This window comes from Pyrus communis, chromosome 4 (assembly GCF_963583255.1).
Source record: "Pyrus communis chromosome 4, drPyrComm1.1, whole genome shotgun sequence".
NCBI classification, from domain to species: domain Eukaryota; kingdom Viridiplantae; phylum Streptophyta; class Magnoliopsida; order Rosales; family Rosaceae; genus Pyrus; species Pyrus communis.
The window spans coordinates 8,517,661-8,623,792 of NC_084806.1; the positions used below are offsets into that span (position 1 = coordinate 8,517,661).

At 38.5% G+C, this 106,132-nt stretch overlaps 10 protein-coding genes across 12 annotated transcripts; 7 read left to right on the forward strand and 3 right to left on the reverse strand.

Moving 5' to 3' along the window:
- The first annotated feature begins 2,131 nt into the window (after window positions 1–2,131).
- Window positions 2,132–6,533, forward strand: LOC137730991 (novel plant SNARE 13-like). The gene is made up of 10 exons (XM_068470023.1): window positions 2,132–2,556; window positions 3,654–3,746; window positions 4,258–4,351; window positions 4,542–4,579; window positions 4,814–4,911; window positions 5,180–5,259; window positions 5,365–5,421; window positions 5,504–5,596; window positions 5,676–5,750; window positions 6,075–6,533. The coding sequence occupies exons 1-10, from the start codon at window positions 2,480–2,482 to the stop codon at window positions 6,174–6,176; spliced, it is 807 nt and encodes a 268-aa protein (XP_068326124.1). The 5' UTR covers window positions 2,132–2,479; the 3' UTR covers window positions 6,177–6,533.
- Window positions 6,534–6,828: 295 nt separating this feature from the next.
- Window positions 6,829–11,401, reverse strand: LOC137730990 (probable sugar phosphate/phosphate translocator At3g17430). Its single transcript, XM_068470022.1, has 10 exons — window positions 10,923–11,401; window positions 10,287–10,582; window positions 10,017–10,124; window positions 9,272–9,303; window positions 9,132–9,182; window positions 8,556–8,617; window positions 8,184–8,445; window positions 7,440–7,705; window positions 7,243–7,337; window positions 6,829–7,153 (listed from the first exon to the last, which is right to left on the reverse strand). The coding sequence occupies exons 2-10, from the start codon at window positions 10,377–10,379 to the stop codon at window positions 7,004–7,006; spliced, it is 1,119 nt and encodes a 372-aa protein (XP_068326123.1). The 5' UTR covers window positions 10,380–10,582; window positions 10,923–11,401; the 3' UTR covers window positions 6,829–7,003.
- An 18,215-nt stretch (window positions 11,402–29,616) lies between these two features.
- Window positions 29,617–34,476, forward strand: LOC137730939 (probable receptor-like protein kinase At5g18500). The gene is made up of 8 exons (XM_068469954.1): window positions 29,617–30,165; window positions 31,033–31,694; window positions 31,810–31,914; window positions 32,067–32,189; window positions 32,267–32,437; window positions 32,568–32,697; window positions 33,025–33,237; window positions 33,431–34,476. Exons 2-8 carry the CDS (start codon window positions 31,054–31,056, stop codon window positions 33,548–33,550), a joined length of 1,503 nt encoding a protein of 500 aa, XP_068326055.1. The 5' UTR covers window positions 29,617–30,165; window positions 31,033–31,053; the 3' UTR covers window positions 33,551–34,476.
- A 142-nt stretch (window positions 34,477–34,618) lies between these two features.
- LOC137730940 (pto-interacting protein 1-like) lies at window positions 34,619–37,940 on the reverse strand. 2 transcript variants are annotated; one of them, XM_068469957.1, is made up of 8 exons: window positions 37,709–37,940; window positions 37,099–37,183; window positions 36,709–36,959; window positions 36,490–36,616; window positions 35,860–36,133; window positions 35,614–35,746; window positions 35,363–35,449; window positions 34,619–35,120 (listed from the first exon to the last, which is right to left on the reverse strand). In XM_068469957.1, the coding sequence occupies exons 2-8, from the start codon at window positions 37,178–37,180 to the stop codon at window positions 35,004–35,006; spliced, it is 1,071 nt and encodes a 356-aa protein (XP_068326058.1). In that variant the 5' UTR covers window positions 37,181–37,183; window positions 37,709–37,940; the 3' UTR covers window positions 34,619–35,003. The 2 variants fall into 2 exon arrangements, with proteins under 2 accessions (XP_068326058.1, XP_068326056.1); XM_068469955.1 differs by having other exon boundaries at window positions 37,099–37,191.
- Window positions 37,941–43,688: 5,748 nt separating this feature from the next.
- Window positions 43,689–44,351, forward strand: LOC137732623 (uncharacterized). Its single transcript, XM_068471931.1, has 2 exons — window positions 43,689–43,887; window positions 43,969–44,351. The coding sequence occupies exons 1-2, from the start codon at window positions 43,689–43,691 to the stop codon at window positions 44,349–44,351; spliced, it is 582 nt and encodes a 193-aa protein (XP_068328032.1).
- Window positions 44,352–46,261: 1,910 nt separating this feature from the next.
- On the forward strand, window positions 46,262–47,228 carry LOC137732624 (uncharacterized). Its single transcript, XM_068471932.1, has 2 exons — window positions 46,262–46,559; window positions 46,729–47,228. The coding sequence occupies exons 1-2, from the start codon at window positions 46,262–46,264 to the stop codon at window positions 47,226–47,228; spliced, it is 798 nt and encodes a 265-aa protein (XP_068328033.1).
- Window positions 47,229–57,850: 10,622 nt separating this feature from the next.
- On the forward strand, window positions 57,851–71,714 carry LOC137731697 (uncharacterized). The gene is made up of 20 exons (XM_068470882.1): window positions 57,851–58,976; window positions 59,257–59,438; window positions 60,210–60,847; window positions 61,326–61,400; window positions 61,493–61,600; window positions 61,693–61,810; window positions 62,082–62,223; window positions 62,370–62,520; window positions 62,882–63,520; window positions 63,736–64,128; window positions 66,553–67,115; window positions 67,327–67,508; window positions 67,614–68,125; window positions 68,791–68,865; window positions 68,960–69,067; window positions 69,179–69,296; window positions 69,507–69,648; window positions 69,733–69,883; window positions 70,105–70,731; window positions 71,061–71,714. Exons 1-20 carry the CDS (start codon window positions 58,393–58,395, stop codon window positions 71,511–71,513), a joined length of 5,961 nt encoding a protein of 1,986 aa, XP_068326983.1. The 5' UTR covers window positions 57,851–58,392; the 3' UTR covers window positions 71,514–71,714.
- A 922-nt stretch (window positions 71,715–72,636) lies between these two features.
- LOC137731764 (pentatricopeptide repeat-containing protein At3g06430, chloroplastic-like) lies at window positions 72,637–75,068 on the forward strand. Of its 2 annotated transcripts, XR_011068291.1 has the most exons (3): window positions 72,637–73,285; window positions 73,536–74,852; window positions 74,995–75,068. XR_011068291.1 is itself a non-coding variant. In XM_068470971.1 (2 exons), exons 1-2 carry the CDS (start codon window positions 72,692–72,694, stop codon window positions 74,727–74,729), a joined length of 1,788 nt encoding a protein of 595 aa, XP_068327072.1. In that variant the 5' UTR covers window positions 72,637–72,691; the 3' UTR covers window positions 74,730–75,068. The 2 variants fall into 2 exon arrangements, 1 of the variants encoding a protein (XP_068327072.1); XM_068470971.1 differs by having other exon boundaries at window positions 73,536–75,068.
- A 1,754-nt stretch (window positions 75,069–76,822) lies between these two features.
- Window positions 76,823–85,285, forward strand: LOC137731677 (pleiotropic drug resistance protein 3-like). Its single transcript, XM_068470859.1, has 24 exons — window positions 76,823–77,223; window positions 77,378–77,501; window positions 78,499–78,584; window positions 78,753–78,837; window positions 79,112–79,271; window positions 79,366–79,442; window positions 79,518–79,571; window positions 79,651–79,741; window positions 79,834–80,135; window positions 80,223–80,501; window positions 80,809–81,122; window positions 81,305–81,465; window positions 81,551–81,654; window positions 81,767–81,917; window positions 82,008–82,142; window positions 82,385–82,458; window positions 82,622–82,954; window positions 83,051–83,341; window positions 83,516–83,599; window positions 83,693–83,826; window positions 83,989–84,216; window positions 84,315–84,486; window positions 84,579–84,833; window positions 84,927–85,285. Exons 1-24 carry the CDS (start codon window positions 76,823–76,825, stop codon window positions 85,191–85,193), a joined length of 4,362 nt encoding a protein of 1,453 aa, XP_068326960.1. The 3' UTR covers window positions 85,194–85,285.
- Window positions 85,286–85,538: 253 nt separating this feature from the next.
- On the reverse strand, window positions 85,539–92,778 carry LOC137730762 (pleiotropic drug resistance protein 3-like). The gene is made up of 24 exons (XM_068469721.1): window positions 92,442–92,778; window positions 92,231–92,354; window positions 91,901–91,986; window positions 91,499–91,583; window positions 91,208–91,367; window positions 91,038–91,114; window positions 90,900–90,953; window positions 90,705–90,795; window positions 90,309–90,610; window positions 89,930–90,211; window positions 89,527–89,840; window positions 89,289–89,449; window positions 89,109–89,212; window positions 88,870–89,023; window positions 88,641–88,784; window positions 88,470–88,543; window positions 88,054–88,386; window positions 87,647–87,937; window positions 87,473–87,556; window positions 87,245–87,378; window positions 86,911–87,138; window positions 86,641–86,812; window positions 86,302–86,556; window positions 85,539–85,945 (listed from the first exon to the last, which is right to left on the reverse strand). The coding sequence occupies exons 1-24, from the start codon at window positions 92,735–92,737 to the stop codon at window positions 85,679–85,681; spliced, it is 4,272 nt and encodes a 1,423-aa protein (XP_068325822.1). The 5' UTR covers window positions 92,738–92,778; the 3' UTR covers window positions 85,539–85,678.
- Window positions 92,779–106,132: the final 13,354 nt, after the last annotated feature.

Consider the following 106,132-nt stretch of genomic DNA (forward strand, 5'->3'; position numbering starts at 1 on the left):
TAGGCTTGTTGTGCTTTCGCCTTAGCATCGCTCGTGTTGAAATTTTCTACATTTTATTTTTCTAATTAGCGGTGAGTTCTGTTTTTTGTCAAAATGGAATTTCTATCATTTCGGAATGTTTTTTCTTTCTGTTTTGTTCGGTTCGTTTTGACTTGGGTTTGGATTTATCAGTTTGGTTTGAGTTTTTTATACATCAGAAAAATTATAGCAAACCATTTTTGGTAGATCCTACAAACACACAATGCTAATCTTATCTTAATTGAAGTATTTGAACCTTAGAGAAAACACATTAATCATAAGAAAAACTACCTAGGGAGACCGGATGCTTCACCGACCCTATTGACTACTCAAAGGATGGTTTGCCAGTACCCGAACAATCTTACAGAACACTTAAGAAACATTGTCCATGTATTCCGATTCAATTCGGTTTCCAAACTACAGAAATAGTTCGGAATCCGAAAGCAAACCAACTATTTTTGATTTGGTTCGGTTTTTTAAATTCGATTCGATTATTTTGGTGGCAACGCAACACCACCCAACTAATGATACTCTTTTAACTTTGATGTTCCGCACAAGAGAACGATTTTTTAACGTGTTCGAAATATGGGATGTGCTTGTGTAACAACTTAAAAAATAAAATTTTCCTCCACTTATAACGAACGAGGTGTATCATTCGTATTCCGAACATAACGAAAAATTTCTCTACATATAACATAATTAAAGGACAACATTTTAAAATATTTACAAGTTCAAAATTAATATCTACAAGTGAAGCTGCGTTTTGTGCAAAGCCCACATAAATTGCAACAATCATTTTTTACCATCAAATGATGTTTTTGGATGCGGAAAAGGATCCGGTTTTGGAGATTTCATGATCGTAACTGTTTATTGTATATCGTACGATCAGAAATTATTTTAAAATTTAAAATTTAAAATTAAATATAAATAGTACCTAATGAAAATTGACCGCACGATGTACGATAAACGGTCACAATCACATAATCCCCAGGAAAAAGATCCGACGAGAATCATTTTCTTTTGGATGCCACCGCGGGCGATAAATAAATAATGGATTATGAATTGAAATATATCATGAATCTCTGTGTTTTAACCGTTAAATATATATGTGATGTGAAGCGTATGTGAACCACGCTGCCATAACTACACTAGAAGTATACCTCCAAGATTAAAAACAGCACCAACTCGCAATTTAAACCCAAAGAAATAGAGAAGAAGGCAAACTCGATAAGGGAACCAAAGGATAAGCCAATACCCAATACGACCGACTAACTTGAGGCTGGAAAATAAAGGGATTCAAAGTCAAATCATGCTCGATACTGTATTAATTATTTTACCAAATCAGTCCAACTCAGTTTAATTTAGTTCCTAAAGCTAGTTCAACATAAGACAATTCAGTGAATCAAACACACCATTATAGACTCCAAGTTAAGGTGAATACCCAAATTTTTAGGGACTTCATAAATTCTTTTAAATCATGTTGAATACACTTGAATTTTTACAATTTAGTGATGTTTTTAATGCACAGTTTTGTGGTTTTTCTTTTTACTTGCAAAATAAATGTTTTAAATTCAAATCACAAATTCGTGACTAATTTTTTTTTCCCACCCCTTTAATATAAGTATACAATTGTATATAAAAAAAGAAAATTGTTATTGGCACTCCAAATTTCTCATTCTATACTTCAAATTTTTTGTATTTGGAAAGAAAAATACACTTATGAGGAGTGTAGAATGAGATTTTTAAAATGCCAATAACACTTCCCTAAAAAAATTCTAATTAAGAACTTTCATAATCACAATTGAAATTTGTATTTTTTTTTTCGAGTACAATGATATATTTTACACTAAAAGAATGAGAGTTCAGTTATGCCATATAATAAACAATCTAATTTAATATCGAATTCGTTATATATGTATCTTGCTAATAGAGAATTACACGTTGAGAAATATATCATTTTAGTAAAAGAAAAAACAAACTCGCAAGCGAAGAAACACAACGATCTTAGATTCTTAACAACATTTTTAGATGTTTCTTAAGCTTTGCAACCAATTTGTCGCGAAATCTTTCGTTATCTCACCGTCCAACGTCCCAATTAATTAATTTTCGCCTAATCGCAAAGAAATAAAGAAAACATAAATACATATTTTTTTGGTACAACAAATCATTACCAGACAGCGATTCTTTCTCCCCTCTCTCTTTCTTCCACGCCCAGTTTCCATCCTGTCACGATTTCCCCCAAAATTCCTTAATTTTTCTGCAATTTTTTTTTCAATTTCTGTAAATTTTGTGAATGAAGGAGTAAGACCATGGAGGATTGCAGTTAGGGTTTCGTCGTTAAAGCTCCTGCAAATATCGTCTTCAGGCGACAGAAGGTGTGGAGTGTTGCAGAAGCGTAGAAAGGGGAAAAGTTAGGGTTTTCTTGCGGATTCGATCTGGGAGGGGTTAGTCTCTGGCGACAATGGCCAGCAACTTGCCGATGAGTCCTCAGTTGGAGCAGATCCATGGCGAAATCCACGATAATTTTCGAGCCCTCGCGTATGTCTCTGTAATTTCAGTTTCTGCATTTCGATTTGCATCGTTACTGAATAAATTTCAGAGCTTTGATTTTTCTCTAAGTGTTTGAATTGTTGTGCGCATTGTTTATTGATTGTGAATTCGATGATTGTGTGATCTCTCAGAATCCTATGGTTCAATTAGAGGAATGTGAGAATAATTTGTTTTTCGTAATTCGATTGCGTATTCATTCACAATTAAGTTAGTTTGATGTTCATAAACTGTTGTTAAGCATTATTAACTTACCGGAGAAAGAGTCACCGAGGCGATCCGAAGAGTGTATTTTCTTGTTCAGCTGTTCCTGTAGTATTTTACCTCTTTGCAATGTTTTCGTGGAGTGGTGAGTAAAATTGGTTGCTCTTTACAAACAAACTTAAAGCGGGTGTCTTTTAGATAACACAGATAAATTTCCTAGGTTTCAAGGCTCTGAGTTGCTCTATTGATTTTGCACATTGCTCAATAAACCTTTGGCATTGTTTGTGGGGGAACCAAATACTGAAGTGAATAATATTTTGGCCATGCTCTTGATGGTTCATTACTATTCCCGTGCTACCTAGAGGGCAATAGTGTTATTGCTTCCACGACCACGTAAAAATATTTTGACATCTGTACGTGGAACCCCATGGAAGCAACAATCATGATATACTCTCTGGAAACGGATGGATAATGAGGGAGATATTAGTCAAATAGTAGCCATTGTGAGCATTTATTCTTTGATACAGTCTCATTTAGCTTGCCCTCATTAGGTGGTCACTGAAACCAGCTGCCATTGTTTTATCACAGTTCTTCTCTGCCTCCGTCTGACCCAGTGTGTTATAACTAACCGTTGTGATTGTGCCGTGCACTTTGTTAAGCACATGGTCCTTCTTGTTGTGCACCATCTTACATGTTAATTGTTTGTTTATATTTCTTCTACAGGGTGTAGTCACTTAATGAAAGAATAATTCATCTCTTTGCAGACTATTTCTTTGTTTCATTTGTTGGGGGGAGTGGTGGGGTTGTGTAGTAGATACATGTATTCCACTTTCGATAATAAAGTGATCACGTTATAACCACGGTGACTTCCTTTTTGTTTTCAGAAATGGCTTCCAGAAGGTGGACAAGATCAAAGACTCCAACAGACAAAGTAAACAGCTGGAGGAACTTACAGGAAAGATGAGGGAATGTAAAAGGTATGCCACATATGGGATTTTAGTTTTTACTCTCCGAACATTTATCTGATATTTTTAGTAATTGGGGACCTTAGACAATCTTAATTTTCACTTTCTTCGAAGAGAGAAAATACAGAGAGATAAAATGTTGCCACATCCAATGCAATGTTCAAAATTTAACGATTCTTGCATCAACGACTCCGTTAGGTTACTTTGGAATTTTGAAGAATTAGTAACTTATTAACAAAGACAGTTAGGTTGGAGCCATAAAAGTTTCCTCAAGTATAACTAGGATCATGATGTAAGTGTCTTTAAGTCATGCTTATATAGAAGTCCCGCATACTGTTCCTGAACTCCCATGCATCTCTTCATTTGTAATTTTTTTGGGGATGTTGGAAGAATTGAGGTATGCGATAATTGTTGTTATGGTAGTGAAAGAAATAAAAAGCCACAAAAAGAAACAGAATCTCAGTTCTTCAGGTTTTCCGTTTTGGATAAATCAGAGTATGATTTTGTTAATTCTTTGTTTCAGATTAATTAAAGAGTTTGATCGTGAAATCAAGGACGAGGAGAGCCGAAATCCTCCTGACGTGAATAAACAGCTTAATGATGAGAAGCAATCTATGGTAAGTTGTTATGAGCTTTTGTCTTTTTCCATCACAGATGTAGCATGTATGCTGTACCACTTGCTGGCTTACAAACTCTGTTACTACTTTTGATCGGTGTATTAGTGCACAAGACCTTTTGGGGTACGCAAGGTCTATTAGTTCCTGCTACTGTAACAACTCCATCTAATTATCATGCTTCATTTTGCAGATCAAAGAGCTGAATTCATATGTACAATTGAGAAAAACGTAAGTCCAGCTATGCATTCTGCACTATTGTCAATTAGTTGCTCATAAATTATGGAGTCTAATGTTTAGCATGTTGCCTTCAGGCTTTATATTCATGGGACAAATAAGTTAACCCACAAACACGACAAAATATTGTATATTACAGTTCTTGAATTCTAAAACCCTGTCACTCTTCGTGCTCTGGGTATCTGTGATTTTTTTAAAATGATTTTTCATACTCTAGCCGAACTGCAGGTATATGAATAGCCTTGGTAACAAGAAAGTCGAACTCTTTGATATGGGAGCAGGAGTTAGTGAACCCACTGCTGATGAGAATGTTCAAATGGCTTCAGGTAGTTCTTGTCATTCTGCATATCTATGAGCTTAGTTTGGATTTGTAGGAATGAGCTTTTTCTTATAAATCTTTCAAGCTTTTAGCGGTTAATCATGCTATGCTAATCCACATGCGGTCTTTTAATGATAGTACAAAGTAAAGGTTTATCAAACTTTGAAAAGATCAAACTGCTTGGAACTTTATATCTACGTCTGTGCTTGTTTTGTGCCTGATTTGAAGAAAAGATATGTCTGACCACCTTTCTAATCGGCATTTATTTGTGATAGCAATGTCAAATCAAGAACTAATCAATTCTGGGATGAAAACAATGGATGAGACTGATCAGGTCATTGAACGCTCTAAAAAGGTGAACAGCTATAAAAAATAAAATAAAATAAAAAAAAAAAAAATTCAATTTTAAGTTCGTGTATTTTCTTTTGCCAACAATTTTAACTCTTTAGTTTGTTGATAGGTTGTTGAGCAAACAGTTGAAGTGGGAACTCAAACTGCTGTTACCTTAAAGGGCCAAGTGAGTGTGTTCACCTGTTGTCTCCATTATCTCTCATTTCAAGAGTTTTAGACTAAACATTGTCCGACTCCAAAACTTGCAGACTGACCAAATGGGCCGCATTGTGAATGAGCTGGACACAATTCAGTTTTCAATTAAGAAGGCCTCTCAGCTTGTAAAGGAGATTGGTAGACAGGTTAGTTAAGATCTCGCCCCCTAAATACTCAACTTGTATATTTTTTTAACAAAAACTAATTTCTCTCCAATATTTTCAGGTGGCAACAGATAAATGCATCATGCTTTTTCTTTTGCTTATTGTAATTGGTGTAATAGCAATTATTGTTGTGAAGGTATGCTCTTTGATTCATTTATCTATTAGTCTTCTACCCATTTTACGCATTTTTTATAATACTTGGAAGTCACACGTTAAGTTACAAAGATATCCGCAGAGTTGTATTTTAGGAACTTTTTGTGGAGGAAATTTGTTTATGAGTTTGGAAAGTGATTTCTGATGGATTGTGAACCATGCTATCTGTTTTCCTCTCCCTCTAAGTAGTTAGTAATGTATGGAAAATTCATGCTTTCCTTCTCAGACGTGTGTTCAAAATCGTCCTGGGAAAAAGTTTAGAAACGACTACATCTGTTGCTAACTGTAATGTCTGTTTACATTTCAGATTGTGAACCCTGGCAATAAAAACATCAGGGATATCCCTGGATTGGCACCGCCTGCCGCAAGGAGGCTTTTGTCACTGAGTCCTCTGCAACAGTTCGAATAGTTTCCTCTTCCTTTACAAGATTCAAATTTTCCGATATAGTTACTATGATTCAAGTTCTGGGGAATGCAGAGGAAGCTCAGAGGAATAGTTGCGGTGATTGGTTTTTTTCTTTACACATTCTTGCCCGAGTTGTGCATAAAGTTTGTGATTCTCTATGTAAATCACGTGAGTCTTTTTTCGCTTTGGTTTAATGGCCAGCCACGGTTTCTGTAATATTTCCAAGATTGTTTTAGTTGAGAGAAGTACTTTGTTCTATATGCACTCACCATGGAGATGTATTGCCTTTCAATCTTTTATGCACACTATTTTCTTTCAATTTCTAGTGAATGTCGGAGCGGCTTGTTACAATTTCTCTACCTTTTTCCAGAACAATATAACTCACGTAATTTAGACACAATCCGTAACATCTAAGACTACTCATGAAACAGAGCTCATGTTCTAACCACCGAACTCCGGCAACAGAAAACAGAAAGAACAGAAATGTGCCGCATGATAAACTCTCAGTTTCTACATTACCGCCCGGACCGTAACAAGGAGAACTGCATAACTTGTCAAGATAAAAACGTGGTTTTCTTATCATGAGCCTTGACAAATTAATGGGGAGCTTCTTCACCCGACAACCATGCGTTCTAAGCTACCGTCTACAAATTTCAACTGGCAAATCATGCATTCACTTCCTAAAACTGAAAGTAATACAATGAATTGCCCCTGTGGTTCGGCGCGTTTAATCTGTTCCCTGGAAAGAATACGGCTCTAGAGTTTGAAAAGAATCTGCATACTCCGTTTCTGGACCTTCCTTTTCCAAACATCATACACGAGTTCAAGAATCATGCAGCATAGTTGCCAGCCTGTGTTCGTCCAATGTGAGACAATCTTGTTGATTGAGTTAAGGGTGTTTCTTCATCAACATTATCGGAGGCTGAACCAGTCCCTCCAGGGACAAAAATATCAGAGGACTTTTTCTCCAACTTCCAATCCTGTATTGGCCGGCACAGAAAGCACGTGTCACAAAAAATATAAGGGGATCAAGGACTCCAAAAAGAAATCAAATCAGCAGAAAGAAAACCTTTGAAACTCTCTCAGGAATGCTTTCTGAAGGTAGCTGAGATGCACGAACATCCTTAACCTTTATGTAATTGTACATGACAACACCACACAATGCTGCAGGCCAACTTGACTGGTCAGCTAAAGCTTCACATTTAAACATGTATAAAATGCAGTTGTAACTTTGAAACTTTCAAGTTAATATATACGGAGAGCTACCTATGGCATAACCGATTATGTTCAGCCTGGTTATAATAGACTCTGGAAATATAACAGTTGAAAGGGCAATCAATATCCAGTCTTTCAGAACACCAGCAACCCGCATGGTAACTGCTCCGGTTCTGCCAATTACTAAGAATATGGAGAAGTTCAACGCCAAAGCACAAAGAGCATTGGAGAAAAAGATCCAGAAGTTGAACTGAAACTGTGAATACTCTATTGCAGACTTCTCAAGTAACAACCAAGGCACAAACAGGAAGACAAAACTGCAAAAATAAATGAAACAATAATGGTGAGAAGCTGAAGCAATGGCATGCACAAGCATCAAGGGAAAAATCTATTGAGTACAAAACTGTGTTTAAATCGCATGCATCCATCAATAAAATGTAGAACTTCATCAGAATAAGGATGTAAAAAGGAGCGGAGATTTCCCATAGTACAGATGGATTGTTCATACACTCATTGTAAATTTACTATTTTCGTCCACTAAATTATGAATCTCAGCCATATAATATAAGTTACAGATTCAGATACTCAACATTTACAATAAATAATAAGTAAAGACTAATTTCATTCACCATCAGAACTAAATTCAGGAAATGAGTCACTATTCTCTATCAAGATTGTTATGGATGACAAAGAACTAATGTACTACTTATTCATACTTTGCGATTGGAAAAAATAGTGTTTGCCTAAATTCTAACTCCTATAATGCATATAAGTCCAAGCATCACAGTATAATACCTGCATGGGGCAATATAGTACAAGCTGGTGATCGGATTTAGAGTCAAGCCCTTCTTCTGTAGAAGGACTTGTGTCAAGACCAGCCTGAGAGCTTCTGCAAAGATGCCCGTAACCTGGTAAACTGTACCAACTACATTAAAATGAATCTCCCCGTATGAGGAAATGACAACCCCAACACTGACCAGCAACACGTTTGTGAACACGTCGCACCTTGCTTTATCAGTGCCACACAATACAGCCATGATAAAAGTAGCCACTGGCACTGCAGTATTGAATGTAGATAGATATAAGCAGTCTTTTATTAGCGTTTTAAAGTGTAATTATTGTAGTAAAATAGATATCATGAGTCTGTCTGTGCATCAGCACACATACTTAGAGCTTTGAGCATTTGGATGAACGCCACTGAAATATGCAAGTAAGCAGTGTTTCCAAACCTGTAATACAGAAAAAGAAAAGTTAATAACTAAAAAGCTTGAATTCTCTTGTCTTGACTCTTGATAAGTACAATTTACAACAAAGCAAAACTTGACAAGCATACAATTCCTAAATGTGGGCATTGCATTTGAGCCCAAATCTGGACAACTCAACCGTACAAGGGACACCAGTTCTTGAAGGAAGTTCGGACATTCTACACCAGGGAATCTAAGCATACGTTCATTTTTTACCACAAAAGGAGAAATAGTAGGAGAACAGATTGGCACAAGTAACATGAGGTCTCTAAGCATTTTAGTACTTTCATTGTTGAGTGGCATGAGCCTGGTAACTGGTTACAGTCAAATCTGAAAAATTGACCGTAACCTTTTCATCAAATATGACAAGAACGATCTAAGCTCTCTCCTGAGTTTGAACAGTGACAGAAGACCAGATACATGATGCATATCCATGCCCTAATTGGTAGGCATTATTAGCCAAAACAAAACCCAACTACATTTACATTTCAGTGCTTACCAAAGACTCGATGCAAAGAAGGCACTGATTGGAATTACACAAGTTGCATATCTGCCACATAAAGAAAAGAAATTAGCAAAACAATTTGGACAAAAAGAGTAATAACAAGTTGGAACCCAAAATACAGCCTACATTCTTACATTTCAAATGTCATTTTGACGGGAGCTACAACCTGCAGATTTACAGAGAAATAAATAAAGAGAACAAAAGCAATAAATGAATACAACAGAAACAAAAATATGGAGTATTGATGCAATTTTCAACAAATGCGCAACAGAAAACTGATACTTGCATATGATGCAGACAAAAAGAAAAAAAATAAAGAAACTAGAACTACCGTAATCTGCACAATTATGACAAACTATAAATTTTGAAGTTCTATAAAATTTCAAGATTGGCTTCTATAGCTCCAGTTACAGAGACCTCCAAATAAATCTTACTTCACTCTGACCATATAGGGCATCAGTTACATGCCTTGTCCCACTATAGACTAATTTATCCCACTATCTTTTTGGTAGTCACCCTTCTCATTCAGATATGGGTAGCATGAGTTTCAAAAACATTCGTGTATTAGCTACTGATAAAAGTAAATTAAGGAAAAGCAAAGGTGGATGTAAGAATCCTAATGGACGCAGACAGCAGACACCGACTCCGCCAAGAGCTTGAGGTAACCAAAGTGATGTGAATCATAGAAGACTTCCAGTCATATAAAGTTAATCGCGAGAAGTATTATGTCGGAGAAATTATGTGCTATCACTTCGACTATCGACTAAAAGAAAATCCACAACCTGTCTACATGTTCAACTGGCTTGACACGGATACCAGCACTGATGTCAAAAGTAATTAACACATATAAAAAGCATATCCAAAAGTAAATAGTCATACCTTGAAAACACGGACAAGAAAAAATGCTACTAGTCCAGAAAATCCCATATGAATCATCGTAAGTGTTATGGGTAATGGAAAATTGAAGTATTTTGGAGACAGAACCCACTGCAAGGAAATTCACACAGAAAATCATCAGTAAAACAAGAAGGGAAATTATAGCTTGAGTTTCGGTTTAACCATATAGACTATCGATGACCGCAATGTAGATACATTCAGGCAAATCAGTAATGGGCAAAATATACAAATGAAGTACTGAGGAGGAAGTACCTTGTTGTACAATATAACACCGGACGAGAGCAGAATGTAGATGAATAGGTAAAAATAAGTCAGCAACAGCGGTTTGCTGATCATCTTGGGCATTATTTCTTTTATCAAACGACCTAATGTATGGTTTTCTGGCCTTTAGACCATGTTATGTAACATTTTTCACACCGAAAACGGCAAAATTAGCCACAAATGTTATGCAGTCCTAAACCCAGAAGAGGACCTCCTCATGCCCACAATCACAGATTCGTGTGAGGATCAGATATCGCAATGGCTGCACTGATTCGAATGCTTAAATCCTGAAAGTGAAGGCACAGTGAGAAGAACGTACTACATTAGCATAAACCATAACCAAACAACAAGGAAAGCATCAAACGTTTGTTTATTAAAATAGCATGAACTGGTATAGAATCAGTATTAAAAGTGGAAGCCGAAACCAAATTGGGCAAATGGGCAAGCACAGAATCTGATCCAAAACAATTAGCAACAAGCATTCAACCAAAAATCAATCAGTGGTTTCTTCAAGAACTAACAAAACCAACATTTCCCAATTGAAAACCGAAACGGGCAGATCTGAAACGGACCCAAAACAAAAAAACTGAGAAGAACCCATGTCGAATTCAAGACGAAGGAGCTTACCCGACAGTCGAAATCAACTGAAACTGGCTTCGAATCTGAAAAACCCCGCTTAATTTCAGAGATCTATCCACTTGGGAAAGAAGAGAAAGAGACAGAGTGAGAGAAAGAGGGAGAGGGAAATGGGATCAGGGACTGCGGGAAATAGTTGGTGACAGTGGGTGGGTGAATGAGTACAATAAATAAGCGTGGGAAAGCTAAGAGAGGGAAGAACGTGGGGTTATCGATAAATCACAGAGAGATAAAGAACGTGGGGTTGCCTGAATCAGAAGAAAGAAGGGAAATTTACAACTAATAACAAGTAAACAAGCAAAGAAAGCAAGACAGAAAGAAAGGGGCCTGCTTTGCCTTCCTTCTCGTACCCAATGAGAGAGACAATCCAACAGTATCTTAGGCCGAAGAAAGACCGGGCGTTATCGGCCTCGCTCACTATGTCTGTTTGCGACTTACTGGCTTTGGTTGTAACAGACAGAAGAGACAGAGGAGAGAGAGAGAGTGAAGAAGCAAATAAGTATTTTTGCTCTCTACTATTTTAAACGTGTTTGTTTGTTTGTTTGTTTTTTTTTTTTATTTATTTTTTTTTTTAATAAATGATATTATTTCTTTTAAAAGAAGTCTAGTAATTAGTAATAATTTAATTTTAGTTTGATTGTTTAATTGAGATTGTAAATTTAGATCCATTGGGCCAACATTGCACTTATTTGTGTCTTCATGACTTGTATAAAACAAATTCATTATTATCGTAACGTTCTAGATTAATAATGTGTAAATTTAGTTAATCAGTACAACGATCTAGTGATATTCCTCTTCATTTAGAAGTGAGAGGTCTTAGGTTCGATTCTCGTGAATGGCAAATTTGGTACGATTCTCGTGAATGGCGAATTTGGTACCAAATTAGGCTGCCCATTATGAGGCTTAGTTGAACTCTCCCTCCCTTAATATAAAAATATCAATGTACTAAAAAAAAAGAAAATAATAATGTGTAAATTTATCTCCGTATATTATTTTGTTATTAGACCAAGACGCAACACGACGATAAACTTATTCCATACAAGTTGCTCTTGTTCTCAAGACTTCTCTTAAATCAGTCACTCACTCATTGTCGAATCGGGTGTGCATGTCAAATTGTCAATCCCATAATTAAAGAATAAACCATATTGCAACTGTATAGAGTTATGCACTTTACATTAGTGTTACCAATGTCCTCAAATGGCCACTTGCTCATGCGCGTGTAAGTGATTCATTATCGTAGATATATGCATATCATATAAAAAGTTCATACATTACGTGCACTCACTAGAGACAACCCCTAATTCTCTTTGTTACAGTACTAAATCATCATCATATGTCAAATCGTAACCCTAATTTAAAAAAAAAAAACAACGTTTGACACACATACTAAGGATGGTAAGCAAAATTATTTTCAATTACTTCTCAATTGAGTACTAGGATAGCTACCTCCAAAGTTGCCAAGTTGGAATGGCCAGCTGGTTGGGGTTTGGACTTTCCTTTGTCCTAGAAATAATATAGTGGTTGGTTGGTTCATATTTTTAGTTTTGCCCTGGCTGCATCTGGATTCTGATATAATGACATTCCAACTACAACTAACTAAATTAATTAGTCAAACTATCAACCTTAGAGGTCTTTCCCCTCTGCTGCTAATAATAGAAATGCAAATCCTGTTGGTCATTTTGATCCTCCACTTTTCAGAAAATTGGGTTGATTTGATGGGCACAAACTTTATTGTAATCGGGAATATGTAAGAACGTCCGATTTGTTAAAGCATAACAACATATTTATACTAAAGGGTGGATAATAGGTTGATATTGAACTCATCTTTTACGAGATTTTATCTAAGTTAGGTACGTGAAAATATTTGACATCAATGTATTCTTGAGAGTATACATCCCAGGTTTGAAAATGAAAGTCTTGCCTATTGGTTTAAATAAGTCCTGAGGTTTTCTCTCATATTGCCTCATGATTTAAAATAAATGCTCACATTCTAATATGATATCAGAGCAAATTTTCCACACGTTGAACCCAATTATCAACAAAAAAGATGACCCTTACCTAAAATTTAAATAATCATGAGCCTCTCCCTTCTAGGCTCCTAACATTAATTGGTCTTGGTGTGACACAATAATTAGCACGCCTTGCAGCAGGAATGAGTCAAATCAAATTTGAGATTCCTGCCCAAAACTCTTGCAATTTGTAGTTTGTAGGGTCCTTTTTTTCATAAAATTCATGGCAAAAGACAAGGTGATGGAATACGCACAATTTGTATCAACAAATGAATGGTCATAAAGGGGATAGAACTTTAGAAATTCAGAATCTAGGGTTTGGACCACGACTAAAACAAATTAAATTAACATCACACGCATCACAGTTGATTGGAATTATCGCACAGGCCAACTTTAGTAAAGCTGCATAATTACTATTTTAAATCATTTGCAGGCCACATTATTTCTCTAATCTCATCCTAATCCCTTCTTATGGAGACATCATAATTAATGCTACAAGAAGAAGCACCATTTTTGGCTTCTAACCTTGAATCTCTAATCTCTATCTTCTTGTTGATTCCTCATCACCAATGTCTAATCTCTATCAACGTAGATTATTGTCAATGGAGCAAAAATTTGATTTGAATTGGAACTCGATTCGATGTAATTAATAGGATATAAATTGAGACTTTTAGTTCAATAACTCGAAGAATATGATAATCCTAGTAAATGGATTTGTATATGGATTAAGATTGATTCAATTCATTCACATGTCCTGTTGGATGATGGTGTTTATATAATTCTTGACATAAGAGGGAGGGGAAATCCCAAACTGATCAATGGGACATCGAATATAATGTAAATAGACTTAATCGTTTGAGTTACAAACCTCTTGCAAGACATATTCGTTTAACAATTTGAATGAAAATTGTACTAAAAATGCTATCTAGACACACAAAATTGATATCACTGCTAACCACTTTAATACAGGTGAGTTCCACGCACACAACAGTTAGTCTACCTCTATGAGAAAGGCAGAAATGCTAAGGAGATTCTCTCAAAGTGGGACTTTCCATAGACTCTCTGCCACCTTATATTTTTGGCTCAATATTTTATAATGTTGGCACAAGAATTGTGTCAAAAACATGAAGCGGCGAGAGTCCATAAACAGTCTCATTTTTAAGAGTCTCTTTAGTATTGCTCTAAGAAAGATGGTTGTCAACATAGTTATTTTTACATGTCTAAATAACATTATCGGTTTTTGAGTCCTTTGCATCCATGACTAGTTAATCTAATGGCACCGCATATTCACTTTATTGGAGGAAGTCCAAGTTCCAATTTTATGAACTACAGATGTTAAACGTATAAAAAAAAGAAGAGTGATGTTATTCACACACCTATTTTTACCTCTCATACACTTCATGTTAATTTTTATCATTTGATCAACTTCAACTTATTCGATTTGACGGTCAAAAATTAAGAGGTGTGTGAAAAGTAAGAATGGATACGTGGAAAGCATTACCCAAAAACAAAACTTGAATCCTTTATTTGATTTGGGCCTTTTTAATTTTGGGCAGACTCAACTCCTTTCAAATTTTGGGCCTCAATAACTTCACAAACACATCCAACGGGCATGATTCATGTGTCTTTCCCAACACGAACAATTATTCTGGGGTCCAAAGTAGTTCCTCTGTAGCTTTCTAAACAGAAGAACTTCATCCTCAATTAACAAAAAATAATAAGTGATTAGGTCGTATTTAGGCAAAATAAATTCTTTTCAATTTGCAATTATGGTGCCGAAAATTCAATGGAATCGAAAGGAATGAGCCACATCAACAACATTGGAGAACTTTTTTTTTCTTTAAAAAGGGGATCAGATGGTGGCTTCGCCATAACAGTTCACTTTTTCAAGGGCTGAAAAGACTCATAGAGGTATTTCAGCCTCCCCTTGGCCACCATTGTGCAATTCACCAGTGCCAGGAATCGAATTCAGGATATGTCGTGTGAAATACGAGCCTGTAATTCATTCCCAACTACTAAGCCACCCAGTGATAATCAACATTGGACATTGGAGGTTAACAGAAAATACCAAATAATATAATTAGGGAAAAAATGACTTAGTTAAATTATTGCATTAAGAATGCATTATTTATACATTAATCAAATCCAAAACACAAGGTGATACCTCCCCTAACAACCATACAATATCTAAACAGAAAACAGATGTTGCTGTTTCAACAACTGATGCAATTTGTCATCAGCCGCACAAATGTTGCACTTGCACCCAAAGATTAACGTTAATAATTAATTAAAATGTCTAAGTGCATGAGCATGCTAATTTAAACATTCTTCTTCCATGAAAATTCCCAGCAGCAGCAGTATGCATGCATGGGGATAATGAACATAAATTAGGGTTTGACATGGGCTTCTTCCTCTCATCCTCTCCAACCCTTGCCCTAACTACCAACATCAAAGATTCCTTCTTAGTTGATCAAGTTTGGTTTAATATATTGGGAATTAAATATATAGGAAAATTATAAAACACGTACTGAGTTTTGAGCTCATAATTTTAGCGTTTATGATATAGTTTATAATGCATGAATTATACTTTTAAATAAATTGATACATATATCAACATGTCAATCACGTGGTGCATCATATACACAAGCATATATATTATTTGTTCATTACGTTTGTCTTTCTATTAAGGAACATATTTATATTCTATTTCAATAATGTTATTATTTATATCTCAATTATAACAAAAACGTAACAATACACGTCTACAAATTTTTATTGGTATGTTATCTATTAATGCTACCAAGAACTTATCATCACAAATTATATTAACAGTTCATCATTTAGTAAAGAATTAACATCTTGTCCAGAAATGAACTGATCATATATATTATATATGTCAGGCGGCTGGTAGTGTATATAGGATTGTTGTAATCCAGTCCAAATTGTATCTTTTGCATGCTTCAGGTTGAGAGACAAGTAGAAGATTTAATTTTGACCTTTGTCTATGCGATCTGTATGAAACCCTAAAAACCTATTGAACTTTAAGATTTGGGTCCATAAAATATATTACCCTGTTTATACTTCACGCTTGCCCTTCAAACATAGGACATGGAGGTCCCTTGAGGAATTTGAACAGCACATTCTTTTTCCTACCTTTCCATTAAAATACAAGGCAAAATGCCAGACCAAAGTTGACCTTCGTTTCCCTTGCTGCTATAAAGTTCAATACCGAAATATACTGCCGACGAAAAAGACAAACCACAACAAACCTGACTTTATATATTTTTAGTCTGCATCAAGGAAAAGAAAAAAAAAAAAATGAAGAAACTTGAGTCTTAACTTAAGTCATTTAGTAGTACATTTTAATAGTAATTCTTTCATTTGTAAGCAGAAAGTCTTAAGTTTGAATTTTGTAGAAGATGAGTTCAATATCAATTTATTATGACTAGCTCATTAAGTTTTCAACTAATTATATTATTGCTCTTGGTATATCGGAATTGAAAAATCTCTCCATGTTGAGGAAATAGTTATTAAATTTGGTTGTTTAGTTTTAGAAACCCTAATCAATGTCTTAATTGGATGATTATATCATATTAAACAAGTAACGGACACATACTAGGTTACTACTTACTAGATAACAATGAGAGAGGATCCTCGCGCGGATTCTCATATTCGTTCATCATGAATCGTGCGGTTAGTGTAACATCCCGTCCCAAATTTCATTTTAACGTACGTGTGAATTTACGACTTTACCCCCTAATTCGTTTTTATCACATTAGTGTTGTGTGGTGTGGTGTTGTAGGACCACACACACTCATACACTCTCTTTTCTCCCGGGATTCCCTCCCTCTTTCCCTCACTTTCTGTCACTCTCTCTCTCTCTCTCTCTCTCTCTCTCTCTCTCTCTCTCTCTCTCTCCCCGAGTTCCTCTCTTCTTCTTCCTTCTGCAAACATACGGACTACACACAAACATACTCAAACTTTCATCAATCAAGAAACCAATTACACCATTGAACTCGTGAGGTTGTGAGGAGCACAACCATACCAATTCCAGGTAAGAATTCGAACGTTTTCACGTCGTTTCAACAATGGCCGAATTATGTACTGTTCATGCAACCCTTAAACTAGCTTGTTTTTGCAATTTTGAAGCTTGTAGTTGTGTTTGTGAGGTCCCAAGAAGCCTCGGAGTGTATCGTTGGACGAATTTGGACGTCGGGATCGTCCTGTACGAAGTTGGCCGGTTTTTGATTTCGTGGACAGGTATGATCGCGTAGTTTTTAGCCCTTGAAACTAGCCTATCGTGATTCTACTAGTCCTAAACTTCATTTTGGTTCAAAAATCATGAAATTTGGTTGAGAAACGAAGGAGAAAACAAAGTTTGAAAAATTTCCAGTTTTTCGGCGCCGTCGCCGGCGCCGGAGAAGGTGACGGAATATTCCGTCAAATCTGACGGAATATTCCTGACGCCATTAACGGAATCTGTCAAGTTTAACGGAATATTCCTGACGGCGTCAGTTGACGCCGTCAGTGTGCAGTGCACGTGGCCGCGCGTGGGGGGCGCGTAGGTCCGTGCCTAGGACGGCGCGTGGGGGCGCGTGCGTGGTCCAAAAATTATTCTAAAAATATGGGTGTGATCCTGAGGTTGTGTAGATCACGTTGGTATATTCATTTGTCCAAATTGAGCAATGTATGAGAAGTTATTACGAGAAGTTGGTTATGTGCTTTTAAATTAACGTTTTCGTAGCTTTTTCGCGTATAGGTGATTCGTATTCCGAGGACGAGCGTACACACTCGAGGCAGGGGGGCTACGACCCTTCCAATTATCAGTGAGTGGGCTTTTGTTTTCCGTATATACCTATATACATATTAATTCCCATAAATTAAATAGAAAAGGTTATTTGTTTTATGCCATGCATCATATGAATGTTGTTTACGCATCATCGCATGTATTAGTAGTGGGATACATATATATATATGTGTATTTGGTGCTGTGGACGCACAGGTAAGTGCCAGGTAAGCGGTATTCATGTTGTTATGTAATAGTAGTTTGAAATGCTTAGAGAGCTCATAATCTGCACCCCGGTGTTAGTGCTCCCGCCCAGGGCCAGGGCATAGTCCTTCACGTGATGTTCACCCGCACCACACGCTCGCCTTGGATCCAAGTTAAGTGCAAGCCTTGTCGTGCAGACCACATTAGGTGGTTCCGACTCGTAGGTGACCCGCGATTATTCGCACAGTCTTCACGTGATCGTAGCACTAGAGCGTATATATTACACCCAGTCCTGTCGTACAGACCACGTTAGGTGGTTCCGACTCGTGTGCAGATTCAGATATTGAGTTGAGATTGGAGCTCTATCTGCAGCCGTACAGGTCACGTTAGGTGACTCCCGGCTGCCAGATTATATGTTATTGATGTGATTTACGCTTGAGCATTTACATGTGATTATGAGTTTCCGTTGTGGCATATTCTCGAGCATGAATGGCATATCATGGAGCATGATTGACATATCTATACATACGTATATATGTTCATTTTCTGGGAAGTATACAGGTTTTACGGCGAGGGGTTAAAATGTATTTTACTAAAGAGTTTTCAAAGAGCTTTGTTTTTGCCCACTCACGCTTTTGTTTTTGCGCCCCTCCAGGTTCTAGTGGTCTAGCAAGTTCGGTGGTTTATCCCAGAGGGCGTCCCGGCATTTCTGACAGACATTCACCATTGTAGGGTCACCTTCGGGTGTATATATGTCGTATCTTTTCCTTTTGGACTGTTGTAGACTTGCTCTGAATTGTGTCTCACATACACTAGTACCTTGTAGTTAGTTTTTTTAATTATTAGTACTTTTATATTATTATCTTAATAGCTTCCGCACGCGCACATGGCTACGTCACCTTCGTGTGACGGCCAGCATGCCCTGATCTCGGCCGGGGTGTGTCAGCTTGGTATCAGAGCCTAGGTTTGGCAGTCCTGTGTCTTTGTGAGTATTCTAATAGTTGGTGTCTTCTGTCAGAATCATGTCGCCTCGTCGGGAACCACGTCGCTCTGATGAGCCTAATTTCCCTGATCTTACTCAGTTGGGGGAAGTTATTGCTACAGCCATTCAGACAGTGATGCGCCCTCCCCAGAGGACTCCTCTGGAGACTATGTATAATCTGAAGTTGGATAAGTTTAAAGGTAGTGAGGGTCACGAAGGTGCAGAACGTTGGTTGGAACACATAGAGAAGACTTTCCGTGTGTTGCATAACCAGGGGAACCTTCCTATGGAGAGGTGGGTCGAGACAACCTCATGGTTTCTGGAGATGGAGTCTGCAGCCTGGTGGGAACAGGAGCTTCGTAGGTTGACTCCAGCTCAGAGGACCGATTGGAATGTTTTCAAGGATGTGTTTCAGAGGAGATTTGTACCCCCTGAGTATATTGACCGTAAGAAACAGGAATTCACCGAGTTGAAACAGCGAAAGATGACGGCTAACGAGTATTATCGTAAGTTCACTGATTTGTCTCGTTACTATCCTGATGTCGCTGGTAATCCGGCGGAGATGCTTCGTCGTTTTCGCTTGGGCACTAGGAAGAGATGGCGTTCTATGGCGACTACTACTCACTGTGAGTCCTACCAGGAGTTCTATGAGATATTGTTGAGGATAGAGGACTCTGAGAATATGTCGAGTGACAGTGATGAAAAGAAAGATGACAAAGGGAAAAGTCAAGTGTCGCTTGGGCCTCGCCAAACGCAGAACTTCAAAAGGGGTGGTGCTAGTTCGAGTTCGTCTAGTGGTGGTTTCAGTGCCTCTGGACAAGGACGTGGAGGTAGGTTTTATGGAGGTGCTCGAGGCCAGAGACAAGGTGATGGTGGTCGAAACCGAGTTCCATTTTGCCGTAAATGTAATAACCGACATTTTGGCGAGTGTAGGCGTGGCAACGGTGTTTGTTTCACGTGTGGACAGATGGGACATATAGCTGTGAATTGTCCCCAGGGTCAGCAGCAGAAGCCGCAGCAGACCTTTATGCCGCCACCTGCACCGATTCGGCAAATCCAAGGTCCGAGTAATTATGGCCAGGCAAGTAGAGGTGGTGCCTATCACTATCAGGGTGATGTTGTTCCCTATGCCCCGGGACCGTATCAGTACCCCCAGGACCCGTATTCACAAGGTGGTTATCCCCCGTATCCCAGCAACTACATGCCGTATCCTCCAGCTCCAGTTGGTGGTTCTCAGTGGTACCAAGGAGGACAGTATCAACAGGGTGAGATTGCCACTAGTAGTGCAGGGTCTTCGAGACAGTTGGGTCAGCCCAGTCAGGGGCGTGGAGCTCAAGGTCGCGGTGTTCAAGCGAGCAGAGGTCGTGGCGGACGACAGCAGGGCCAGGGGCGTATTCACAATATTTCCCTGCAGGATGCTCAGAACAACCCGGACTTGATTATGGGTACGTTAAATATTCTTGGTTATTTTGCTAGAGTCTTAATTGATTGTGGAGCTACACATTCCGTTATTTCTCATACATTTGCTCAAGTAACGCAACCTCGCCCCATACCTCTAGGGTACGATTTAGAGTTCGCTATGCCTAGAGGAGAGAGATGTGTTGTAGATTGTATGTACCCAGGATGTCCAGTGATAGTAGAGGGTGTTGTTATGCCCGCGGATCTTATCCCGTTAGATATTGTCGATTTTGATGTGATTTTGGGCAACGATTGGTTGCACTTCTATCGTGCCAACATTGATTGTTACGGGAAAGTAGTTACGTTTCACCGTCCTGGATTACCTGAGGTTACTTTTGTGGGTGAGCAGAGTGGGGTAAGACACGGCGTTATTTCGGCTTTGCGAGCGAAGAAGTTGTTGTCTAAAGGTTGTCAGGGGTATCTAGCTCATGTGGTACTAGAGGAGGCCGTTCCTAGCAGAGTTGAGGATGTGAGAGTGGTTAGACACTTCCCTGATGTTTTTCCTGAGGATTTACCTGGTTTACCCCCAGATCGAGAAGTGGATTTCACTATTGAGTTACTTCCAGGTACTAATCCTATTTCATTAACTCCTTATCGTATGGCTCCCGCTGAGTTAAGGGAATTGAAAGTGCAGTTACAAGAATTAGTGGATAAGGGATTCATTCAGCCTAGTACTTCACCTTGGGGCGCTCCAGTGTTGTTTGTGAGGAAGAAAGATGGGACTTTGAGGCTATGTATCGACTACAGGCAATTGAATCGGGTGACGATTAAAAACCGTTATCCATTGCCTCGTATCGACGATTTGTTTGATCAGCTGAGAGGTGCTTGTGTATTTTCCAAGATAGATTTGAGGTCTGGGTACTATCAGCTGAAGATTAGTAGGGATGATGTTCCTAAGACGGCGTTCAGGACTCGTTACGGTCATTACGAGTTTTTGGTTATGCCGTTTGGGTTGACGAATGCACCAGCAGCTTTTATGGATTTAATGAACCGGGTATTCCAACCTTACTTGGATAGATTTGTTATTGTCTTCATGGACGATATTCTAGTGTATTCTAAGTCCAAAGCGGAGCATGTTCGACATCTTACTTTGGTGTTGAAGAGGTTAAGGGAACACCAATTGTATGCTAAGTTTAACAAGTGCCAATTCTGGTTAGATCAAGTTGCATTTTTGGGGCACATCATTTCTGCTCAAGGTATTCTGGTTGATCCTCAGAAGGTTGCAGCTGTGGAGAGTTGGGAGCAACCACGAACCGTCACTGAGGTGAGAAGTTTCATTGGTTTGGCGGGATATTATCGAAGATTCGTTAAGGATTTTTCGGTAATTGCCTTGCCACTGACGAGGTTAACAAGGAAAGACGTTAAGTTTGAGTGGAATGATAAGTGTGAGCAAAGTTTCCAGCAATTGAAGCATTGTCTTACTCATGCACCTGTTTTGACACTCCCGGACGATAGTGGTGATTTCGAAGTTTATAGCGATGCTTCCTTGAATGGTCTGGGATGTGTATTGATGCAGCATGGTAGGGTGATTGCTTATGCTTCGCGGCAGTTGAAACCCCACGAGATGAATTACCCTACACATGATTTGGAGTTGGCTGCTATTATCTTTGCGTTGAAGTTGTGGAGACATTATCTTTACGGAGAGAAGTGTAGGATCTTCACAGATCACAAGAGTCTTCAGTATCTCTTCACCCAGAAGGAACTTAATCTTCGTCAACGGAGGTGGTTGGAGTTGCTCAGCGATTACGATTGCACGATTGATTATCACCCTGGTCGTGCGAACGTAGTGACCGATGCACTTAGCAAGAAGTCACATGGCCGTATCAATGCGTTGTACGCTAGTCGTATTCCTCTTTTGGTGGACTTGCGTACTACGGGAGTAAGGTTAGAAGCAGAAGATCGAGAAGTGGCGTTACTTGCTAATTTTCAAGTTAGGCCAATCTTGGTTGATCGAGTGCTTGAAGCTCAGGTAGCTGATGAACAGATTCAAGAACTAATTCGAGCTCGAGATCAAGGAAGAAGGCGAGATCTCAGAGTTCGTGATTCTGATGGCATGTTGATGTTAGAGGGTAGAATGTTCGTGCCTAGTAATGCGGATTTGAAGAAGGAAATTCTCGATGAAGCACATATCTCGGCTTATGCCATGCACCCAGGGGCAACAAAAATGTATCATACCATTCGACCATTTTACTATTGGCCGGGTATGAAAAGGGAGATAGCCGAGTATGTGAGCAGTTGTACTGTTTGTCAGCAGGTTAAAGCAGAAAGAAAGAAGCCGTTTGGATTGTTGCAGCCGCTTCCCGTTCCAGAGTGGAAATGGGAAAATATCACTATGGATTTTGTGTACAAGTTGCCGCGTACACATAATGGCTTTGATGGCATTTGGGTGATCGTTGATCGGCTCACTAAGTCAGCACATTTCATTCCAGTGAGAGAGAAGTACTCTTTGAGCCGGTTAGCATAATTGTTTATCTCAAAGGTTGTGAAGTACCATGGTGTCCCTGTAAGTATTGTCTCGGATCGTGATCCACGATTCACATCGAAGTTTTGGGTAGCTTTTCAGGAAGCTTTGGGTACGAGACTACTTTACAGTACAGCATATCACCCACAGATGGACGGACAGTCCGAGAGAACTATTCAGACCTTGGAAGATATGCTACGAGCATCGGTGTTACAGTTCAGTGATGCTTGGCACCAGCGGTTAGATTTGATGGAATTTTCTTACAACAACAGTTTCCATTCGAGCATTGGCATGGCGCCATTTGAAGCCTTGTATGGTAGATCTTGTCGCACTCCGTTATGTTGGTCAGAGGTTGGCGAAAGAGTCTTAGTAGGTCCGGAGATTGGCGAGGAGACTACTCAAAATGTTCAGGTAATTAGGTCTAACCTGAAAACAGCTCAGGACAGGCAGAAAAGTTTAGCAGATCGACATGCTACGGACAGAGTGTATAAGGTCGGAGATTGGGTATTTCTGAAGCTTTCACCGTGGAGAGGTGTTGTGCGATTTGGAAAGAAGGGAAAGTTGAGTCCCAGGTACATCGGACCGTACATAGTCACAGAACGAGTTGGTGAGGTAGCTTACAGGTTGGAGTTGCCTCTGGAGTTGGCTAAAGTGCATAACGTTTTTCACGTGTCTATGCTCCGCCATTATGTTGCTGATTCGTCGCATGTGATACCTCCTCAACCGTTAGAGATAAATCCAGATTTAACGTATGACGAGGAACCGTTAACGATTTTAGATTGGAAAGAGAAGGTTCTGAGGAACAAAACGGTGAATTTGGTGAAAGTCTTGTGGAGGAATCACTCGGTTGAAGAAGCGACATAGGAGACAGAAAATAGGATGAGGGATTTGTATCCTAGATTATTCTTTGACCGTTAGGGGTGTAATTAGTTATTTTGAATTTCGGGACGAAATTCTATTAAGGTGGGTAGGTTGTAACATCCCGTCCCAAATTTCATTTTAACGTACGTGTGAATTTACGACTTTACCCCCTAATTCGTTTTTATCACATTAGTGTTGTGTGGTGTGGTGTTGTAGGACCACACACACTCATACACTCTCTTTTCTCCCGGGATTCCCTCTCTCTTTCCCTCACTTTCTGTCACTCACTCTCTCTCTCTCTCTCCCTCTCTCTCCCCAAGTTCCTCTCTTCTTCTTCCTTCTGCAAACATACGGACTACACACAAACATACTCAAACTTTCATCAATCAAGAAACCAATTACACCATTGAACTCGTGAGGTTGTGAGGAGCACAACCATACCAATTCCAGGTAAGAATTCGAACGTTTTCACGTCGTTTCAACAATGGCCGAATTATGTACTGTTCATGCAACCCTTAAACTAGCTTGTTTTTGCAATTTTGAAGCTTGTAGTTGTGTTTGTGAGGTCCCAAGAAGCCTCGGAGTGTATCGTTGGACGAATTTGGACGTCGGGATCGTCCTGTACGAAGTTGGCCGGTTTTTGATTTCGTGGACAGGTATGATCGCGTAGTTTTTAGCCCTTGAAACTAGCCTATCGTGATTCTACTAGTCCTAAGCTTCATTTTGGTTCAAAAATCATGAAATTTGGTTGAGAAACGAAGGAGAAAACAAAGTTTGAAAAATTTCCAGTTTTTCGGCGCCGTCGCCGGCGCCGGAGTCTCGCCGGAGAAGGTGACGGAATATTCCGTCAAATCTGACGGAATATTCCTGACGCCGTTAACGGAATCTGTCAAGTTTAACGGAATATTCCTGACGGCGTCAGTTGACGCCGTCAGTGTGCAGTGCACGTGGCCGTGCGTGGGGGGCGCATAGGTCCGTGCCTAGGACGGCGCGTGGGGGCGCGTGCGTGGTCCAAAAATTATTCTAAAAATATGGGTGTGATCCTGAGGTTGTGTAGATCACGTTGGTATATTCATTTGTCCAAATTGAGCAATGTATGAGAAGTTATTACGAGAAGTTGGTTATGTGCTTTTAAATTAACGTTTTCGTAGCTTTTTCGCGTATAGGTGATTCGTATTCCGAGGACGAGCGTACAAACTCGAGGCAGGGGGGCTACGACCCTTCCAATTATCAGTGAGTGGGCTTTTGTTTTCCATATATACCTATATACATATTAATTCCCAGAAATTAAATAGAAAAGGTTATTTGTTTTATGCCATGCATCATATGAATGTTGTTTACGCATCATCGCATGTATTAGTAGTGGCATACATATATATATATGTGTATTTGGTGCTGTGGACGCACAGGTAAGTGCCAGGTAAGCGGTATTCATGTTGTTATGTAATAGTAGTTTGAAATGCTTAAAGAGCTCAAAATCTGCACCCCGGTGTTAGTGCTCCCGCCCAGGGCCAGGGCATAGTCCTTCACGTGATGTTCACCCGCACCACACGCTCGCCTTGGATCCAAGTTAGGTGCAAGCCTTGTCGTGCAGACCACATTAGGTGGTTCCGACTCGTAGGTGACCCGCGATTATTCGCACAGTCTTCACGTGATCGTAGCACTAGAGCGTATATATTACACCCAGTCCTGTCGTACAGACCACGTTAGGTGGTTCCGACTCGTGTGCAGATTCAGATATTGAGTTGAGATTGGAGCTCTATCTGCACCCGTAAAGGTCACGTTAGGTGACTCCCGGCTGCCAGATTATATGTTATTGATGTGATTTACGCTTGAGCATTTACATGTGATTATGAGTTTCCGTTGTGGCATATTCTCGAGCATGAATGGCATATCATGGAGCATGATTGACATATCTATACATACGTATATATGTTCATTTTTTGGGAAGTATACAGGTTTTACGGCGAGGGGTTAAAATGTATTTTACTAAAGAGTTTTCAAAGAGCTTTGTTTTTGCCCACTCACGCTTTTGTTTTTGCGCCCCTCCAGGTTCTAGTGGTCTAGCAAGTTCGGTGGTTTATCCCAGAGGGCGTCCCGGCATTTCTGACAGACATTCACCATTGTAGGGTCACCTTCGGGTGTATATATGTCATATCTTTTCCTTTTGGACTGTTGTAGACTTGCTCTGAATTGTGTCTCACATACACTAGTACCTTGTAGTTAGTTTTTTTAATTATTAGTACTTTTATATTATTATCTTAATAGTTTCCGCACGCGCACATGGCTACGTCACCTTCGTGTGACGGCCAGCATGCCCTGATCTCGGTCGGGGTGTGTCAGTTAGTTTTCATCAAGTACTGTTTATATTTAATTTTACATAAAAAATTTGTAATGATTTCTTATGCACGATGTACGATTAACGAATGTGATTTAAAAATCACCAGAATTCTCACAAAAAAATCCGAGAAGTATCCTTGCTCGATAACAATGTTGCATCATTCGACTTTAACATTTTGACTGTTAGAGATTTATGTACTTTTCCTCGATTAAGCATGAAATTTAACACACTTTTGTGAAAAGTCAACAATATTTGCGTGTGGGGAAGAAATATGGCAACCCTTTATTAGCATACTCAATCTTGACGGAGCTGGCCCCATTTGATCAATTTTTCATAAAGACAATAGCACAACAAAGTAGTTTCGTTTTAGAGATTAAATGAAATTTTATTAACAACGATCAATTAGTTCATTAGTAAACATGTTAAACATAATCAAGATAATAACACAACAATAGCCACTTCTCAAAGATTCGAGGTTGAGTAGTAATCATAGCTGATATAAAGATTTTATCAACCACCACGATCAATAGTTCAAAAGGTAATAAATCATAGCAACCACAACCATGAAGACTAACCGCCAGAGCGAAGGGACCAGCGCTACCAACATATGAATATAGCCAAAAGATAGGAGAAACATAGAGAGGAAGGAAAGGAAGGGATCAAAAGAGATTGTCGCCAACCTCTCAAGACCAAAAACAAGGTCGGCAACGAAGGTTTTTTCTCTTTATAAGTTATATATCGCATGCGGGTTAAACTTAACGTGTGCATTAATAAAATCACTTTGAATGTATTATGACCAAACTAAACTGAAATATTGATTTTTTTCAATATTTTTGTTTCACGTAAAATTTCTAACTTACGTGGTTAAGAACAATTATTCATACCTACACCAAGCAAATGTACGTATAGTTCTTGTGCATTTTTAATATAGGGCGATGACCAATTATAACATTGATTTATATGGCCAATTTGCTAAGATAAAACACATTGGATTCTATTTGATCATATTCCCCTTATGAGATTTTTACAGTTTATTGAATTTATTTAGGGGTTTAATTTTAGTAATTGTTAAGGTTTTCATAAATCTCATTGGATTCTATTTAGTCATATTCCATGCTTGGTTGGCTAATCTGAACTCTTTTTACTTTTAAAAGTAATCTTAAGGTCAAAACAAAGGCTTATCTTCTAAACTCCAAAGCACTATTGTCTTATTCTATATTTTTCCTTATAACCGAAGCCTTGTGCAATGCTCAAAAACCAAGTAAAAAAGTACATGGAATTCGAAAAATAAATATGTATAACCCAATAGGCAATGTCTCAATTATTATTAACAAATATATGTACTCATTTCTTCTCACCATGGAGACTTCATCATGTGCTATTGAAATAAAAACACTAATTATTTAAATAGAGCATTTCATGACAATCGAATTGTCCAATCATAATGTTTTGTACTTCTACTCCTAACTATGAATATAATATTCATTTTAGAGAGTACTATATATACAAACGCGTTTACAAGATGAATGATGGATGAACTAATTTAAAAGTCAGTAAATTTTAGATACGAGCATTTCTATTATTGTATTTTTACCAACGGCTCACTTGTACCTCAAATTTAGGATGATTTTTAACGTCAAGAAGAAAAGTACCGCTGAACGAATAGTTGATTGGTAACTTAGCTCTATATAGTTATTAAACATTGAGATATATAATTTGGAGTAAGGCATGAATATGTAGTGTATTGCATCAAATACAGGTTCACAAAACAAAACAATAAATGATAAACGTGAATACCATGTGAAGTCATGCAGATGGAGATGGACTGTTCATGCATAGCAGTGAGCAGTTAATAATACAGAAGCAGACGTATTATGTAGTCTATGTATCTGAAATGTGAAGCAATCTGACACTTGAACCTGGCTAGGTATATAATCGAGTCCTCAGCCTCCTGCACTCACTGGACCAACCTACAGCTACTAAACATGATTGATCCTGCTCTAGCTAAAGATATTAAGTTGCAAATGCTGAAACTCCAAGCTGACATATTGCTCGATCTTTCACCTCAGTAGCTTTTTGGTTATTGTACTGTGAAACCCTAATGAGCTATTTACTTATCAATGATGGAAAGTAAAGAATAAGAAACTTATGAATAGCAGAAGTAAGGAATAAGAATGAGATTCAAATTACTTTTCCTAGTTTATTTAACTATTGATTTTAACGGTATTGGATTACAAATTACAAAGTAAGATCCACATACCATACCTAGTACATGTTGAGAATTCGGGAATTAGAATGATTCACACGTACAGATTTATAATAAGTAAATAACATGCAATAAATTACACGTCAACAATCTTGTGGACGAGATTTTATGGAAATACTAAAGCAACAACGGTTACGAAACTAAAAGTCAATTTTAGCTGACACTTTTGAAGAAACAGGCATTGAGTGATGGTTACGAAATAGCGTTCAAAAACAAAAGAGCCGCTCGTCGATCATCATCGATCTGTAATGTGTTACTCTCTCCATACAGCAATGATATCTCAGATCCTAAATCTGCCACAAATTTCATCATTTCATGAATTATGAAATATTGTTGTCGACTGTTTCTAGGTTGATTCTGTTCATCTGGATTCCAGAATAGTTTTTTTCCTGGTGGGTTATGAACTTATGGATTGTATAGGATCCCAGATTGCATTTTCTTTTTATCAAAGAGAGACCAGCTAGTAATTTCACCACGAAGTCCATTTTTTGAGAAGTTGGGAAGATTCAGGGCTGGTTTGGTATTGCTGGTTTGGTATTTCAGCATCTTATGGCCACCATACGATTCATCAGCTTCTGAAATTGAACTCAAGACGTGCTGTGTGGAATAAAAAATTGAAATTCATCTTCAACCACTGGATTACCCTGATATATTTTTCTTCTCGAAAATATGAAATATTACCAATTTACCAGGGGTATCTTGGGGTCATGGGTCTATAAAATTTGGTACGGAGTTCCAGCCTGTTTCCTTGACTATTCCCCCTTTTATTTCCTTTACAATTTGTGCTCAACATTTCTTCAAGGTCACACTGATTACTTGTCCCCCCTGTAATCATAATCCCTCCTTATTATAAAACATTTATTTTATTTAAAAATTGATGTTTGACTAACAAAATACTTCTCTTTAAATATACAAGAGATCCCTTGCATAAAATCTGAAATTATAAACTGTTTGTATATGTAAGATATGTTAGTTGTTTTTATATCCCCTTTCATAGTCTTGTTAAAAAAGAAAATTGTAAAGTCACAGAGAACTACGATTTAATCATATTTCTGTTTACTTGTAAGTGAGAAATCTTTAATACGATTCTTCACAAAAACGAATTTAAACTACATTATTACACAATGAGCTTAACCTACCCCCATCTATTTGGTGTAAAAATATCGTTTGTTAAAAAAAATATATAAAAACAATTGTAAATTCTTTAGAGAGAATAAAAAGACCCAAAAAAGGAGGGTTTTATGTTCTGCAAAACCGGATTTAATTTTCGGATTATCTATCACCCTCAGCAGTCGGCACGCATTTAGACATCGCCATAGGAGTAAACAAATACAAAGAAAGGAAAAGAGAGAAATTTGAAGAAACAGCAAAAGAAAGCTTCGATTTTTTTCATGCTTCTCTTTTACCGTATGTAACGTTGAAACGCAGTCTCTCTCCTCATCACCTAACACTGACAACTCCAACCCTTCTTATTAACCCCACCACCTCCATTTGCTCTCCCCAGAATTCCATGTACCTCTCTTCTCTTCTCCATTCCCCTTGGACTGCACAAACACACATTAGCCTCTGTGCTTGTGAGTTGTGACCCCCCATTTTTGTTTGGAGTTTTTCAAAAGGGGCAAGTGCTTCTGGGGAAGAGTGCTTCTCTGCCTCCTGTCTCACTATCTGAGCTTGGATACAAAAACCCATTTGCCCAATTGAGAAACCCCAGAAAGGAAACCCACCAATATTTACATTACAGATAATGGGATTGATTTGGTTCTGTGACAGCAGCCCCATTTCCAAGTTGGGTTTTTCTGGGTTCCTTAAATAAGAGATCTAGAAGATTGAGTTGAAGAAAATTTTCAAATTGAATTGAAGAAAAAGGTACCAATTCTGAAACTTTCGGTATACAGAACCTCTCTATATGGTTACTTCTTGCTGCATATATATGTACATTATATATGTATATATATTCCCTGTTTGTTTGCTGGGCTAAATGTAGAAAATATTAAATGGGGTTTTTTTTGAAGATTTTACTGTTCTTGTTGTTATTACCATAGATGTTAAAAGTTCAAACTCGTTTCAACTTTTGTGGGTAATGTAGAATTGGACTTAGGTAAGCCAAGTGCCAAGTGTTTGTTGTATTAGGCTTAGTGGGTTTCTACAGTTATTGGTTTAATTGGGTAGGGTGAAAAATGATTAAAGTCTTAGTCTTTATCGATTGTTTTTGTATTGGATATGGAATGATGTGGGAATGCATTAGTTGGTTATGCTGTTAATATGTTTTCACAGTTTGAAAGTGAGTGGAATTGGAAGGAGAAATCTTTGTGCATTTTATTTATCCTGCTCCTTTTTTGGTTTATGCTTCATATTTGCCAAGTTGCCTATTGGGTCTGAGTTTATTTCCCTGATCACTTTGGTGTTCTGTGCTCTGCATCTTCTTTGTGAGATTGTGGATTGTGGTTGAGTCTGTTTTCTTGACCACGTTGGTTTTCCGCTCTCTCTCTCTCGCACTACATATTTGTTTCAGTACCGCATTATGGTCTACCGCGTTCTTTACTTTTATTATGTTCCCAATTTGTGAATGTGTGTTTTTGTCTTTGAAAAGAAAAAAATTGATGGCCATTGAAAGAGGTGAAATTTTGGCGATATAAGCAGTTAAATTCAGTAACAAAATGCTACATATGCAAAAGGTTGACTTTTTTAATGCATGGAATTGGAGTTCTCATTTCTTTGTTTTGAACTCTACAGGGTCCTTTGTATCAAGAGAGCATGGCATCCGGTCTTGATACTGTATTAGCCAAGAAGACATTTGTCTTCGGTTTAAAGGTTTGGGTATTAACAGGGATCATTGTGGGAGTTTTTATAGTGATGATTCTTGCGGTGCTATCAATTTGTCTTACTTCGCGAAAGAGATCAAGAAAGTCTAATGACGTGCTTCCTCTGGGCCGAATTCCAAATGATTCAAAGGAAATCAAAGAGATCAGGGTTGATCAAGCTTCTGCAAATAACTATATACCCCGTAATATTTCTTCTCTCACCCTTGGTGATAAATTCAGTGACAGAGAGTCAGAGAAAGTGTTGATCCATAAGAATGGAGATAGTAGCAGTCGATCAGGCTCATTTAACAATGCGGAGAAGGAAACTGTTGGTTCTCAATCTGGAGATGAGAGTGGTGCAGCTAATATGTACAAGCCTTCTTCACAGCCTATAACTGCCTCTTCACCTCTATCTGGTCTACCTGAATTTTCTCGCCTTGGTTGGGGTCACTGGTTTACATTAAGGGACCTCGAATTTGCAACAAGTCGGTTTTCAAAGGAAAATGTCATTGGTGAGGGTGGATATGGAGTTGTTTATCGGGGTAATCTGATTAATGGATCTCCTGTGGCTGTGAAGAAGCTACTCAACAACCTGTAAGATGCATCTTATTTCCATAGCTTTATGGCTTTCTGTTTTTTGTATTTTCTCTTTTCCTTACAATTCAATTGTTTGGGTTTATAACATTATATATTTTCAATCATCTCATAGAGGACAAGCAGAGAAGGAATTCAGAGTAGAAGTTGAGGCTATTGGGCATGTACGACACAAAAACTTGGTTCGACTTTTGGGATACTGCATCGAAGGCACCCACAGGTACCATACCCTTTAGTTTTACTGTAATGGCTTCCACATGGTAAAATAAAGCAGTAATGTATTGGTTGAGCATCTTGTTTTGGTTTGGATAAAGTAAAGAGTACCACTGTCGCATCCTTAATTATATTCTTAAGCGAAAGAGTTTTGTACAGGTTGCTGGTTTATGAGTACGTCAACAATGGAAATTTGGAACAATGGCTACATGGAGCTATGTGCCATCATGGATATCTCACATGGGAGGCACGCATGAAAGTTCTTCTTGGCACCGCTAAAGCGTTAGTCTTCCTATACCTTAGTTTGAGTTGTTTACCCTTGTGGTTTATCTCCTCTGACTCTTTTTTATGCTTTTCAGGTTGGCTTATTTGCATGAGGCCATTGAACCAAAAGTTGTGCATCGAGACATTAAGTCGAGCAATATCTTGCTTGATGATGACTTCAATGCTAAGATTTCCGACTTTGGTCTGGCAAAGTTGCTAGGTGCCGGGAAGAGTCATATTACGACTAGAGTTATGGGTACCTTTGGGTGAGTACCTTTTTTCCATTAGGAACAGCTGCAAATATTTGTATGAAGATTCTTGTGTTGATAGAAGAACACTATATCGTTATTTTAGAGTAATCCTTTCTTATTGGCTCCTTTCATCATTCTTTTTCAGATATGTGGCCCCAGAATATGCCAACTCTGGCCTTCTAAATGAGAAGAGTGATGTTTATAGCTTTGGGGTTGTGATTTTGGAAGCAATCACTGGAAGAGATCCAGTGGATTATGGTCGGCCAGAACAAGAGGTATGACAAAATTGTTCCTATTTTGAAGTGAGAATTTTGAGATCAAATATGCATTTTAGTTCTGCGTTCTTATATTAAGGTTGCATGTCATATTCGATAATCTGCTTTTAAATTCATAATTTACACGGGAAAATGTAAATTTTAGCTGGAAATTCTTGCTTCCGAACAGATGCATACCCACAAAAACCTCGGAGTTGTTTGATATGTTCTGTGACAGCAATCTATCTTTATATTTATCTGCTTCCTTTAGGGGAAGAAAAAAGAAGAAAAAGGAATGATACCTGTGTAGTAACAGTTGTCCTTACACCTGCTGCGTGGTTCTTGCAGGTAAATTTGGTAGATTGGCTCAAGATGATGGTTGGAAGCAGGCGTTCAGAAGAGGTGGTAGATCCGAACATTGAGACCAGGCCATCTACGAGCGCCCTTAAACGAGCCCTTTTGACTGCACTGAGGTGTGTAGATCCAGATTCTGATAAAAGGCCTAAAATGGGGCAAGTGGTTCGCATGCTTGAATCGGAGGAGTATCCCATACCACGAGAGGTATGTCTCTGAAATAATCTTTGAAATAAGAATGCTAAAAATACCTTACATCCATTTTTGACACAAATATATAGATTCATTCAAATTTCTGGCCTGCGTGGTTTTTTTTTTTTTCTTTTTCCAATTGGTCTCATCCTTATACTCTGAGGAGTTCATAAGTTGATCTATCTATTGTAACTTGGTTGGAATTTAGGACCGAAGACGCCGAAGAAATCAAGCAGGGAATACAGAAGCCGAGTCTCTGAATTCTGATACAGATAAGGGTGAGAATCCAGATGCAAAGACAGATAGCAGAAGGAACCATCGAACATAGGCACGTGGGCGAATCAATCATAGAAATGCAAGGAATACAAGTTGTTGATGCACAAACACAAGTCAAAGGGGACATTTTGCACTCGTTTAAGGCTTTCATATCCTTCAGCCTGCCATAGTTGAGATCAAGGGAAGGAATCGAAACGAGATGAAGGACGAAAATGAGAAGCAACTTTTTCTTTTCTTTTCCTTTTGAATATATAAACCTACATATAGGTGTTGAGAGATGGTTATTGTGTGTGGAGTGGCATTGGAAGGGGATGCCTTTGCCACCGGTTGTGTACAGTTATCGGTTTTTTCTTTTCCCTTTTGTTTAGGTGATTGTAGTTCATGAGATTTTTCCTGAGGACATGCTAAAGTTTACAGGAAGAAACGTTTTTGGCTTGCATTGAGTGTTTCTACCAGCGTTGTGTTAGGTTTACGACCGCGACCACAACCGCAACAGCAACCGCGACGGGAGCTTGGTTGACATGTCAAGCCATGTTCCCGTACATTTGAAGCAAAATGTGAGATGTTGAAACTCAGCACAAAGAAACGCAGTCATATAATTGCTAAGTTCAATATAAGGGTTGCATTGTTAGTTGTTAGGGGAGGAGGATTGTACCCGCATCAAGGTGCATAAGTATCATTATTTTTCGTTTCTGCGATGAAGCACCATTCTCTCAACTTTTTTGAGTAAACGCATGCATGTTCAGCCCCGTACATTTTTTATTAGATTTGATCTAACGATACTCGGTCATTTAGTTTACACCATTGGATCAATTAAAACTGTCAAATATTTGTTGCGCTATGCGAACATCTTTTTTTTCCTGTCATTCACCTTGGATTTTGCATAGACATTGATGCGTTAATTATCCTATATACGATCCTATCGTGTTTGAATAAAGCATGTTATCCACCCACCAAAAAGGGTCGCAAGTCGCAACCATTATGGGATGGTTTGTTCAGTCAAACATATATACTAAACAAAAACACAGATATAGATTAGATCAGTTGGTCAGGATAATGTGTCTAACTCAGAGCATCCAAGTTCAAATTGCCTCCCTATAAATTACAATAGTTTAGAATATAGTCGCCCAAAAATAAAAACATAAATAATATGTTTCCAGACCAGCACAGAATAAAAACAGCTTGTTACCATTGTTCAAACAAAACAAAAAACTATATTACCATGTTTGGAATCTTATTCTCTGCAAATATATGTACAGTTCCAGGAGACTCAACAGACACCCAAGAAAAAGGTTCTTGCTGTAGAATGGTCAAATAATCCAAGGCTCCAACTTTTGGAACTTGTAAGAGTTAGTGTGAATTACATAGGGGGTCATTAAGATTTTGATGACCTAAAGGAACCGAACAATGGCATACGATCTACAGAAACTGTGGTTACCAAACAAATCTCAGTGAAGTTGTCTGCATGAACGAGTGACATGTCGGGAATCCAGAAGTTTGTTGTTTCAATGGCGGGGAGTGGACCGAGCAAGCAATAGAGGTTGTAGAGCGTTGACAACAATGCTCATATTTGGCCGAAAATTAGCTTCATATTGGACGCACAAGGCGGCAACAGCAGCAAACTGTTTCAAGCACGTACAAATTGTGATCAGTGGATTTGGAGTACACCAGCTACCTGCCTTTTCAATTAGTCTATAACTGGTCGAACGAAAAGTATGTCGTGTTCTTGTCCATCCAGTCAACAATTTAAACATAACACAATTGTATATGTGTGTAAACCTATTAAGGAAAAATAGCTTCGGCAAGTATTTCTCGGAATCAAGAAACCGGTGGTGAATAATTACTCAAAAGTGTTCCCCATTACCTTTGCAACTGCCTTGGAAGGGTATTCTCCATTGAGTCTAGCATCAACACACTGCTTCACCTTATCCTCACTGAGTTTAGGCGTTGCCTAATAGAACCATATATTCGAGAAACAAACTCAGCGAAATGAAAGATGAAAACCAGTAAAAAAGTAAAATTCTCAGCTTCCACCCCTCCAGAATGAATAAAAAAGAGAGATGCAAGAACCAAGCATGAGTTACAAGTAGACAAGAACTAGGTTGAAATTAGTACCCATGTCACAAGGCTCTGCTGCCCACGCGGCAATGTGTGATCAACAGGTTTACGCCCAGTCAAGAGTTCAAGCAACACTACACCAAAGCTGTAAACATCACTTTTTGAACTCAGCTCTCCGGTCATTGCATATCTGCCATTTGGAATCACACATAAGAATTACAAGGGGAATGATGTATATGCCAAGTCAAAATTTTGAGCGTACATCATAACGTGATTTATACAGTACATCAAGGAAGAACTTACTCTGGAGCATGATAACCAAAAGTCCCAAGAACACGAGTAGAATGAAGACGTGCTGCCATATCAGGTGCTTGATTTGACAGATCAAAATCAGCAATCTTTGCAACATCATCATCAAAAAGCAGTATATTGCAGGACTTAATATCACGATGGACTATATGAGGCTGAGCCTTTTCATGTAGATATTCAAGTCCTCTAGCTGCTCCTACAGCAATTTTAACCCTTTGTACCCATGACAAAACCGGACCTGGCTGTGCTCCCTTAACACCTTTCTTTCCTGTAGCCACACAAAGTGAAACAAAATTCTGTTAGCATAGAGATGAAGGCGATCTTACTAATTATCAAAGAGATACAGCTCAAAAATTTGCAGCGGAAGAGCTATTTTCTATTGTTTGGAGGCCAACCCGCTCGTTTAGCAGATTAGGAGAAATCCTAGGCGTCATTAGACACAAACAGCTATCAACTAATTGACTTTCAACCTAATAGTTATTAAACCTCATTCTAAATTTGTAAACAAAAGAAATTCTGTGTGCATAAAGCTTCGCTCAAAAAAACCAACTATGTGGTCCTTGATTATAATTTTTGGAGGTTCTAAATAACACCACACGATAGAAATTTGGAAATGTTACTTACCGTGGATAATATCGTGAAGAGACCCATTAGGAGCATACTCATAGGCAAGGAGACGGAGAGGGCCATCAACACAATAACCAACAAGCTCCACAACATTTTCATGTTTTAGTCTTGAAACCACGGAGACCTGTAAAATTATGCTCCAAGCATTAAATAAATTTCAGCACCAAATCACATACAACGTTAAGTAGAAAACACAAAACATTCCGTAGACTAAACCTGCGATAAAAATTCTCGCTCCAGTTGTTTACTGGAATCTAACTTCTTAATAGCTGCAGCAGGCCCACTTTTCAGAACACCATGATATACTCTTCCATATGAACCCTCACCGATTAAAGATTTTGTGCCAAAGTTATCTGTCAAATCTTTCAATTCATCCACTGGAATGGCAGCGACAGCAATGGGAAGGATATTTACAGTCTGAGTATCCACGGGTACAGCTTCTTCGCGATAGTAACCTCCATTATTGCCTACATTTCAAATGTCGAGGTTTGCATCAATCAAACAAGAAGCCATAAAACGATGGACATCCAAAACCAAATGGCATACAAGTTATTATCTTCAATGCTCTTGATAAGAATACCATAAATATAAACACGCACAGGGTACCTGCTGAGTGATTTGTTACATATGGTCCATTCTCAGAAGCTCTACGGGTGTCATCTTGTACACAACAACTGAAGCAGCTCATAATCTTTTTTCCTGAAGGAAAAAACATCTTAAGCAATCTTGCATAGACAAACCGTGTGCGATAAAGTTCATCTAACAAAGATCAATGCTTTCAGGATAATTATAGAGTCGGCTTAATTAAGTTGACTAAAACCTCAACGAACCAACATGCTTTGTTCCAATTCCCCAGTTTATTCTCTACATGTCAAACAAGATAAATGAAGAAGAAGCACTTGGATATCACCCAAAAAATTAAAAAAAACAAACAAAAATATGCATCAAATCCAAAGGTTAAATCCATCAATTGATTCAATTAACAAATAAACTACATCAATTCAAAATCTCAAGATTGTCACTTAAAATCGATCAACAAGGAGAGATTCATATTTACAACAGCAAATAAAATTCAAAGCTTTCAATTTCTACATGTTTCTCTTGGGAATTGTCTAAAAAAAACAAACAGATACACTAAATCAAAAGAAAAAGAAGTCATAAAAAAAATCAATGAAAATTTGAAAAGTAGCAAAATTGTGGGGGAAAGAAGGCTCGCCTTTGGTACGTTTGAATGGTTCTTCTGGCAATTGGGTTTTCTCAATTTTGAGTGAAGTGTTGGAATTGGAGTGATGAGTATGATCAGGGCGGCTATGGAGGTCTGCAGGAGAGGGAGAAGGGAAGGCGGCGCACGTCAGCGGTTAGTAGAAGGCATGCAAATGGGGAGGGCTGGGATAGCTGTATGTCTCCCTGTTCTGGCTTTTGACTTGTGTTTTGTTGAAAGCATTAGGATTCTCTTCCTTTTCTTTCTATTCCGCCATCTCACATTCTTTATTTTATAAATTTATTTTTATAAAAAAATTAATATAAAATATTAACGTGACTTAACTGTGCAAATAAGAGGGGAAAAAAAAAACAGGGACGAAAATCATACTCTAATCAGAAATATTTGAAGCATTTATGTGAGTATAAAAAAATTGACGAACAATATGTTTTAAGAAATATTAAAATTTTATCCTAATAATTAAATAAATAAATTATTTCAAATTAAATTGAACTTTTACAAACATAATTTATGAATCTAAACTTAAGAAATAGACGGTATTTTTTATCTTTCCTTAAAGGGGCGTATAAATATCTATCTCTTTTACATTTGTGTCATTATACATAAATAATTAAATAAAGGCCCAAGTCTAATCTGTCCATTGTACATGGAACAATTTTGACCCATGCTTCACCTTCGGGTCCAGAGAAAAGGTCCGACTGAATTCCGTGGTCAAGTTTTAGACTTGGTTCACAAATGGCAGTCCAACGTTTTTAGATTCGAAGCCAAAAATTACACAACTGTAGTCTTGACTTGTCTTGTATACCCTTCTTTCTTATTTTTTGGCTTTTTAATTCTTCTTTGTTTTATTCGATGCAAAGGCTAGAAATAAGTAGGGGTCGTGTATAGGGAGAAAATTCTTTGTGGAAGTCATTTCGTTTCTTTTTTTATCAAGGAGATGGAATTCAAATTTAAAATCTCTTCCAACAATGAAAAGAGATGTATCACTAAACTAACAACTAAATAACACCGAGCATGTGTCTTCAAAACTAAATATTTCTTCACTACAAGAGGCCGCTTCAATATGGTGACCGTCCAAACTTAGACTTGCAAACGAAGTTTGTCTCCCCTTTATGTTGCTAATAGTTCTACTTTACAAATACAAAAATATCGATCATCGGTTTCAGCCTCAATAAACCGAATACCTTGAATTACAAGAGTTATCTTTGTTGTGTATTTACCTTTCTCAGTACGTACCTTATTAGGTGATGCGATGCGAGGCAATACACACCTAAATTTCTTAAATAGTTTAAGAAAGTGACGAAAAAGAATGCTTAAAAACGAAAGGGATTGGTAAAAGGGAAGTCTCATCATTTCCATCTATCACTCTCACACCAGCCATGACGACACCATCTCCTCCAGATATCAAGCATCACAGCTAGGCAAATCAACCATTGTCTTTTACATAATCTCTAATTGTTAATTTGTACATATAGCTGCTGCTAATTACATGTTTTTATTTATTACTTTCCGTGTAAAGTCACTCCTGGACTAGTATATCATCTTGTATTATTCCTTGTAAACATATAAATGAAAACTATTCTACCTGACTCAAAACATTATATGGTATCAACAATCCCTAAGCTTTAACGAGTTGTTTCTTAATTTTTTTCCTTGTGCGCTCATAATGTCAGACGAGCAATCAACCAACTCCGGTTCCGTTGCCCACCCGTCGAACTCTTTGCTTTCAGTTGATAACTCCAAATCGTTGATTACGATCAATGCCGCTGCCCAACTACCTGTTAAACTCACGCCCATGAACTATCTTTCTTGGCGTGCTCAATTTATTGCCCTCCTCATAGGGTATGATCTCCTGAGATATGTCGATGGAACATATCCCTGCCCAGAAAAATCAAACACCTTGTCATCCGGCGTATAATCTTTGGCTATGTTAAGATCAGCTACTGCTCCATGCCATCTTCACATCCATTTCCGAACAAGTTGTCTCTCTTATTGCCTTTGCCCCAAACTCCAAGGCTGCATGGGACAAACTCAAACAACTCTATGCCAATTGAGCTCGATCTCGTGTCATGAGTCTCAAAGAACACATTACTCTTATACGTCATGACTCCAAGCCCGTTTCTGAATATCTCCAAGTTGTCAAAGCCATTGCCGATGGACTTGCTCTTATTGGTGCTCCCATTAGTGATGATGACCTCGTCATACACATCTTAAATGGTGTTGAATTTGAGTTCAAAGAACTTGCAGCTGTTGTTCGTGCTTGGGACAACCCTATTTCTTTTGAAGACCTCCATGATAAACTTAATTGCTCTTAAATGCGAAGACCATATTGGGCCGAGTTGTTCTTAGCCCAGCCAGCCACCACCATGCCAAACAACCCCACGGCAAGCCATGCTGTGGCCTTCTCCAACCAACTTGCACACATCCTCGACCCCCGTTGAGCCAAATTTCAAGACCCGAGGCTCCTGAAAATTACGAAGACAAGGAAAAATTAATTTTTTTCTTACCCTGGTGCGGCATGAAGATGAAAAAGGCAACGAAATACAGTCATTTGCATGGGCAATTGTAGAAGATTGCTAGGGGAGGGGGAATAAATATCCTTTAGCTTTCTCTCTCTTGTAGAGTAGAATAAATTGCTCTCTAAAGTTGATTTAATAATCTATTGAAGGTAGACTTAAATAGACTTTAGAAGTATTTTATTTCCCTTTCATAGAAGGATCTAATTTCCAATTAAAGAGGGAATCTACATCAAAACAGGAAACAATCCTATGTTTCCTAAAGCAAGATCTCTGCACCTGCTGTCTTTTCCTATGAGCAACCCAATAAGTGTGGGGGCATTTGTGGAGCCAAAAATAATCAAGAAAAATATTGAGGCGACATGTGGATTTTTGGATGAAAAAGACAAAATTACCCTTGAGGCACACTGGAACTCCCATGCGCAAGCAGTGGACAATCGCAGCTCAATCAAGGTCAAAGGTGATCAAGATAGGTATTTATTCAAAACTTATTTCATCAATCCTCATCAAATCCTCCCCACAAGGTAACCCCAATTATTCATTCAAATTAGGTATTCATTCAAAACCTATAAATAGTCCTCATTTCTCCAAAAACCAAAGTCCAATTCTCTTCTAAAATTCTTCAAATTTCTCTAAACACTTTTCCCTCAAATTCTACCTTTGGCATCGGAGGTTCTTTGGCCAAAGCCACCCCCCCCCCCCCAATTCATTATGGGTGCGTGAGGCTCTTGGCCTTGACCTAATGTGTTAATTGTTTTGCATGTGCATTTTCGTCTAAGAAGAAGAAGGTAGAAATTTGCATCCACACTGCTAATTACATGTTTTCATTTATTACTTTCCGTGTAAAGTCACTCCTAAACTAGTATATCATCTTATTCCTTGTAGACATATAAATGAAAGCTATTTAGCCAGACTCAAAACATTATAATTGGAAGGCGTTACGCCGTACGTAATCTGTAATGGTTTTAACATGGAGTCAAGATGGGAAGCTAGGGTTCTGGTGTGCATGAGGAATGAAGATGACCTGATGACCCGATCTACCCTTCCCTTTGTGCTTTTGAAATCGTGCAAATTGCCAAATCGACAAAAGCTTTTTTCATATGATGGAAATATCCAACATCCTGGGGGGACACCAGTGCAATGCATGCATGGATCCGGCCATTCAGTTTTCATAGCCAGAATTCAATTGATCACGACGTAATTCAATGAGCATTTGAAGACTATTCCATCGGTATTTGAAAGATTAAAAATTAACGAACGCCTAAAACAAATATCGACGAAGTACGTACCCATCCTGCGTTCCTCATGTGATTGTTGTGGAGCCAAAAATAATCACAAGGCGATACGTGGATTTTTTGGACGAAGAAGACAAAAATACCCTTGGGGTGTATCAGGATTCCTACGTGCGAGTAGCAAGCAATCATCCTCAACCAAGTCAGAAATGCCCAAAATAGGTAACAATTCAAAACCTATTTCATTCCATATATTTCTTACCTCTTTTTCCCTCTTTTAGCTAATCAATTAGCTATCATTACATAACCTTCAAAATATTCATTCCAAAAATATGTTAATTGGCTAATTAATGGATTAATTACGCAATTAATCCATTGAATGTCAATTAAGTCACCCAATTAACCACAAAATATACCCCAAAATCCCAGAAGGCCGGGCACCCTTGTTGATCTCATCATATTTACCTATTTTATCATACTAATTAGCTAGTTAATTTGACAATAATTATATTTGCTAAATTAACTAGTCAATTATTCCCATAACTCCTAAATTCAACCTAAATCAAGAACCTAGCCCACAAAAGGAGCTAGGTGGCAGGTCCTCTCTCACCCAAAGAGGCCGGCCATTCTCCTATAAAAATGCTCATATTTTCTCTAAAAGACACTTCTAACTCTCTTACTAAAATTCTCTAAAAATTCTCAAACACTTTCTCTCTAAATTTGACTTTGGCATCGGAGGTTCTTCGACCAAAGTCCCCCCCCCCCCAGTTCATCGTGGGTGCGTGAGGCTCTTGGCCTTGACCAAAGGTGTTAATTGTTTTGTAGGTGCAATTTTGTCCAAGATCAAGGAGGAAGAAATTTGCATCCACAAATTGGTGCTTTCATTGAGAGTTGAGATCCATACTCGTAGAAGACTCTCGCATAAAAATGTTTTTCTTTATTTTCTAGTCCATTTGAATATTTTTCATACGTTCTTATTATTAGAATTTTTTATTTGCAAAGGTTCTTTGATAAAACGTATAAGAAAAATATAATGGCTCGACATTTAGAAAATTCCACAAGAAAAAATTCCAATACTCAAGAAATGGGACCACGGAGATCCACGAGGCAAAATGCGATCGTAAGCAGAGTGGCACCACCACTACGAGGTTCCATTATGGCCCAAGCTGTGCCATCCAAGCTTACACGGGCTCGAGCCCAAGCCTCGCATTCGCATGCATCACGCACTGAGCAACTTGCTTCCATTGCCTAGCCTGCTCCCGTGATCTAGCCTGCTCCCGTAGCCCAGCCTGCCCCTGTGATCCAGCCTACTCCCATAACACAGCATGCTCCTGCAACCCAGCCTACTATCATGGCTTCCCAAGCAGCCCAAGTCGCACCGAGACTATCTCAACCATTCAGACCAATCATTGAGCTGGAGGTATTTTCACCACGTTTTTCCACGGATTTGACATTTCCCAACTCAAATCTTGAGCCCGGGGCCCACCATCTTCCCGTTGCTTAAGGAGGCACATTCCATCCAAGCTTTTCCGATCCGAATGGTGAACAAAACTTGTCCCGACAAATCATAGAATTGACAAGCGCCCTTGCACAGCAGACGGCCTTGGTAAATCAACTTTTGCAATGCACTGAGATCCAATGTGCCCTAGATGAGGTGTCTCGAAATAGGATAATGGCAAACGAGGAACCTCTCAAGCAGCCACTCAACCAACCACAGGTCGAGCATTCGGGCAATGTACACTCCCGATTGGGCCCCCGAAACAGCGTATGCTAGCGTCTTAGCGGGTAGAGGAGCGCGCGCTCTTGACTAGGCCCACAGACAAGTATACATTCACGGTTGGGGCCACACTCCGATAATCAACATGACAGCCTTTTAGGCAAAACATTCATTCGCGGTTAGGTCCACGATGAGCATTATCCATATCACATTAGAGCATGCAGCATGACAACCAGAGAGAAGCGGTTATTCAATCCGGTTCAAGTTTAACCAGCAGCTTGCGAAAAAATCCTTCGCCTGCTAGGAATTTATCTCATATACAACAGTCGCGACATAAACAAACCAAGCGTGTAGAAGGGTAGCCTGGACCAGCAGATCAAGACTTGAGGCAGCCGAAAGCTCTGCTACCTCAACAAAGGTAGATCCAAGAAGAGGTAGAAAGACTTTTCAATGAACGATTGCATGATTTTCAATACAACGAAATGGTTGATGAAGCACTAAGGTGAGATATGACCAACATAAGCAAGTCACCCTTCATAGACGAGATTGAGCAGGCAGAACCTCCACACAAGTTTAGCATGCCGCACTTCACATCTTTCAAAGGAGATGGAGATCCAAAGAGGCACTTGAAGCACTATCGAAGCGCGATAGTCCTTTATCAGAACAATGATGCCCTTATATGCAAAATATTCGCCACCACTCTACAAGGTGAGGCACAAGATTGGTTTCACACCTTGCCACTATGATCCATCCAGAATTTTGATGATATTTCTTTAGTTTTCACCAAAGAATACTCATCTTATCGCTCGATCAAGAAAAAGTCTGATCACTTGTTCAACATAAAGAAAAACCCAAAGGAGTCACTCCGCGACTACGTGAAGATGTTCAAATTGAAGAAGGCGAAGACCGTCGGATGTGATAACTCGATAGCAAGTGTAGCCTTCCAAAAAGAACTCCCAGCAGACCACCCACTGTTCGGAGAAATAATCATGAAAGAAGACCTAACTTTAGCAGATTCCTTCGCCCTGGCAGAGAAACATGCATTTTGGGACGAGGCTCGACGAGCAGAGAAGGCACCCGAGCAGACTCAAAAAGAGTCGACAACTGTTCAAAGGAAGAAGGACAGGAAACCGCCTAGCAAAGCCAAGCAGGAGGCCAAGCGCAGGGTCTAACCCATAATTAAAGAAGGCTCGATAACTAAAAACTATTCTAAGTTCTTGATTCCGATCCATTAAATCCTTTGTGATATCAAGAAAGAGTCGTGGTTCAAGCTGTCGAAACAATCAAAATGAGATACTTCTAAGTTAGACCATACCAAGTATTACGCATTCCACTGAGGTCCCAATCACACAACCGACGACTGCTACACTTGGAAGAACTACCTAGAGAAGCTCGTGAAAGAAGGCAAAGTCGATAGATACTTGGACAAGCTGGCTGTGCAGCTAAGAAGGAATGCAGACGAGAATAAGGAGCCGTCAACCAAGATGATTCGAATCAATGGCATTTTCGCCGAATCCGAAGGCCACTAATAACTCCAAAAAGAGAAAGATCCAGCAAACTTTACTAATCTCACAAATCCAAGCTGGCGATATCCAACTTGGACCTATTATTGGTTTTACTGAGCAGGATGCAGAAGACGTCGATTTCCCGTATGATGATGCACTAGTAGTATCTGTCCAACTAGCCCATGTTATAGTTGACAAGATGATGGTTGACAATGGAAGTGCAGTCAACCTACTACAACTCTCAGTCATTCAAAAGATGGGCCTGGAAAGCACAATCATACCCCGAGCAGAAGTACTTACTAAATTCAACGGACATACCTCAACTGCCATCAGCCACATCACACTTGACGTGAAAACACCGCTAGTCGTCTCAAAACAAATGTTCACAATCGTAACCGACCCATCTCTCTACAATGGGATTCTTAGGAGACCTTGGTTAATCAAGCTAGATGTCGTCACTTCAGTCAAATATCAAAAAATTCGATTCCGTATCCCGGGAGGAGGAGGAGGAGAGATCAAGTCTGACCAGGCATCATCACGATGATGCACTGTGCAAATGTTGAAATAAACAAAACAGAAGACCTTTACCCCCCCCCCCCGGTAGAGGCTACCGAAGTCCAAAAAGGTGAAGAAGCTACCAAATAGCAATTACACCAGGTGGATCAAGAAGATGGCGCCCAAACAGACGAGATAGGATGAAAACCTGAAAAGGACGCCGAAGACATCATTCTTGATCCCCAGCAGTCGGAAAAGACGGCTAGAATTGCTCATGTCTAAGCCCAGTTGAGAGAGAAGAAATCACGACTTTCCTTAGAGAAAACCGAGATATCTTCGCATGGTCATCATCCTACATGCCCGGCATTGACCCCGAGGTGACCTGCCACAAACTGCACATCAACCCCACTGCCAAACCGGTAATCCAAAAGGGAAGACATTTTGCACCTGAGCGAGTAGTGATCATCGAGGCAAAAATTGACAAGCTATTGGAGGCCGAATTCATAGAAGAGGTAGCACAATCAGCATAGCTTGCCAATGTCATACTAGTCATGAAGAAAAAGAAAGGCAAATTAAGGGTTTGCGTAGACTACACCGACCTCAATAAAGCATGCCCAAAAGACCCTTATCCTGTCCCCAGGATCGATCTATTAGTAGATTCAACTTCTGGGAACTAGCTGCTCAGCTTTTTGGATGCATACTCCAGTTACGACCAAATAGCCATGTACGAGCCTAACAAGGAGAAAACTGCGTTCATGATAGAGCGGGGCACTTACTGCTACAAGGTCATACCTTTTGGCCTAAAAAACGCAGGATCCACTTACCAAAGGTTAGTAAATATGATGTTTAAGAAACAAATTGGGGTAACCGTAGAAGTCTATGTCAATGATATCATGGTAAAGGGTAACCAACGGTCAGACCACATTCGCAACTTGGCAGCTTTCAATATCCTTAGAAAGTACAAAATGAAGCTCAACCTTACCAAATGCACGTTTGAAGTATCTTCAGGCTGATTCTTAGGGTACTTAGTAACTCAACGAGGAATTGAAGCACATCCCAAGCAAATCCGAGCAATCTTAGAGATGAAGTCTCCAACTACCTTGAAGAAGATCCAAAGCTTGACCGAACGAGTAGCTACCCTCAACCGCTTCCTCTCATGGTCCACCAATCGATGCAAACCTTTTTTCAAAGCTATCAAGAGGGCACAACGAGAAAAATGGGACGAAGAGTGCGAAAAAGCTTTCCAAGACTTGAAGAAGTATCTCACGTCACCTCCCTTACTATCTAAACCAGAAACAGCGGAGGATTTATACATTTATCTGGCAGTTTCCGAAGTAGCAGTGAGCTTTGCCCTCATACGAGAAGAGCTAGGAACTACCGGTATTCTACACTTCTAAAGCTCTTCTCGATGTGGAAACAAGATATCCGAAGATCAAAAAATTGATTTTGGCATTAGTTGTTGCGGCTCGGAATCTCAGACTATACTTTCAAGCTCATACAATCATTGTCATAACTCAGTATCCTCTACGATCAATCTTACATGGTCCAGACGCTTCCCAACGAGTGATGAAATGGGCATTAGAACTTGGCCAATATGGTTTAGTTTTCCGACCTCGCACAATGATAAAGGCCCAAGCCTTAGTGGACTTCATAGCAGAATTCGCACTTAGCCTAGGCGATGCAACAAAGCAGCCTAGCAATACTCCAGAAGCAGTCGAACATGCCTTAGCCATGCTTGCATCCCCAAGCGAAGATTTTTGGCATTTGCATGTTGACAGCACATCCAACTACAAAGGCTTGGGGGCAGGCGTGGTCCTTGTTTTAGACGGCTCAATACTTGAGCAGGTGATCACTCTAGGCCTCAAAACATCCAACAACAAAGCAGAATATGAGGCTCTACTAGCAGGCCTCCGAATGGCGAAAGACTTGGCGGTGAAGAAGCTCGCAATTCATTTTGATTCCCAACTAATCACCAGCCAGGTTACTGGGGAATACACAGCAACATCCAATGATGGCGCAATACCTAGAGAAAGTACGCCAGCAGCTTGAGGCATTTTAGACTTACACTCTCACCCAAGTTCCGCGGGCAAACAACGCCCATGCAGATGCGCTAGCAGGTTTAGGCTCCGCTCTCGACCACCAATTTAAATGCTCCATTCCGATGGAATATCTTGACAAGCCAAGCATAGAAATGGAGCCGACAGCCGAAGTGTCATAGGTTAATGTAACTTCTAACTGGCAAAGTTCTATCATAGACTACTTGGTCAACAATACATTACCCATCGAAAGATTGGAGTAAAGGAAACTCTAAATCAAGGTAGCACGCTACTATATGTGGAACGACATTCTCGTCTGAAAATCCTACACCGGACCACATCTCCGCTGCCTAGCACCTCCCAATGACTTGAAGGTCCTAAGCTCAATCCACAAAGGCGTTTGTGGGAATCACTCTGGAGGTCAATCCTTAGCACAGAAGGCTCTTAACGCAGGCTACTACTGACCTACCATGCACCAAGATGCTAAGAAGTTAGTACAAAAGTGCGACCGTTGCCAACGCTACAAACTGGTACTAGCACTGCTTGCCAGCGAGCTACACTAGCAGACGAGTCCTTGGTCATTCATGCAGTGGACGATTAACCTGTAGGGCATATGCCGCCTGCTACTGGGGGCAGATGTATGATGATTGTGGCAACTGACTACTTCACCAAATGGGTAGAAGCAGAGCCCATGATGACCACGACTCAGACGAACATAGAGCGCTTAATATGGAGGAACATCATTTGCAGATTTGGCATCCCTCAGTCTATCGTCGCTAACAATGGCCCGCAATTTGTGGGAAAAGATTTGGCGAAGTTCTTCCAAAAGTATGGCATCAAGCAACACATGTCCACGCCAAGGTATCCTCAAGGCAATAGGCAAGCCGAAACATTCAACAAGACGATCCTCGACTGCCTCAAGAAATCCCTTATCGACAAAAAGGGAAAATGGCTAGATGAGCTCCCCGGATGTTTATGGGCATATCGCACCATCAAAAGACCAGTAACCAGTGAGACTCCTTTCTCTTTAGCATTTAGTTCGGAAGCAATCATTCCTCCCAACATCATCGTGCCAATCATCAACACTCTGTTGCCAAGCATTGAGCAGAACAACAAAGAGATGGCCACAAACTTAGATCTGGCAGAGAAGAGGCGTGAGCAAACAATCACCCGCATTGTAGCCTACCAGCAACAGCTCATTTCCAGTTACAATAAAAGGGCTAAGATCCAGCAGTTCCAACCTGGAGATCTAGTCATAAGAAAGGTCTTCATCACTGCCCGCAGAGAAGGCTCAAAAAAGATGGATCCCATCTGGGAAGGTCCGTACAAGATCAGCAGAGTAGGCAGCAAGGGTAACTACACCCTCGCCATCATGAATGACAAAGAGATCGAGAAGCAATGAGACGCCTACAATTTGAGGAAATACCATGTGTGACTTCCCACTATATCAAGGCCCGAAGACTCAAGCAGCTCAACGGGCACCACCTCGTAAACCAAGGACTATCCAGTTGTCATGTCTTTTACAACTAAGTTATTCGTCCATTTCATTCACTTTTCAATAAAGAAGTTAGAAGTAATTTGCAACTTGGCTCGACTACATGTCTACAACAACTTATCTCTCCTGCATTTCAAAAGAAGATCGCACCCCTTTTTTGGAATCACCGTAGAAATTGCATCCCCCGAGGGATCAACTATGCTCTCCAAAGCGGGAGGATAAACTTAACACTCCGAATGTCTAGACGTGGATGAGTCTGGCTGCCCTAGTATAACTAAATGCATGATGGCTTGCGCCAGGATTCTTAGAAGTACCCACAATGGTCTTTTTCAAGGCTTAGCTAACTAAAGGATTTTGGGTTTCTTGGCCTAATCTGCCGGGAACTGGGCCCTAGAGACGGAGGGGGCACATTACGCAGTACATCCTACGGGCGGCTGCCCTGGAAACCTAAAGCTGATACCGAGTGCACTAAGGTAGCCTATGGTTTTTCAGAAGACTGCCTATGGCTTGCCCTTCAAGCAATGAAGCCACGTTAGACTTGTACAACTGCACATCCTTGTGAAAGGTTAAACAAGCTAGTGTGCACATACACTACCAACATGCTACGTAATTAATAAACTTCACCTCTGCCAAGCGCGGAACAATTTACACCAAATCTTAAAGTGTTGTGATACTTGTTACATAACCTATGGAATTGAAAGAAGCCGAGGTTAACATCTTAGTGGTTACGCAGACTTATCTACTTCTGTAAGTAAGAGATCCGGCTGCCAACCCTATGGTTAACAACTTTGCAAAAAGTTCTAGACCAACACCTATAGCTGCGTAGGCTACGTGGGCCTGTCTGCTTATAAAAAAGTAGCGCACCTGCCAATGGTCTATAAAGTCTAAAGGTTAGGATGTGAACCAAAGAAGTGAAGATGGAGAAGAGCGAAGGAAACAAGCTTATTAAATTTTATAGCAAAACTCATAAACAACTAGTAAAGACCAAAGAAGTTCAAGCAAAAAGCAACAAAGGAAAACAAAGAAAATCCTAAAGGCTAGCTAGAAGACCACTCTTCAATAGTTTAGACATCTCACGATTACTCGGTCGCCACACCTTCAACAACCTTGATTTTCTTAGCAGCAGCATCATCCGGTGCTTTACCCTCGGCTGCCCCAGCCTGGGCACCAACTTCTCCAACTACTTCACCGATAGAAGAGTCAAAAGTAAAGGCGAGCAAGTCTTCTGGAGAAATAGAGAAGGTTTTAAAGTTTTTACCGGAAAACTCAAAGTCAAACGGTCACCCATAGAGATGATTTACATAACCCAGCTTGTAGAAGTCGACTTGGCTCTGAGTAAGTGAAGCCTCAAACCCGACTTTCTCACCCTTCAACTACTCATTTTCCTCAAGCAGGCAAGCACGAACCCGCTGCAACCCCTCAACTTCCTTTTTCAGATTGTCGTTGATTTTCAAAGCATTTTGAAGCTCCAACACTTGAGGCTCAAGCCTATCAACAACCTTTTTGAAGTTGATCACTTAGTTGTGAGCAGCGATCAGTTCTTCATCCTTTGCGTAAACAGCAGAGTGGAATTCAGAGATGGAACGTTCAAAATCTTGAATATGAGGTATGTAACACTCAATTTCCTTCTCTGCACTTTCATACTTTACTTGGATCGCATCAAGCCTAGTCTTCAAATCCGTGATCTCTTGGCGAGCGGTCTCAAGTTGTAGAGAAGTGGGGTTAAAAATGTTAGATCTCTTCAAAGCAGGAAGCTCAGATTTCAATTTCTTGACTTTTTCGATTGAGGAGTAAGCTTCAGTAGCCATGGTTTTTGCCATCTTTTTAGCAGCCTTGGTATCTTCTTGGTCAAGGAACATAGACTCAGTTGCCAGAATCGTTATTTTCTGCATCATGGCTAGCAGGGCAGTCTTCCTATACTTGGATGTGTGCTTCGCGAAAAGACTCAGACCAACAATCTTTTTGACGCCATCAGCAAACTTGACACATATATCCATGTCTTCAAGTAGATCTGGCTTCAACAATGAGCTAACTTCAGCAACTTCCCCAGAAACAGTCTTGGTGGATTCTTCAAACTTGTCCGCACGAGCAGTTACTTTTTTCTCAGCAGACGAGTTGGTCGCAGCAGCGAATGAGGCAGATTTTGGCGCTACTTTAGCAGGCAGGGGCACCTTATCACTCTTCATGGTAGCAAGCCTCTCCAAATGTGAGCCAGACTTAACTCCAGACGAGCGCTTTAGCACAAACTTCGGCACCGGAGGTACGGAAAAACTTTTGCGCTGGGCAATCATTTCGGCAATCGAGCTAGCAGCCTTCGAAACAATAGGCGTTACCGGCACAAATCTAGCAATTTTTTCTTTCTCACCCTTAAAGGAAGTCAAGTTAATCACAAGCTTGGGAGCAGTTGGTGAACCTTCACGCGCAATGGAGGAAACCTTTACTTTCCTCTCAGCAGGCGTCTCCTGGGCAGACGAGGAAAGTCTCTTTTTCCCACCTTCATTTGTAGCAAGCTCCACCACGATGATAAGATGAGTCAACGATTCAGCTTTGATTCCCTTTATCTCCTCTCTCGGGGGTAACCCATCTTTTTCCCTACGAAAATGACTAAATAGCCAATGCCATTTACGGTACTCGGAAAGGATACCCAAAGCAACATGCACTTTTCTCATGATTGGAGAAATCTTAGGAGTGGAACCAAATTTCGAATCTACAAAAGCAACGGAAGACAATTAGAAAATTGAAGAGTAGTTTGGCACTAAAGCAAAGCAGCCGAAAAGATTAAGTATCCTGCTTACCAGATATGAAGACCGTTGGTACACGCAGCTCGGGGGAAGAATCAGACTCCCATTATCCACTTATCTCCAAAGTTTCCTTGGCCCATTCATGATCTCCCTTGCTCGAGTTATCAAAAAGCCTATGGTGAGATCGCAGCTGCCCGACTCCATCAATGTGACCTATGTCAAAGAACTACCAAAATTTATTGATGGTTAGATCTAAGTCAAAGAATTGGCTTAGATTGTGGAATCCCACCATCACACGGACCGCGTTCGGAGAACATTGGGCATGGGCACATTTCATGGAGCAGAGCATTTCTTGGAAGAAACGCGGCATAGGAAAAGTAAACCCTAACACAAAATAGTATGGGTGGAACTTGATGGCTCTCCGAATCCCACTACATGGTTACCGGCTGCTACCATCCTTAACTCGCTTCACACGTACTCCTGATGGAATGGCATGCTAGTATGCCTCAAGAAAGTCTCTAAACAAATCATCGGAGCTAATCTTGAAGTGAGCAGCTTTGAAGTAGCCAACCTTGCTCAACAGACCCACCTTGATGGGCGGCACACCATCATCATTCTTGTGGCTCGGGGAAGATATACTTGAAGGAATTCTACGAAAAATACAAAGAAGATTCATTAGAGGGTTGTTCAAAAAAAAAAACGTGGCTTAAAGCTTAGCCGCAAAAATCCAAAAGGGCACAAAACCCTTAGTTTTTCCCTAGGGCACGGGCCCAAGCAAAAAAAAACAAAAAAAAAAAAAAGCAAAAGTTTCAAACCGCAAGGACCCGACCAACTTGCCAGGCCCCACGGCCTGATTTTTTTTTTTTTCCCTCCATTCCCACGGTTTCCCCCTTACAGTTTTTCCCTAGGGCACGGGCCCAAGCAAAAAAAAAAAAAGCAAAACCCACGGTTTCCCTCTTGGCCCACGCCAAGTTCAATCACCAGGACACCCACGGCAGGGAGCCGTCACGACTTTTCCAAGATACCTCGACCCCCGTCGAGTCGATTCTCAAGCCCCAAGGCTTCCAAAAGAATCAAGAAGACAAGAAAATTTTATTTTTTCTTACCTAGAAGCAACGAGAAGATGAAGTAAGCAACAAAAGACGATCATTTGCTCGGACAAGATGTAGAAGATTGCTAGAGAAGGGGGAACAAATATCTTCTAAGCTCTCTCTCTCTTGTAGGGTAGACTAAGTTTCTTTCTAAAAGTTGATTTAATAATCCACTTAAGGTGGACTTGAATAAGCTTTGAGAGGAATTTGTTTCCTTTTCCTAGAATGATCTAATTTCCTATTAAAAGAGAGAATCACCATTAAAATAGGAAACAATTCAAAGTTTTCCAAGACAAGAAAATCTCTACACCTATTGCCCATTTTCTACGAGCAGCCCAACAAGTGTGGGGGCATTTGTGGAGCCAAAAATAATCACTAGGCGACATGTGGATTTTTGGACGAAGAAGACAAAAATACCCTTGGGTGTATCAGGATTCCTACACACGAGTAGCATGCAATCATCCTCAACCAAGTTAGAAATGCCCAAAATAGGTAACAATTCAAAACATATTTCATTCCATATATTTCTTACCTCTTTTTCCCTCTTTTAGCTAATCAATTAGCTATCATTACATAACCTTCAAAATATTCATTTCAAAAATATGTTAATTGGCTAATTAATGGATTAATTACCCAATTAATCCATTAAATGTCAATTAAGTCACCCAATTAACCACAAAATATACCCCAAAATCCCAAAAGGCTGGGCACCCTTGTTGATCTCATCATATTTACCTATTTTATCATACTAATTAGCTAGTTAATTTGGCAATAATTCTATTTGCTAAATTAACTAGTCAATTATTCCCATAACTCCTAAATTCAACCTAAATCAAGAACCTAGCCCACAAAAGGAGCTAGGTGGCCCGTCCTCTCTCACCCAAAGAGGCCGACCATTCTCCTATAAAAAGGCTTATATTTTCTCCAAAAGACACTTCCAACTCTCTTGCTAAAATTCTCTAAAAATTCTCAAACACTTTTTCTCTAAATTCTAACTTTGGCATCGGAGGTTCTTCGGCCAAATCCCCCCCTCCCCCCATTCATCGTGAGCGCGTGAGTCTCTTGGGCTTGACCAAATATGTTAATTGTTTTATAGGTGCAATTTTGTCCAAGATTAAAGAAGAAGAAATTTGCATCCACAATTGTTGACCATAACCCTACCCATGTGCAGAACACATTTCTCCTCGATCTCAATGTAATCAAAATTCGAAAACTTAGGAATTTTCATATTAAATAAGATTTAGGGTTTTGAATATTATAACATGCACACTCACAAAAGAGCTTAAAATTACTAAATTTTTCATTAAATTAAATAATTATGATTAAGTTAAGTAATTAAAAAGGAAGATCTCTCCTAATTGGATGCATGACACTGGCATTTTGCCCACGTTCCGGAACAGGCTCCGTCCTCCATAACATGCACATGAGCCGCCAACCATTTGCTCTCTCTGGGACCGCATCATACTCATATATGAACAGTTTTTTGGATTCTCATACAATTCAGAAGAGAGAGAGAGAGAGAGAGAGAGAGAGAGAGAGAGAGAGAGAGAGAGAGAGAGAGAGAGAGAGAGAGAGAGAGGGGTTTGTATGGTGATGAGTGTGAACTGTGAACCCATGAGACCTTGTTTACTATTATCTTCTGCTGCTCTCCATCCCCATTGGTTTTGCAAACCCAACACCGACCAAGAGAAGTATTAGGGTAGTCCGTCGCCCAACCGCGTCAAAAGACGGTAAACTGTTGATGCATCTGTAATTATCTCATAGTCATTTATTATACGTGAGCATAACAAGTTTCTAACATATAATACTAATTTTAAATTTTAAACATAATCAACGATTGTAAACATTCATCTCTCTCTTTTGAAATACCAATTCGTGTAACAAAAGCCTTAAGCTTCCTTATTCTTATACTTCCAACACCAACAATAGTAGTATAATAATCTTATCGCACTTAATGGCCTTTTTGTTTCAATTGATTCACTGGCAAGTGGGGCATTGGGAGGAGGAGGGCTAGTTATCTTGTTCATAACCATTGTTTGGTCCAAAATACAAATTTGGTGAAATGTTGAGAGTATTGAATTGAGAAAGAAAAAAAAAGACTTTGCATGTACTTATAAGTAATTAGGCTATTTCTCGTTGATCTTGCCAATTTGTTCTCTGATGGAACCTCAACTTCTTCATTAAATCATAAACATAAGGTTGCATGATATAATTGTCAGTTGTTGATGCATTCACTCTATTCAGTATGAACGTACAATTGATGAATAATCAATCATTCATGCACGCGTGTTTGTATGAAGATATGCAAAGCAACCCTATAGATATGAATAGACATAAATGTCTTTATTTTTCTTTGAAATATGCAAAGCTCTCCCTCCCTAATGTTCTTTTGTTTCAATTTATAATTCTCTCAGTTTATATCTAAGAGGCTGAAAATTTGGGCATTAAGAGGACTAGTCATCTTGTTCCTAAGCTTTGTTTGGTCCAAAATAGAAATTATGTTAAATCATAAACATAATATGTTCCACAAATTGTGTTTCACCTTGAGTCTACAATTATTATGTTTTTAGGTTGCTTACAGGTTCTACGGTCTCAATTTATAATAAATTAGCCGATGACGTTTTATCGTAGTTGTGGAAAGCAATTAAGAATCTATTATTTGTAAAAAAAATTTATAATAAATTAAGTACGGACGAGTGATTGTTAGGCATTAGGTGTTAGTTGTAAACTGTTAATTCATGCGAGTTTCACTCTAATTGACAAATGTATAATTGGCATACAGTGGTACCGTGTTTGTGGGCAATATCGAAGGCAACCTTTTGAATATGAATAGACATATAAGGTCTTTAGTTTTCTTTGGAGTTAACTAACGCCAAAAATTTGAGATGCGATGACAATACATACATGTATTTAATATAATTAATATCTTGATCGTCAGATGGTGATTGCATCTATTCACACGATTATATCTAACCGTTTAATGACAATTGTATTAAATACATGTAAAAATTGTAATTAGTTTAAAAAATTTGAGGTGTCTATATAACTCACAAGTCACAATAACCTCGCGTACTCGTACGTTGGATACGGTGGATAGGTTCCTATCACATGGTTGTCCCCAAAGGCAAAAGAGGAGTCCTAGCTACAATAGTGAATTAATATGCTCCACAAGAATGTGGGTTTCCAATCATTTGGTTGATCAAGAAAGTAATTTACATAATTCGGCCGAATACACAAGTATTGTGATACCTTTTGAAAATGTTACAGCGGCATATGAATTAAAAATTTACACACATATTGATACATAATATCATAATCACGGTATATCCATATAATACAGAAGGCAGATTGTCTGCCCTCCCATTACCATGCTCTTTCCATCTTCTTCTATATTGTGCGGTCACGGTTAAGCCACGTCAACATTTTATATTGATTTTTTTATGAGATAATAAGACAAAAAATAATAGGAATATAAAATATTGACGTGGCTTAACCGTGACCGCACAAATATGAAGAGATGGGAAGAACATGGTAGAAGGAGGGCAGACAATCTGCCTCTTATAATATATGCCTTGCTATGGTCAATCATGATATAATTTAATATCTTATAAAGTTGATGTGAATTTAATAAAAGAGTAGTAATGATAACCACAAAGGAGAAAGAAAACAAGGCGTTTTAGTACGTAAAGTAATATTTAATTTTGAATGTACCAGTTATTTGGTACGTAAAATAATTACGGTAACAAACGTGTTTGTTATTGTAATTAAAAAAGTACTAAATATTGTTTGTGCAATGTGAGTTTGGAACATACCAAATATTGTTTGTGTTTTTTGTAGCACACGAACCAACTTCGCACTCCATTCTCAAACAATCATTTAGGAAAAACCATATATGTATCAAGAAAATATACCAGCCATATTGGAGGATCCTCACTCCATGAAAGATAGTCACAGTTCCTTCTCTTCACAACCTGATGAGTTGCTTGGTTGCTATCTAATCGCTGCCAAGCACAATTAAAACTTCGAAACCAATCTCTTCCAAAATACAGCTTGCTACAGAAAAACATTCTCCATGCGCATTAGTCATATTAACTACACTCTTTAAATCAAGCTCTAATAACACCGATGTGAAGCCAAGCAAACACAAGATCCTCTCTTGTTGCCAAACGGGAACAAGATAAATTTGTAAAAACAACCACTAATTAAAACGAAAAATTCCATTCTAATTTCAAACATGGGAGAGCACAACTTTCAAACGTGAAGATTAATTTCCAAACATTATCAACAAGTAGAAAATGTTCCCCTAAAAAAGAGGCCACATAAAATAAAAAATAAAAAAACCGCGTAAAAGAACATATTTGGAAACCAATAATTAGAATTTTAGCTTAAAAAATCATGTAATTTAAATAAATAACAAAGGCTGACGTGATTGTTGATTAAAGCATCTTGATCAAATATTAAAAAAAAACAAATGTTTGATTTAAAAATTGATAAAAAATTACAAGAGATTCTAATTATACCTCTTTTTTTTTTATTGAAGATTTTGATCTGAAAATAATTGGTAACATAGCTTTCGGTGGGTTAGTTTGGTTTTAATTTTGGGGTCCATTTATTTTGGAAGTTAGTTAAATCCATTAGATAAAAATTAATTTTTTTTCCTACGTGCTTCTCTTAATCAAAATTAAAAAAACGGTCTATTTGGTGAAGGCTGTTTATTTATTTATTTATTTTTTTAAAAGTCGCGGTAAAATCCAAAACAAACACCCGAAGTCACCGTCAGCCGGGCCTGCACGCAGTCACTTCTGCTCGTTTTCTCCCCCGAAACGCGTGGGTTTTTCACTCGGATTAATGCAAAGTTCAAAAAAAAAAAATAAAAAATAAAAAAACGTTTCTGAATTTCCAATCGGACAAGATTGTCTTCCATTCCATTTCTGATGTCCTTCTTTTTTGTATGATCACGGTTAAGTTACATTGACATTTTATATTACTATTTATTTTTATCTTATTATCTTTATAAAAAAAATAATATAAAATATTAACATGATTTAACCGTGACTACAGAAAGAGATCGAAAGTAAAAGCGCAGACAATCCTTGTCCTTTCCAATCAGATCTTCAACTTCCATTGGCCACGTCAGTACAGACGTCTCTCTCTCTCCTCTTTCTCTCACTACAGAGAGAGCAGGAGAGCCGTGTTGGTATTTTTTTACAGCGGGAGGCGTAGATTCCTTTGCTCCCACTGCGTCATATAATTTAATTTGTTAATCAATAAATTAGTCCCATAATGCTGTCTCTTTCCCCACTGAAACCGCATTTATACAGAGTCTTTTCCTAACCTTTTCCTAATTTTCAATTGCTGCTTTGTATTGCTATATTCTCTCTGACTCCTCCGTCTCTGGCGATCTCATCCGTCTTCCGCCGCTCTTGCTGGGATTTACCAGCTCAGCTCTCGCCGGCAAGTTTCTCTGTTTGTTTTTGCGATTCGTTTCTGCAGAATTTTATGCTCTTGAAGCTGTTTGTTTGTGAAGGTTGGAATCTTTGCTTGATGGAATTGATGGGTTTTTAGTGTGGATTTTGAGGGCATAAGTGGGTAATTTGTGGATTTTGGGCAGATGGGCAGCTGCTGTTTTAGCTCTGTTGCTATGTGGTGTACTGTTTTTGGATTTCTGGTGAGCCTAGAGAGAATAATTGCCAGAAATTTATGGTCTTGTAGTGTAAAGTTATTGATTTCTGGGTGAAATCTAAGGTTACATACCTGGCCTTGTTTTTACTTGTTGAATTGGGTATTTATATCTGGTGGAATTGGACTTTGCCATTATAAAAATTCTGGGTTTTTGTGGAATTTTGATTTATGGAGGCTTTCGGAGGCGGATCTCGGAAGTTCTATAGTCCGACGGTGTCGGATTTGAAGGCGGTTGGGAAAAAGAGTTTGGAATGGGATTTAAATGATTGGCAATGGGATGGTGATCTTTTTACTGCTAGTCCTTTGAACGCTGCACCATCTGATTGTAGGAGTAGGCAGTTGTTTCCGCTTGGGCCGCCGGAAACTCCCTCCACTGCTGGTTTGTCCAACACTTCTTCTTCTGGTTCGGATGACATCTGTCCGGGGAATGAGAAAGGTAAGAGAGAGCTGGAGAAAAGAAGAAGGGATAGTATTGTAGAAAATGAAGAGTTAAACAATGAAGTTGGGTGTCTTAATCTCAAGCTTGGCGAGCAAGCTTACCCAATCATGGAAGGAGACGTACAAACTGGGAAGAAGACGAAGATAGTTGGGACTACTTTAAACCGGGCAGTTTGTCAGGTGGAGGACTGTAAGGCTGATCTTAGCGATGCCAAGGATTACCACCGACGACATAAGGTCTGTGATATGCATTCTAAGGCAACTAAAGCGCTGGTGGGAAATGTTTTGCAGCGGTTCTGTCAGCAGTGTAGCAGGTTGGTTCAATTCTATGGTTGTCCTTGTATGGTGAGAAACATTTCAAAATTTTCTTTAATTAAGGTCCAGGACATTTATTTGTTGATTTCTTATAGACGTTTCTAAAAGATGAAATACAGAGTTTGATTGTGTAAGTTATAGACATTGTTTCTAGAAGATGAAATACAGAGTTTGTTGTTCTCATGATTTGGGTCCACAGCTGTTCGTCACTGTGTTAGATATACTCGAAGTTTGCAGATTTTTTTGTTGAATTTGCAATGTGGTTATACTCATGGGCAGGTTTCATGTTCTTCAAGAGTTTGATGAAGGAAGGAGAAGTTGTCGTAGGCGTTTGGCTGGCCACAATAGGAGGAGAAGAAAAACAAATCCTGATGCTGTAGTTAATGAAGGCTCATGGAATGATGAAAGAGGAAGCAGTTATCTATTGATTAGTTTGCTGAGAATACTCTCCAACATCCACTGTAAATCTTTATCTTATTGGCATTCAATTTCCGGCTGCTTTACCTGGACAATAAATTGATATGTTAATTGGTTATAGAATTGTGTGCTGATTGCCATCTGCTGATGTCAAAGTTCTTGTGGTCTTGGGTTTTGTCATTATTTGATTGAGGCTTGTAGGAAAATGACTATATCAATAAACAACTCATTTGTTTCATGTGGAGATATGACATATTACTTGATGAGTCCTAACTGCTTAAGGCGCACTGTTTTTTCTGTACGAATGACAAAGTGCTAGTTTTTCTGAGGTTAATTTGATGAAAATTTGAATATTGATGCCCAGTCATGGAAAGTTTTCAGTTTTTCTGAGGTTAATTCAATAGAAAGTTAAAATTTTGTGCAGACATTCATGTCAAAATATTCAAAAGTTTTCTATTTTTAGAGTTAAATTTTTTTTAATAATATAAATTCAATGTAGATACCTATCCAAAATAATTGATGACTCACTATTTCAAGTTTTATATACCAGAGCACTCCTTGTATGCTTGAATTTCATCCTATGCACCATTGTTTGTTGCACTTTCTTGCTCTGATTGTTGGACTGTCCGTATTTCACATTCTAGGATGCATGAACGATGGGCCTATTAAATTGAATTCTAATTCCCTAGAAACAATTATTTAGGAAATTATGTCTCAGCGATCATGTTATTATAGTATTTTATTGATTATGTTAGTTTTTCTTGTCATAAGTGGCTTATTCGACTCCATTTTTTTATGCCTTCTATAAAATGCAGCTAATAGTTCAGATCAAACAAAGGATCAGGATTTGCTTTCTCATCTTTTGAAAAGTCTAGCCAATCTTTCGGGTACAGTTGATGGAAGGAACATGTCTGCATTGCTTACGGCATCTCAAGGTTTACTAAATGGTGGGACATCAACTCAGACTGCACAAAAGGTCCTAGATACAGTTTCCAATGGCTGTGAACCAAGTAAGCCTTCTGTTTCAGCCTCTAAGATGAATGACTATGTTAATCGTGAGGACCCTTCAAGACCTATGCAACAGTGTTCTACAGTACCTGCATCAGATTTCAGGAGAATATCTTCAGTTGATGCCGATCATGGAGGTCTGCAAGTTGTTTCGGGTGTAAATGCCACCAAGCCATTTCCCTCAATAGACAGAGTTCCATCCACATCAGTTGCACCAGAAGCTACAACAGGGAGGATCCAGTTAAATGGCATTGATTTAAATAATACATATGACGATTCCCAGGACTATTTGGCCAGCCTAGGGAAATCTCAATCCCCTGTAAATTCAGGGACAGTGCCTCATGGTTTTCCCTTATGGATGCGGCAGGATTTGCAAAAGTCTAGCCCACCTCAGACAAGTGGGACTTCTTACTCAACTTCATCAAGTTCTAGTGGAGAGGTTCAGGTATATTCTTGTTGTAATTGCATTTCATTCCTAGTTATTGCTGGGTATACTAATGCTTGTATATGCCATAACCTGTCCCTTTCTGTTGGATAGAAAAATAGCTTTGTTCTCACTTTAATTCAGCATTTAGGTGGCTATGCTTTGCATTCTTGACTTGTCCATTTGCCTAGTCAATTGATTGAAAAAACATGAAGTACTTGGTTACGGCTTACCTAACCTAATAAATAATTCTGTTGTGACGTAAAACTTGAGCTGGATTGTCTTCTTTTGTATGGTGCTTTGTATATATAAATGTGTGCGGATGCTTCTGCTTAATAATAAGGTTAATAGAATTGTAGTTGAACTATGGGAGGTTTGTAGGCTATAGCAGTTAGAGTCGAGTATCCTTTTTTTTAATATTTTTTAGTATGAAAGGCCAGTGTGTAAAATGTTTCTGCACTGTTACGCCTCTTAACCACTCCTTTTCTGCCTGTTTCAGAGTCGCACGGATCGTATTGTTTTTAAACTCTTTGGAAAAGATCCAAATGATCTTCCAATTGTTCTACGATCACAGGTAATATTTGGTGCCTTGATTTTAGTTCTTCACAATGTAAATTGTGTTTCATCGCACATGCAACAGTATTATGATATATTTTGAATATCCAGATTCTCGACTGGTTGTCCCACAGTCCCACAGACATTGAAAGTTACATAAGGCCGGGATGTGTCATTTTGACAGTTTACCTCCGTCTAGAAAAATCCACGTGGGAGGAGGTATGCTTCTGTGCAGATGCCAGAATGTAGATTGCTATCTTTGTATCAGGAAGATCTCTTTTCATGTCCTTAATTATTATGTTTGCATACAGCTGTGCCGTAATCTGGGATCCATTTTGAAACGACTTTTACATGCTGCCAATGATCCTTTCTGGACAACAGGATGGGTATATACTAGGGTGCAACATTTTGTAGCATTTACGTACAATGGTTTGCTCTCTCTCTCTCTCTCTCACGCGCACACACACACACACCTATTTTTTATTCGTATGTCTGTGATATGTACGTGCGCATACACAAACATCTATTTTTTATGCATATGTCTGTGACATGTGTGCATGCACACACACAGAGGTCCATGTATGTATGTCTTGCTTTATTTTGTTATTCGTTCACATATCTATTAACGCATTTAGGGATTTACCAAAATAATGGTCTTACGAAAGAATAGTCTTTTTGATTAGTTATGTCTGTCCTGCAGGTCACGTTGTCTTAGACACACCCTTACTTCTGAAAAACAATAAAAACTGCAGGATATCATGCATCAAACCAATTGCTGTTTCTTTATCACAAAGAACTGAGATTGCAGTAAAGGGGTTTAACCTTTCTTGTGCCACCACAAGGTATCCTTCATCATTTTTTATTAAAGCTCCATTACCTTTTTTCAGTAATTGCAATGATTGTGTGGACCTCTCTAGTTTTAGATGCTATTTACGAATTAATAATTATCAGGATAACTGGGAAAATACTAAGTCCTAGCTCATCACAGGTTGCTCTGTGCTCTGGAAGGGAAGTATCTAGTCCAAGAAACTTGTTATGCCTTGGTGGATGGTGCTGATACAACCATTGAAAATGATCAGCTACAGTGCCTCAGATTCTCCTGCTCTATACCAAATGTTACTGGCCGAGGATTCATTGAGGTGCTGTCATTTGCCTGATATATTTTTACATTTCCCTTGAAGTGAGCTTGCCAATTGATAGTTAATTAAGGTCTGTATGACAGACAAATGAAATTTTTAAGCAGAGCAAGATCAGTAACAAATATTTAACTCTGTTGGGGCCACCCTTCAGGTTGTGATTAACAAATACTTACCAGTGATATTTCTTTTTGAATTGTCAAAAGTTCTTCAGTGTTGTGATTTGACATAGTAAATTGGACGACTTGTGTCTTGAACAACTACTTGTGCATGAAGAATATATGAAATCTGGGAGTTCTGAATCTTCTGACTTTTTAATAAATTTTTCTTTATATTATTGTTATTTTGTTTATTTTTATCTCAGGTTGAAGATCATGGTCTCAGCAGCAGCTTCTTTCCATTTATAGTTGCCGAGCAGGAAGTATGTTCAGAGATTTGTATGCTGGAGGGTGCGATTGAGGGGGCTGAGACTGCCGATGACATCCTAGCAGAACCTGAAAAATTGGAAGCCAAGAACCAAGCGATGGACTTTATAAATGAATTGGGTTGGCTCCTTCATAGAGGTCACACTAAATTTAGACTCGGTCACATGGATCCCAACCTAGATCTATTTCCTTTTAGACGGTTCAGGCTGCTTTTGGAGTTCTCCATGGACCATGATTGGTGTGCTGTAGTGAAGAAACTCTTAGGCATTCTGCTTGAGGGTACCGTTGACGCTGGAGAACATCCTTCTATTGAGCTTGCATTGTTGGATATGAGCCTCCTTCACAGAGCTGTGCGAAGAAAGTGCAGGCCTATGGTGGAACTCTTGTTAAGTTTTGTCCTAGATAAAGAGTTAGGCAAAACAGGATCGGACGATGGGCAACAGGTTGGTGGGGACGGCGATAAATTCTTATTTAAGCCTGATGCAGTTGGGCTGATGGGATTGACTCCACTTCATGTTGCTGCCAGTACTGATGGATGTGAGAACATATTGGATGCCTTAACTGATGATCCTGGAAAGGTAATTTCTCATTGATCTTCTTTGACACAGTTTTCTTTTTAACTGGAGGTAAAACCGACAACAGGTCTGCATCAGCATACATTTTTCTCTTACATCTTTGACCATTTGCTCATACAATTGACTGGTGTCAGCTCATTCTGTGTCGCACATGAAATTTGATACTTCAAATCGTCTATTTTCAAGCATACAAATGTTGATATTTCTGCCTTCTTTAGGTGGGAATTAAAGCTTGGGGAAATGCTCGAGACAGTACAGGATTGACACCAAATGATTATGCATGTCAACGAAGCTGCTCCACCTACATCCAAATTGTCCAGAGGAAAATCAGCAAGAAACTTGAAAGCAGGCACTTGGTGCTTGATATCCCTGGCGTTATCTTAGACAGCAGCAGCAAGAAGAAACAATTAGACGGGCATAAGTCTTCAAAAGTCTCCAGCTTGGAGACCGACAGGATTGATATGAAATCAATGCAGGCACATTGCAAGCTATGTGAAATGAAACTAGCATATGGCAACACTAGGTCGCTTGTGTACAGGCCGGCAATGCTGTCAATGGTAGCCATTGCTGCTGTCTGTGTTTGCGCGGCCTTGCTATTCAAAAGCTCACCTGTCACGTGGGAACGCTTGAAGTATGGAACTAGCTAAGGGCAGTTTACGCTTCTCAAATCTTGCTTTAGGCCGTTTCTGTTAATCATATATATGAACCTATAACTCTGTAGGGCAAATAATGTACCGGTTTTCGTATCCGTTAAGATTTCGACGAGACGTGTTGCACGGTATGTATTAATGATAGTTCATATAAAGTATGTATGCGGAAAGATGGAAGTAAATAGAATTATTGACCGATTTAAGTGGACATGAAAACGGCCTTTTGGGTTGTTTTTGTATGTTTATCTATATGGTCTTTTGAGGATTCCTCACCAGGAGGTTGTATTGTTGAGGGACAAGGATTGTCTGTCCTCCACTTCCGGTGCCCTCCCCGTATCTTCCTATTTTGTGTGGTTACGGTTAAGTCACGTCAACATTTTATATTATTTTTTTTATAGAGAATAAAACAAAAATGAATAGTAATATAAAATGTTGATAGAACACCTACAAACATTGGTTTCGACGAGATAGAAGATTCGGACTAGGAATCTCTTTCGCTTATAAACAACTCTCTTAAACATGAGGTAATATTTAGTAGGGCAGCCTGACCACGAAGTTGTTTAGACCACTCTCACTAGAATTGGTGCATTGTGAGTTGTATTTGCTATTTACGTAAAGCTGGGTGGTCCCAAAATATAATGAATCACATTCCTTCATGAGAGTGTATGATCGACTCAGAAAGGTTGGGGCTATCTATGTGCTTTGGAAGTTCTTACTCATGTAGGGTCAAATGGTACCTAAATACAAGACGGGGTTTATATGTGTTGGTGGATCTATTTCCATTAGAGATATGACATAAATGATGGGACAGTTAGATGATAAATATAGTACTACTCTAAATACAATAGTCTCGTTTTTTGGAAGCGTCAAACTGTCTAGCTTATCTACTTGCAATTTGTTGCTTTTCTCCAATTTATTTATTTTAACTAGCGAAAAAAATAACTGAAAAATGGAATTTAGTGGACAGTAACATAAGAGATGTGCTATCAATCCATTTTATTTTACTTTTCACACAGTCCTTATTAAATTTGTTCTTTGATCTCTTTCAATTCATCTGATTTAACGATCGAAAATTAAAAATACACGTCAGAAGTAAAAAAAAACCGTGCGAACATCACATCCCTAAAATAATAGGAAAGGGAATCCAGTCACAGAGACATATATTGACTCATATTTTAATTTGAAATTGTTGTCCGCTACGATATGTCCGATTCATCGTTTCTACACACTATACAAAACACAAGCATAATTTTCTTTAACTTTTTCAACTATTTTATCAATTTTGACAGTAAATACTATTTTTTCCAATTATTATGTCGTTTTATTTGAACTACTCTTTGGTTTTAATTGCCAATGATTCAATCATTAAATCTTGATCTTGAGTTAACAACACAATCATTTCAAATGGAAGTGTAGTGGACAAGTGAGAGAGTTGTTTGATGGGTGGAACAATTTTTCGATGTGCTGCGATCATGGTCAAGTAGTTTTACTATTCGTTCTACGTGAATATACTATTTATTAACGTATCATAGAACTGAAACATATTAATATTATTAATTATATCGCATATTTTTTTATTATATTAATAAAATAATGCATCTCGTGACTTGTAACGCTAATTTAGTTTCATGTTGAAAAGAAAAGGAGAAACATGTCATTTGAGTGCCCTAGCTTCTAAAAGACAAGTGACCACCACCACACCTGTCTCCTCTTTCCTCACTCTCTCTCTTCCCACTGAAACCGCATTTATACAGAGAGAGGGTGCCTTTTTGCCAACCTTTCCCTAATTTTCATGTGCCGAAGCTGATTAGTTTTGCCTCGGGGTCCTATATTCTCTCTGCCTCATCCTGCGATCTCAGCCACTTCTTCGTCAGCTCTCAGCTCACCTCCCAACAATTCACCAACCTGCCGGCGAGTTTCTCTCTCATCACTCTCTCTCCTCTTTATTTCCACATAAAAAGATTAGTTCTTTGACCAAAAAAAAAAAAAAAGATTAGTTCTTGAAGTTCTTTCAGCTCAAGTTTCTTTCCATGGAGTTGGAAGCATTGCCAGGATGTAATTGTGGGCTTACAAGTATGGGGTTTTGTACTGAGATGTTGAGAGAATAAGTGGCTAATTGGTGGATTTTGGGTTCTGGGCAGCTGTAGTTCAGCTCCTTTCATATGCTGGGTTGCTGTTGTTGGTTTTCTGGGGTTGTTGGAAAGAACAATTTCAAGAAATTTCTGGGGCTGTAGTGTTATTGGTTCTTTGTTTTGGGGTGAAATTTATAGTTTGATCTCTTGATTTTTTTATTTTTTTTTTGGTTCAATTGGGTGTTTGTATTTGGTGGAGTTTGAATTGGTGCGCTGTAATATTTCGGGGTTTTTTGTATCTTGATCTGTGGAGTCTGAATTCGGAGGAAAGGGTGGTGTGATGGTGCCGGATTTGACGGGAGTCGGGAAAAGGAGTATGGAATGGGATTTGAATGGTTGGAAATGGGATGGTGATCTTTTTACTGCTAGTCCATTGAATTCTACACCATCTGATGGTAGGAGTAGGCAGTTTTTTCCGGTCAGGCCAGAAACTCTGTTTGATGCTGGTTTGTCCAACAGTTCTTCTGGTTCGGATAATATCGGTCCGGGGAATGAGAAAGGTACAAGAGAATTGGAGAAACGGAGAAGGGATGTTTTTGTGGAAAACGGAGAGTTGAATGATGAAGCTGCATCTCTTAATCTTAAGCTCGGTGGGCAAACTTACCCCGTTATGGAAGAAGAAGTACAAACTGGGAAGAAAACAAGGTTAGTTGGGACTACTTCAAACCGCGCAGTTTGTCAGGTGGAGGACTGTAAGGCTGATCTTAGCAGTGCCAAGGATTACCACCGGCGGCATAAGGTCTGTGATATGCATTCAAAGGCAACTAAAGCACTGGTTGGAAATGTTATGCAGCGATTCTGTCAACAGTGTAGCAGGTTGGTACCATTCTATTGTTATTTCTTGGTTGTCGAAACATTTCCACAATTTTCTTTGAATTAAGATGAAATACAGAGTTTGGTTGTGTAAGTTTCTTGTTATGCGTTTGTTGTCCATGGCTGTTCATCAATCTTTTTTTTTTAGTATTGTGAGTTCTGCAGAGTTTTCTTTGTTTGAATGAAATGTAACATGGTTAACACTCATGGACAGGTTTCATGCTCTTCAAGAGTTTGATGAAGGGAAGAGAAGTTGCCGTAGGCGTTTGGCTGGCCATAATAGGAGGAGAAGAAAAACAAATCCTGATACTGCAGTTAATGGAGGCTCTTTAAATAATGAAAGTGGAAGCAGTTATCTATTGATTAGCTTGCTGAGAATACTCTCGAATATGCACTGTAAGTACTTGCCTTATTCTTTGCACATTCAATTATTCTATCTTACTGAGACATTGTATCTTAGACTTATTTAAATCCACATATTATGCCATTTATAAATTGCAGCTAGTAGTTCTGATCAAACAAAGGACCAGGATGTCGTATCTAATTTGTTGAGGAGCTTAGCCAATGTTGCTGGTATGGCTGATGGAAGAAACGTATCTAAATTGCTGCAGGGATCTCAAGGTTTATTTAACAGTGGGACATCTGTCCAGACTGCACGAAAGGTGCTAGATATGGATGATGGTGTTAATCCTGAGGACCCATTAAGGCCTAAAGGACATTGTTCAATATTACCAGCATCAAGAGACAGTTCGGAATCCAAATCAGTTACACCCGAACCTACAAGCAGAAGGTTCCAGTTGAATGACATTGATTTAAATAGTACATATGATGATTCACAGGACTTTGTAGAGAACCTAGGGAATACTCATGTTCCTGCAAGTCCAGGCACTGCATCTCCTGGTTTTCCTTCATGGATGCAGCGCGATTCTCACAAGTCAAGCCCACCTCAGACAAGCGGAAATTCAGACTTAACTTCTACTCAGTCACCATCAAGTTCTAGTGGAGAGGCTCAGGTATATCCTTGTTGTAGTTGCATCTATTCCCTATATAATTGCTTGGTAATGTAATGCTTAAAAATGCCTTTGTCGTGGATGATGCTCAGCCCACTGCTCATGTTCATCAGATTATATTGAAGGACCTCAACAGTTTAGTCTTTCATTTCATTGTGTACAGAACTGGAGTCATCTTTTTTTCCCCCTGAGACTAGGGACTAATCTGTCAATGGTCATTAATCATTATACGCATATAACTTGTCCTTTTGTTTGGATAGTAGAATAGCTTTGTTCTATCCTTGAGAGTAGTTAGGCAGTCATGTTTTCTGTTCTGAACTTATCTGGGTATCTTTCCCATTGATCGTCCAAACAATGGTGAGGTGAAGTGCGCCTCGCCACTTGGTTATGGCATATATCTAAGAAATGCTTCAATTGTGACGTAAAATTTGAGATCAGTTATCCTCTTCAGTCAAACCAATATGGCAGTTTACAAGCGCAAGCGCACGCACACACAAACACACTCATTGTGTACACATCTGCTTGATACTGTTAATAGAATTGAGGCTAAAGTTACTAGGTGGTTATAGCAATCCTATGGAACATGCATTATTTATGTAAAGGGCCAGTATGTAGAATGTATCTGCAATTTTACGTTTCTTAACCGCTCTTTTTCTGCCACATATCAGAGTCGCACAGACCGAATTGTTTTTAAACTATTTGGAAAAGACCCAAGTGAACTTCCGTTTGCTCTGCGATCACAGGTATTATTTTTCCCTTGATTTTGCGACTTTTCAATGTATTTTGGTGTTTCATTCCACAGACAACATGATTTTTATAAATGATCTGAATATCCAGATCCTCGACTGGCTATCCCACAGTCCTACGAACATTGAAAGCTACATAAGGCCGGGCTGTATCATTTTGACAATTTACCTTCGTCTTGAAAAATCCACGTGGGAGGAGGTATGCTTCTGGATGCTTGAACGTAGTTGGCTGATCTTTGTATGAGGAAGACTTTTTCTTCATGTCCTTAATTATTATGGATTTATGTCATTAAATTATTTTTGCATACAGTTCTGTTGTCATCTGGGATCCAGTTTGAAAACACTTCTAGATGCTGCGGATGATCCTTTTTGGAGAACAGGATGGGTGTATACAAGGGTGCAACATTTTGTAGCATTTACATACAATGGTTTGTGCTCTCTCTCTTTCTCTCTCTCTCATCTGTGTCTCTGTACACATTTGTGTATTTAGGGTCATGCTTTCTTGCTGTTTTGGTTTTCCATTATGCTTTATTGATTTTGGTCATGCTTTCTTTTTTTATTTTCTAGTCATAATGAGGTTGACCAAAAACAATTATCTTGTAAGAGAGACATTTTGATTAGTTATGTCTGTCCTGCAGGTGAAGTTGTGTTAGACACACCCTTGCCTCTTAAAACGGATAAAAGTTGCAGGATATCATGCATCAAACCAATTGCGATCTCCTTATCTGAGAGAGCTGAATTTGTAGTAAAAGGCCTTAACCTTTCTCGTTCCACCACAAGGTTCTTTCATCGTTCATTCATGCGTCATTACTTTGTTTTTGATATTCCCGCAACTACTAAATTCTAGATCTTGAGTCTTGACAGGTTACTCTGTGCTCTAGAAGGGAAGTATCTGGTGCAAGAAACTTGTTATGACTTGATGGATGATGCGGATAGCTCTGTTGAGGATGATGAGCAGCAATGCCTCAGATTCTCCTGCTCTATACCAAATATTACTGGGCGAGGATTCATTGAGGTGCTGTTGTATTCCTAATTGTCCCTTCCCCCTTCCTCCGTTTGTAATGTACATTTGGAACGAGCCAAGTGTCATACATCTTTCTTGTGAATGCGCTGTGTATAGGATTTGTTTCTAGACAGCGCCTTAACACAATCCTCTCCATATAGCATTTGTTTCTCTTTCTGAACGACACATGAATTCTATGGTTCTCATTTTTTTGGTCAAATTTTTTATGTCAGGTTGAAGATCATGGTCTCAGTAGTAGCTTCTTTCCATTTATAGTTGCAGAGCAGGAAGTATGCTCCGAGATTTGTATGCTGGAAGATGTGATTGAGGCGGCTGAGACTGATGATGACATCCAGTCTGGACCTGAAAAAGTGGAAGCCAAGAACCAAGCCTTGGACTTTATACATGAATTGGGTTGGCTCCTCCATAGAAGTCGCGTTAAGTTTAGACTGGGTCAATTGGATCCCAATCTGGATCTATTTCCCTTTGGACGGTTCAGGTTGCTCATGGAGTTCTCCATTGACCATGATTGGTGTGCTGTAGTGAAAAAACTCTTGGGCATTCTGTTTGATGGTACTGTCGATGCTGGAAAACATCCTTCTGTTGAGTCTGCATTACTGGATATGGGTCTCCTCCACAGAGCTGTTCGAAGAAATGGCAGACATATGGTGGAATTTTTATTAAGATTTGTCCCAGGTTTGACAGGATCTGAGCAGAACAAACAAGTTGACAAGGACGGCAACAGTTTCTTGTTTAAACCTGATGTTTTTGGGCCCATGGGGTTGACTCCTCTTCATATTGCCGCCAGTACTGATGGCTGTGAGCAAGTATTGGATGCCTTAACGGATGATCCTGGAAAGGTAATATCTCCCTGATCAGAATTGCAACATAATCTTTTCTTCTAAATCTACGTAGAAATCACTTTTCGCTGGTTCATCTAAATGCATGCTAACTCTGTCACAGCTGAAATCAAACACCCAAATTCTGCATTCAACTTGAAATCAAATAGGACTGCCGTTAAAAATTTTGATCCCAATAGTCTAGCATATATTGTATACCAATGATGATAAATGAAATTTGATTCTATTCACCGTTCTAGTTTCAACGATGTGTTTAGGACTGCTATTATGAAATTTCTTTATTGTTGGATAATCCATTCATCATGTTGATACGGGTGTACTTTCTTTAGGTGGGAATTAAAGCATGGAAAAACGCTCGAGACAGCACAGGATTGACACCATACGATTATGCATGCCTTCGAAGCCACTACTCCTATGTCCAAATTGTCCAGCGGAAAATCAGCAAGACACTAGAAAGCGGGCATGTGGTGCTTGACATCCCTGGCCTCACATTAGACAGAAACGGAAAGCAGAAGCAGTCCGATGCAGATAAATCATCAAGAGTAGCCAGCTTGGAAACTGAAAAGAACGAAATAAAAGCAATCTTGCGACACTGCAGGTTATGTGAACAGAAACCAGCTCACAGCACCACACGGTCACTTGTGTACAGGCCGGCAATGCTGTCAATGGTGGTTGTTGCTGCTGTCTGCGTTTGTGTGGCCTTGCTCTTTAAAAGCACGCCGGAAGTTCTTTTTGTGTTCGAGCCGTTCCGGTGGGAACACTTGAAGTTTGGTTCAAGTTAAGGTATAGTTTACGTGTATTAATCTATAGTGACAGGTTATGGACCATTTCTTTTCACGTACATAGGAGTATATTTATTGACCGACTAAATAGACGAGAAAGCAACTCTTTGATTGTATTTGTATTTGTATTTGTATAACAGTGTTACAAACTGGATGGCAAATAATTTGTGTTTGATTTTTCTGTGTAAATTAAATTTAAATTTTGAGGTGTTCGTCAAATTTTTATTTATTTTTTATTTTGTTGGGTTACGTTGAAGGAAATCGAACCTTGATCTCTCGTTGTATCCAATTACCAGAACCTCGTTCATTATTTGAGCTCATATAAGCATAAGCACACTAACAAGGTTAGTATAGTGGAAGAACTTCGTAATTGAAGATTATTGTTAGAGGGGCTCACTACGTCATTTGTTAGACATCTCTTTTAAAAACTTAGGATCTTATATTTTGGTCTAAAACGACTCCATGTTGGTCTCTTTAAGAGATGATCTAAACAGGTAGCCCCACCGTAGTTTCTCATTACTTCTTGTTGAGAGAAACTTAGATATGATAACTAGTTGGATGGTCAGATATTCTCTCAAATGAACAATTTTCATCGTATTTGAGTATTATCGTATTTGGATATGATAACTACTTGCTGCGATTAGTTGTCTTCTATTTACTTCAAGTCTTCTAATTTTTTTTATTTTTTTTTAAAAAGAAGACAACTGGTAGCAAATTACGATTATCTATCATTTTCAGATTCGAAAAGACTATGGGGAATTTCACCCCTTCTAACGTATTTTTTTAAATTGTCTCAAATTCAAGGAAAAAATAATTAAAAAAGAAACTAAAAAAAGAAAAGAAAACTAATGAAAAGGGCTTGAAAACTTTGAGTTTTAATAATAAAGACAAAATAAAGGGTAAAGTAAATAGTAATGAGATTGATTTTTTAGTGTAAAAATATGATTTTTTGTTAAAGTGAACAGTACCTCAAGTTTTTTGTTAAAACTTCATAAAAAAAAAAAGAAAAAAAAGTGTACTTTGAGGATAAGAAAATAAAGGGTAAAGAAGTCATTTAAACGGCCCTGCTTCTAAAACCCACCTCACTGCTCGCTGCTCACTGCTCGCTGCTCGCTACTCGCTACTCGCTACTTGTTGCCCACTGCTTTAGCAATTTTGCAGGCCGAAGCCATCCATCCATGGCTTCTTCAATCTCTCTCTCCTTCTCTTCCTCTCTCCTCCCTCATCCTCTCCCTCTCAACAAAAACTCCACCGCTGCCCAGAAACCCCAATACCCCAACTTTAAGCTGCTCCTCCGTGCATTCACCTCCCCAGCTGTAAGCCGTCGCTCCACTTCATCTCCTTCTTCCGACACCAGAAAGAGGCACTGGAAGAAAGGTGAGTATCCAGGCGTCTCGGAGACGTCGACCTCGGCGAATTACAGGAAACCCCCCGGTCGCTCCACTTCATCTCCGTCTTCCGACACCAGAAAGAAGCACTGGAAGCGAGGCGAATTCCCTGGCGTCTCAGAGACGTCGACTCCGGCGACTTACAGAAAGCCCCCCGCTCGTTCCACTTCCTATCCGTCTTCGGAGACCAAAAAGAAGCACTGGAAGCAAGGGGAGTTCCCGGGGGTCTCGGAGACGTCGATTCCGGCGGTTTACAGAAAACCCCCTTTGAAAAATGTGAAGAAGAAGCTGGACCGGAAGAACAATGCCAAGGCCTGGGTGAACACCGTCACCGAAGCCCTCTCCGACGCCATTGACAAGAAGCAGTGGCTCCAAGCTCTTGAGGTTTTTGCTCTTAATCTAAACAAAAGTTAACAAAATTTTCATCTTTTTCCTCTGGGTTTTTAGTTTGATGAATGCAAATTGCTTCAATTTTTTTTTTAAATGGTGTTTTAATGCTTACCCAATTTAGTTTTTAGAACCATGTTCTTGAAAAATGTAATTTTTTATCTGACTAATTTTAATGGAATTAGAATTAATTGGGTGTTTTTGTTTGGAAAATGTATGATGAAATTGTGTACTATGGACTGTTCAGGTGTTTGACATGCTTAGAGAGCAACCATTTTATCAACCGAAAGAAGGGACTTACATGAAACTCATTGGGCTGTTTGGAAGGTGCAGCCAACCCAATCGTGCCCGCCAGCTTTTCGATACAATGGTTGAAGAGGGCTGTGAACCAACTCTTGAACTTTACACAGCCCTGCTCACGGCTTATTGTCGGAACAATCTGATTGACGAGGCATTTTCTGTTCTCAACCTGATGAAGACCCTCCCACAATGCCAGCCTGACGTTTTTACCTATAGTACCTTGATTAAGGTTTGCATTGATCATTTGAAGTTTGACTTAGTTGAGTCCTTGTATGAGGAAATGGCTGAGCGGTTGATAATTCCAAACACAGTTACCCAAAACATCGTGTTGAGTGGATATGGTAAGGCTGGGAAGTATGACCAGATGGAAAAGGTGTTGTCCGGGATGCTGGAGGGTACAAGTTGCAAGCCAGATGTCTGGACAATGAATGTTATCCTTAGTGTGTTTGGAAACAAGGGTCAGATAGATATGATGGAGAGGTGGTATGAGAAATTCCGTGATTTTGGGATTGAGCCAGAAACTCGCACTTTTAACATTCTGATTGGTGCTTATGGGAAGAAGAGGTTGTATGATAAGATGTCAACTGTGATGGAGTACATGCGCAAGCTTCAATTCCCATGGACAACCGCAACTTACAACAATGTGATTGAGGCTTTTGCGGACGTAGGAGATGCAAAAAACATGGAATACACATTTGAACAGATGCGTGCTGAGGGCATGAAAGCAGACACCAAAACATTCTGCTGCCTTATTAATGGGTATGCCAAAGCAGGCCTCTTTCATAAGGTGGTTAGCAGCATTCAGTTGGCTGGAAAGTTTGAGATACCTGAGAATACCACATTTTATAATGCGGTGATAGCTGCATGTGCAAAGGCAGAGGATTTGATGGAGATGGAGAGAGTTTTCAACCGGATGAAAGATAAGCAATGTCAACCGGATTCCACAACATACTCTCTCATGGTTGAGGCGTATAGTAAGGAAGGTATGAACGACAAGATCTACTACTTGGAGCAGGAGATTGGTGCTGATGGTAATCAGATTGATCAGATTAGTGCTGAAGGCAATCAAAATGATCAGATTAGTGTTGAAGATAATCAAAGTGATCAGGCTTCTGGAGCTGAGTCTGGCGTTGTTGTCTGATTGAGATCTTTGAAGGCAACAGTACGCTCCAAGAATCCCCTAGTCTCGCACTGGGCATCTCCATTCTCCGCAGTTCTTCTAATGCAGCAGCATGCTCTTATTGTGAAATTGCCGATCGATCAGGTAATCAAACTTTTTCCATTGTGGGATGGGTGTTAGCAATGCTGCTTCCTCCAGTTTTATGTTTCTGGTGAAGGGCTGTAAGGATTGATCTGATAGGCTGATATCCCGGGCTTAACTTTATCGAAAATGGTTGTATATACAGAGTCGATAGGTGCCTCTCTCCAAACTTGATGTGATCTCTAAACAAGCTGCAAACTTGTAAGAAGATTTGTAAGAGTGCTAACTGTCTTCAACAGAGGGCTTCCTTTTTGTTATTGCCTCATATATATTGTTTGCAGCAGCTGCAGCCGGAGAATTAGTCCGTGAACACGTAGTTTTATAAAATTAATCGCTCTTTCGTTACATATTGTGTTGCTGTTTTAATTCATTTGAAGCTAATCTGCACTGGTAGAATGCTCTTGTGGTTTCATGCTAAGACTGCTGTTGCCCCTTGAGGCAGACAATTGATTTGAATTTTCCCAAAATTTAGGGGTCCAACACAACAATACCTTGGGGTAATTTGATCCAAGATGTTAATTTTTATTCAATGTAATGTCCAACCAAAAAGGAAAATGTATTATGTTTGTGGAAGGATCCACTGTTTTGTGGTGTGTCCTGCACAATTTTTATCATGTGATAAGAGAGAGAGAGAGAGAAATGGATATACATTTGACGAGATGCTGGTATGTCAATGAGATGACTTTATCACCGGTGAGAGAGATAAAAGAGAATTGGATATACATCTGGCAACATTGAAGTTACTTTACATGTAAGCTTATAAAGATGCATGACTGGTTTTGGTGGAATGCTTCGAGCATGGCTGGTTTTGGTGGTATTTTGCTGGGCATGGCTGGTTTGGTGGTATTTTCTATGATCATTTTGGTCATTGTCTTGGATGCTTTGCAAGATCTTTTGGCATTGCTATGTTTATAAGATCTTCTCAGGTGCCTTGGCTTTTTTCAGTTGAATTGGGCGAATTGTTGTACCATTCTTTCTTCCATGCATGTCCGGTTTTCTCACACTTATGGTAACTTTATTTTTTCTTCTTCAATATTCACAATTAAAAAAAAAAAAAAGGCATGCAAAGAAGGGAAAGGGATCTTCTCCGGATCCCTTCCTCCTAATCCACCAAATCAGGAGATCCGTGCCGTTGAAATTTGATCCAACAACTGAAGTTATTATAACTTTTAAAGTGGGCCCCTGTTTGTAGCCGTTGGATCAAAGTTCAACAGCACGGATCTCTTGGTTTGGTAGATTAGGAGGAAGGGATCCGAAGAGGATCCCTTTCGGCAAACAAGGTGCTTTGTGGTTTAAATAAAATAATGATTTGTTTACTTTTTCTTGTGTAAGAAGAAAAGACTTGTAATCATTTAGTAATGGTTGTCTTTTGATCCCATCATACCTCACGTTAGATAACAACAGCATCTAAATTACGTTATTCATAGAGAACCTTTCACAAAAGCATAAAACTCTTAAATTTTGGTTGCAGTCGCCTCAAACTAGTTTCACTCGTTGAAATAGCTAACATAGATAGGAACCATAAATAAGTTTCTCTCGTATCAAATAAAGTCAAAGGAATTTTTAAACTCACAAAAACACGTAACCCCTACATTTTCATATCATCCGACCCCACTATAATTCAACTCGGTGTGAAAACAGCCCCTATCATGCTGTCCAACGCGAGTTTTTCGCGTATTAAAGGAAGTCAAGGGAATCTTTTATGATTCGTATATGTAAATTAGTGAGTTTTATATTGAACAGTGAGAACCATGCGCCTTTGTTTAGGTTGGTGTTCAAAATTATGCTACTGTTTTAGTTATTGTTAATTGGTTTAAGTCTTTGTTAACGATTAAATTAAGTTGGTTGAACTGCCTCTTCCTTGCATTATCAAACCATGACGCATGGCGATGCATCATTGACTGCCATGTTTTCTGGCTTCCGATGGTTATTTATATCTGTCTGAGTTCATCCATCTCTTGTTCTATCTGACAATGGCTCAGTTGGCAGGGGCAGACGAAATAGAGTCTTTCCGGCTCGAGTTAGCGGAGATTGGGAGGGGCATAAGATCCTCGTTTCGAAGCCACGCCTCGAGTTTGCGAAGCACCACCACTGTCAATGCCGAAGGAGACAATGATGAAGGTTGTGTTGGTGATGAAGAACATGACTTGCATTGGGCTGCAGTTGAGAGACTGCCCACTTTTGAGAGGATTACGACCGCTCTTTTCGATGATTATGATGGCGAGTCAGCGAAAGGAGATGCCAAGGGGAGACGGGTGGTCGATGTTACCACGCTTGGAGGGCAAGAACGGCGTGTTTTCATAGAGAAGCTCATCAGACACATTGAGAATGATAACCTTCAACTACTGCAGAAGATTAAACAGAGAATCGACAAGTAAGCTTCTTTCTTCTTCTTTTCGGGTTTCTAAATATGTACTTTTGAGCACAAATGCACACGGTTACTTGTATTGCAAGTTTTTACTTATTCTGGAAATTAAACGTCACACAGTAACTCCGGTAAAATATTAATATTCGTCTTGGCCTTGCAGGGTTGGGGTGAAGTTGCCCACGGTGGAAGTGAGATATGAGAATCTCTGTGTGGAAGCAGAGTGTAAGGTAGTTCATGGCAAGCCCCTGCCCACTCTATGGAATGCTCTAAAGGGTATGATTTTGGTAAGTATCCTAATTCATATGACTCCGGATCTTCTAAATTGGAAACTATCTGCCTATGCTGAGAGTAAATCCCATGTCAGAGAAAGGAGGGACCTTGCACGTGCTTATATATAATTGGTATATTCCTCATATTGTCAATTGGTTTTATTGTGGAACCTCCAATTTCTTCACCTTAACTTAAAACCTCGATTGATTTACCGCCTGCTATGATACCTAACATGGGCGGAGCCACTAAGGGACCAGAGTGGTTTCAGGTATTAGGAAAGTATTTTCATTACTTTGAATAATTAGAGTATAGAGATATTTATACAGTGAGCTATATTTTGACAGCTCATCAAAAACTAACCTATAACTGTCCAATAACAAACTAACTGTCCAATGACTAATTACAACAGAAAATCAAGATAAACTATCCTTAACATCAGGCCCATCTTGACCACTGTGTAAGAAGAAATTTCTAGCAACCTCAAGCCTGCAGTTGTAGAACCGTGAGACATGAGGTTAAAAATGAATTGTCCTCGTGAAGAAGATGTTGTGTCTTAGATTTTTCTAACAGTTTTGTTTATTGTCTTTGTGGTTTAGTGAAACTCGGGATGAAATTTTAAAATCAACTTTCAATGCAACCTAATCAACTATTAGTTGCAACCTTCCTTGTTGCCCTCCTTTTTCTGTCAAACGATTCAAACCAAATTTCTTTGTACTTTCTACCCTTAATTCCAAATTTTTACTAGTACTTTGCTCTCTACCTCCCACTTAGTTGTATTCTACACTTCTTTTGATTCTCTGTATTAAATTTAGTGGGTCTTTTAGTTTTGTGAAGCTTACTTCGATTGCTCATGTTATGAGTTCGAAAATTTTTCTCAATACATATACGAAAGGCCCTCACCCACAAAGATTTTTGGCTCCGCTACCTAAAGTTATGAGTTTCATGTTTTATTATTATAATCTCCGAGTGAATCAACTGGTAAATTAGTCATTTGAGCTCTGTTTATGACAGGGCATCGCAGAACTGCCAGGTTCAAAAACACGCAATGCCAAGATAAGCATCCTTGAAGATGTCAGTGGAATTATTAAGCCGGGAAGGTTAGTTTCTTTAATCTTGGTTTCTAGCTTAAAAATTTGTGGCTGTTGCAGAATTTAGTAAATTTCACCTGTTTTTTTAAGATTTTTAGAACAATTTTAGAAGGATATTAGGAAGTGAATAAGCAAAGCAACTTAGAGTTAACCAACTTTGGCTTCTTTTCATTGCAGGATGACCTTATTGCTTGGCCCTCCGGGTTCTGGAAAAACCACGTTTTTGATGGCACTCGCAGGGAAGCTAAGCCATTCTCTCAAGGTACGTACAATCGCTAAAAGGCACTGCATTGTTTTGAATAAGGGATCACAACAAAATTGAAAAAGCTTTAGAATTCTTCACAGAATCGGAGAAAGACGAACCTGTGTTTTAACTAATGTACTTAATGAAGTTGATTCAGTATCAGTTGGTTATGTAACGCCTCAAGAGATTGGTTCCTGAGTTGATCATGATTTGTAATGAATCCTATGAATACGCTACATTTGCACAAGAGTGTACGCTTCGGACTATTTTAGTATTCATTTTGTTTTGATAGGTTTCCGGTGAACTATGTTACAACGGTCATGGACTAGAAGAGTTTGTTCCTCAGAAAACCTCAGCTTATGTAAGCCAACAGGATGTGCATATTCCAGAGATCACCGTGAGGGAAACACTCGATTTCTCTGCCTGTTGTCAAGGTGTAGGAAGCCGACCTGGTAAGCATTCTTGCCTTGCCTGCAATAGAATAGCAAGTTCGAATATTGTAACCTATCACATTGGTTATCATTTTTTGTTATTTTGTGCAAATAGAGATTATGATGGAAGTCAGTAGAAGGGAAAAGCAGGCAGGAATAGTCCCAGATCCGGACATAGATGCTTACATGAAGGTACCTACGATGCCCTGATCATTGTGTTCTTCATAAATTCATCGGTCTAACTGTGATCGAAATTGTCTGTTGCAGGCTACATCTGTTAAGGGACTGAAAAATACACTTCAAACTGATTATATTCTTAAGGTATTTGAATTCCCCACGAAGTGTGTTTCAATCAGATTGTTGTAAGCTGCTGACTTGTTCACTGTCTAATGTCTTGCAGATACTTGGTCTTGATTTTTGCGCTGACACATCGGTAGGAGATCCCATAAGAAGAGGAATATCCGGCGGCCAGAAGAAGCGGTTGACTACAGGTAGTGTTGACATAACACTAAATGTTGCACACGCGCATTTCAGCTCCCGGAGTCAAATCAAATAAGAGTCGACTTATTTTTGTATTATGCAGGGGAGATGATCATTGGACCTGCAAAAGCTCTGTTCATGGATGAAATATCTAACGGCTTAGATAGTTCCACCACTTTCCAACTCGTATCTTGCCTTCAGCATTTCGTGCATATCTCAGATGCTACCGCGTTGATTTCACTTCTTCAGCCTGCACCAGAGACATTTGATCTCTTCGATGATGTTGTCTTAATGGCAGAAGGGAAGATTGTGTTTCACGGGCCAAGAACTTCTATTGTCAAATTTTTCGAGGAGTGTGGGTTTAAGTGCCCAGAAAGGAAAGGTGTTGCAGACTTCCTTCAGGAGGTAGGTTATTGTCGTACTCATATCTTAATCGAATTGTCTTATTTTCTATACCATTGAATAGAGAAAAACGATCTTGTTTTGCTTCAGGTTATGTCTAGAAAAGATCAAGTGCAGTATTGGGACAGCCCTCAACCTTATAGCTACGTTTCGGTCGATCAGTTCATTAAGAAGTTCAAGGATGGACATCTAGGCAGGCAGTTAAACGAGGAGCTCTCGAAGCCATTCGATAAGGCTCAAAGCCACAAGGATGCTCTATCCTTTAGAAAATACTCATTACCTAAATGGGAGCTTTTTAAGTCCTGCACAAGGAGGGAATTTCTTCTGATGAAAAGAAATTCTTTTATTTATGTTTTCAAATCAGTTCAGGTAGCTTCCTTTTTTTTCTTTCTTCCTTTTCCCTCATATTTACGTGTTTTAGTTTGAGAAAAACTTCAGTAGGATAGAATGTGGCTCCTCAGGCACTCTCACGAGGAGTGGGACCCATGCATTGGGTTTTAACGTATGTGGGGCCGGATGTTACCTAAACACGGGGGAGCTAGTTCCCTTGTGAGGGTAGCTGGCCAGCCACATGATCAAGTTGCCCTATTGAAGATTTCTCGGCTTAGTTTATAACATTTTTCTATCTGATCCACTTTGTTATTTAGAAGAATTTTTGTGTTCTTTCTTCCTGCAGCTAGTCATTATTTCTTCAATAACAATGACCGTTTTCCTCCGGACTCAAATGGCTATCGACATGATCCACGCAAATTATTATATGGGCTCTTTATTCTACGGACTCATCATACTTCTTGCTGATGGATTCCCGGAATTGTCAATGACTGTCTCAAGAATTGTGGTTTTCTACAAACAGAAAGAGTTGTGTTTTTATCCTGCTTGGGCTTATGCAATCCCAGCTGCCATCCTAAAGGTTCCGCTATCGTGCTTGGAGGCTTTTGTTTGGACTGCTCTTACATACTATGTTATCGGTTACACCCCTGAGGTTGGAAGGTGAGTCAGCGGTCGAATATTCAGATTTTAGTAAGATGGTTAAGTAATAGACTGTCACATGTTTGAAAGAGTTGTTATGCTTCGGTCGTGTCTATAGCTTTGCCTGAACTTGTGACGAATAAATATAAACGCTCTGGTTAGATGTCCGGAATATGATTGTAGCTCTTGCACGTGTTTTGCAGGTTCTTTCGCCAGTTCCTTCTACTCTTCGCTATGCACCTAACATCAATATCCATGTTTCGATTTATTGCTTCGGTTTTTCAAACTGTGGGTGCTGCTATGACAGCTGGTACTTCAGCAATATTGTCTGTTTTACTATTTGGTGGTTTTGTTATACCAAAATGTAAGATATTTCATTAGCTTTTTCCCAGTTTTATACCTACAAATTCTGCTACTCTAAGTCATACTTAGACGATGTTTTGTTGCAGCATATATGCCGGCTTGGATGAAGTGGGGATTTTGGGTTTCTCCCTTGACCTATGGGGAGATAGGATTAACAGTTAACGAATTCCTAACGCCCCGGTGGGAAAAGGTGAGAAAATTACCATCCAGCGTTGTACTATCACTAAACACAGCACATAAAAGCAATGGTAGAGCTATTCCTCCATCGATTAGTGACTTTGCTCTTTACTTGTACTCAATAGGTTTATGGAAACACAACTCTCGGTCAACAAGTACTCGAAAGCCGTGGATTAAACTTTGAAGGCTATTTCTATTGGATATCACTTGGCGCGTTAGTAGGGTTCACGGTATTATTCAATGTTGGTTTCACCTTAGCTTTGACTTTCTTGAAGTGTAAGTTTCTTCTCCATCCATCACTTCGCCACTTTAAGCAGCAATATTTTCTATTCTGGTTTTGTTAAGTAGCCCTCGTTTTCTGTTCAGCTCCCGGAAGGCCTCCTGCTATTATTTCTTACGAAAGGTATCATGAACTGCAAGGAAAAGGAGACAGAAAAACCGATATAGATACAGAGCGGAAACCCACTAGTGCACCTAGCACTACTGCAGAAGCCAAGAAGGGTGAGGAGAATTTTCGTTTTTCATCTTTGCTTATTTAATGATATAGTAAATTGGGTGGGCTTCTTTTATATTTAGATGCATACCAAGTGTAGCCACTTCGCTATGTTCTTCTCCATATGCACCTGAGTTCTAATCCCCTTCCCCACAGTTTGTATTAGTTTGAAGTAGAATACCGCTTGTATCAAAAAAGGAAAAAGATACATAAGGGATCTTATTCTGCTTCTCTTTTCTCTCTTTTCCAGGGAGGATGGTTTTACCATTTGAGCCCCTAGCAGTAGCATTTCAGGATGTACAATACTATGTTGACACTCCTTTGGTAATCATTCAGAACCTCTCTCTCTCTCTCTCTCTCTCTCTCTCTCTCTCTCTCTCTCTCTCTCTCTCTCTCTCCCTCTCTCAATTCTGAGGAGATCAGAAATGCAAGGAATGAATAATGTCAGCTCATATGGCTAGTTCTGCTATCTTTATTTACGTTGCAGGAAATGAGAAAGCGGGGCTTTACACAGAGAAGGCTTCAGCTCCTATCTGATATTACAGGTTCTTTCGGGCCAGGTATTCTAACGGCATTAATGGGAGTCAGCGGGGCTGGGAAAACAACTCTCATGGATGTTCTTTGTGGAAGGAAAACTGGTGGTACCATTGAAGGGGAGATAAGAATTGGAGGGTACCCTAAGGTTCAAGATACATTTGCTAGGGTATCAGGCTACTGTGAGCAAAATGACATACATTCTCCACAAATAACTGTCGAAGAATCAGTCGTATATTCTGCTTGGCTGCGCCTCCCTTCTCATATCGATTCTAATACTAAAGCCGTATGCTATCTTTTCAAGAACATGAGTATTTCAATGGTGCTTGAGTTGAACATTCAAATTAAATTGCATGATAATTTTTTTTCCTTCCTTCACCAGGAATTTGTAAAGGAGGTCCTCGAAACTATTGAGCTAGACGGGATTAAAGATTGCTTAGTGGGGATGGCAGGAGTAAGTGGTTTATCAACTGAGCAGCGCAAACGGCTTACCATAGCTGTGGAATTCGTTGCCAATCCATCGATCATGTTCATGGATGAACCAACTTCAGGTTTAGATGCGCGGGCAGCTGCTATTGTCATGAGAGCAGTGAAAAATGTTGCTGCAACAGGAAGAACGGTTGTTTGCACCATCCATCAACCAAGTATTGATATTTTCGAGGCATTTGATGAGGTAAAAGTGATTTTCTGAAGTTTAAAGTAATTGATCTCAAAAGTTTCATCATGACTTTGTGCTTTTTTCGCACTTGAACTCGGAAATATTGTGTTTGATCAGTTTTTTCTTTCATTGACATGATACATCACTTATATGTCCTTTGAATAACAATGGTTCACACCTTCACTGCAGTTGATTCTGATGAAAACCGGGGGACGCATAATCTATTGCGGTCCACTGGGGCAGAACTCAAGCAAGGTCATTGAGTACTTCGAGGTAGTTGAACAACTGCTATTTTACATAGCATTAACTTGTCTCTGGAAAACATATAATCGTTTAGTCCTGATCCACTTTTCTTGATTTCGCTAGAGTGTTCCCGGGGTGCCCTCAATTAAAGACAATTATAATCCAGCGACATGGATGTTAGAAGTTACTTCAAAATCTGTGGAATCTGAGCTTGGTATAGATTTTGCGCAAATATATAGGGAATCCGCCTTGTATGGGTAAGCATAATGTGATCCCGCACCTCTCTTCCCCTTCATTTGTGCAAACGCTAGTAAACACGAAGACTACATCCAAATTGTATACATTCATATTGTTATTATTTATCATTTGCATCCACATGTCAACTTGGTTACTCACGACTCTCGCTCTTCTGACTTTAGGACGAACAAGGATTTAGCCAAGCAATTGTGTTCACCATCTCCTGGTTCAAACGAAATGCATTTTGCTACTCGTTTTCCACAGAACGGTTGGGGGCAGTTCAAAGCTTGCCTGTGGAAACAGAACTTGTCGTATTGGAGAAGTCCTTCATATAATCTGACACGCATAATATTTATGTTTTGCGCATCTCTGCTGTTCGGAATACTGTTCTGGGATCAAGGAAATAAAATGTTAGTCTGCAAAGTTTTGTTTATGCTCGTATAAACCACAAAACTTCATGATTTTCGTTTAAAGATGATTTACTGACCATAACTTTCGTGTTTCACAGAAATAGCCAGCAAGACCTCTTCAATATGTATGGTTCAATGTTCTGTGCAGTAATATTCTTTGGCATAAACAATTGCTCAACAGTTCTACCATACGTTGCCACAGAGCGGAATGTTCTATACCGAGAAAGATTTGCAGGAATGTTCTCTTCATGGGCCTATTCGTTCGCACAGGTTTTAGTTCTTTTTAACGCAACTTTAATAAATTCATCAACAATTTGTGAGTCATCTAAGTCTAATTTAAGAAACTCATCAACATTTTGTAGGTACTGGTTGAGGTTCCTTACTCGTTCACTCAAGCAGTTATTTATGTTGCGATCACATACCCAATGATCGGTTACCAGTGGTCTGCCTACAAGATATTTTGGTCGTTCTATAGCATGTTCTGCATACTACTAAGCTTCAATTACCTAGGAATGCTGATAGTGTCGTTGACACCAAATGTTCAGGTGGCCGCGATCGTGGCTTCAGCTTCGTACGCAATGCTGAACTTGTTTTCCGGGTTTGTCATTCCAAGGCCGGTAAGTTTGCGAATCATTTAGCTTAAAATTTACACTTCGGAGAAATAATTACACGCAGAAAACTAACTGGAGCCTATTGTTTGCTTGATGCAGCACATACCGAAGTGGTGGCTCTGGTTGTATTATTTATCCCCTACATCATGGGCCCTAAACGGAATGCTTACCTCGCAGTATGGAGATATGCAGAAGGAAATCCAGGCGTTCGGAGAGACTAAAACTGTCGCTGCCTTCCTAGAAGATTACTTCGGGTTTGACTACAACCTTTTAGGCCTTGTTGCTGCTGTTTCTATTCTCCTCCCCATTGCGTTTGCTTCTCTTTTCGCATACTTCATTGGAAAGTTAAACTTCCAGAGGAGGTAGAGAAGTTGAGGATTTTTTTCTGGATCTTGCAGATATATGTATGAATTATGTATACTTGTCAATAAATTCTTTCAATCATATTTCATTTGAATCACCATTTACAAAATTTGTACCAACTTTCCAGTCAAAAATTGGACGGGTTTCGACAAGTATCGAACGGCTAAGATATATTTATCAAAATTTGTACGGTTTAGTACTATTTATCTTTACTAATATAGGGAATATCTTGCATTTGAATTTCGTGAATAACAAGTTGGTTACGAAATTAAAATTATCAAGCTTTTTTCATAAATGGTTTAACCATGAAATACGAAATTATATTTATCAGCGTACATATATCGTTGAACTACCACTGAAGTAATTCCAACATTCGTATTCCATCTTAACCACCAATTTACCATTACAAATTTCTATTAAGTTTTTTATTCACTGATACATTTCCACAGCTCAACATTAAAGATAGGACATGTATATATTTTTTTTCCCTATCTTCTTTGGAAATTTAATTTCCCAATGCAATAGGCAAATAGGGAAGCAAAAACAATTGGGAAAGCAATGAGAGCAAGAGCCACAAGGCCTAAACGATCATGGTGGAAACCAAAGTAATCTTGTAGGAAGAAACCAACGGTTTTATGCTCCTCAAAGATCACTATTTCTTTGCTCATGTCTCCATATTGTGAAGTCAGTAGGCCATTTAGGGACCATGATGTAGGACATATCCAATAGCACCAAACCCACCACTTTGGAATTTTCTGCACATATAACATAATGGTCAGCTAGGTCATTTCCCCGACACAATGTAATGCTTTCCTAATCTACTCATATTATAATCTGTATATTTACTAAGTGATTAGATATCAAACTTTGCTTATGAAATCGATCAAAATCAAATATCAACGACATATTGAAAAAGGGATTATTTTAGCAGTTGAGATTTGAAATTTGATTATTTAGGCCAATTGTCCTTTATTAACACATGAATTAGCAATACTGCGTCAGCTAGGCTCATTTTACATGTATGTACATGGTTACAGTATTTCCAAGTGCTCAAATGCTAATACAGTTAACACAAAACCATCGAAATTTAGAAAGGGTTGGATTCAGTTACCGGTCCGGGCATGAGGAAGCCGGCAAAAAGATTCAGTAAGGTGTAGACTGCAGTCGCCAGAATGGAAGCTACGTCGAGGTTTGTGCTCAAAGAAGCTATCAGCATCCCAAGATATACAAAGTATAGAAATGTGCAAAATGTTGCATATAAGTACCAGAAAACCTTAGTAGGTGACCAAAAGAACCCTATGGTAGGATATGTAATAGCCACATACAAAATTGCTTGCAACATTGTGTAAGGTATTTCAACGGCAACCTGCAACATTTAACTATTTAGCTTAAAGTGTGAAGATTTTTAATTTTTCCTCTGCAACGAAATAAGTACTTGAAATGTATGAACCTGTGCAAATGAATAAGCCTTTGATGAGTACATCCCGGCAAACCTTTCACGGTACAAAACAGTGCGCTCAGTTGCGATATAAGGCAGAACTCCTGAGCAATTGATTATTCCTAGGAATATTACGGCAATGTACATGGACCCAAGTACGTTCAACAAATCCTGCTCATTATTTCTGCAGGAAAATGAAAAACAGAGGATTTAGAGGCTAGTAGGTTTGTCGTTTTGATTTATTTATGATGATAGGGCAGGTTTCTCGAAAACAGGACCTACATTTCCTTCCCTTTCTGCCAGAAGATTACCCCAAACATGACTGATACAGCGATCATGAACATGAAACGCGCTAGATTGTATTCGGTACTTCTCCAATAGGACAAGTGTTGTTTCCAAAGGCAGGCCTTGAACTGCACCCAACTATTTTGGGGAAAATGAGTGGGAAAGTGCAAGTCTTTTGAACCTGGCTTTGCTTCACTCAACTGTTTTACCAACTCAATTGTGTCTCTACAAATGAAAAAAACCCCCAATTTATGTGTTAAGATTGACTTATTAGTTAAAACTGAAATAAAAACGAAGCTCATGTATGACATGTTTAGCAGATCAAGTTTACCTATACTTAGTAGAATTTTTATAGATGCTGGCAAAATCCAAACCGAGTTCTGCCTCTACCGAAGCAGAAGTAACTTCTAACATCCATGTTGCCGGGTTGTAATTGTCTTTGATCTTTGGTACATTAGGAATCCGCTGTTGGATGGTGGAATATAAGAGTTAGTTAATATATATGCTTAAGAAATTTTAAGAATAGTAGAAGAATATGGAGCTAGAATTATGTGCATACCTCAAAATATTCGATGAGTTCACTCGAGTTATGACCAAGAGCTCCCGAATAGATGATTTGTCCACCCGTTTTCATCAAAATTAACTGCAAAAATCAATGTCTTCCTTCAGTGATTGGCTTTTATCATTTGATTTCTTTTTTTTTTTTTTGGAAAGAAAGCGCTTCTTTTACTACCTCATTGAAAGACTCGAAGATATCAATGCTTGGTTGGTGAATTGTGCACACAGTTGTTCTTCCTGTGGCAACGACGTTCTTCACTGCACGCATGACAATCGCAGCTGCTCTAGCATCTAAACCTGATGTAGGTTCATCCATGAATATTATTGATGGATTGGAAACAAGCTCCACTGCAATTGTCAGCCTTTTACGCTGCTCGGTTGATAGGCCACTTTGTCCAGGAATGCCAACTAAAGAATCTCTTATATCCTCCAGTTCAATTGTTTCGATTACTTCTTCCACAAATCTCTGCATGGATAAAAATCTCCTATAAGATATTGTGAACTCTAGTTCTAACTCAATTCCGTTTCCTTTAAATTGTCGGAAATTGTAATATAGTTGATAAATTGAGAGAATCTTCTTACAGCTTTTGAGTCTTGATTAGTTTCGGGTGGCAACCGCAACCAAGCCGAGTACCTAACCGATTCTTCTACTGTGATAAGTGGAGAATGTATGTCAGTCTGCTCGCAGTAACCCGATATTCTTGCAAATGTCTTCTGGACCTTCGGATACCCTCCTATTCTTATATCTCCCTCAATGGTACCTCCGGTTTTCCTTCCCGAAAGAACATCCATAAGAGTTGTTTTTCCAGCCCCACTCACACCCATCAGTGCTGTGAGAATTCCCGGTCTGAATGCTCCATTAATGTCTTTAAGCAGCTGAAGCTTTTTCTGCTTGAATCCATGCTCTCTCATTTCCTTTAGGGAAAAAAATGAGATTAGCATACATCAAATAACAATAACTGTCTCTCAACCATATCCAAAAATTTAGTATGATTTACCGGCGTGGTTGCAACGTAATACTGCACATCCTTGAATGAGATTGTCAGTGGCTCAAATGGCAGGACCATCCTCCCTGTATAACCGACCAACACGCTTCAATAATTCAGTTATAAACATTCTTTGGTCAATGTTTTGAATAAAAGATATGAAATCGAGCATGAACTTCTCACCGCAGTTGAATTTTCCTCGCACAGTTTGGGAAGAATAAGCTGGAGTTGCTTCATTTTCCGACTGTTCACTGGTGTTGCAAGCATCCTTTCCTTGTAATTTGGATAACCTTTTTCCCGAAATAATTGCGCGAGACATCTTTGTAGCTGCATATAGGAAAAGCTTAGAATTAAAGTGACAGAGTGTATTGTAATACCAAACAATATGATCTGTCAATTAAAATGAACTTACGATTTTGGTAAGTCAAGGCTAAAACAAATCCAAGATCGAAAAGTGCTGTGAACGCAAACAGTGCTCCAACCGATATCCAAAAGAAATAGCCATCAAAATTCAATCCATGTCTGGTTAGAACTTCATTTCCTAAGGTTGTGTTTCCATTTGTAACCTAAAGGAAGAATGAAGTAAAGCTGTTGGTAACGTTATGTAACTTGGTTTGGGACTGAAAGAATTCATATCATCTCGAGTTTTACCTTTTGCCATCGAGGAGCAAGGAATTCGTTTAGAGTTGTACCTATTTCTGCATAAGTCATAGGAGAACACCAGAATCCCCACCTCAACCAAGAAGGTAAAGAGGCTGCAATTTCACACCTTATTAGTCTAGTCGTTATTGCGTGTAATGAAAGGGGGAAAAAACTGGTAAATGGACTTACGTTGTGGCAAAACGAAGCCTCCACATAAAAACATTACCACTAACATGAAAGTACCACAAGTTGATGCAAGAACCATAGTTCGGAAGATTACAGCGACTAAACGACACATTGATGTTGATGATTGATGCAGAGCAAATAGCACAAGAAACTGACGGAAGAACCTAAAAACCATATATGAGGGATTGTTATTTATTGGTCTGGAATTTCTTGTTCTGTTGTCAGTATGAACTGCTTTTACCTTGTTATTTCCGGGCTAAACCCAATAACGTAGTAAGTTATGGCTGTCCATAGTGCTGAATCAAGTAGCGAAAATGGAACCTTCACGAGAGAAGCTGGAATACAATACGCCCATGCCGGGTACAGATAGAATCCCCTTTGCTTGTAAACAACTGGAAGTCTAGTAACAGTCAAGGACAGCTCTGCAACTCCATTGGTCATATGTCGAACGAGGGTATAAAACAATGAGCCCATCAAAAAATTTGCACTTGTCAGATCCACAGCCATTTGAGTTCGTATAAATACCGTCATTGTAATAAATGCAATGATGGTAAGCTGTGTAAAAAGGAGATTGAAAATATGTTAGTGATTCGAGTCAAGCTACAGAAGTACAACTACGAATAGTGGAACAGTAGACACTTAACCTGCACTGTTTTGAATACGTATACAAAGGAATTTCGTTTCATAAGAAGCAGCTCTCGGCCCATACAAGCTTTGAACAATTCCCTTTTTCTCACTGAGTAAGTGGTAAATGATAGGGCCTTTTCATGGCACTGTGATTTATCATATGGTTCCGAAAGCTCATCATTTAACTTCTTCCCCAGGTAACTTTCTCTGAAAAGTTGAGAAAATTGATCCACTGAAACAAAATCGTAGGGAATGTTGGTATGCTTCCAGTATTGTGCTTGATCCTTCTTTGAGATTACCTGTAAAGGGTTCGAAATACATAATTTTTTTCCCTTTTTTATTCGGTATGAAGTATTGGACGAAAAGAGAAATGACAAGTAAAACATGTTTTGGCACCTCTTGAAGGAAATCTGCAGCACCCTTTCTTGCTGGGCATTTGAAACCACAATCTTCGAAAAACTGAAGTGCCTGGCTACGAGGACCGTGGTAAACTATCTTCCCCTCTGTCATTAATATTACATCATCAAATAGATCAAAGGTCTCAGGGGCTGGTTGAAGGAGTGAAACCAATGCAGTTGCATCTGTGATGTGCACCAACTGCTGAAGATAGGTAACTATCTGAAAGGTCGTCGAGCTGTCTAATCCAGTTGATATTTCATCCATAAACAGAGTTTTTGTAGGACCTACAATCATTTCTCCTGAATATTGAACAGAAAGGGAATGTCATGTTTGAAATATTCCAACATGGGAAGTAATGAAATTCCAGCTTCGCTCGACTGCAAGATTTACTACCTGTTGTCAGCCTTTTCTTCTGGCCACCTGAAATCCCTCTTTGTAATGCATCACCAACCATTGTGTCACTACAGGTATCCAGTCCGAGGATCTAAGAGGCGAAAACATTATAATTCAATTTTCACTTCAAATTGAGTAGAGACATCTAGTTTTTAATTAAGTACTTAATGCCAACACTGGTTGGAGAAAATTTACCTTCAAAACATAATCGGTTTGCAGATTTCGCTTTTGTCTTTCAACTGAAATTGCCTGAAAGTATTGTGTTAATCTCTAAACATTATGTAACATGGTTTAAAATACATTAGAGGGGATGTCATAAGATTTCACATCTACCTTCATGTAGGTGTCAATGTCTGGATCAGGTACTATTCCAGCTTCTTTTTCCCTTCTGATCACTTCCATCATTGTATCTGTGCATACTCGATATTGAACTTCATATATCAATAGATGTAAACAACTATTTCCGATAGTAAATGCAAAAGTAAAGGAGATAAGGAATTCACCAGCTCTACTGCCAACGCCCTGACAGCGGGCTGAAAAGTCGATTGTTTCCCTCACAGTCATCTCAGGTATGTGAAGGTCGTATTCGCTTATGTAAGCTGACGTTTTTTGAGGAACAAACTCATCAAGCTTGTAACCATTATAAGAAACCTCCCCTGCAACCTGAAGAAAATAAAAACATGAGGTTTTTTATGACGATTGTAACACGGTTTACACTCTATTATATATTTATTTTAAGATTAACATCTGAATACTAATGAAGTTGTGTAAATTTCGTGGTTTGCAATACTCGCCTTGAGAGATTTATCGAGTTTTCCAGCAAGGGCCAATAACAAGGTGGTTTTCCCGCAGCCAGGGGGACCAAGAAGGAGAGTAAGCCTGCATTTAAAACCATCTTTATGAGTAAAAAATTTCGAGTTACCGAAACTAGTAAGGCTTGAAATGCTGATTAATTATAACTTGGATTTCAATACATCCTAGTAAACAGAACTCGATTGACTACTATTGAATCAAAACCAACTTCCGGTTCACTTTCCTGTCTCGGTCCGCAATATACAAATACGCAATTCCTAGTTCAAGCTAGCTGACTCTTGCTTCAGCCATTTGTCCTCAGCTTTATGTATGTACATAATTCTCCAAAAAGTAAAAATTGGAAATATAAATTCTAGGTACTCAGCATGCATAGAAGCAGGTACCTCGATGGTTTGATGATGCCACTGACATCTGATAGAATGCTCATCTTCACTCCGGAAGATTTGCACCAAATTGCCTTTGTAAAAACCTGTTCAAAATCCATCTAACTTATCAGATAATGTCATATACTTCTAGGGAGGGACGAGAGGGGGACGTTGCGCCCGCTCAACAAATTCATTCATCATTGATGTGCCCAATTGGTTAAAATGAGGGGCAAAACGTTTTCTTAAAATGCCTCAGAGGGTTGGAAAACAATATCCGAGAGGTTCTTCATCTCGACCGCAAGAAAGAAAAACTTCTGAATCCGTCACAGAGGTCTAAATCATACTTACTGATAAGAAGCTCTGAAGAGAGTTCCATAGGGTTGGGAGTGGCTTTCCTTGGACTACATCACACTCCGCTTCCACAAACAACTTCTTGTACCGCACCTCCACCGTCGGCAACTTCACATTCACTCTAGAAGAAAACTTCTAGTTAGTTAAAACTAGATATAAACCTTGATTCTCTAAGTAGCCCTAAGTCAAATTTGTAATGCACACGTACCTGTCTATCCTTTCTCTAAGTTTCTGCAGAAGTCGGAGATTGTCATGCTCTATGTGCTTTATGAGTTTCTCGATGAACAGGTGCCTCTCATCAGCTTTCAACTTCGTAACATCAACCACCCTCTTCCCTGCATGCTCTTTCCCCCCGCCGCCTACGCCACCATCGAAGTCAAAAAGCGCGGTTCTGCACCGTTTATATGTAGGCAGCCTCTCAATTGCAGCCCACTGCAACCGAACTTCCTCATCCTCCTCCTCTATAACTAAATGCTCCTTTCTTTCAACTGGTGTTAGCTCCATTTAAAAAATTGATATGCTTGCCTGTGCTCCAAGCGTCCCTCTTGACGTGTATATATAGTCTTTACTGAGAGGAAGTACGGACAAGACGATATTCTAAACAATTCTAATTTGTAGCAAAAAGAACCGAATTTTGGTGTAAGATAGCGAGTATACTAAATTATCCAATTAGCTTAACACACCTCTGCGAGTGAAAATCACTCTTCAAGTACTGCACAGATATTTCCAAATGTGAACAAGAAATAGTATCAAGAAATAACTTTTAGCTTGTGTGAACGATCTCTAGGAAAGATCAAACCTTTAACAAAACATTAAAAGTGCACCCCAATAGCTTTCATTTCGTTTTCTGAATCTCTTGATCTTCCGAGATGGATCATGTGCCCTACTGTTGTTCCTGTTGTCTGACTAGTTGTTTATCTATACAACTATTAAGAAAACTCTTGTCAACTTTTTTTCCTTTTTCTTTATATTTTACCTTCAGTTTTGATACACATACTATTGACAAATGGCGGGTAAAATAATAATTTTGTACCTTTTGATAAAATAACAATCATATCCCTATTTTACCCTTTTTAATACTTATTGTTTCAATTTTATCCTTATTTTTGATACATAATATTTACATAAGAAGGACAAAACAGTAATTATGTAATATTAAAAAAATATTCACTTGTTAAGAGAAATTATTCACACACACAAATTATGTGCTCTCAGAAATAATAAATCATGAATCTTCCAGTCAACTTAAAAACTGCCCCTCCGATCCAGCAAAGATTTTTCTTGCTTAAGTAGTTGAGATAATTATGTACTTGTTTATTGTTGAGGGACCTACTGGTCAAGTTTCAAGTTTGTGTCCCTGTTGTCCCCCTTGATTCATTGCAGAAATATATCAGTGCATAATTAGGATATAGTTGGAGTATGATATTCCACATGAGGGCCTCAACTTTTTATTTTATGCTAGGGCCTTAAAACTATAATAATTTTTCTCAAAAATTTTATTTAATAAGGAATGAAAACGAAGTGTGAACATCGCAAGAGAAAGATATAAAGGCGTGAAGGACCCAACTCCCACCAACCTTTTCCCATTCAGATTAAAATTATTTAACTAGTTTTTGAGTTTATCCATCATCAATTATTTTGATCATTTCGTAAAAAATCTTCGTTAAATAAGAAATAAAATGATACAAATACCCACAAATTTTGTCAAAATTATTTTGGCTCACTGTTTATTTAATTAAGGGTATTTTTGTCATTATGATTCTGATTTAACAGAGATTTTTATGAAATGACCAAAATGATTGACGGTGGACAAACTGAAAAATTACTTTTATTTTTCAAATTTCAGAAACTAATGTGAAGAGTTATGTCAATCTCAAAAACGATTTTTGCTAAAAAGTTGAAGTTATTTGCACAAATACCTCACAAGGTTTTTTGTGCTTTTAGAAAACTTTCTAGAGTTTCAAAAATTATACGAAACACTTGGAGTTAATTGCAAGAGGGTTTCTTTATTATTGAAGCATAGTATTCAATTGACATTTTTGTATTCGTTTGGAATGATCAATGAAATATCAGTCTATCATTTCCTGTCAAAAACAATTTGCATGAACACCACTTAGAGATTCATTATGCTTATATAACCCCTTAGAGTTACATTTTTTTTTTTCACATAACATCCCTGACGTTTTAAACCATCTATTGCGAGATCCCAAAATTTTAACATGGAGTTAAAACCATGTATTTTATTCTAGCATGTCCTGTTAACGATGTCGCTTTTGGATTTTTCTAATTGTCTAATGTTTCTTTTTAATTGTTCTTTTCACGTATAGTTTATGTGTGAAAAAACTTTATAAAATTTGAGGGGTTATGTGAAAATACATATATACCTTAGGGTTGTTTTTCTAATAATCTTATCATTTGGAGAAAGTTTGAAATGGCAGTGGCAATTGTTGGATGGGAAATTAATCAATTGAAACTTCATGAAAACAGAGACAACCTCAAGAAAGATTATCTTAATTAAATAACTACGTTTCTACTTAGTTAGGAATCAAGTCTTGCGTACAAGTCTACTTAGATAAAAGAAATTTACACATTAGGATGGGACAAAGATCAGATCGATACGCCGAATTTGATCCCTTAATCTTGGGAATCCGAGGATCCCGTGATCGTAACTATTCATCGTATATCGTACGGTTAGAAATCATTTCAAAATTTAAATTTTAAAATTAACTATAAATAGTATCTAATAAAAATTGATCACACTATATACACTGAACGATCACGATCACGAAACCTCTAAGACTACTAGAAAAAGATCCCGACGTGGATTCTTTTCCTAATAAGGAGGGGACATGTGAGATACTATTGGACTGCTCTGATTTTAATGTATATTCTATATACTATTTGGGCGGCTCACTACAGTCAAGTCTTGAGTCAAGTCATGATTCTGAAAATTTTGGATGGGAGTTGAAATGCATATATTCGATTCGAAATTCTGATTGAAATTTCTCGAACTTAAAACTTTAACAAAAAAATCATGCATATTCTTATTTTTAGCCAATTTAAGTGTTAGGTGTGGAAAGAGGAAGCCAAAATGCATAGATATTATTGTTTTTGGTTATTGCGATAAAACGTTATTTGATGCTTATTGTTGTATTTAGATATGCTTTATTTTGTACTTTGTATATTTAATAATACTATTATATGTGGAAAATGAAGAGTATAATTATACGTACTATATTATTTTGTCTAATATGATTTTCTATCATACACACACGTAAGATCATTTCTAATGGTTGGGCTAAAAGTTAAATATTTTAGCTCGGAAAATTTAGCTTTTTGCCCAGAAATAGTTTTTCTGCTCTAACCGTTCTAGGCTAAAATTTTAGCCCGGAATTATTAAAGAATGAACTTAGGCTATTTTTTTTGTTAAATTAATTTAAAAAATATATATATGTAGACTATAGTAAATTAATTTTATGAACATTTTAATTTAAAAAAAAAAATTAATTCCTATAAATATTGGGTGGAGTCCACTCCGATTTTTGGGCTAAATTTTGGGGGGGAATTTGGCATTGGTTTAGCATTTAGCCCAAAATTTTCCCTTGGGTTGGAGTGGGTTTGGGGGGAAATTTTGGAGAGTAATTTGGCTTTTAGCCCACCATTGGAGTTGGTCTAAGAGCTTACAAATATCACAAATTCAGAAGAAAAGAAAATGTTGAATGGTAGATACATATAAGTTTGAAAATTTTCAATAGTCTTGCAAAAATATAGGAGATTCTAATTACGTTCCGAAAACTCCGAAATAAAATCGATTCTAAAATTTCTGATAATCCAAAATTTTAAAATTACAACTAATATTTGATTCCGAAACCTTTTTGAATTAGCATTGGAATGCTTGTTTCTAATCTGATCCAACCAAAAATCACTCCCCTTCTTCATGGATACATGGCCCCAACATCATACAACCATCACGTTGCTCTTTCTTTGTATTCATGAGAAGTGATTCTTTGCACTCCCTTCCCCTTTCTGCATCTTCTAGTTTATAGTCTTGGGACATAATAATTGAAAGAGATTAATATGCAAAAACATGAGAAGTACAAAATGAGAAACTGAAAAATGTGAAAATCACTATCCTCATCTCTAGGTTCATTAAAAATTAGAATTGAAATTACGAAGATTGAAACTTGTTATCATTTATCTTTTGGTGACATTATGGCATGAATACAAATACAAATACATCATCTTAAGCTGGTACGTGTTAAGTTTTTCCACTGGAATTTGTATACTAATTTTGTGAACATATATTGGATTTCTTGCTAAGGATAGACGTCAATGACGACTTCTCTCGTTGTAGGATTGCTCAATACTACTCTATAGATGTAATGATGGGCGTCTTGATGATAATGTCAAAATGATGCAAGCGGATGTGACATCACAAAGCTTATTTATAATAAGACCTATTTCAAATTTTCCCTTTTATATATATATATATATATATATATATATATATATATATATATATATAATATTTGTATATAAAGATATGTCCAATTTTTAGTGACTTTTGACTTTTGAAATAGGTCTAATTTTTAGTTACTTTGGACCCATATCAAAAAACCCCTATATATATATATATAATATTTGTATATAAAGATAAGACAAGGATTGTCTACCCTTCCATTTTCAATGCTCTTTCGTACCTTTTTGTTTGTGTAGTCACGGTTAAATCATATTAACATTTTATATTACTATTCATTTTTGTCTTATTATCTCTATAAAAAAAATAATATAAAATGTTGACGTGACTTAATCGTGATCACACAAAACAGAAAAGCACGGAAGGACATTGGAAGTGAAAGGGGCAGACAATCCTGTCCATAAAGATAGTGATGAGCCACACTACTTTTCCTTCCCAAGCTGACTGAGAGCGTGTTTCACAAATGAGCTGTATCTTTCGAAGAAAGCCAGTTTCGACATGCTTTTGCAGTGGAAGGCTAACTTTATTGCAGATGTTTTGGTGTAGATTAGGCGGTGAAATGGACGATGATAAAAAAAAAAAGACGCAAATCAGACAGCAACAATAAAATTTTGGAAATGTGAACTTCAATGTCCAATTTAGAGAGCACACTTAAAAGAGAAAAGTTAAGGCTTAAACTACAAATTATACAGTCAAATTGACTAATGATGGCTTTTTAACATACCAAATCCCCCACAAACTAACAAACTGTGTATAGTTAATTAGCGCATGAAAGCCTTTCATCAATTAACCTATAATTAACAATCTTCAATTACAATTGAAATAGGTATGTAACAATCTTCAAGCCTTCAACGAACTTTACTTAACTTACATACTCAAAACCTTAAGTCCACCACTGCTAGACTAAGGGTTTATTTGAAGGTGATTCTAAAATGGCAAAAAACGCAATCGATAAAAATGTTTTTGAAACCAATCCTTAGTTAAAATGCCGAAGTGTTTTCTGTAAAAAGCACATAACTAGTGATTCTTGTAAAAAGCACTAAGTGTTTTTTAAACTCAAAAAACATTTTCTTTAAAAGCGGTTTCAGGAAATTTAAAAGTACTTCCAAATGAGAGCCCTAAATAGTAAGTCTGAGGATGGAGCCCTTGTGTGTAAATTTGTTCGCTTAATCTTCTTTTCTTATTCCACTTAACCTCTTGTTTTATTCACACATAACAAAGCTTATTGCATTATTACGTTATAATCTAGCGAGCTTTAATGAAAATGACTTCTCAAAACTTTTAATTAACCAAAAACCATCTACAAACTTTATTTAATAAAATGGGTTTAAACTTTAATAAAAATGATTCAAATTTTAATGAAAAAGACAAAAATTTTACATAATAATAATAAATAAATAAAAACAACCAACACATTATGACGTGCATGACCACATATTCCCATTAATTTTTCTCTCTCATTTCACCTCGCCCATCCACATCAACTTTTCTTCTTTTTTATTTTTTTCACCTCTCCGCACTTTTCTCTCTCATTTCACCTAACTCTATAAACAATTTATTTATTATTTGTTTATTTGACTATTCTTTCAATTTTTTTAGAACAAACTAAGTATAATATTACAATGTCAAAAATAAAGAAAATTTTCATTATTCAGTTTTATGAACACTAATACTGTCACTATTTATTAAACAGAACACTGACTACTTCTTAAATTTGAACTCTATTTCTTAAACTGAACATTGACTACTTCTTAAACCAAACACTATTTCTTAACACTGAACATTGACTATTTCTTAAACTAAACACTAACTATTTCTTAAACGGAACACTAATACTATCACTACTTCTTAAATTGAACATTAACTATTTCATAAATTGAACACTAACTATTTCTTAAACTAAACGCTAGTACTATTACTATTTCGTAAACTAAATACTGACCATTTCTTAAACCAAAAACTAACTATTTCGTAAACTAAACACTGACTATTTCTTAAAATCGAACACTAGCGCTCTCACTGTTTTTTTAAATGAACACTAAAAGGTTCAAAATCTGAAGCTCTCTTCTCATTATCATATGAATCACTGACAATAAAATTTATATTCTTACAGAGTTAGAATAATGATTTTCACATTCCTATTTGTTCTTTAACATTATTCGAACAATTTATTTGACTTCCCTTTAATTTATTCAATACAAAATTAACAACAAAAGCATAAATGAAAGATCAGAAAAGCTAATTCGCTTTCATTGAGGAAGGTAATCTAATAATTTTTTTATTTTTTAGTTTTAGCTGGTTAGGGTTAAAATTAATAAAGAATTCCATAATTTGAACATGGAGTGATGATGAGATGCTACCCACGTGTAGGGCTAAGTGGTAGTCATGTATTGATGTCAGCAATATATTTTTTTTGTCTCAAATTTCTCTCTCTCTCTCTCTCTCTGAACATTTTCCTTCCCGATGAAATATTTAAAAAGTAATTTGTGTTCTGCTTTTACACTGTTGGTTTTCTGTTGAATTGGTAGATGCTTGCTTTCGCACTGCTAATGTCACATCCCGGCCCGGGGGGGACTACTTCCCGGGCCCACTCCACCACCGCAGCACGATATTGTCCGCTTTGGGCTTACCATTCCCTCACGGTTTTGTTTTTGGGAACTCACGAGCAACTTCCCAGTGGGTCACCCATCATGGGATTGATCTAGCCCCCTTCTCGCTTAACTTCGGAGTTCCTACGGAACCCGAAGCCAGTGAGCTCCCAAAAGGCCTCGTGCTAGGTAGGGATGAGAATATACATTTAAGGATCACTCCCCTGGGCGATGTGGGATGTCACAATCCACCCCCCTTAGGGGCCCAACGTCCTCGTCGGCACACATGTGACCAGGGTTAGGCTCTGATACCAATTTGTCACATCCCGGCCCGGGGGGGACCACTTCCCGGGCCCACTCCACCACCGTAGCACGATATTGTCCGCTTTAGGCTTACCATTCCCTCACGGTTTTGTTTTTGGGAACTCACGAGCAACTTCCTAGTGGGTCACCCATCATGGGATTGCTCTAGCCCCCTTCTCGCTTAACTTCGGAGTTCCTACGGAACCCGAAGCCAGTGAGCTCCCAAAAGGCCTCATGCTAGGTAGGGATGGGAATATACATTTAAGGATCACTCCCCTGGGCGATGTGGGATGTCACAGCTAACGTGCACACGCGCTTTGGGTTGAATAAGTTTTTGTTTTTTTTTTTGTTTTTGTTTTTTATTTCTTGTCCTTATCATTAAATAAAAGTTATTAGGTGACTTTTGGTTAAAACCCAAAGTTTTGAAGTCATTTTCATTAGTTTTCCTTATAATCTTTGTAGATAAAGATAGTGATGAGCCAACGTTTTCTTCAAACACGCAAATCAAATGTGTTATAAGCATCATCTTTCCTAATTAATTAGTTCTAAGGTGCTAATCTTTGATATTACTTAGCATGAAATTATTAAGAACCATAAGTTAATTGCATCAGTATGTTTCATCAATCAAACCCATGCATGTTACATGACACACCCTGACCTGGAATGTCCACTAGAACCCCGAATCGAGCTGTGCTGGCCGACACCTAAAAGGTGACGAAGCCATAAAATGTGATAGTGTATAAAATGTGAATAAATTAAAACCTAAAAGTGCTTATGTACACGAGTGCGCGATCAGCTGGTCTGGACCTATTTCATGCATGATACAGAGCATAGGTATTACACAGTAAGGTAAGATAATGATTATACCATCATAAGAAGACATATGTACTGAAAAGTGCCACAAATCTTCATTGATACAAAACTCTGCTGCTAGAATCTTGAGGGGTGCAAAAATAGAAAATGTGAGTGAGCGAAACAAAACTTTTCAAATCATAATTAATAACTGTTATGATATTCAAAATCCTTCTCGAACCCCGTTGGTGTTTAGAGATGATTTTGGACTACATGGATATTTGAGATTATGAAGAAGATTATGAATAACTAAACATGGGTCAAAATTTTATTTGTTAGAGGACAGCAATTGTTCATAATTGGTTTGATCTTGGACATAATAACAATTACGAATATTTGTTTTCTTCACATTATCTTCTCGAATTGGGGTTCAACATTAGAAGTTCTTTTCTCAAGTATCAACATTAAGCAAAATGAAGAAAACAAAAGGCCAAAAGCAAAAAGCCACCTCTTCCGCTGTTATCACCTTCCCTTTTCTTCAATGCTCACTCCCAACAGAAAATCTACGGCAAGAATACACTTTCCCCCCTTCCTTTTTCTTCGAGCCTCAACAAATGGGTCTGCAACCAATGCCAACTGAAATAATTGAGGTTAAGCAAGAGGAGTTGATAAAGAATCAGCCAAGAGAAGACCAAGCTAAGCCAACAATTGAGGTTATTCCTGACAACGCTATAAATATTACATCATAAAATAGTTTAGCTTAATTCAATACATATTTTTTTGTTAAATAAGAAATGACTATGTTTTCTGTTAAATAAGAAATGGCTATGTCACAAATGTCCATATAATTTAATTGAAATGATAAACATGTTCTGTAAAACCAAGACTTTTGAAAGTCTAACTAATTGGTCAAATAGTGTCAAACATAGTAGTATTTCTCCAAGTCATAGCACGTCCTAATATTAAGCTGAAGAGTAAGAATAGTTATATGACATTAAATTGAAAGTCTAACTAATTAAGATGATTGTAATAAACATGAGGCACTGTTCTGCAAATATAAGAGGGCTGCAAACCAATTGGTAAAAGCACACTTTTATATGAAAATAAAAACAAAAAATTCAATTAAATAAGCATCAGCATGCACTCCATAATCGTCTCTCCTTATTTTTTTAATTTATGTTAGTTTGTATGCAAATGATATGGGAAATTATATGAGTGCAAAATGGATAGAACCCAGAACTGAAATGAAGAGAAAACACACGTCCAATTTGGTGATGGTAAAAATGGAAAAGGGATATGATCAATACCCTGATCGAATCACTGGCAAGAGAGCTCCGATTCCAAAAATTAATCCACAAATACTTAATGTTAGCCTCTTCAATCAAATTCTACTTAACCTAAGACTAATCCAATCCTAATCAGCGAACATGACTTGAATATTTGTATGGCAAATAGACAGCAAGCGAATGCTCAAAACTGGAATGTGTAGCCACTGGTATTCTCCATGTGTATCACTCCCGAAACACGTTAAAAGCTTTGGCAAGTAAGCAAACTGCAACATCGATACAATGACAAACAGAACTTCAATTACACACTGCCAAACCATCCAAAACTTTACTCAATAAGAGAACAATTAAAACATACTATATTGTAATGAAAAAAATTGTAAGGCCACATCCAAATTGAATCGTGCATCTTTAGAAAAAACGGCAAAAAAAAGAAAAAAAAAAGAAAAAAAATCAGATTGCAAAACTATCTATGTAAATACTTAAAGTCATTGTAAAAGAATATACTATAATCGAACAAACAGCATAAAACTCACCAAGTTGCTTCAAGTCATGAAGCCTAAAATGCAATGAAATCAATTCATTTGCAGCAAACAACATACACATATTTCTTTTGACACAGAGGTATACAAAAACCAAGCTACCTGTAAAACTCCTACGTATCAATAAACTGTACCCAACACCAATGGGCCACCAGTCTTAACGACAATGAAGCTGAAGCCGCCAATCTCTGGTGGGATGAAACTGACAATATCGGTGTAGCATATTCTCATAGAATTTGAAACAGTATGTCAACTTGTGTAATAAAATAAAAAATATAAAAAGCTATGAAAGAAACAAAAATCTGAACGTTAACAGTTTTTTATATACTTGCTCGGGAAACGAAAGCATGAAAGAGAGATCAAACCTGAAAGAAATCAGAAATGACAGTTCAGTGATCTTTGGGCGTGTGTGGGATTAGTAGAATTATAATGAGGCATTGAATCTATTTATCTCTGAAGAATAGTCTGCATAAAGAAAACATAAACATAAGGAGGGTCCTTTTGTGGCCTAGAAAGTGAGTGAAAATAAGCCCAGGAAACGCACCAAATATGATAAAAAAAAAAGCACTCAAAAGCTAAATTGTTATACGAAAATAACACGCGGAAAATAACCCAGGAGAACCTCTGTTGGAGGATACAACGAACCGAAAGAAAAAACGGAGTTTGTGGTAGAGGCATGGGCTTAGGGTGCCGATGGGTGAATACTGAGTGTCGATGGAGAAGCAAATCTGAAAAATGGTTGAAAATGAACACCCCAATCTCCTTTTCAGAACATGGGTTGTACATGAAGATGACAGTTGCCGTTTGTTTGGATAGTTGGATAGTTGGATAGTGCTTATATCAAAAATCGGAGTGATGTTTTCATCGTCCATTTTTTTAATCTAAGGGGCCACATTCATTGATGAAATTTAGGATGAAGCTTTGAGGGAGGGTTTGATTCATCCAACGAATAAAAACAATCTTGGCTAAGAGTGTAGAAAAAGTATATCTCACGTAAGCATCTCCCATGTGTGTTGTGTTTCATTTCACTATGTTACCCCTATTATAAGCAGTTACTTTTGTGTTGTCTTTTTTATTGAATGAGGACATTATGGGAATATTGAAAGCTTCACCAAACTGGTCTTCTCACTTTATATATATAGAAGATTAAAAAAAATAAAAAATAACAAAACAAAAACCTCTTTTCTCACTCCCACTCCCACGTCCTCTCTCTCTCTTTCTTTCTCTCTCTCTCTCTCTCTCTCTCTCTCTCTCTCTCTCTCTCTCTCTCTCTCTCTCTCTCTCTCTCTCTCTCTCAATTAAAAAACAAAAATAAAAAAATATTCACACACCCAAAATGTGTAGGCATATTTATAGAATTCATTTAAAGTATTTTTCAAGCTTAATTTGGATCACCATGCGTGTGTCATGGATGCTTACGGTTTAGCAGATATTAATATAATGGAGCTATACTAAGTAAGCTTTTCACATGAAGGTGAGGTTATTTTTGGACCCCTATCTAAGCTTATTTCTACTTTAGAGCAGTTCCACCTTGGGCAATAGCCTGGTGGACTGGCTCTCAAACAGTGCCAGAAGCTCGAGCAACTTGGTCCAGCGTGTGCTGGCGATGGAGCCCGAGCGAGCCTGAGGGAAAGGCCCCGCAGGAGTTGCCAGCCCGAGAGCCTGAAGGGCATGTGACGTAAGGCTGACGTCTGGGCGACATCAGCCATCATCTCCTCTGCATTTCTCGAACTCTTCCAGGTACTATTTGATTCGAGGAGGGAGAGAAAGAGAGTCAAACCTCGTCCTTCAGCATGTGGAGGAGGGTCGTCTTGCCAGAACTGTCGAGGCCCAAAAACAGAATCTTAGCCTCCTGCCACAACCCGAGGAAGGCGAGGACGCCATAGAACCAGTCGAACAGAAACATGGCAACGACTGATTTTTCTCCGGGAGCAGATCTATCGGCGGGGTTGTGAGGGAAGTAGGAAAAAACCCACAAGGAATCGGAGTGGGAGAGGTCGAATCGGAGGGGGGTTTTGATTTGTTGTCATCTCTTTCTCTCCCTCTGCATTTTTGGGGAATCGTAGGGGTTTGGTTGCTTTTGGATGTAAAAAGAAGAAGAAAAATAATGGGGCGTTGGCACCATGTGAAATGAAGAAAACAAATAATAAAAAAAAAAAAAAAAAAGAGGTTTTGGAATGGTGTGCTGCATCTTGTGAAAAGAAAAAGTAAAAATAATTTTTTAATAGAAAATAGTATAATGAGACCGATTAAAAATTCTATTCGACATTACAAATAAAATTATTTTGTATTATTTAAAAAAAAACTAATATTTTATTTCCTATTGCTAGGACTATTAAAGTGCAACGGTGGAGATGTAAAAGACAGTTACTGTTCATTAGGTGGATTAAATAGTAAATAGTCTGAAGGAGGGTTTCCACGGTGAAAGTGCTCTTAGAGAAGGAAAAAAAAAACAAAGAGAAATTATAACGAAGCCTGCAGCATGCATGTGTCCAAATTTAATTTCCAGTTGTTTAACTTTAATTTGTGAAGTTTAACTTCAAATGGATATTAATCAATTATATGTTTCCTTGTTCATTGGTTTTCGTAAGTAACGGGATAGATCATTTATGTCTACATCTCTTTTTACGCACTCATTATGAGAATTATAAAACGAGAATTTTTTTATGTTTTTTATGAACCCGTTACGAGATGAGAGCCGTAGAACAAGGGAATATATCCGTTTATATAATAATCTTTCATGTTGATAGATTTGAGCTAAATATATGTATAATTACAAGCGGTTTGTGACTTGATTGGTTAACAGTATTCACTCATCTATTTGAATTCTAGAGTTCTATTCCCTTCTCCTAATACCCCTAAAGAAAAATTTCTATACTTTTATATTTTACTTTCACGTGTTTAGTTTTCTGTTCAACATCAGCAAGTGAATGTGACATAGAAATTAGCCCATAAATACTTGATGTTCACATGGAAGAAAGAGAGGGAGAGAAAATGGAAGACGGAGATGAACCAATCTTGCTTATTGCAGTATGCCCTTATATGGATCTAAATGATTACCAAAACCAAAACTGCCAATGCACTTTTCAGCTAAAGTTAAAATTAAACTAAACTAAACAAAACACCAAAGAACGTATGTAAATTACTAAATTTAGGGTTCTTATAAAAGAGCGTTGAAGTTATATAGATAACTCCCTCACTTTTTAATATAGATAATCTTATTTGTTCAAAAAATTAATGTAGGTGGTGAACTGTCAAAGAATATTAAACAACTATTTGATATTGAATTTTGCAATTTGTGTTTACTTTTTTGTCCATCCAGTAGAACTCGAAACCCCATTCTTCGTTGCATTGCATAGTGGGGATAGATAGTCAAATACAGCAAGGAGATCTACTTCACCTTCCTCTTGTGCTTTACTATTGGGTTTGATTGGTCCCATAGTTGTTAAATCAATAGGAAGAAATTGTAGGCAACCAAGGCCCCATTGCTCTCTTGAGATGCAAATCAAGGGGCCTAGCAGAGGGAAGTAGAGTAACTGGTATGACAAAACAAGCCCAACGCAAGCTCTTCTCGAAAACGACTTACCCACAATTGGGATTTTGCGATGGCGGTATAATAAACGAATCTCGTCCGGCCATGTGTTTATATCTGACACGTGACACTACATGTTTTACGTGATCATTTTGAATTATTATCATCAGACTAAAAAAAGGAAGGAAGAGAATCCTACTCCATTATCACCGCAGTATGTACATAACTAATTTGGAATATCATCATTGTATTTAATTTTGATTATTAATTTTTAATTTTTATTAATAAATAAATTATTAATTATTTTTTATTTCAATTGACAGAATAGTGGGCCCACTCCCACCATATCATCATTGAACAACCAAATTAAAAAAAAAAA

What these genes read in the sequence shown, in the direction of transcription:
- LOC137732623 (XM_068471931.1), top strand. Translation starts at nt 43,689, where the DNA reads ATGACCAACATAAGCAAGTCACCCTTCATAGACGAGATTGAGCAGGCA. An exon ending in ATTCGCCACCACTCTACAAG is followed by an intron (nt 43,888 to 43,968) that starts GTGAGGCACAAG and finishes TTTTCACCAAAG; the next exon opens with AATACTCATCTTATCGCTCG.
- LOC137730990 (XM_068470022.1), bottom strand. Translation starts at nt 10,379, where the DNA reads ATGCCCAAGATGATCAGCAAACCGCTGTTGCTGACTTATTTTTACCTA. An exon ending in TTCTTGTCCGTGTTTTCAAG is followed by an intron (nt 9,304 to 10,016) that starts GTATGACTATTT and finishes GTAAATCTGCAG; the next exon opens with GTTGTAGCTCCCGTCAAAAT. An exon ending in TACTATATTGCCCCATGCAG is followed by an intron (nt 7,706 to 8,183) that starts GTATTATACTGT and finishes TTATTTTTGCAG; the next exon opens with TTTTGTCTTCCTGTTTGTGC.
- LOC137730991 (XM_068470023.1), top strand. Translation starts at nt 2,480, where the DNA reads ATGGCCAGCAACTTGCCGATGAGTCCTCAGTTGGAGCAGATCCATGGC. An exon ending in TCATTGAACGCTCTAAAAAG is followed by an intron (nt 5,260 to 5,364) that starts GTGAACAGCTAT and finishes GTTTGTTGATAG; the next exon opens with GTTGTTGAGCAAACAGTTGA. An exon ending in TAGCAATTATTGTTGTGAAG is followed by an intron (nt 5,751 to 6,074) that starts GTATGCTCTTTG and finishes TTTACATTTCAG; the next exon opens with ATTGTGAACCCTGGCAATAA.
- LOC137730762 (XM_068469721.1), bottom strand. Translation starts at nt 92,737, where the DNA reads ATGGAGCTAACACCAGTTGAAAGAAAGGAGCATTTAGTTATAGAGGAG. An exon ending in CTCTTCAGAGCTTCTTATCA is followed by an intron (nt 91,987 to 92,230) that starts GTAAGTATGATT and finishes GATTTTGAACAG; the next exon opens with GTTTTTACAAAGGCAATTTG. An exon ending in ACGTATTCAAAACAGTGCAG is followed by an intron (nt 89,841 to 89,929) that starts GTTAAGTGTCTA and finishes CTTTTTACACAG; the next exon opens with CTTACCATCATTGCATTTAT.
- LOC137730939 (XM_068469954.1), top strand. Translation starts at nt 31,054, where the DNA reads ATGGCATCCGGTCTTGATACTGTATTAGCCAAGAAGACATTTGTCTTC. An exon ending in CTTCTTGGCACCGCTAAAGC is followed by an intron (nt 32,190 to 32,266) that starts GTTAGTCTTCCT and finishes TATGCTTTTCAG; the next exon opens with GTTGGCTTATTTGCATGAGG. An exon ending in ATGGTCGGCCAGAACAAGAG is followed by an intron (nt 32,698 to 33,024) that starts GTATGACAAAAT and finishes TGGTTCTTGCAG; the next exon opens with GTAAATTTGGTAGATTGGCT.
- LOC137731677 (XM_068470859.1), top strand. Translation starts at nt 76,823, where the DNA reads ATGGCTCAGTTGGCAGGGGCAGACGAAATAGAGTCTTTCCGGCTCGAG. An exon ending in AGGTGTAGGAAGCCGACCTG is followed by an intron (nt 79,272 to 79,365) that starts GTAAGCATTCTT and finishes TTGTGCAAATAG; the next exon opens with AGATTATGATGGAAGTCAGT. An exon ending in TTGCAGACTTCCTTCAGGAG is followed by an intron (nt 80,136 to 80,222) that starts GTAGGTTATTGT and finishes GTTTTGCTTCAG; the next exon opens with GTTATGTCTAGAAAAGATCA.
- LOC137731697 (XM_068470882.1), top strand. Translation starts at nt 58,393, where the DNA reads ATGGAGGCTTTCGGAGGCGGATCTCGGAAGTTCTATAGTCCGACGGTG. An exon ending in CGTTTGCTCTGCGATCACAG is followed by an intron (nt 68,866 to 68,959) that starts GTATTATTTTTC and finishes CTGAATATCCAG; the next exon opens with ATCCTCGACTGGCTATCCCA. An exon ending in TAACGGATGATCCTGGAAAG is followed by an intron (nt 70,732 to 71,060) that starts GTAATATCTCCC and finishes TACTTTCTTTAG; the next exon opens with GTGGGAATTAAAGCATGGAA.
- LOC137732624 (XM_068471932.1), top strand. Translation starts at nt 46,262, where the DNA reads ATGAAGTCTCCAACTACCTTGAAGAAGATCCAAAGCTTGACCGAACGA. An exon ending in AGAAGAGCTAGGAACTACCG is followed by an intron (nt 46,560 to 46,728) that starts GTATTCTACACT and finishes TACATGGTCCAG; the next exon opens with ACGCTTCCCAACGAGTGATG.
- LOC137730940 (XM_068469957.1), bottom strand. Translation starts at nt 37,180, where the DNA reads ATGAGCTGCTTCAGTTGTTGTGTACAAGATGACACCCGTAGAGCTTCT. An exon ending in TTTGGTTATCATGCTCCAGA is followed by an intron (nt 35,747 to 35,859) that starts GTAAGTTCTTCC and finishes TCCAAATGGCAG; the next exon opens with ATATGCAATGACCGGAGAGC. An exon ending in CTTCCAAGGCAGTTGCAAAG is followed by an intron (nt 35,121 to 35,362) that starts GTAATGGGGAAC and finishes TGCTTGAAACAG; the next exon opens with TTTGCTGCTGTTGCCGCCTT.
- LOC137731764 (XM_068470971.1), top strand. Translation starts at nt 72,692, where the DNA reads ATGGCTTCTTCAATCTCTCTCTCCTTCTCTTCCTCTCTCCTCCCTCAT. An exon ending in AGTGGCTCCAAGCTCTTGAG is followed by an intron (nt 73,286 to 73,535) that starts GTTTTTGCTCTT and finishes TGGACTGTTCAG; the next exon opens with GTGTTTGACATGCTTAGAGA.